The 120,052-nt window shown below is 49.8% G+C and overlaps 47 protein-coding genes across 47 annotated transcripts; 19 read left to right on the top strand and 28 right to left on the bottom strand.

Annotated features, from left to right (window-relative positions):
- Window positions 1-15,708: 15,708 nt before the first annotated feature.
- On the bottom strand, window positions 15,709-16,356 carry RHO25_004964 (uncharacterized protein; the record flags this gene model as incomplete). The annotated part of the gene is made up of 1 exon (XM_065602610.1): window positions 15,709-16,356. One exon carries the CDS (start codon window positions 16,354-16,356, stop codon window positions 15,709-15,711), a length of 648 nt encoding a protein of 215 aa, XP_065458682.1.
- A 390-nt stretch (window positions 16,357-16,746) lies between these two features.
- On the top strand, window positions 16,747-17,189 carry RHO25_004963 (uncharacterized protein; the record flags this gene model as incomplete). Its single annotated transcript, XM_023595874.1, has 2 exons — window positions 16,747-17,035; window positions 17,107-17,189. 2 exons carry the CDS (start codon window positions 16,747-16,749, stop codon window positions 17,187-17,189), a joined length of 372 nt encoding a protein of 123 aa, XP_023457881.1.
- Window positions 17,190-18,038: 849 nt separating this feature from the next.
- Window positions 18,039-21,212, bottom strand: TEF3 (translational elongation factor EF-1 alpha; the record flags this gene model as incomplete). Its single annotated transcript, XM_023595873.2, has 1 exon — window positions 18,039-21,212. One exon carries the CDS (start codon window positions 21,210-21,212, stop codon window positions 18,039-18,041), a length of 3,174 nt encoding a protein of 1,057 aa, XP_023457880.1.
- A 1,412-nt stretch (window positions 21,213-22,624) lies between these two features.
- Window positions 22,625-24,031, bottom strand: RHO25_004961 (uncharacterized protein; the record flags this gene model as incomplete). The annotated part of the gene is made up of 2 exons (XM_023595872.1): window positions 22,625-23,372; window positions 23,427-24,031. The coding sequence occupies 2 exons, from the start codon at window positions 24,029-24,031 to the stop codon at window positions 22,625-22,627; spliced, it is 1,353 nt and encodes a 450-aa protein (XP_023457887.1).
- Window positions 24,032-24,850: 819 nt separating this feature from the next.
- RHO25_004960 (uncharacterized protein) lies at window positions 24,851-27,873 on the top strand (the record flags this gene model as incomplete). Its single annotated transcript, XM_023595871.2, has 2 exons — window positions 24,851-25,282; window positions 25,336-27,873. The coding sequence occupies 2 exons, from the start codon at window positions 24,851-24,853 to the stop codon at window positions 27,871-27,873; spliced, it is 2,970 nt and encodes a 989-aa protein (XP_023457886.1).
- Window positions 27,874-28,206: 333 nt separating this feature from the next.
- Window positions 28,207-29,215, bottom strand: RHO25_004959 (uncharacterized protein; the record flags this gene model as incomplete). The annotated part of the gene is made up of 3 exons (XM_023595870.1): window positions 28,207-28,452; window positions 28,515-28,620; window positions 28,698-29,215. 3 exons carry the CDS (start codon window positions 29,213-29,215, stop codon window positions 28,207-28,209), a joined length of 870 nt encoding a protein of 289 aa, XP_023457885.1.
- Window positions 29,216-29,652: 437 nt separating this feature from the next.
- Window positions 29,653-30,803, bottom strand: RHO25_004958 (uncharacterized protein; the record flags this gene model as incomplete). Its single annotated transcript, XM_023595869.2, has 2 exons — window positions 29,653-30,014; window positions 30,065-30,803. The coding sequence occupies 2 exons, from the start codon at window positions 30,801-30,803 to the stop codon at window positions 29,653-29,655; spliced, it is 1,101 nt and encodes a 366-aa protein (XP_023457884.1).
- A 563-nt stretch (window positions 30,804-31,366) lies between these two features.
- RHO25_004957 (uncharacterized protein) lies at window positions 31,367-32,071 on the top strand (the record flags this gene model as incomplete). Its single annotated transcript, XM_023595868.2, has 2 exons — window positions 31,367-31,683; window positions 31,777-32,071. 2 exons carry the CDS (start codon window positions 31,367-31,369, stop codon window positions 32,069-32,071), a joined length of 612 nt encoding a protein of 203 aa, XP_023457037.1.
- Window positions 32,072-32,295: 224 nt separating this feature from the next.
- RHO25_004956 (uncharacterized protein) lies at window positions 32,296-33,711 on the bottom strand (the record flags this gene model as incomplete). Its single annotated transcript, XM_023595867.1, has 2 exons — window positions 32,296-33,475; window positions 33,527-33,711. 2 exons carry the CDS (start codon window positions 33,709-33,711, stop codon window positions 32,296-32,298), a joined length of 1,365 nt encoding a protein of 454 aa, XP_023457038.1.
- A 187-nt stretch (window positions 33,712-33,898) lies between these two features.
- RHO25_004955 (uncharacterized protein) lies at window positions 33,899-34,741 on the bottom strand (the record flags this gene model as incomplete). The annotated part of the gene is made up of 1 exon (XM_023595866.2): window positions 33,899-34,741. One exon carries the CDS (start codon window positions 34,739-34,741, stop codon window positions 33,899-33,901), a length of 843 nt encoding a protein of 280 aa, XP_023456901.1.
- A 499-nt stretch (window positions 34,742-35,240) lies between these two features.
- RHO25_004954 (uncharacterized protein) lies at window positions 35,241-35,885 on the top strand (the record flags this gene model as incomplete). Its single annotated transcript, XM_065602609.1, has 1 exon — window positions 35,241-35,885. One exon carries the CDS (start codon window positions 35,241-35,243, stop codon window positions 35,883-35,885), a length of 645 nt encoding a protein of 214 aa, XP_065458681.1.
- Window positions 35,886-37,318: 1,433 nt separating this feature from the next.
- On the top strand, window positions 37,319-38,966 carry RHO25_004953 (uncharacterized protein; the record flags this gene model as incomplete). Its single annotated transcript, XM_023595865.2, has 3 exons — window positions 37,319-38,092; window positions 38,145-38,557; window positions 38,615-38,966. 3 exons carry the CDS (start codon window positions 37,319-37,321, stop codon window positions 38,964-38,966), a joined length of 1,539 nt encoding a protein of 512 aa, XP_023456902.1.
- Window positions 38,967-40,147: 1,181 nt separating this feature from the next.
- On the top strand, window positions 40,148-40,594 carry RHO25_004952 (uncharacterized protein; the record flags this gene model as incomplete). Its single annotated transcript, XM_023595864.1, has 3 exons — window positions 40,148-40,269; window positions 40,334-40,427; window positions 40,490-40,594. 3 exons carry the CDS (start codon window positions 40,148-40,150, stop codon window positions 40,592-40,594), a joined length of 321 nt encoding a protein of 106 aa, XP_023456903.1.
- A 324-nt stretch (window positions 40,595-40,918) lies between these two features.
- Window positions 40,919-43,166, bottom strand: RHO25_004951 (uncharacterized protein; the record flags this gene model as incomplete). The annotated part of the gene is made up of 4 exons (XM_023595863.1): window positions 40,919-41,609; window positions 41,666-42,854; window positions 42,909-43,095; window positions 43,140-43,166. The coding sequence occupies 4 exons, from the start codon at window positions 43,164-43,166 to the stop codon at window positions 40,919-40,921; spliced, it is 2,094 nt and encodes a 697-aa protein (XP_023456904.1).
- Window positions 43,167-43,536: 370 nt separating this feature from the next.
- Window positions 43,537-44,968, top strand: RHO25_004950 (uncharacterized protein; the record flags this gene model as incomplete). The annotated part of the gene is made up of 3 exons (XM_023595862.2): window positions 43,537-43,652; window positions 43,701-44,051; window positions 44,110-44,968. 3 exons carry the CDS (start codon window positions 43,537-43,539, stop codon window positions 44,966-44,968), a joined length of 1,326 nt encoding a protein of 441 aa, XP_023456905.2.
- Window positions 44,969-47,454: 2,486 nt separating this feature from the next.
- Window positions 47,455-49,129, top strand: RHO25_004949 (uncharacterized protein; the record flags this gene model as incomplete). Its single annotated transcript, XM_023595861.2, has 2 exons — window positions 47,455-47,835; window positions 47,891-49,129. 2 exons carry the CDS (start codon window positions 47,455-47,457, stop codon window positions 49,127-49,129), a joined length of 1,620 nt encoding a protein of 539 aa, XP_023456906.1.
- A 566-nt stretch (window positions 49,130-49,695) lies between these two features.
- Window positions 49,696-51,072, bottom strand: RHO25_004948 (mitochondrial 37S ribosomal protein uS4m; the record flags this gene model as incomplete). Its single annotated transcript, XM_023595860.2, has 2 exons — window positions 49,696-50,982; window positions 51,034-51,072. The coding sequence occupies 2 exons, from the start codon at window positions 51,070-51,072 to the stop codon at window positions 49,696-49,698; spliced, it is 1,326 nt and encodes a 441-aa protein (XP_023457033.1).
- Window positions 51,073-51,413: 341 nt separating this feature from the next.
- Window positions 51,414-52,763, top strand: RHO25_004947 (uncharacterized protein; the record flags this gene model as incomplete). The annotated part of the gene is made up of 2 exons (XM_023595858.2): window positions 51,414-52,147; window positions 52,196-52,763. The coding sequence occupies 2 exons, from the start codon at window positions 51,414-51,416 to the stop codon at window positions 52,761-52,763; spliced, it is 1,302 nt and encodes a 433-aa protein (XP_023457940.2).
- A 615-nt stretch (window positions 52,764-53,378) lies between these two features.
- On the bottom strand, window positions 53,379-55,287 carry RHO25_004946 (uncharacterized protein; the record flags this gene model as incomplete). Its single annotated transcript, XM_065602608.1, has 3 exons — window positions 53,379-54,187; window positions 54,249-54,937; window positions 55,085-55,287. The coding sequence occupies 3 exons, from the start codon at window positions 55,285-55,287 to the stop codon at window positions 53,379-53,381; spliced, it is 1,701 nt and encodes a 566-aa protein (XP_065458680.1).
- Window positions 55,288-55,509: 222 nt separating this feature from the next.
- Window positions 55,510-58,152, bottom strand: RHO25_004945 (uncharacterized protein; the record flags this gene model as incomplete). Its single annotated transcript, XM_023595855.2, has 4 exons — window positions 55,510-56,943; window positions 57,030-57,134; window positions 57,183-57,735; window positions 57,788-58,152. 4 exons carry the CDS (start codon window positions 58,150-58,152, stop codon window positions 55,510-55,512), a joined length of 2,457 nt encoding a protein of 818 aa, XP_023457941.1.
- Window positions 58,153-59,155: 1,003 nt separating this feature from the next.
- Window positions 59,156-60,661, top strand: RHO25_004944 (uncharacterized protein; the record flags this gene model as incomplete). Its single annotated transcript, XM_023595854.2, has 1 exon — window positions 59,156-60,661. The coding sequence occupies one exon, from the start codon at window positions 59,156-59,158 to the stop codon at window positions 60,659-60,661; it is 1,506 nt and encodes a 501-aa protein (XP_023457944.2).
- Window positions 60,662-60,839: 178 nt separating this feature from the next.
- On the bottom strand, window positions 60,840-61,296 carry RHO25_004943 (uncharacterized protein; the record flags this gene model as incomplete). Its single annotated transcript, XM_065602607.1, has 2 exons — window positions 60,840-60,984; window positions 61,037-61,296. 2 exons carry the CDS (start codon window positions 61,294-61,296, stop codon window positions 60,840-60,842), a joined length of 405 nt encoding a protein of 134 aa, XP_065458679.1.
- A 330-nt stretch (window positions 61,297-61,626) lies between these two features.
- On the bottom strand, window positions 61,627-62,385 carry RHO25_004942 (uncharacterized protein; the record flags this gene model as incomplete). The annotated part of the gene is made up of 1 exon (XM_023595852.1): window positions 61,627-62,385. One exon carries the CDS (start codon window positions 62,383-62,385, stop codon window positions 61,627-61,629), a length of 759 nt encoding a protein of 252 aa, XP_023457946.1.
- Window positions 62,386-62,732: 347 nt separating this feature from the next.
- On the top strand, window positions 62,733-65,503 carry RHO25_004941 (uncharacterized protein; the record flags this gene model as incomplete). Its single annotated transcript, XM_023595851.2, has 2 exons — window positions 62,733-64,008; window positions 64,065-65,503. 2 exons carry the CDS (start codon window positions 62,733-62,735, stop codon window positions 65,501-65,503), a joined length of 2,715 nt encoding a protein of 904 aa, XP_023457945.1.
- Window positions 65,504-66,325: 822 nt separating this feature from the next.
- Window positions 66,326-67,267, top strand: RHO25_004940 (uncharacterized protein; the record flags this gene model as incomplete). The annotated part of the gene is made up of 2 exons (XM_023595850.1): window positions 66,326-66,641; window positions 66,696-67,267. The coding sequence occupies 2 exons, from the start codon at window positions 66,326-66,328 to the stop codon at window positions 67,265-67,267; spliced, it is 888 nt and encodes a 295-aa protein (XP_023457948.1).
- A 583-nt stretch (window positions 67,268-67,850) lies between these two features.
- Window positions 67,851-68,377, bottom strand: RHO25_004939 (uncharacterized protein; the record flags this gene model as incomplete). The annotated part of the gene is made up of 2 exons (XM_023595849.1): window positions 67,851-68,170; window positions 68,233-68,377. The coding sequence occupies 2 exons, from the start codon at window positions 68,375-68,377 to the stop codon at window positions 67,851-67,853; spliced, it is 465 nt and encodes a 154-aa protein (XP_023457947.1).
- Window positions 68,378-68,774: 397 nt separating this feature from the next.
- ERG5 (RNA polymerase C-22 sterol desaturase) lies at window positions 68,775-70,467 on the bottom strand (the record flags this gene model as incomplete). The annotated part of the gene is made up of 2 exons (XM_023595848.2): window positions 68,775-70,216; window positions 70,290-70,467. The coding sequence occupies 2 exons, from the start codon at window positions 70,465-70,467 to the stop codon at window positions 68,775-68,777; spliced, it is 1,620 nt and encodes a 539-aa protein (XP_023457077.1).
- Window positions 70,468-71,084: 617 nt separating this feature from the next.
- RHO25_004937 (uncharacterized protein) lies at window positions 71,085-72,296 on the bottom strand (the record flags this gene model as incomplete). The annotated part of the gene is made up of 1 exon (XM_023595847.2): window positions 71,085-72,296. The coding sequence occupies one exon, from the start codon at window positions 72,294-72,296 to the stop codon at window positions 71,085-71,087; it is 1,212 nt and encodes a 403-aa protein (XP_023457078.1).
- Window positions 72,297-72,767: 471 nt separating this feature from the next.
- On the top strand, window positions 72,768-74,768 carry RHO25_004936 (uncharacterized protein; the record flags this gene model as incomplete). Its single annotated transcript, XM_023595846.2, has 1 exon — window positions 72,768-74,768. One exon carries the CDS (start codon window positions 72,768-72,770, stop codon window positions 74,766-74,768), a length of 2,001 nt encoding a protein of 666 aa, XP_023457086.1.
- Window positions 74,769-74,947: 179 nt separating this feature from the next.
- On the bottom strand, window positions 74,948-75,927 carry RHO25_004935 (uncharacterized protein; the record flags this gene model as incomplete). Its single annotated transcript, XM_023595845.1, has 3 exons — window positions 74,948-75,210; window positions 75,266-75,451; window positions 75,501-75,927. 3 exons carry the CDS (start codon window positions 75,925-75,927, stop codon window positions 74,948-74,950), a joined length of 876 nt encoding a protein of 291 aa, XP_023457087.1.
- A 177-nt stretch (window positions 75,928-76,104) lies between these two features.
- Window positions 76,105-76,532, bottom strand: RHO25_004934 (uncharacterized protein; the record flags this gene model as incomplete). Its single annotated transcript, XM_023595844.1, has 2 exons — window positions 76,105-76,452; window positions 76,509-76,532. 2 exons carry the CDS (start codon window positions 76,530-76,532, stop codon window positions 76,105-76,107), a joined length of 372 nt encoding a protein of 123 aa, XP_023457084.1.
- Window positions 76,533-77,091: 559 nt separating this feature from the next.
- On the bottom strand, window positions 77,092-78,702 carry RHO25_004933 (uncharacterized protein; the record flags this gene model as incomplete). Its single annotated transcript, XM_023595843.1, has 3 exons — window positions 77,092-78,262; window positions 78,328-78,535; window positions 78,591-78,702. The coding sequence occupies 3 exons, from the start codon at window positions 78,700-78,702 to the stop codon at window positions 77,092-77,094; spliced, it is 1,491 nt and encodes a 496-aa protein (XP_023457085.1).
- A 771-nt stretch (window positions 78,703-79,473) lies between these two features.
- On the bottom strand, window positions 79,474-80,232 carry RHO25_004932 (uncharacterized protein; the record flags this gene model as incomplete). Its single annotated transcript, XM_023595842.2, has 1 exon — window positions 79,474-80,232. One exon carries the CDS (start codon window positions 80,230-80,232, stop codon window positions 79,474-79,476), a length of 759 nt encoding a protein of 252 aa, XP_023457081.2.
- Window positions 80,233-82,408: 2,176 nt separating this feature from the next.
- Window positions 82,409-83,835, top strand: RHO25_004931 (uncharacterized protein; the record flags this gene model as incomplete). Its single annotated transcript, XM_023595840.2, has 4 exons — window positions 82,409-82,591; window positions 82,658-82,833; window positions 82,892-83,436; window positions 83,486-83,835. 4 exons carry the CDS (start codon window positions 82,409-82,411, stop codon window positions 83,833-83,835), a joined length of 1,254 nt encoding a protein of 417 aa, XP_023457082.1.
- A 1,497-nt stretch (window positions 83,836-85,332) lies between these two features.
- On the top strand, window positions 85,333-86,598 carry RHO25_004930 (uncharacterized protein; the record flags this gene model as incomplete). The annotated part of the gene is made up of 1 exon (XM_023595839.2): window positions 85,333-86,598. One exon carries the CDS (start codon window positions 85,333-85,335, stop codon window positions 86,596-86,598), a length of 1,266 nt encoding a protein of 421 aa, XP_023457079.2.
- Window positions 86,599-86,675: 77 nt separating this feature from the next.
- Window positions 86,676-87,491, bottom strand: RHO25_004929 (uncharacterized protein; the record flags this gene model as incomplete). The annotated part of the gene is made up of 1 exon (XM_065602606.1): window positions 86,676-87,491. One exon carries the CDS (start codon window positions 87,489-87,491, stop codon window positions 86,676-86,678), a length of 816 nt encoding a protein of 271 aa, XP_065458678.1.
- A 3,241-nt stretch (window positions 87,492-90,732) lies between these two features.
- Window positions 90,733-92,859, bottom strand: RHO25_004928 (uncharacterized protein; the record flags this gene model as incomplete). Its single annotated transcript, XM_023595838.2, has 1 exon — window positions 90,733-92,859. The coding sequence occupies one exon, from the start codon at window positions 92,857-92,859 to the stop codon at window positions 90,733-90,735; it is 2,127 nt and encodes a 708-aa protein (XP_023457080.1).
- A 511-nt stretch (window positions 92,860-93,370) lies between these two features.
- On the top strand, window positions 93,371-94,457 carry RHO25_004927 (uncharacterized protein; the record flags this gene model as incomplete). The annotated part of the gene is made up of 2 exons (XM_065602605.1): window positions 93,371-94,378; window positions 94,431-94,457. 2 exons carry the CDS (start codon window positions 93,371-93,373, stop codon window positions 94,455-94,457), a joined length of 1,035 nt encoding a protein of 344 aa, XP_065458677.1.
- Window positions 94,458-95,276: 819 nt separating this feature from the next.
- Window positions 95,277-100,535, top strand: RHO25_004926 (uncharacterized protein; the record flags this gene model as incomplete). Its single annotated transcript, XM_023595836.1, has 2 exons — window positions 95,277-99,698; window positions 99,756-100,535. 2 exons carry the CDS (start codon window positions 95,277-95,279, stop codon window positions 100,533-100,535), a joined length of 5,202 nt encoding a protein of 1,733 aa, XP_023457746.1.
- A 360-nt stretch (window positions 100,536-100,895) lies between these two features.
- RHO25_004925 (uncharacterized protein) lies at window positions 100,896-103,690 on the bottom strand (the record flags this gene model as incomplete). The annotated part of the gene is made up of 2 exons (XM_065602604.1): window positions 100,896-101,068; window positions 101,110-103,690. 2 exons carry the CDS (start codon window positions 103,688-103,690, stop codon window positions 100,896-100,898), a joined length of 2,754 nt encoding a protein of 917 aa, XP_065458676.1.
- A 914-nt stretch (window positions 103,691-104,604) lies between these two features.
- YPT1 (GTP-binding protein of the rab) lies at window positions 104,605-105,881 on the bottom strand (the record flags this gene model as incomplete). Its single annotated transcript, XM_023595834.2, has 4 exons — window positions 104,605-104,799; window positions 104,863-105,090; window positions 105,143-105,314; window positions 105,871-105,881. The coding sequence occupies 4 exons, from the start codon at window positions 105,879-105,881 to the stop codon at window positions 104,605-104,607; spliced, it is 606 nt and encodes a 201-aa protein (XP_023458039.1).
- Window positions 105,882-106,672: 791 nt separating this feature from the next.
- Window positions 106,673-108,145, bottom strand: RHO25_004923 (uncharacterized protein; the record flags this gene model as incomplete). Its single annotated transcript, XM_023595833.1, has 3 exons — window positions 106,673-107,611; window positions 107,665-107,845; window positions 108,051-108,145. 3 exons carry the CDS (start codon window positions 108,143-108,145, stop codon window positions 106,673-106,675), a joined length of 1,215 nt encoding a protein of 404 aa, XP_023457756.1.
- A 787-nt stretch (window positions 108,146-108,932) lies between these two features.
- On the bottom strand, window positions 108,933-110,583 carry RHO25_004922 (uncharacterized protein; the record flags this gene model as incomplete). Its single annotated transcript, XM_023595832.1, has 5 exons — window positions 108,933-110,116; window positions 110,170-110,245; window positions 110,300-110,326; window positions 110,424-110,464; window positions 110,559-110,583. The coding sequence occupies 5 exons, from the start codon at window positions 110,581-110,583 to the stop codon at window positions 108,933-108,935; spliced, it is 1,353 nt and encodes a 450-aa protein (XP_023457755.1).
- Window positions 110,584-110,972: 389 nt separating this feature from the next.
- On the top strand, window positions 110,973-111,788 carry RHO25_004921 (uncharacterized protein; the record flags this gene model as incomplete). The annotated part of the gene is made up of 2 exons (XM_065602603.1): window positions 110,973-111,266; window positions 111,399-111,788. 2 exons carry the CDS (start codon window positions 110,973-110,975, stop codon window positions 111,786-111,788), a joined length of 684 nt encoding a protein of 227 aa, XP_065458675.1.
- A 51-nt stretch (window positions 111,789-111,839) lies between these two features.
- Window positions 111,840-112,334, top strand: RHO25_004920 (uncharacterized protein; the record flags this gene model as incomplete). Its single annotated transcript, XM_023595831.2, has 1 exon — window positions 111,840-112,334. One exon carries the CDS (start codon window positions 111,840-111,842, stop codon window positions 112,332-112,334), a length of 495 nt encoding a protein of 164 aa, XP_023457754.2.
- Window positions 112,335-113,218: 884 nt separating this feature from the next.
- On the bottom strand, window positions 113,219-113,482 carry RHO25_004919 (uncharacterized protein; the record flags this gene model as incomplete). Its single annotated transcript, XM_065602602.1, has 1 exon — window positions 113,219-113,482. One exon carries the CDS (start codon window positions 113,480-113,482, stop codon window positions 113,219-113,221), a length of 264 nt encoding a protein of 87 aa, XP_065458674.1.
- A 457-nt stretch (window positions 113,483-113,939) lies between these two features.
- Window positions 113,940-114,818, bottom strand: RHO25_004918 (uncharacterized protein; the record flags this gene model as incomplete). Its single annotated transcript, XM_023595830.1, has 1 exon — window positions 113,940-114,818. The coding sequence occupies one exon, from the start codon at window positions 114,816-114,818 to the stop codon at window positions 113,940-113,942; it is 879 nt and encodes a 292-aa protein (XP_023457753.1).
- Window positions 114,819-120,052: the final 5,234 nt, after the last annotated feature.

The raw sequence follows: 120,052 nt of genomic DNA, 5'->3' as shown, positions 1-120,052 counted from the left end.
GTCTAGGAAGCCTTTTATTCTAATATTATAAAGTAGCCTCTAGTAGGAGACTTTATTAAATACCTCTAAGATATTAAGGTAGAGTATAGATACTATAGCTCCTAGCTTAGTTTTCTAGATAGTTCTTACTTATTTAGTAATAAGGTCTAATACTAAGATAGTAGATCTACTAGGCCTAGTATCTATTTATTCTTCTAGAAGGAGCTTCCTTTCTTTAGTTTTCTTAGATATTCTCTTAGTAACTATAGCTTCTAGAACTTTTACTATTATATTAAGTAGAGTAATAGGTCTATATACTTCTAGCTTTAAGTAGTCTAGTTTCTATAGTTTCCTAAGTACTACTATTATAGAGTACTTAAAGACTTTAGAGTAGTATACTATTCTTAAATATATAGTAAAGAGTTTAGCTAGAATTAGAGTAAGTTATTCTCTATACTCTTTAAATAAGAGGTTTAGTATTTAGTTAGGTTCTAGAGCTTTATTACTAGGTAGTTTTCTAAGAACTCCTTCTACTTTCTTTAGTTAAACTTTAACTTCTATCTAGAATTAGAGTAGTAGTTAGGTATATTAGATATTACTTAAGTCTACTTTCTTTAAGTCTAGGAAGAAGTATCTTACTAGAATTATAGCTTTCCTCTTATTAGTATCTCTATTATATTCTAAGTTAGCTAGGCTTAAGAAGTATAGTAGCTAGTACTTTTAGTTAGCTCTCTTTTTAGTTTATTTAGCTATTTTCTAGATCTTCTTAGAGTTCTTTATAACTTCTTTTATTAGTCTTCTCTAAGCTAGGTTTTACTCTCTTCTTATAACTTTACTTCTTATATATAATACTTTAAGATATAGCTTATAGCTCTATTCTATTTTATAGTTCCTCTATTCTCTTCTTCTTTTTCTTATTAGCTTTATAGTATCTTTATATTCCTAGGTCTATACTATCTTTATATAGCTTAATAGTCTAGCTATTAGAACTATCTTCTCTATAATTCTCTAAATAGAGAATTATATTCTATAGACTAGTATATCTAGATATTCTTTTATATTAAATAGGAGTTAGTTAAGTTAGTTAGTATCTTAGGCTATAAGGTCCTAGATTCTATTCTAGTTAGTAGCTTTCTACTACTTTCTCTAGTTTCTTTCTATTAGCTCTTAGAAGTTAATATAGAGAGTTATTCTAAGAGAGATATAGTTAGAGCTATATATCTCTTCTAAGAGAGCTTTATATTCTTAGATTAGGTTTTAAAGAGAGAGGCTAATAAAGACTAGGTCTAATATTTAGTAGCTAGCTATATATCTTTCCTATATAATTATCTCTAGCTCTAGAGCTAGCTATAGTTAGGCCTCTATAATTATTTTAATAAGCTTATCTACTATAGTATATTAAGTTTAAGTTATATTTCCTCTCTATTTTAAATAGTAGAAGTTAAAGTCTTCTACTACTATATAGCTTACTTTTATATCTCCTAGAGTTTATAATAGTACTTTTTAGAGTATAGGAATAGTCTTTTCTTATTTATAGCTTATTAGCTCTAAGAAGTTATAGTAGTTATAGATATAGATAGTTCCTATAAGTATCTATACTTAGATAGTTACTAAGTTATCTATATTATAGAAGAGTAGTTTCTAGCTATTAGTTCTAATTTTGTCTAATATAAGTATTACTACTTTTAGGTTCTACTAGAGTAGAAGAACTATAGAGTATCCTTTCTTAGCCTTAGTTCTACTATTTATAGTATTAAGCTATAGTTCTTATAGTACTATTACTATAGCCTCTTCTATAGCTTAGCTATCTAGTAGTAGAGTTTAGGTAGTATTTAACCTATTAATATTATATTAGTAGATTATTAGAGTTTAGCTACTTATAGGATTCTTAGAAAAGAAGCTTAATTAGGTTAATATCTATATCTTCCTAGAGAGTACTTATTACTCCTTAGATATCCTTATTCTTCTATATAGAAGAGAAGTAGAGCTTACTTACTTGCCTCCTACTAGCTATTACTATTACTATAGTATCTAGAGACCTACTTTTATATCTAATATTCCTCTATAGAAGCTTAGCTAGTAGAGCTTTCCTTTTAAGAATTATAGGTTCTATAGTACTACTTTCTTATATTAGGCCTAAAGCTACCTTCTATTACTTTTTAAACTACTCTAAGAATACTCTTACTTTAGCTTTTATAGTAGCTTTATAGCTATATTAGAGGAAGTATATCTTATAGTCTCTCTTATAGTTACTATATTTAATTTTCTTCTTCTTATAGCTATCTATTCTATACTTCTCTATATAGTTTCTATATATTTCTTCTATAGCTTTATAGTAGGTAGTAATATATCTAAAGCTATTATACTTAAAGTATTATATAATTCTCTACTATAAGTAGTATAGTTCTACTATATATTATATTAACCTAATAGTAATATCTCTTCTATATATTTCTCTTATAGTCTATCTATCCTATACTACTATTACTACTAATAAGAAGTTAGTCTCTCCTCTTACTTTTTAGTTCTTAAGCTAAAAGGTCTTCCTAATTTTAAGTCTATCTAGGAACTAGGTAAGATTATCTTAGTCGAGCTAGATCTAGCTATTTATATTCTCTAGCTTCTAGGATATCCTAATACTATATATTCTTAGATATAGGGGTCCAACCTGTCTAGGTATAGCGGAATAAGGCAAAGTGAAACCCCCTATAGTAAGTAGTTAGAGAGGCTTAGGTTGCTATCTACCGTAAGCCTATAAAGAAATACCCTCTGCTAAGAATTCCTAAAGCCTAAGGCACTACTTGCCTGAGGCCTAACTATTAGATAGAGAGATATAGTGTCTACAGAATCTTAAATCGTAACACTCCCTCTAATAGTATGTCTCTTAATAGCTAGTACCCTTCCTTAGTCTTATCCTCTATTATAGTAAAGGCCCTTACCTTGCCTATATCTCTAAAAGCTAAGACTATACTTCTTGTAGGTTCTAGATACTAATAGCTTAATAGCAAGTGTCCCTTCCCTTAATATAGGGTATACTACCTAGCTTTAAACAACTCTAAGTTGTTTGTCCTCTTTCTCCCTTATTATTATCTCTATATAGCCCTTATAGCATAAGCTAAAGGCTCTAATCCTCCCTCTAGTTTAGGTTGCCTAGGCATCCCTACTTCTTTCTCTTCTAGAATAGAAAGGATGTTATTAGGTAATAAGTGTAGTTAGGCATCTATAGTATCTCTAATAGATAACTAAGATTTAGGTAGGCTACTAAGCAGGACTTAGATTCTATTCTTAGGTTTAACTGCCTCTGCTATTACTAGCTAGGCCTCCCTTATCTTCTTCCTAAGTAATAGCAAGCTTAACTATACTTATAACATACTCTATAAACTTATTATTTAAAAGGTAAAGTACTGCTATACTAGTTTCCTTCCTAATACTTTGTTATCCTTATACTTCTTCTTTAGCTCTTGCTAGATAGCCTTTACTATCTCTTTCTCTAATACTACCTCTTTATCCTCTTTACTAATATAAAGCTAAATCTAGTAGATTGCTTTATAGTTTGCCTTATTAGTTATTAGGATAGATATTAAGGTCTTAATAGTTAAGTATAGGTCTTCTCCCTTAAGGAATATAGCTATCTTTCTAAACTATTATTCTAAGTTCTCCTTAGAGAGTACTAGATATAGTCTCTTTACTAAAGTGCTATTTATCTTGTCTTGTTCCCGTCTTGTCTTCTAAAGAGTTAACTTTAGGTATATATATTACTAAGTTCTTCTAACTATAGCTAAGAAATGAATTTATTTTATATAGTAAAGGACCTATATATCTTAGCATTTAGTTCTTAGTATATATATAGGTAGAAATTCCCTTATACTAGACTATCTAGCAGGGGATTAACTATACTAAGACTCCTCTCTCTTAGCTAGAGCTTATAGGACTCTATCTTCTAGGTAGCTCTAGGGCAGGCATTATACTCTAGGCCTTATATATAGCATATATGTTAATAGCTAAAGGAGTATACCTCTCTAGTACCCTCTAGTATAGGAACCTCCTAGTACTACTACATTTATAACAAAGGTAGGTTTATAACTCCTCTTAATCTTAGGTATATTAGTTTGTCTAACTAGGCCCCTAGGGCCTAATTGTCTAATCCTCCTTTAGATTCTAGGGATAGTAAGAGGTTTAGTTAGTCTCTAAAGTGTTATTAGCTAATAGCAGGTCTCTCTAGAACCTGCCTTATAACTATCCTCTCTAAATATAACCTACCTAGTATAAACTAATCCTCTAGCCTTATAAGATCTTCCTTTAAATAGGTAGTAAGTTCTATCTATATAGCTGTCTTTAGGAGACTCTTCTCCCTCTAATAGCCTAACTACTCTTCTAACTTTGTCCTCTTCTGCTTTCTAGTAGTAGGGAAATACTAGACTAACTCCTAGTATTGTTAGACTATAACTTTTATTTACTAAGCACCTAGCCTAGGTACCTTATAGGGTTTGTTCTCTGTCTTTATATAGCCGTATAGTATGTCCTTCTACTTAGGACTAATATATATTAGACATCCTATCTACCTATATATACTATTCTTTCTGCTATCTAGTTTATACCCGTAAGACTACTCCTCTTGCTTCTAACTCTTTTATAGCTTTAGATCCTACTATTGCCTTTAAGTCTCTTACTAGAGTGCCTTAACTCCTACCGGGAGTACTTACTATTATATCCTCTAGCTCCTAGCTTTCCGGCTACGATGCAAACCCGGGCTTATAACCTCTTAGATATAGGGGTCTAACCTGTCTAGGTATAGCAGAATAAGGCAAAGTGAAACCCTCTATAGTAAGTAGTTAGAGAGGCTTAGGTTGCTATCTACCGTAAGCCTATAAAGAAATACCCTCTGCTAAGAATTCCTAAAGCCTAAGGCACTACTTGCCTAAGGCCTAACTATTAGACAGAGAGACATAGTGTCTATAGAATCTTAAATCGTAATATATATAATTATCTAGGTACTTAGTATCTCTATCTAGACCTCTAGGTATATAGCTTTAAGCTAAGATTAGTCCTTCTCTAGCCTACTTTTCTCTCTTTCTTTATAGAGAATAACTTTAAAGTTTCTACTTAGAAGCTTTTATATAGCTTTAAACTACTATACTCCTAGTTTTCTTCTAAGCTCTTTATAGCTTATCTTTTTTACTATCTCTCTTTCTTCTTAGTTTCTTATTCTTACTAAAATAGTTGTAGATATCTAAAGCTAGAGCTTTAGTATTATATATCTAATTTAGACTATCTAGGCCTATATTTTAGAGATAGTAGTAGTAGGTATTAGGTAGCTCTAGAGAGTTTTCTAGATAGCTTAAAGAGTCTAGAACTCTTCCTAGTAGAGGGCGAGATAGAGAAGAGCCTATTAGGCCTATTAGAAAAGAAGAAGAGTTAGAAAGAAAGAAAGAATTATCTAGATATTAAGGTAACTCTAGATCTATTCTATAAGTATTTTTAGGTTCTTTTAGATTATTAGTTTTAAAGTATTAGTATTAGTAGTTATTTTCTAGCCTTATTAGCTAGAGAGAGGTAGTTATAGGTAGATTTAGGCCGCCTAGGAGTTAGAGTTATAACTTCCTTCTTCTAGACTTCTTTCTCTACTTATAGTATTATAGTATTAGTCGAGAAGTATTATTATATATTAGGAGGCCTCGAGGCCTCCTACTATCGTCGTCGTTACCTACTAGAGCGCGTTTATATTTTTATAATCGTTTTATAAATATATAGTTAAGCTTAGTACTACTAAGAAGAAATACTTAATAATCGATATTATAGTACTAAAGTAAATATATAAAGCTAGAGAAGTTTATAAAGTACGCTATATTATAAGTAGAGACTAGATTTACTTAAATTATATAATCGTAATAGGCCGTTCTATCTTAGTACTAGCGTCCGGCCTATATAGATATCTCGTCTCTAGGACTTCTTTCTAGACTTATATATAAACTTCTAAATATATAAAGTTACTCTAAATAACTCGTTATACTTTTACGTACTACTTCGCGTTACTATAGACGTAGTTAATAAGCGTATATACGTAGAAATTAGAAAATAGAACGCTATACTAAGTTACTATAGACTTAAGTATAGTAGAATAGTAGAAGGAATTAATAATAACTTACTCTAATCTACTTATAAGCCTTTAATATAGTAAATAAGTATAGTAGTAGTAAGGCGCTATAGTATTACTCGTATCTAAGTATCCTATATAATTCTCTTTTTAACTCTAGAGTCGAGTTATAGATATTCGACTAAAATAATAGCTTAAGCTCTAGCTACTCTAACTTTACTAAGTATCTTAACTATAAAGTTTATATTTCGAGTAAGCTACCTACTATCGAGAAGATAGTAGAAGAAGAAGAAACTAATATTAAAAGCTATATCGACTTAGTATATTTCGTACGACTCGATAATATCTATAAAGAAGAAAATAGCGAGCTATTTATTATAATTAACTATATTCTCGTAGAAAACGAAACGGATAATAGTACTAAGCGACTATTACTATAGATTAAGAAACTCCTAGTAGCCTAGTACTAAGGTTTTAATATTATAGACTTTATTAAGTTAGTATAATCGGAGCCGATACTTACTTACTCGCTTATCTTTATACTATAAAAGGACTATTAGGATTTAGTTAGCTAGATTAAACTACTATAGTAGGCTAACGATCTTAATAAGGAGAAGCTCGAGTATATTTTAGAGTTATTTTAAGAATAATCTAAGCTACTTACTACTTCTAAGATAAGGATTAAAGAACTCGAGAAGCTACTATATAATAACTCGGACGAGCGCGTATCGGAACTAGCTATAAAGATAGAGAAGTACTAAGGCTAGCTTTAGGAAGTTAAGTAGATACTTATTAAGTCTAAGAGCTAGGTAAAAGAGCTAGAAGAGGCGGTACTATTTACCTAGTAGGATCTTAATAATATTAATAAAGACTACTAGAATTAGATTAAATTACTAAAAGCTAAAATAGCGTAGCTTAAGAAGAACTCTAACTATACTTATAGCTATAGCTACTATACTTAGTTAGAAGAAGAAATAGAGCATTTCTAAGAGACTCTCTACTATAGCTATAATAACCTATCTCTATCTAATAACTCTAGTACTAATAATAATAGTAGTCGTAGCCGTAGCCGTCGCTATTCGATAAAGAAAAGTAATAAGAGCTTAAAGAAAAACGACTCTATTAATATCTCTAATAATAAAAATATAGTAGTATTAAAGTATTACTATACTATAATAGGCGATTATAGCCTAGTATAGTACGATCCTACGTAGTCTATTAGAGTTAAAGAATTATTACGTAATAAGGTCTAGAAGTTTACTAATAAGAGCGAACTTTTATATAAAAAGTAGTAGTTATAAATAGAGAATAAATTCGATAGCGTTATCTTTAAAGATGTTAGTTATACCTTATACTAGACTTATAACTAGGTTAGAGGAGAGGTTTAGCGTTAGCTTAAGCCTATAGTATCTACTAAGATATAGGATAAGGAAAATATAGTAGATAACTTTATCTTAGTATAATATATAATAAAGTATATTAAGAAGAACTAGAGTCTTCGAGACGAGATAAGTAAGGCCTATTAAGACTAGTATCTATTAAAGATAGGAGAAAATAAGAAGTTCTTTACTTTCTACTATAAGTATTAGATAGCTTATACCTATATTAAGCTCTTACTAGAAACTAAGATCTACCTATTTTAAAGTAAGCTTAATAATAACTATAATAGCCGCCTTACTAGACTAGAGTTCTCGTCTATTATAAGTATAGTTAAGAAGTATTAGAAGATTAAAGTCGACTTAAAGCGTTAGGCTAATACTCGTCTAAAGAAGACTAATAATAATAAGAAGAATATAAAGAAAGATAATAAGAGAAATAGTAGTAGTTATAGAGGTAGTCGCGGCAGAACTAATAAGACTAGAGGTTCTAATAATAGTAATACTATACCGAAGCTACTTTAGGAAAATCGACTAGCTATATTTAAGAACTTACTACTACTATCTAAGTTATACTATACTACTCTAATAAAGGAAAGTAAGTACTATAAGTATTAATAGTATAGTTATATAAAGAACTCCGAGGCCTATCTACTATTCGCTTATACTATACTATACTAGGATAATAAGAAGCCTAACGCCTTTTCTTTAAACGTAACCGAGGATACTAGTATTTTAGAAAGACTTAGTCCGCCTCTTAAGTATAAGGAGTAGTAGACTAAATAACGAGTTACGATAAGAGCTACTATTACTAAGAATACTAGTAATAATCTTACTCTCTAGAATTACTAACTATATAGTAGTAGTAGGTAGAGTAAATAGAAATTATACTATAATATTCCTTAATAATAGTACTAACTCTATATATATAAACTCGTCTTTTATATATAACTCGAAGAATAATATAAGAATTACGAAGCTAGATAAGCTTCTAGTTATAGGTCTAGCCGATAGTAGTATATCTTTATATATAATTATAGAATATACTAAAGTACCTCTTTAGCTAAGTAGTTATATCGAGAAGGCTTAGTACTAGGTAGCTTAGATTAACTATAATATAACGCTTAGAAAGATATAGTATAAAGATTATAATCTAAAGAAGAGATACCGAGATAGGATAGTAATCTTCGATAATAAGTAATATCTAGAAAGCTATACTAATAGTAAGATAGTACGAGTACTAATAATTAAAGAAGCCTACCTAGGTAAACTACTAGTAATAGAACTACCTATAGTTAGTATTAAGAATATTAGTTACGACGATACTATTAATATCTAAGAAATTAAGTTATAAGCCTATATAATAATATCTCGATAATAGAGTACTAAGATATACCTTATCTATATTAATCTATAAGAAAGTAACTAGTATAAGAGCCTAGCGGATCCGATTACTATAATAACGCTAATAGCTTATAGGATAATAGTCCGATATACGCGATCTAGTAATAAGGCCTTTATATATATAATATATATCGATAATAGCGTAGTAGATATTATAGACTAAAGTCCTTTAACTACGAATATACTATTAGTTTCCGATATAGAAGTATTTATATTAGGTAAGAATAAGGACTAGTTACTAGAGAAGCTACCTATAGAATATAGTAACTAGAAGAATATATTCTTAAAGTATATAGTAGACGAGCTACCTCTATACTATCCGAGTATTAATATAGAGATTAAGTTAAAGGATAACGCTTAACTATCTTTTAAGAGACTATATCTAATATCGAATACTAAGAACGACGTCGTAAAGAAGTAGATCGATAAGTAGCTAGAGAAAGGCAATATATAGAAAAGTAACTCTCCTACTACTTCTATAGATATTATTATTAAGAAACCTAGAGGTAGCCTATAAGTATATATCGACTACTAAGTACTAAACGTAATTATAGTAAAGTCTAGGTACTCTATCTCTCTAATATAGAATACCTTAAACCGAATTAGTAGAAAGAAGTAGTTTACGAAGCTTAACGTAATTATAGCTTTTAATCGTATTTATATCGCGTAGAGATACGAATAGAAAATAGTATTTACGACTCGTTATAGGTAGTTCGAGTACTTAGTAATACTCTTCGGCCTTTATAATATACTTAGGATATTCTAGTTTTATATAAACGACTCTATAAGAGAGTTCTTAGACGACTTTGTTTTAGTATATATCGACGACTTACTTATTTTTAGTAATACGCTAGAGAAATATAAGCAATATATAGCTATAGTACTAGAAAAGATAGCTAAGGTAGGTTTATAGCTTAATATTAATAAATACGAATTCTATATATAGGAAACTAAGTATCTTAGACTAATTATTAGTAAGAATAGTATTCGAATAGATCCTAAGAAGGTCCGAGCGATTTAAGAATAGTAGACTCCTTAGAAGCTAAACGATATACTTATATTCCTTAGATTCGCTAGGTTTTACTAGCGCTTTATTAAGAACTTTAGCTATATTATATTACTAATAGTAGTACTAACTAAGACTAAGAACCCTCTACTATAGGTATAGACTAACGAATATTAGCGAGCGTTTAATAGTTTAAAGAAGGCTTTTATAGAAGTATTAGTTCTAGCTATATTTAAGCTAGAACTAGAGACGATACTAGAAACTAATACTTCGGACTTCGTTACTATAGTAGTCCTATTATAGAGAGATTATAATAGTATTCTTAGACCTATTACTTTTCTATCTAAAAAGATAACGCCTATAGAATATAACTATAATATCTATAATAAGGAACTAATAGCTATTATAAAAGCTTTCGAGGAATAGAGACTAGAACTATCTACTATAGAGTATATAGAAGAATTCGAGAACCTACTAGGTAATTAAGATAAGCTAATTCTAGTCCTTTCTAATTATAAGAATCTTAAGTACTTTATATTAACTAAGTAACTTAATTATAGATAGGTACGCTAGGCCGAATTTCTCTCTAGGTTTAACTTTAAAATTATATATCGTCTAGATATCTAGAGTACGAAACCGGATAGTTTAATACGACGTATATAAGATCTTCTAATAGGTAGTAATAACGAATATATTAAGTATTAAGAACGTATCCTTCTACTATCCGATTATTTTCTATATACTACTACGAGCGTAATTATAGAAGAAGATACTAATATCGATATAAAGGATAGAGAAGTTCTATTTAATCTATCTAACTACGCTATAGATACTAATACTAAGCCTTAGAACGAGAATAAGGTCCCTCTAAATCTTATAATCTAGTAGTTATATATATTTAATAAGGAAGTATAGAAGGTAGTTAAGTAGCTCGAAGTAGGTAAGCTCTATCTAATACTAAGGAAGTATAAGATCTACTATATAAGTACTATAGATAGTTTAATCTATATATAAAATAAGTATAGTAAATAATATTTATATCTACTACTAAGCGATAATCCTACGAATAAGGTTCGTATCTAAGTAATAGAAGTATATTATAATACGCCTTCTATAGAGTATCTAGATCGTACTAAAATACTAGATCTACTAGTACGATTATATTACTAGCCTAGTATTTTATAGTCTATACGATAATATATCTATAACTATAGAATATACCGAAGAACTAAGCTATTATAAGATTAGTACTTAGGCCTACTCCGACTTCTTCTAATTCTCTTTTAGCTATAGGATAATATAGCTATAGACTTCGTCGTTAATCTACTAGTAAGCTATAGTAGCCTTAACTATAACGAGTATAGAAATATCCTTATAGTAACTAATAGACTCGGAAAAAGGAAGTATCTAATAGAGGTAGACTCGATAATAGTAGAATACTATACTCTAGTTTTTATTAACCGAGTTTATAAGTACTATAGGCTACTACTACGTATTACTTCTAATAGAGGATTATAATAGGTATTAGCGTTCTAGAAGTGTAAGAGCGGGGTCACGTGGGTGGTCACGTGATGCCTAGGTCACGTGGTGACATGCTGAAGATTTATGACCTAGAGCTGTCCGTGCTTACTAAGCTCGGACATTATGCCTTTTTGGCCGAGGGGCAACGAAACAAAGCTCTGGGATTTCGCTGTTACAAGAATGTCCGAGCTTAACGGTTCTAATGCAGGTTCGGCCGAAGTCGGTGGCTCGGCATATCCGAGGTCTTCGGTTCGATCCTCGCTTGGGGCTGAAAAGCGGGGTTGAAATTGCGTCGGTGTGCGTGCCAAGGCTGGATGCCTTGGCACTAGGCGACGTTTGTGGATTTGCCTTGTCACGTGCTCGTGTCACGTGACTAGGTTCCGCACGCGTGCGACCTGCACACTTCCGCAGTCCCTCACCTATCGCTTTGGGGTTAACATAACTTAGTAAGCACTCTTAGTCACGTGACATGCTGCGGCCTCTGAGCACGTGATCCGGGCTTGGCGCCGGGGCGTCGCCTTCCGAGGGAAGGGGATAGTTGTAAGAGCGGGGTCACGTGGGTGGTCACGTGATGCCTAGGTCACGTGGTGACATGCTGAAGATTTATAACCTAGAGCTGTCCGTGCTTACTAAGCTCGGACATTGTGCCTTTTTAGCCGAGGGGCAACGAAACAAAGCTCTAGGATTTCGCTATTATAAGAAGCGTTTATACTAGATTTTAAAGATCGAATAAGTAATATCCTTTATATACTACTCCGAAATAAATAGATAGGCTAAGAATACTAATAAGGCTATAGAGTAATATCTACGTATCTTTATTATATATACTTAAGATAACTAGGTTAATTAGCTAGTATTATATAAGTTCGCTCTAAATAATTATATATTAGAAAGTACGAGCGTCTCGGCGTTCTTTATAGAAACTATATATAATCTATGCCTGCGAAGTCCTATTATATACCTCTACGTAGTCGTAGGTAGAAACAGATAGCTTCGGCTATACTAGCAAAGTATAGGGCGGCTAGATACTTATAGAGGTAGGAAGAAAGCGACAAAAAAGAAGAAAGTCTAGAAATCTATAGAAGCGTATACCGGGCGAACTCTAACGAACACTACAAACTAGAGCTAGCGCGGCTAGAACTAATATAAGACCTAGTACTAAGAGACTAGACTAGAATCTCTAGATAGTAAATTTTATCCTAGGCTTAGGAGCTAGAGTAGTAACCTAGTACTAAAACAAGCTAAAGAGGAGGAAGGAGTATACTATAATTAAAGCTTTAAAGTAAAGTAGAAAGAGTAGAGAGGAGTATAAGACAAAATAGCTAAAACTATAAGGAAAACGTTCTAGTCTAGGTAGAAGGTAGGATAACAAGCTAAATAAGAGGCCTAGAAACCTCTTAGGAAGTACTCTAGAGAGAAAGGAGGACATACCTCTATATACTAGTATGCACCTCTAGTACTACTAGGTTAACTACTTATTCTAAGGGATTAGGTACCCCGTCTATAGGGCCTGTTTATAGGTCCTATAGTAGAATTAGGTAACAACTAGCAGAACTATAGGAATAGAGATGTTTATCTAAGGTCTAGCTCTCCTAGATACCTTATAACTAACTCTAAAGGCAGAGTATCTAACAAAAGTAACCCTTATTCTATACTTAAGGCTGCCTATAACGGAAGGGCTAGCTTAGAATACTGCTGCTTAATGCAATTTCTATAAATATAGGTTACGTAACTTAGATACTAAGTAAGGCAGAAAGTTTAGAGTAGGATCTTAATATTAGAGAGGGCTCCTACTATAGACTAGTAAGAAAGAGTTAGATATAAGATTAATATAGATACTAGTATAGGGACTAAGACTATATATATAGGCTTAAGTCCCTAAGCTAGTAGGCAAGAGGATTAGGCTCCTAAGTACTAATAATATAAGAAACAACTAAGAAGAACTATATTATAAAGGAACTAAACTATTAAGACAATATAAATTATTCTAAGGAGAATAGGGAACTATAGAAGCAGTAGGCTATATAGAGCTTACTATAAAATATAAGGATATAAGGAGGTTTTTATACCGGAGTGCTAGTACGAGGGCTTTTCTACCTACGAAATATATAGAGCGTGCTACTTACTCTAGTTAAAAGAGGTAGACTAGCGATTAAGAATTATATATATATATATATATAATCTATATACTAAATTCGATACGATACTACTACTATTACTACTTCTATAATAGTAGTAGCTCGACGCCTAGAAGGCTACTAAATTTATAGAACGTATATAGTAGATATAATTATAGCTCTATAAGAATATAGTACTAGCCTAAGCGACTTAAGCTAACTATACTAACTACTACCGAGATCTAGTACTATAGTACTAGGTCGGCGATATAGTATATATTAGTACTAAGAACTAGAAAACTACTCGGCTAGCGAAGAAACTCGATAATAAGTAGATAGGCTCTTATCTAGTATCTACTATACTCGAGAGCGCTTATTAACTCGAACTACTACTAATAATAGAGGTCGCTAATACTTTCTATATATTATTATTAAGAGTAGTAGCTAACGACCTATTACTAGAATAGAACTCTCTACTACTACTATCTATAAAGATATAGAAGGAAGATAGAGTTACTAATAAGAAATATATCGTCGAGAAGATTATAGATTCTAAATAGCGTACGCTATAGAGATATATTTCTAGAGAAAGTAAGAAATAAAAGCTTTAGTATAAGATTAAGTAGTAAGAGTATAGAAATAATATAATATAGAAGCTAGCCGAAGAAGTTATAGAGTACGCTACTACCTCTATTATAGATTTCTACTATAACTACTCTATAAAGTCTAAACCTAATATTATAATTACCTCTAATAGCTAGATTCTAAACGAGTTTACTTACTATATAGTATATACTAGAGAGTAACTATAGCTCTAAGCTTCGAGAACTTTATTATCTAATATATCTATTTAGTAGTAGCTATATATTAGTATTAGGCCTTTAGAAGTATTATCTTAAGATATATTAGTATTAAGCTTATTAGATAGAAGTATTACTTAGAGGTCTTACTTTAAGAAAAGTAACTTTAGTAAGATAATTAGTAGTAATAAGCGATAGAGCGATAGTAGTTAAGACTCTATAACTATATCTACTCGATAGTAGCTAGTATAGAATATTAGTAATAGGTCTATAGCTCTACTAGTAAACGAGGCTATAACTATATACTTAAGCGATACTTATTATATATTGCTATAGTACTCTAACGAAGACTCTAACGATAGTAGCGTAGAGCTTAATAGATAGATAGATATAAGATTAGGTCTAGAAGACGACGTAGTATTTATAAATATAATACGTATTATAAGATATTATAATAGAATATAACCTTTTAAAAGAGAGAGTAGTATTATAAGTAGAAACTAGATTTACTTAAATTATATAATCGTAATAGGCTATCCTATCTTAGCGCTAGCGTCCGGCCTATATAGATACCTCGTCTCTAGAATCTCTTTCTAGACTTATATATAAACTTCTAAATATATAAGGTTACTCCGAACGACTCGTTATACGCTAGATTAATAGAACTATAAACTCTACTAATACTATAACTAAAATAATACCGAATAAGGCCTTAATAATACTTATTAATTAAGGAACTATAATATATAATATCTAAGAATAGATAAAGAGGTAAATTTACTCGATAAAGTAGTATAGATCCGGAGAAACGACTACTAGCTAATTATAAGCTAGAGATATACTACTAGTTATTAGAAGTATTATTTTACTATATTCTTAAGTAGTTTATATAAGAAAAGAGAGATTACTAGTATCGGTTTAGTATAGTATAGTAGCTATCTCGTATAAACCGGCTTAAGCTCTAACTACCGGAATATAGACGTTCCGTTCCGAGGCAGTAGTATATAGAGCCCGCTCGTTCGCTACCTTCTATTAAATAGAAAATAAATCTTTACTATACCACCGTTTTGTCACCTGACTGAATACCCTCTGCAGAGGAGCCTACCCACACATAATGTCTAGCCTGCTTTGCTCACTCACTGTGTCGCATCGTCACTTTGCCCAGCGAGTGCACTTGCCTCATCCTGCTCTTTCTGCTTACAGACAGAATCACTCCTGGCTTGGCCTAGCCTCGGCAGACTTTCCAATGGCCACCTTCCTTCCCACCACAGCCGACTCCCTTTCTAACTTGAACAACCACCAGCTGTCGAGTACACAAGGCCGAACACAGTTCATCCATACGACGCCATGACCTCGACGGTCGTGCTGAAGTCCACATCCCACTCGTGCAAGAGCGCCACAAGATAACTCTTCAACGCTCTGGCGCTCGGTCCAGAGCAAGCAGAGCGGGATCAATGCACTGCGGATATTCTTCGATGCCCTCCATGGACTCCGTCGTCTCCGAAATATCCATCTGGTCCTCTTCAGAAGACGAGCCTCGGTTCTCTTCAGCTGGCGCCATCGAGCTATCCATGAACTCCAACCATTCGAGATCCGTGTCAGAACCGGACTCACACCCCGACCCGCGAATCGTATCATCAAATCCCCATCCTTCCATGTATTGATCATACAAATCCCTTCTCTTCAACTCTTTCTGCAACGGACTCGGTCGATGCGGCGTCCAAGTCGATTCTGGTCTCGGTCGGCGAACAGTGAGAGAATGGAGCGGCATCGCTTCATAGACTTGCGCTCTGAGCTTGGCGTAATGTCGATAGATCGGATTGATCCTTTCGCCTTTATCGCGAGCCTCGTTGACCTCTTTGCTGCGGCTTCTGTCCAAGGTTCTCAGGACTCCGATTTTCAGGCAACTGGCGCAGAGTATTGGGGCTAGGATTGAGGGGAGGTATGAACGTCCCAGGCACGAGGCGTGTCCGTTCAGTGTGTAGGATCCGCGGCAGGTGCTCAGGCGGTGGTCGGAAAAGCAGCCGCAGAGGTACTGCCAGGTCTGGGTTTTGCACATGGTGGTAGATCGATGCTCCGGTCGCAAGATGAACGGCGGTGAGTTGGGATTTATGTTGACATTTCAAGGCTACACGATGGTGTTCCTTTTTGAGATATCGTGCTGGGCTCGACTGGCGACCGATGTGGAAAAAAATCTAGCTTTGGGGGCTGTTACCAAGAACCACAATATGGGTTTTCTCTCGAGGCCACATGCCAAAAGTGGGGCTTTACCATAATTCCAGACGCATTCACCCAGTGAATCCGGTCACGGTCCTCAAGATCGCTTTCCGACTATATATACTACTGACATCCACGCCCTCGAGCTACAGATCACGACTTCTACAAGACCTCCAAGACAACATAAAAAGCTCGACAACCGCACGAATCACCACCACAGCAACACGCCAACATGTTCTTCGGACTCAAGAAGAAAGAAGAACCACAACCACTCAAATGCGACATCTGCAAAACCTGGCAACCCTTCCGTCGCTTCCCCTGCGCTCGCATCCCACGCAAATGCCGCGAGCATCTCAGCAGAGAAAACCCCTTCAAGGACCTCGTCATCTGCAAAGAATGTCTCGCCCGCAAATTGGAAGAACAAATCGAAGTCAAGTCGCCAGGACGTATCAGCTGCCCGATCTGCAAGTGTACTTGGACTCCGATTGAGGTTCTAGGTTGTCTGGGGAAAGATGAGGAAGGTAAGAAGATTTGATCCGAGGAGTGAGGTTTTGTAAGGGGGTTGAGTTTTGTGGGCTGACTATCTGTATAGGACGTAGAAGACGACGAGAGTATGATTACAAGCTGCACGGCCGCATCGAGCGCTCGAGTGACTCGTTCCGTTGGACGCTTTAGGTTGGGGACAGGATATTTGCGCAGCAAGTTGGCGATGAGGGGAAAGAATGAGAGGGGAGGGAGATTGTGTGGAAAGTTGAACTTTGAATAAATGCAGCCATGGGAATGAGACAGAAAGGTTCCGACGCCAGAAAAAAGCTAACTAGCGGAACATGCGGACAAGACGTGTCGAGACAAGATTGTATCCGTAGAAGAATGTGTAATGAATGAATTATGAAAATTATCATGGTCCTCTTTTAAACGCCAAAGAAAGCTCGCTTGTACTCGTGGTCAATGTTGTGTTCGAGGATATCTGCAAGGACATGCTGCCCTAGTGATCAAATGCCTCACGAGTGATATCACGACTGCCATCCAGGCACTAACTAGTAGTGGTAGTCGTCTCTGCCGTAGAGTTATGGTAAGCACAGGGCAGTGCTTGTGTTCACTTCGGAGTACCTCCGTAGGCTTTCCAAGTCTGGATAGGGGAAGCTCATGAGCTGCCTCGTGCTCATCGTCAGCTTTCGCGAGGCATTTACCTTCGGTTCCAGACATCCAGACAGCACCCCTGCTAATGACACCAGCTGGGTCGTTGTCTCATTCATTCGAGACCACATGATCCTAGAGGACGGACTTGGACGGAAATACATTGAGCAATGAAACATCGTTGAAGTTGAACCAATAATGCTTCGAGAGAACTCTTTCTATCTAGTAGCACTCTAATCGTCTAGAACCTCTCATGTCATAGGGAATCTTGCTTTTTCCGTCATCGTCAACCAGGCTCACGCCAATCCAAATACACCCCTGAACGCCTTTCTCCATGCTATTCGTCGCTTGCAAAAAGACACCACATGAGCAGGCACAACATGTAGCTTAGAAGTCATCCTCGTCAGAGAAGACCTCCTCACCACGCTTGCGGCGAGCCATACGGTCCTTCTTCTTCTTGCGAAGCTCCGAGGCAGTGAGCTTCTTGGCCTTCTTGGTGTTCTCGATCTTGTTACCCATGGCGTCGAACTTCTCCTCCTCGTCATCGCCACCCTGGGCCAACCGAGGACCGGCACCTTGACCTTGCACCCAGTTGTGACCGGATGGAGTCATGCGACCGTCCATGACAGCCCAGACTTCCTCAGTGAGATCCTTGGTGAACTCGGCAGAGTGGGTAATGATGATCACACCACCCTCGAAGGACTTGATGGCCTTGGACAGGGCACCGAGAGAGTCACGGTCGAGGTAGTTGGTTGGCTCGTCAAGAACAATCAAGTGAGGACGCTGCCATGAGCAGGCGGCGAGCACGACCTTGACACGTTGACCACCAGAGAGACCACGCATACGCGAGTGGGACACGAGCTCAGCATCGAGACCGAAGTTGGTGCAGTGAGCCTCAATCTCCTTGCGGACCAGAGGACGGAACTGACCGCTGGCAAGAGCCTCCTTCTGATCGACCTCAGCAACCATCTTCTGGTGAGATTGGATGAGCTCGTTACGTGGGATCCAGGCGTTGTCAGCAGTCATCATAGGAGTCCACTTCTCGTTCTTCATGCCGACGTTGTCACCAAGAGCGAAAGAACACTCGTACTCGTAGGAGTTCTTGAACTTTCTTCGCGAGTGGACACCAATGACACGACGCTGCGAGCCTTCGATTCTGTAGATCTTGTCCATGGCCTTCTCGTCGTCCTCGGTGACGATCTTGTTGGCACGGTCCATAGTCTCACGATCCTCACCAGTCTGGAAACGCCATTGAATGTACTCAGATGGAGTCTTGTCGAGGTGGTGATCGATGTGGGCGAAAGCGTGCTGCTTGATGTAGGCGATACGGATGTTCTCGTGCTGGTAGACATCACCGCTGGTGGGGATGAGTTCACCAGTCAGGACGTTGACAAGAGTAGACTTGCCAGCACCGTTTGGACCGATGACGGCAATACGAGAGCCGAGCGAACACTGGAAGGTGATGTCCTGGATCTGTGGCTTTGGTGTGCCTGGGTATTGGAAGGACATGTTGCTGACACGAACGATGGCCTTGGCCTTGGTCTTGACACCCTCGAGGAAACCTGGCTCTGGGAACTTGAACTCCATCTCGGATGCACCGAGCTCGTAGTAAGACTTGGCCGATGGGACACGCTTGACGAACTCGCTGAGCTTGCCACGGTAACGCTTCAGCTTGAAGCGCTCGTAGTGGATGACGTGCTGGATGACGTTGTCAAGGAACTTGCTGTCGTGGGAGATGATGATCGATGTGCAAGGAGAGGTTGTCAGGTAGTCTTCGAGCCACTTGACGTTCTTCACGTCCAAGTGGTTGGTGGGCTCATCGAGCAGGAGAATGTCAGGCTTGGAGAAGACAGCACGCGCGAGCGCAAGCTTCATCTTCCAACCACCGGAGAGCGCAGTGATGACACCGTTGACCTGCTCAGGCACGAAGCCGAACTCGTCCAAAGTCTTGCGGACCTCGTCCTCTGGGATATCAATGCTGGCCTCCTTCAGCTTCTTCATGGTCCACTCGATGACAGTCATCTCAGTGTCGTCAGAGTCCAAATCGTGCTCGACGTAGACAGTCTTGACCTCGCTCTGCTTAGGGAAACCCTCGACCTGCTCGTTGTTGATGGCACGCATGAGGGTGGTCTTTCCAGAACCGTTGGGTCCGAGAAGACCGTATCGCTGGCCCTTCTTGAGGCGAAGAGATGTCTGGTTGAGAAGAATCTTGGCACCGTAGGCCAAGTTGAATGTGCAGTTACAGAGATCAACGCCCTCCTCCTCATCTGGCTCAACCTCGTCCTCGGCAAGAGCGCCTGGAAGCGAGCGCTTGCGGAGCTGCTCGACGATGTCTGCAGCGTCGTCGCCAACAATGGCGCTGGTGTATGGTAGCAGCTGTGTTGACCAGGCAACGGATTCAGTCTCCTTCTCGTCGATGAGTTGACCACCAATGGCGGCGATGAACTCGACGACTGGGGCGAACTTCTCAGCAACATCCTTGTGCTTGTAGCTGAGAACGTCCTTGAGCTTGGCGAGGACAGTCTCGACGTCAGAGTCGTGGGAGACTTCTGGAATCTTGCCGTCCTTGACGTTACCGACACGAATGAGGGTATCAAGAGCCTGCTTCGTCTTCTCACGGGCCTCAGGATCGGCCATGTTGTCGTGGTTGTGGTTCAATTGTGGCATCAGCTTTGGCAAGAAAGAGGCCACAATGTTGGGGTCCTCGACGAGCTTGCACATGTTGTCAATGATGACAGCGGATTTACGCTTGATGGCAGTCTCACGCTCCTTGAGACCACGCTCGAGCAGAGGCACCATGATGGCGAGGGTTGGCTCGTGGACATCGGTGACGAAAGTGGTGGCACCGAGCAAGTGAATCGTCTCTGGGACGTTCTCTGGCTTGGAGATACACTTGATGAGCTCAGGAATGAAGCGCTCGATATCCTTGTTGACAATGAGCGCGCAGACCTTCTCCATTGTACCGTATGCCTTCTTCTTGACTTCTGGCTTGGTGTCCCACATGGCCTCAGAGACAATTGGAATGAGCTCTGGGACGCGGTATGCGGCCTGTGCAGGGGCGCTCTCGGTGAGGGCCTCGATGCACTCGAGGTCGGTCATCTTTTCGGGCCACTTTTGGGCAGTTCGGATCGAGTTGATGAAGTTGGGAATGAGGAGCTTGACGGCGTTGGCGTTGACGGCCTTGGTGATGGCGAGGGCGGCGTCTTGCGCGGCGACCTTGACGGCGGCCATCTTGTCGCCCACGGCGGCGAGGACGGCGGGGTGGAGCTGGACGAGGTATGGCTCGACAACGGCCGAAACCTCGCCGTGCTTCGCAATAGTGGCGATGGCCTCGCAGGCGTTTTGTCGGGCGTTGGCATCCTTCTTGTTGTTCAGCATCTTCTTGAGGCTGTCGACGGCCTTGGTGGGCGCGTCGGCCTCCTGGATGTCGCCATTAATGAACGTGGCAATCTCCTGCGAGGCGCCCTTGGCCTCGTCTGCGGTCTTGGAGACAGAGAGCTTGTTGAGCAGCTGCTCAAGCACCTGCACGCTGCCGGCGTTCTCCTTTGCCGCCTGAGACATGATTGTGGTGGTAAAGGGAAAGAGAGTGGTGGGTGGGTGTGGAAAAGTGCGCAAGAAATTTGAACTTTTTGTATGCGAGGGGCGCTTCGCGCCAAGTGGCCCGTCCGCTTATCGCTCTCCTTAGTGCGCGGATTCTGTTGAAACGCTTCAGGGTCTGTCCGCTGCTCGCTTTGCGGCGGAGAAGTCGGCGGTGGTGGGTGAAAAGAGCGGCGATGGCGGAGGAGAGAACAAATATCGAGGCTGTGTCAGACTCCGGGGCGTGTCGTGTCTTTTCAAGCCCTCAGCTGAGCGTTTCGAGTCGCTCCCCGTCAGCTTTCAGATCTCTCAAATTTTTTGGTGGCAACCAACTTTTGCCGCCCCTCCAATTGGCCGACGTGCCGAGCCCTGCGTCACTGTCGTTGGTTGAGCGTGGCCTCCAGCAACGAACACAACCGCCCTTTTTGCTCTCCTGGACGCTGCTGTACAGAGCTATTCTCGGCTCTGCACAATCAAGGACAGCTGCGAACTACTGTGCTCCTCTACAAATCATTCTCATTACATACGAGCTCCAGGACCTGCAAATCCGAGAAATCCACCTGCTACCATAGCAACCCTGGGACATGTACTCTCATTGTAACAACAGAAATGGAGCGGCGCTCTGAAAGGCTTGCTACTCCCCATCCTACCGCGGTATTCTTCGGGGCGCGGGTACCAGCGAAAAAGGCAGCATCGAATGGTAGACCGCCCTTTACCGCGTGCCCAAAGTTGGACGCCTACTGCACGACGCCGTGTCTGGAGCGCATCGCCTCTCAGCGCATCCGAATCTGACTTCTGGGGTGCAGCTACTCTCAACACTCCTGCCCACATCCGATCCCGTATCTTCACCGCTGCTTCCGCCATTCTCCCTGTGCCACTGTCGTCTTTGTACTGCGGCACTGTGGCTTACTCACATTTCCACTTCTATGCCCCGTCACCAGCGACCAGAGGGACATTCTGCCTCGGAATTTTGAGACTGCCTGGCCACGGCTGCTCAACGTCAATGTGCCTTCTGCTTGCCACTTACTGTACTATGTGCTGTACTGTTCACTGAAAAAAAATGATCGACTCCCCAGATTTCTCAGCGCTCCAACGTCACCACGCCACTGGTCGCCGGCGTTTTCGCTGTGTGGAGTGCCGACGCCCTAACTAGTCTGATTCCCCAGAGCGCAAGGACTCCCTCACGGAGACTTGGCTCAGCTCCAACCTCACATGAGAAATCGGGCTTGAGCTGGGAGCCGAAATTTGATAGGAGATGCGAGTTGCGACGTTCATCCAGCACCAAATGATACTCTAACTTACTGTCCTGCTGAAGTTCCAAGTAATTCAGGGTTATTTATCCCCAATACAAACTTCACCGCTTCAAGATACTCAATAACTTGTCAGATCCAGCTCCGTCACTCAACATTCAACCAGTATCGAATCTCGCTCCCTTCCTCAACAGGCCACTTCCTATCCTGCTCATGCAGTGGCAGCAACCAGAACTCCTCCCCATTCCAAGTAAAGCACGGTCTCTCCTCCTCGACACACTTCCGACAAGTGAATTTGCCCTCACATCCAGGTCGCCACTGCGACTTTCCTCCCTTACCCTTCAACTTTGTCGTAATGCATGGCGGGTTGACCAACTTGTAGCCTGGCTTCTGAAACTCGAAACTCCAGTCCTCGCCCTTCGCTTCTTCCCATTCATCGACTTGCTTCTTGATGCGAGCCCACAGTTCCTCGCACTCGTCGCTGAGGTCTTCCTTGGAATGAAAGGCATCGATGTCTCCGGTCGGATAATGCTGTGTCACGGCCTGGAATTCGAAACGTTCTTGAAGATCTTTGATGTCGATTCGATTCGTTATTGCTTGCTTTGCAGGAGGTGCTGCGCCGTCAAGACAAAAGTCTGCGTCACCGTCGATCTCTTCTTCGCTTTCACCAGAGTCCGAGTCTTTTCGCTCGACTCGAGCTTTCTTCAATGCAGATGGACCTGGTTCATCGCTGGCATGCCCGCTTCGCATCCGCTTGCGGGTCTGTATTGGCAGGACTTGCGGCGGCGCTACAGAAGGATTGGAGGCCTTCGAGGATTCTGTCTTGTTCGTGTCTTTGTATGTGAAGTTGCCAATCGGTGGAGCAGGCAGCTCGGTACCAGGCTCTTGCTTCAAGCTATGTGGGAGTCAGCATTAGACCACATGCAAGACACAACCTGGAGTAACTCACTTCAGCACTGTTTCCTCATCATCTTGGTCTTCAATCTGTCGCAATTTCTCCGGATTGGCAGCTGGAAGATCTCGATGCTGGCTTGCTTCCCTCTTCTCCCTTTCAAACTGCCGTTGTAAGGAACCGAGTGCATTTCTTAGCCTCTTCACTTCGGCTTTGGCAGAATCAAGTTCAGCTCGAGGCGCCACGCCTGTAGATGCTGTCCAGTGCGCTCCCTTTCGAGGGTCGGAGTGAGCGCTGCCACGATCTTTGAGCTGCTGATCACGTTGGCGAAGGTCTCGTTGGAGCTGACCAATCTGTTGTCGCAAGTCTGCCTCGATCTTTTGGAATCTGGACAGGTTGCTCTTGACTTGTGCCTCGGCAGCTGTGGCAGTTTCTTCTGCACGACGCAGCTGCGCCAGTGTGTCGGCATTGGTACGACGAAGCTGATTTATAGTGTTTTGGTTGCCGCCAGCGTTTGATCCAGCACCGGGTCCAGCGCGAGCAGTGAGTGTCGCAAGCTGATCATCTTTCTGCGCGAGCAAGGACTGAAGCTCAAGATTTCTCGAGTTCGTATCGTTGAGTTGTTGCAATAGCCTACTTTGGAACTGCTGTGAGTAGGACATGTCTCGTGTTTGATAGTGAGTGTAAGTGATGCGAGATCGGGGCTGGCAGAAGAATCAATCAGTTGGCTGAGGCTGAGCTGAAGTCACCATTTGTAGCAAAGCGCGGAAGTGAAAAGAAGTCTCCCGGCTAGAATGCTCTCGTGAGCTTTTCGGAGAACATAGGAAATCTCGATTTTCACCTCGTGCATCAAAGAAAGCGATGCTTCTGGTTCATACCTGACGCATCGTTTTCCTCAATGTCTCATTGCAAAGCCTCATGTTCAGGCCAGCATGGTGAGACACACGATACTAAAGTTCCCAGGTTTCCGTTTGCTGTGTGCGAGGGATCTCGTGCATCGGCTGCATGCATTCTGTGCGTCAAGGTGTCACTGCAGTCGTGCACCTTCCACCCTTGGATTTGGCAGGCTCGGGGACGTCGTTGCTTGCGGAATGGCTGTTTGTTGACTTAGAGCGTTCCGAGGGTGAAAGAAACGCGAGTAGAGCACCTGCGCGAGGAAATTCGATAGCTTGCAATTGTGATTGGGGACTCGTCCTCCTGATGCATCTGGATGTGTTGCGGTATGGGCGGGCCCATCTTTGTCTCATGTCGCTAGACGCATAGGCAGAAGAAACTTCGATCCGATGCTGGCTGCTGCATCGGCGTGGGTTTGAAGCTCCTGCACTAAGCCGAGATTCGAAAAGGGAATGTGCGCAACAAACAGTTAGCGCATCGCGTTCGTTTGATGTCAAAACAACGTCGGAAGGACACCGCTGCGCCGAGTGCGCTTTCGTCTGCTCGCATGTGGTTGGTTAGATGAAGTTAAGTCTCGGTTTAGGTGAATGGAGCAGGTCGAAGCCAGGCCGTCATTCAGAACTCAAGTTTGGTCACATCAGCACTCGACTCGCAACAACAGCGTGACAGACGAACAGCAGCAACCACTTCTGCCTGGCATCTACGCGCAACAATCTGCAAATAGCACCATGGTCTTCGTGCCGTGGGAACGATACGGCATTTGCAAGCGGCACGCGCTTCCTCGGACAAAGTGCAAGAACAGCAACTGTCCTCTGCGACACCCCTCGGAGGAAGAGCTAAGATGGCTGTGGGACGCACACGACGAGAGCAAAAGCTTATGGAGGGAGACCGAGCATTCGGGAAGAGATCGATGGCCGGGGAGAGTTAATGAAGGTGCAGTGCCAATCGATGGCAGTGACACGGAATCTCGCGAGGCTTTCCTGCCACCCGACCCAAGGGAGCTGTCTGCGGCGCGTGAGGTAGGTCGATGCCATGACTCCAGGGAAGCTCCGCGAGCTCACGATATTTGTAGGACTATCGCTTCCGGGCACCAGGGGAAGGCATGCGCAGCGCCGTGCACACGACAGAGTACCCCTCCTCTTCATCGTCACCGTTTGAAACTGTGCCGCGCGGGCTCGACAGCTATCGCCCAAGGGCACCAGTTAAGGAAGTAGACCAGCACTTCGACCCAGCGCAATCCTCGAACGAGTTCATCAATGGAGCCATGACCTACCGCTTCGCATGGGGTAAGCCGCTGTGCGTTCGCTGTGGGGCCGAAGGACACCTGCCGGTGAACTGCTCTGGCACAGCACTGTCGGCGGCGGAGCAATCTTTCTTATACCAGCTCATGAGAGCAGAGCAGGATCGTAGCAAGAGAGAAGATCCGAAGCCAGATGCACTGAAGACGAGATTGGATCCATTGGAACGCGAGGCTTCGACCGAGCTGCAGGAACTGCGCCCACGAGAAATGCTTGCCCCACAAGTGACAGGCCGTCCAGAACGTCCATGCTCGCCTGTATTGCAGGAGGCTAGTCGTCCAACGTATTGGCAGCGCTACCGGGAGCGCAAGGAGCAGAACGCGCTTCTACAGAGCACGCGTGAGCGTGGTGAACGTCAACAGCATTTGGACGATTTCATGGACGGCAACTGGGATGAGTTGCCACTCTCCTTTGCTCCTCGAAAGCCTGGCAAGGTCGATGTAGCGCGTCGTGAGGAGATGGAGCGAAGCGTGAAAGTGAAAGTGGAGGCAGACGCCGCGGCCTTGGCTCCGGGGTTCGCGTCGAACTTCATTCATCCGGCTCGCGCAGCGTTACTGAGCAGGCCGTCTCCATCTGCGGCAGCCTGGCCATCGACGACGGCATCCGTGCCAAGGGGCACTGCGAATACGGCCATCATGGGAGCGACCAAGCGCATGTCAAACGGTGAAGCCAAAATCGTCGGCCCTCATCCTTCCACGATTCGCGTGTCGGCTTCGTACATAACCCAAGCAGCCATCGACAAGCGACTGGCTTCCGAGGGTCTGGATGCACAGGAGAGGAGTCTGGCAGAGGCGCGCGAGGATACTGTTCGACTGCAGGGTGTCGCATGGCTGGATAATGTCCGCCGTGCGCTTCAGCTCCCGGTCAAGACCTTCACCACGGCTGTGGTATACTACCACAAGTTTCGTCTGGCTCATCCGAAGGAGGATTATCAGTGGGTCGATGCAGCGGCTGCGAGTCTGCTCACAAGCTGCAAGAATGAAGACACCCTCAAGAAGAGCAGAGATATCCTGGCGGCTGCGTACAACATGAAGCAGCCCAACGCCCACGAGCAGGTCGGCGCAGACGACCCGATGTTCGAGGCGCAGAGCAGAATGGTCATCGGCATGGAACGTCTGATATTGGAGAGCGGAGGTTTCGACTTTAGGAGCAGGGCACCACACCACACGCTTGTCAAGATTGGGAAGAGTCTGCCGCAAAGTCCAGACTTGAGGGAGGTTTCGCAACTGGCGTGGACAGTTCTGACAGATCTGCATCGCACTTTTGCACCATTGAAGCAGACGAGTTCTACTTTGGCACTGGCAAGTCTCGAGCTGGCTGCGCATTTCACTGCTGCCAAGTCGGAAGACCATACATGCCTTGTGCGCGACTCCTTGCAAAATCTCGACCTGCGAAAATGGCACACAACCCGCGAAGAAGTCATGGAGACCTTGCTCGACGGTCTGGATCTGTACACTCACAACACAACGTCGACCGTACTTGGCACAAAGTACTCTCTCGATGATCTGCTGCGCATACGTCTCGCGCTGAACAAGGAGTGCTCCGATTCGAGCTTGCCGCGATACACCGTGATACAGCCTCCACCCTCCCCGGATAATACGAATGGCACGAGCAATACTCTGCGTGTAGCCAACGGTCACCCCACGCCAGTGTCGCCACCTCAGCCAGGCGTCCAGGCACCTCAACCAGTCAACGCATATACCGCCACAGCTCAGCACACACCGCAAACGGACGGCACATTGCGATTCATGCTAAATCCGCAACGCGCGACCGAAGAGCGTACTGAGGTGAATCGATACTACACCGAAGAATGGGAAGAGTACGAAGAGGAGATAGAAGTACCGCTGCCGTACGACCGCTCTCGGGATAGAGATCGAGATCGCGATGGTGACTTCTTTGCACGACGTGATCGTGACAGGGACAGGGATGGCATGCGACCACGTGACTTCGACACGCGGCGAGTTATGGACGACCGAAATGGTTTCGACAGGAGAGGCGCGCGCGACAGTCCTCGAACAGCTGCCCCGGCCAGAGAAGCGCGGCCACCGAGGCAGAACACAGCCAACATGCTTCAGAGTGTCGTTCGCGCGCCCTCTCCGGCCCCGGAGATACTGGCCGAGAAGAGTGAAGACAAGGACAATCAGAGGGATGCGGAGCGACCTAGAGCCAGGAGTCGTGATAGGGACAGGTCGTACGATGATAGGCGGCACAACGACAGAGACCGATATGATTCGAGGCGAGATCGTGATGGCAGAGACGCTGGCGGCAGCAGAAGATATTACGACGATGATCGGAGACGTGATCGTCGATAGGAGAACGAGCAGTAAGTTGCAATCTCAGCATCAGGCTGCATGGCGCGATTGACCATGTCGCCGAGTAGGCATTGGCCTGTGCATTGACTACCAATGCTGCATCGGCAACAGGTGGCTATAGAAACTCCAGACTTCAGAGCCCTGTCCCGACCGATGACCTTTACGCAGCTCGCTTGGCTGCCCAGAATCTGTAACAGCGCAGCAGGTGGCCAAACCCTGTGCTTCATGATGCGACAGCACCATAGCCTTAGGATAGCAGCACCTTCACCCAACAATGGGGCAAATCAAAGAACTCTCCAAGAACAGCTACACCTCTCCGACCCCTTTGACAACTCAATACTCGTCTTCATCATCTCCGTCGTCATCCTCACCATCCCCATCACCGACAAGCTCGCCATCATGTCCGCCGTTCTCGTCGTCGTCGTCGTCGGCGTCGCTTCCGGGAGGGGTCTCTTCGAAGTCCTTGTCTCTCACTCCTGGCGGCATCGTGGCTCCTCCGGCCAGCATGAGCTTCTTCCACTGGCGCTGGAGAATGACGGGGCACGAGGTGTAGTCGCTTCCGCCCTTGGAGTGGAGGACCTAGAGCCACAGTTAGTGCTGGATGTGGAGAGCAGCCACCAAAGAAAAATGGCAGTACATACGTTCGCAACCAATGACCACTTCTGAGCCTGGAAGGAGTCTTCGATCTCGCGCTTGGCTTGGATCAGAATGCCCTTGTCTTCTTCGTTGAGGACAGCGAAGTTGGTCCTGTGATGCGGCGTTAGCGATGTGATCGGGAGGTACAACGGAGTTCGTCCAGGGGGAGTCCCTGGAGTATGACTTACTTCAACCTAGTATAGCGATTCGGCAAGGTGCTCACAGCGGTTGCCTCACCAGTCAAACGCTTCCACTCGGCCTTGATAGGACCCCATTCCTTCTTCTGGTCGCGCCACTCGATCAACATCTTATCGACCTCATCGCACTCCTCGAAAGTCCTAGGGATGGGTCTAGAAACTGCGTTCTTCCCCTTGTATGTTCGAGTCTGCTTCTGACGGGCCGATGCTGGTTTGACGGCCGAGGAGTCTGGAGTATCAGCAGCTGCGGCTGCTTTGCCTTTGGCTCGCTTGTTGGCTGGAGTGGCAGGATGGTCTTCTTCTGCGGCGCCTAACTTGCGCTTCTTGGCCGCGGCGGCGGCGGCTTTGCCGCCTTTGCTTGGCTTGACTGGTGGTGCTGGGCCTTCGAAGTAGTCTCTGGAGACGTTGGCGGGGGTCTTGGTGAAGGTCTCCACGTTGCCGCCGGAGACGAACTTCATGGCCGGGTTGAAGGGGTCGGCGCCGCGCTCGCTGTCGTCGATGTCCGACATGTTGCTTTGGTGTGGCAGTGTTGTGTGTGCGGGATAATGTCAGAATAGGAACGACGACTTGGTCGGGACAGCAGTGGGTTGTTGGCGGTTTGGTGCGGCGAGTGCCTCGAAGCTCTGGAACAACGAGTGTGGTTGTTGTCGCGAATTGATGATGGCTTGGTGTGCGCGTTGCCTGTCGAGATGAGTTGTCGGAGTGAGGACGGGCAGAAGATGCGGGTGGAGTCGCGTGCATGTGACAACGACGATCAATAAACTTAAATCTCGAAGTGAATGAACGGCGCGTCAACAGCGGAGAATCGCAGGGTGCCTCTTCTCACAGAATAGACTCCTCTGGAAATACCCGTGATGAAAGACAGCTGAACTATACAGTGAAGTCATCGAAAGACACTGCAGCTTTCCTGCTTCTATCATCGCATTACAGTAGATTTTCTATTCTACTACTTCGCAAACACGGCGTCAATCTGCTTGATCACTGCTTCGGTGACTTGCTTCGTATTCGCACTGCCACCCATATCCCTTGTTCGCGTTTCAGGATTACCAGTCACATTCTCTATCGCAGTCATGAACTTGTCCGCAACATCATCAAGCGAGCCCTGTCCGACCCATCGTACCATCTCTGCGGCAGACCAGAAAGCACCAACAGGATTTGCAATACCTTGACCAGCAATATCAGGTGCTGAGCCATGAATTGGTTCGAACATTGACGGGAACTGTCTAGTTGGGTCGAGATTGGAAGATGGAGCGATTCCGATCGATCCTGCAAGTGCGGCTGCAAGATCTGAGAGGATGTCGGCGTGCACTGGAGCTGGGTCAGCCTGTTCTTCATTCGACCTTGGAGGTTCCACTTACAGTTAGTTGCTACGATGACATCCATGCTCTCCGGCTTATTTACCATCCTCACAGTCATCGCATCAACGAGCATCTTGTCATGCTCCACGACACCTTCATACTCTTTGGCAACCTCGTAGAAGACCTTATCCCACAGCACCATGCCGTGTCTCTGGGCATTGCTTTTCGTCACCATAGTGAGCTTCTTTCTAGGCCTTGACTTGGCAGTCTCGAAAGCGAATCGCATGATTCTCTCGATGCCCACTCTCGTGAAGATAGCCACCTCCGTAGCAATGGTATGTGCAGAGTTCTCGTGGGTCGTGCCTCCTTGGCCGGCATATTCTCCTTCTGAGTTCTCGCGAATGATGATCCAGTCTAGATCGGCCGGGTTCTTCTGCAATTGTGCCAGAGGGGCTGTTGTTCCGGGAAGAATCCTGGTAGGTCTCACATTCACGTATTGGTTGTTCCATTTGCGAATAGGTAGGATCAGGTTCCAAAGTGAGATGTGATCAGGGACAGATGGCCACCCGACTGCTCCGAAGTAGATGGCATCGTGCTTGGCCAATTGTTGCATACCATCTTCTGGCATATACCAGCCTCGTTCCAGGTAGGCTTTTGAGGACCAGTCGAAGGTTGTGAAGTTGAACGAGAAGGTCCCCACTGTCGATGCGAGCTTGTTAAGTACTTCTACTGCTGCTTCTGTGATGTCGACTCCAATGCCATCTCCAGGAATGCAGGCAATATTGTACGTCTTGGACATTGTAAACGTGATGTCGGATGAAAGATGAAGAACGGAATGGATGAACTCAGACCTTGCTGCTATAATGTCGTTTCCTATGGCACTCTGACACTTTGTATACAAAAGAAATGCTTACCTAGGCAATGGCATCGATGTAGGGCGCGTGAAGATCAGGCTGATCGCTTAACCGGCGGGACCGCGAGAGCAGCCCCACCAGGTGCGAGATCGGCATGCGGTGCACATGTCGTCCTCGGTCGCGCTCGACGGCACTGCTTGCATTTTGTGCTCGTGCACATTTGTTTCCAGAGTGTCACAGGCAGCATGATCGGTGAAGGAGGCAGACCCTGAAATATGGCGCGGGTGGAGGAAGAGACGACGGGCAGCTCCAATGGTGCCATCCTGCAGGGGCACTCGAGACGACACGTGTGTGCGATGTGCTTTAGTTCGGTTCTGAGGAGCTAAGCTACACGAGTCCTTGCCTCATCTCTCACCGCATTGAATTTCTAAAATCATCCTGATAATTCCTCGCGAGCCCTTCGACGACCACAGCCTCTTCTGAAGCCGCTCCATCACCTCGTAACAACATGGCAGCTTATCCACCCGGCGGTACCTACTTCGACGGCAAGAAGTCGTTCACCGAAGTCAACATCGATGCCTCCAAGGGCGATGCTATCAACACTACAGAATTTCTCGAGGCCGCTGAGGCTCTGACGGGGCTCTTTGACGTGCTCGGCGGTGTAGCATTCGGTCCAGTCAAGAGTGATATTGGCGGCAACATCAAGAAGGTCCGCGACAGGCAGTTGGCAGCACCAGTGGAGGGCGAGACACTGCAGGACTTGGTCCGCAATGAGCTCAAGACGAAGAAGCACACTGCTACGGAAGGATTGGTGTGGCTCAACAGGTGCGTGCCAATTCCATGATGCTGGCAGTACTCCAAGCCTCTACTGCACAAAGTATCGATTCCACAAATCATGGTGAGCTGACACAATCTCAGAGGCCTGGACTTCACCGCCCAATCGCTCCGCCGCAACTTTGATAATCCGAACGAAGAGCTCGCTGCCTCATTCCGCGACGGCTACGGCAAGACGTTGAAGCAACATCACTCCTTCCTCGTGAAGCCAATCTTCTCCGCTGCCATGTCTGCGACACCGTACCGGAAGGACTTCTACGCAAAATTGGGCGATGATCAAGAGCGAGTGAACAAGGAGCTCAATGAATGGCTCAAGGGGTTGGAGAAGGTCGTGGCAATACTCAACACATTCCTCGCTTCGAAGGAGGCGAAGTGGTGAGCATAAATTCCTCTGAAGGATGTAGAAGACCAAGGCAGAGCAGGCATGAACAGATGAAATAAAACTTGGAAATATGGAACCAGGCTCATTTGGTGCCCCTTGCTCGATCGACCTTGAGGCCTACCCGTTGAGCGATACTATCAGCAGCTACCTATACGAGTCTTGCAGCGAAGCTCGAATCGAGTGACTGATTTATGCAGCAGATTTAGGGACAGTTCCCATTCCTACTTCTTCAGAGCACGCGACAGCATACCACAAAAGCTCTCATAGAGGACATGGTCGTTCCCTCTCAGCCATCGTACCTCTGCTTCCTCGTTCTTGCAGGTGATCTTAACCGCCAAGGCTACCTCGTCCTCTTCATCACTACTGCTCTCTTTATCTTTGGCACTCTCGGCTGCCGGTTTTGCTCGATCAGCGAACATCTTCTGCCTCCTTGCTGCTCGACTCCACACATTCGCCTTGCACTGCACGATGCCAGCGTCCAGCAATGGTCGCCACTCCCATTGAATACCGTCCAATGCGCTCAAGGCCTCGTCCAGCTTCTTGCCCAAAGACCGCGTGCTGTGAAGAGGGAGGTGAATTGTCTTCGCCGTACTTGCTGGCAATACATCCATGATCAACTCTCCGTGTCTGGCAACATCGTTCCTAGGTCGACGATCTCTGAAGCTCCAAGCCAGAGCATATCTTTTCGTTTTGTTGCCAGGATGTAACGAGGTGGTCGCAAAGTTCGTGATACCCTTCTCCTTCAGCTTCGCCACGATCTGTTGTACAGAGTGCATATGCGAGAGCATGGCGGTGTACCACTGCACGCGTTCCCGTAGTACCAGTGACTGCTCCAGAATGCGAGTAACGAACCCAACATCTCCAGCTTCACAGATCATCTCATTCTGCGCTCCTACGCAGACTGCCGAAGGCGGCTTATCATCTGTAGCCTTGCGACCAGAATCATTATACGAAGCCAAGAAATCCTTTTCTGAGGAATAAAATGGCGGGTTGGTCATGACGAAGTCCATTTCTTCCACGCCCATGGAATCGATCGGAATGAGATCCTCCTCCGCCTTCATCTTCTTGAGACGAATTCGATCTTGCAAATCGTTTGCTTCGAAATTTCGTTTCGCATGATCCAAAGAGTGAGCATCGATATCTGTGCCTGCCATTCGCCAGTTTGATCGACTCGCGCATGCCAAGAGTCCGTAGATGCATGATGCACCGACTCCAATATCCAGACCTAGAACTTCGCGTTCAGGATCGTGAATGTCGGAGAAGGAGGCTGAAGTTGTGTCGAGTAGGTCTTGCAGCCAGCGGACGTAGTTCCATCGAACTGGAATCGGCGGGCAAAGTCGGTCATCCGGGAGGGTCAAGGAGAGGCCAAAATCGTACTTGAGTAGACTCTTCGTGAGCTGTCTAGATGTGTTGTTAGTTGCAGATCGCGTGAAGGAAATACGATGTTCTCACTGAACGACCTTTGGGTCGTGAAAGTCTATCCAGCCATCTCGTTTGGCGGCTTTTGATATTGCTGCGAAGTCGTCGTCGTGCTTGGCGAGCTCGTTGAAGTCCACATCTCGCGAGTAGTAATCTTTGCGAGTCTTCTTGCGCGGTGACTCTGAAGATGGGATAGGCACGACGATTGAATTAGACATTGTTTGTGATTGAGTCGAGCTTGTGGAGCGTGCGTAGTTTGGATATCGATCAAGGGTCGTCAAATATTGACTGTATTCGACTGATACTATTCGACGACTCTCGAAGTGGTGGATTGGACTCGCCTGGCGCCTTCCACTCCTAGTCGCCATCAGGTCACAGGAAAGTGCATCGCGAAAATGCCGCTCCTCACATGAGGAAGATCCATCGTATCAGCTTCATGAACTGCAAGCGATCCACAAGCGACCGATATACACCAGGCCGTGAGTCACCCTGAAGGAACCACTTGTAGGCCTCCTTCCATGCATCAGTCCCTCGCTCATCCAGAACATCACCGTGACAGGGAACAATGCGCTCAAAATTCCACTCAGCGACCAGTTTCGCATCCCTCCTCATAAGCAAATAGTCTACAGTCGCAATGTACCAAATCAATCTCCTGAACCAGTTCGATCTCGCATGCGCCACTTGAGCAAAAGCCCACGATCCAGGTCCTTTCGAAGCAGAACTCGTGTCATATTGCTCGTAGCATGGCAAGTTCATGAGAAGATCTGATTGGAACAATGTCTTGGTCGGCTTGTGGAACCAAGCGATGCAGTACGTGGTGAAACCTTCGAAGAGAACGGTCTCCATATCTTCTGCGAAGCCCAACACGTCTTCAACTTTCTGATTTCTCTCCGAGTATATGAAATCCCAGTCTACGTCCTTCCTCTTGCCAGCGAGGCCTGGGACGCCTATGGTCTTCGCGTTTGGCCATATCTTGAGGTAATCTGCAACGTACATGTGGTGACCAAGGTCGCATGCTAGCAAATGTACGCCGCCTAACTCTTCTAGCTTGTGTTGTATACTAGGCTCGAGCTTGATAGGATTTAGCAGGAGGACGCGTCCATCTTGGAGTCGGATCGCACTGGCGCGGTTGCCGACTGCTACGAAGGTCGGAAGGGAGCGGCCTAGAGGTGCGAAGCGATTGAAGGGTGTTGTGAACGTCGTGATCGCGGGTGAAATATCTCTGATCTTTAAGCCTTCGGAAGGCATCACTTATATCTCAAAATATTGTCATGCTGTAGCAAGTCAGTGTGAGGCATGCATGCACATGCAACTTGTTGCTGTGCTATTCGTCTGCAATGTCGTCGTCATCATTGCCTCGCGGTCTTGGATCTGGTCTCCCAGCCGTCTTCATGTGAGACAGTACAATACGGCCCCGATGGATCTTCGCATGCGTAGCTCACGAGATGCGAATGCTGAGGATGTTGTAATGGAGACTCGCTGAAGATGTGCAGCTTGAGGCCATTGGCCGATTGCTGACATACACCTCACCTACCTCCCACGCGCTTCTGCGCGACACTTGACTCCGAACACACCAATACCATGGACAACATTCAACTTGCACCGCTTCTGCTCGTACCTGTCGTCCTATACATCATATACCGCCGAATCGAGAGTCGCAGCCAAACATGGTCGACCAGAGATCTTGATAACAAGAACCGATGAAAGCCGCCTCAAAAGTTTCATCCACCACATCTTAGCACACAACATGGCCTCATCATGGAGACGCACATTCAGATACATTCTTCTGCCAGCGCAGATAACCGTATGCAGCATCATCTTCATCAACGACAACCTCTTCGAAGTCCTCGCCGTAACCGGCGCTTCCATGCAGCCGACCCTCTCACCACGATACCGCGTCGATCGCTCACGAGATTTCGTTCTATGGGATAAATACGCGCCGACCCAAGACTTGAAGCGCGGAGATCTAGTCCTCTTCCACGCGCCGCACGCGCCTGAGAAACTGAGCGTCAAGCGGGTGATAGCATTGGGCGAAGACACAGTCCTGCTGGATCCGAGACGGAGACCGGAAGACACCATAAACGGAGCTGTCAACGACGCCGCGAAAAAGTGGGACAGGATATTCTATACAAACAAAGGAAGAGTTCCTGTGCCGGAAGGACATGTATGGGTGGAAGGAGACAATTGGCGGAGATCAAACGACAGCAATGCATATGGTCCGATCTCAACAGGTCTGATATTAGGCAAAGCGCGGTTTCTGGTCTGGCCACTGCAGCAGTTTGGTGGGAAGCCGTGGGAGCACTGGACGACGAGGAGGACAAAGGTTGTACCTCCGCAGCCGAAGAAGAACGATAATGCGGGGGAGGCAGAGAGTTGGTGGCAGCCTGTCTGAAATTATACGTGGGAGAAGTGATCGGAAAGAGATGATTGAGATCATCAATAATGGGCGACATTCCCTGCGCTCGCACTCATACCCACGCTTCGCGTACTGTATGAGCACTTGCATGCTCGTCCAAAACGACCCAACTCAATCCGAACAGCGACTATGTTGCTCGCAAGAATCAGCCTCAGCGCCGCCCTCAGATGATTCCGAGAACCGCTGAGGCATTTGGAGGACACGAAACCAGCCTAGGAAATACATTTCCGAGTCCAGAGGAATTGTATCGATACGCTAGCCATCGAATGATAATCAGAAGAGAAAGAGACAGAACCATGTGGGTATGAATCTAGTATCTGATCTGATTTGTGCAATGACTCCGACCTCCGGCGCTACATTGGCGCCTCTATGTTCTATCCGGACCAACGATAGCAATCTTGCACAGACCTTCTGTCTATTGTCTAGATTTGTGGCAGTACGGACGTCCTTCGCGTGGTCTGCATATGTTGCATATCTTGCAGTTCGATCGAATACCTCATTGTCTGAGAGCTTCTACAGGACGACACGTTTAGATAACGCTTGGTGTTGATGAGCTTCGCAACTCGCATCTCGTATCAAACTTCGGCTCTCGGGTATCTGGCCTTATGGTGTAGCAGAAGCTCAAGCCCGACTTTCTACACGCCCAAACAGTTGTGCTTTATCGCAGCACGATCGGCTTTCTCGATCCTGCTAAGGCATAAATACGATAGCAAGGGCTTGGCTGTGGCTTGGTGCATCTGGAGAGAAACCCGGACTTCAGTTCCTGAGCAATTGTTGACCTTCACCATCTGTGGCACGGTTCTTTCTGCCATGGACATTGAACTCTACACATGCCGACTTCCGCATAGTCGATTTACAACCAATGCCAATTGTCTTGACGCCCCAAAGTAAACAATTTTAGCTTCGACCACATTACGCAACTTCCTTCACGTCCAAGTCAGATCTCCAGCATCACGTCGGCATGGCACTCTATACAAGCTCGCAGCTCAAATATAGCAGCGATACCATTAGCCCGGCACATCCGCAGCGGCATTAGCTTCTGTGGTCGAAATCCTCACGTTGGCGCGTGAGCAGGCTAAATCGCTTGGTATACCATTGGCGACTCACCTTTCCAGCCACCTTTTGTCCCGATTAGGCAAGATGTCAACTTCAATGGGAGACCAACTGCGAAGCTCCACGGAAAAGGTGCCTGGGAAGGATTTATTTCCAAGATCATGCAGTCATAGCTGGGAGTTTGTATGGCGGGGAAAATGAGCATGCGAAGAGCATTGCAAGGTTGATATAGCACGGTCGTGTGCTTGTCTAGAGGGAAGAGTATATTGCTTGCAGTGCTGCACAGGCTGTTGCTGGTTTCACAGCATACTCACTGACCTTCGTTCGTCAATCTAATAACTAATTACGGGCTCAAGATGCCTTTCACTCGTTCCGGGGCGGCAATTGCTTGCCTTGCAACGGCATTCGAGCTTGTTGCTGCTCAAGGTGGACCCGGTTCCTGGGGTCCTTCGATACCGTTTCCAATAGTGACAGTTTCCGGAGCCATTGCGCCTGACACAGGGAACCTCATTGTCTGGTCAAGTCGCGATCGGGATTGGTCAGGCGATGGCAATGTCGGGCAGACCTTTTCTGCGGAGTACAACTGGAGGACTGGAGCAGTCAACGAGCGTCTCGTGTCACAGACAAACCACGATATGTTCTGTAGTGGTGTCTCCATGGGTCATCAGGGCGATATTCTAGTCACTGGAGGTTCTTCAGCAACTCGTTCGAGCTTCCACGACTGGAGGACACCAGATGTCTGGAAGCCAGGGCCAGAGCTTAAAATTCCTCGCGGATATCAAACACAGACGACTTTGAGTGACGGCAGAATGTTCTTGATCGGTGGCTCATGGAGTTCTATGACTGCTGGCTGGTGGACCGGCGTCAATGGAGGCAAACATTCTGAGATCTGGGATCCTTCGACAAACGCTTGGGAGCTGCTGCCGGGTATTCCAGTTGATCCGATTCTCACTGACGACTGGGCGGGCTTGTATCGATCTGACAATCATGCGTGGCTGCACACTTGGAAAGATGGTTCAGTGTTCCACGCCGGGCCCAGCAAGAGGATGAACTGGTTCTATACAAATGGCGAAGGCAGCCATGCTCCAGCTGGCGAGCGAGATGGTGTAGATGCTATGTGTGGCTTCAGTGTAAGTACCATCCTGGCTCCGAATCTGTTGGGCCCGATGCTGATATGAGCAGGTCATGTATGATGCTGTCGCAGGAAAGATCCTGAGTGGCGGTGGTGCTCCCAGCTATGAGGAGTCCGCGGCCATAACCAATTCGCACATCACAACAATCAACGAAGCATCGGGCATCGCTCAGGTCAAGCAGCTGAAGGGCCTGAACCGAGGACGCATCTTCGGTGATGGCATTCTTCTTCCCACCGGGCATGTACTTACGACTGGTGGCATGTCGTGGGGCAAAGTCTACACCGATGCAACGGCCGTCACCGTGCCTGAGATATGGGATCCTGTTACTGAAGAGTGGACTGAGCTGGCAGATGAACTTACTCCTCGCACATACCACTCTATTGGCGTGCTGCTCCAGGATGGCACTGTCTTCAGTGGCGGCGGTGGTCTTTGCGGTGTTGTGTGCGTCAATGGAATCAACCAGTAAGTCTTGAGGCGCAGAAGGATTTGATCGTGATCGACACTACTGACCATGTTTAGCTTCGACGGCAAGATCTTCACACCGCCCTATCTGTCAGGTGGTGAAGGTACCCGACCGACGATTGATTCCACGAGCACCCAAGATGTTCCAGTTGGCGGCACATTGATCGCCACGCTGGGCGCTAACCCGGACAATGCCACTTTTTCTCTGGTCAGACTTTCCACTGTGACACACGTCGTGAACACTGATCAGCGCCGAGTGCCATTGACCCCAGTCGCTCGAAAGGGAAATTCGTATACGCTGCAGCTGCCAGGCGACGCAGGAGTCTTGCTTCCAGGCTACTGGTATTTGTTCGCAATTAGTTCCGCTGGCGTACCGAGCGTTGCACAAATTATCAAGGTTCATATTTAATAATGTTTATAGCATTCGGCGTAGCAAGACGCAGGATAACGATGTAACGATGCATGAATGGAAACGGAAACGATTCTCTTGATTGCTCTTCGACACCTTCCGCAAGTAAATGTGCAACGGATGTGCGTCGTGCCTGGCATCCTTGGGAAAGACTCAGTACCATATCAGCAGCTGGCCGGGTCTCTCAGGACTTGCCTAATCCGAAAGTCAAGTCGTGGATCCAGTACAGCTTCGGTATAGTAGAGTAGACCCTGACTTGGCGAGAGCAGAGACCTAAGTAGCTAACCTGAGATCTGCAAGCATCACAAGCGTGACCAGACAGCAAAGACGGAGATTGCCGAAGCCTCAAAACTACTCGAACAAATCATATAGAGCACTGCCGACCAGTCGCAAAATGCCAATGGCATTTATACTCTCTGCATGTAAGCATACTTGTGAAGATCGTGTGCTGACGGGATTAGCTTTGTGTCAGTCGCTCCGCCCAGCACATCACATGAGACTACTAAGACCGCAAAATGCGATCGTTTACCTGAAAAGTCTTGGATCTGCTGCTGATTCAGGAATAAACTCGTCCTTTCAAAGCTCCTGATCTGGCGGTGAACCTTGTTATACTGAACCCTGCATATCAAGCCAAGCATACCATGAATCTCTTTGACTTCATACCAGAAAGTGTATGCTCTCCCCAGGCATCGTCGTTTCCTCAATCCGGCAGGCCAGGGAAGAGAACGATCATCTCCTTCATGGTACGTATTCTGCCAAGGGTGAGCTGGACCATTCACTTAACCACACCGGTGCTCAGGAGAACGGAACATGGCTTGGAGCTTCAGACGGCCAGGACAACGGCGTCTTGTCTCCGGTCAATCATGGCGGGATCAGGTCAGGATCTTCCAGCTCCTGTTGGTACCGTAGCATCCAGGACACGAGAAAATCCTGCGTCCCCTCACACAACGACGCGGGTATAGCGACTTGCCCAAGAATGAGGAAGGAGCCGGTGGTCTTCGCAAGGAAGAAATGAAACCACAAGATGCTGATCGCAGGGACTCTGTCCTAGGGCAGATGAGCGAAAAGAAGATATATAAGGGCGTAGAATGTCCTGCTTTCTCAACACATCAGCAATAACTCAAGAAACCAAGGGCAAAGACTTTCCAACACCAACAGCCAACTTCCCCCAATCAACCAACATGCAATTCACCTCGATCATCGCTGCCGCCGTGGCTCTCGCCGCCGGTGTCAATGCCCAACACTCCTTTACCGCTTGGTCCAGCACGGGATACACTGGAAGGACTACCCGCACTGGCGCTCAGTAAGACTTTCTGAAACTCTGTGTAACATTGACAGAATTGCAATACTGATGTATTCTCTTACAGCGGCACTTACAACCTGGGCTTCACTGCTGCCTCTTACCGCTACAGTAGTGCCCCGGGCGATGGCTGCTGCGCCAAGACTTGTATGAACAGAAGGGTATGCTATTCGGGCTGCGATTTTTCCGATTCAGAATGAGATGCTGACGTTTTGATTCTCAGGAGACGGGCTCTTTCTGCGGTTCGCGTTCCAATGAGAATGTTGCCAGCTCCAACCGCTTCAACAAGGTGGTCATGGGATGCGGTAGTGCCGTGCTGAACTGCTAGATTTGTTCTCGATCCAGATCGGTGGTAGCTCGGCATGCAGTGTTGAGCATAGAAACCTTCGATCTGATAGAACGAACTCAATACAATGATGAAGCTTGTGGAAGTTACCTCATCTTTAAGAGTCCTTTCAGTTGGTTCTTCCAGTTTTCAAAACGCAATATCAAGTTGTCTCTTGTTCTGGCCAAGGGCCTGATACGCGACTGATAGGAACGCAATGCAGTAGCTGGCACGTGAAGCAGCTTCATGTAAGTGCACAGTGCTGTGCTGTAGTTTTGGGCGGTTATCGTTATCATGCTTCCATGCTCTTCAACGGCAGCCACCGGATTACTTTATCTGCGTATGTTCGCGTACCAGCCGAGCATATTCTGCCAGACTTCTTCCTATGAGGTCCACCATCGGCCACGGACTATTGTGATGGGAAAAGAGTCTAGCCCAGATGTCTGCTATGCGGACAGCTAGACTGCGAGCTAGAGCCGCAGTACCAAGTTCCGACGCGACGCGTACGGTCTGCATCTCCACGACATCTATTATCGGGTCCAGTGACTCGTCGATTTCGTCCGAGATACGGTGCAAGGTCTTGAGTATGTTGAGTTCACAATCTGTCAGCGGAAAGTGGCCCGACGACTCGGCAACGCTCAATAGCCATTTCGATGTGAAAACAGCAGCTTCGAGATAGCACAGAAAGATCGATAAGTCCCAATGTAAGAAATTGCTTCGTGTGATCCATTCTAGGCCCAATTTGACGGGGATGTATAGCGCTTGCGTGGCATGTAGTAAAGCCGGAGCAAGTGATGATGAGCGTTGAGGTAGAGGTGACTCGTGGAGGCTTCTTCCAATTTTTGCAACGTCCCACGAAGCAAGATGTCTGCGCGATGCATAGTTTGTGCAGAGGCGGATATAGGCTAGACCTAGGTACGAGGTTGAGGTAAAGGAATTTGAGCCGTCAGGATTCCGTGGATCGAGCATGGATTCACGGGCCTGTTGCCAAGCCAAAGTCCATCTCTGGAGAGCTGATCTGTGGCACGGCGTAAGCTGAGAGTGATGGGTGGGCTGGCCCGGACACAAACTTACTGTATCTCACTCGCGTCCCCATCTCTGACGGGGCCTTGGTCGCCCACGAGCTGCATTTGCCGCCCGAGATAGACCCTTTGCAGTACAGCAACCATCAACACCAGGTTCGATAGCGGTGAATGTAGACCTTGAGGAGTCGTTGCTGAGAAGAGAGCTGCCAGAGCCTCTTGTACGTGGGTCACAGAAGTACCGCTCTTTCTGGCTTGTAGCCACGCAGACTGTGACGGAGCTGTCCACTCTGCCGTCGATGATGGTAATTGTACATCGAGCTCACTCACGAGCAACGATGGAGGTACATCCAAAGCGGTGCTGAAAAGATGCAGGACAACGTATATGCAGCACACAGTGCGCCGTCGCCCTTCAGCCAGTATCCATCTCTGCCAGTCACGCTGCTCACTATGCTCGATCGCTCGGCGGTCGCGAGCAAAGTCTTGCAATATCTCCCTCAACTCGGGTGAGTTCTGCATAGTTTTGCAGTTGTAGTGCAACAGTGCGAAGTCTGTGAGTAACAACGCCGCCTGTGCAGTTCGAAGCTTCTCTTCTGATGTAGCCACACTGGTTTGCCTCCACTTCGCCAATGTGATCCTCGTGGCCACATGCCATGTCCGCAGAGCTGTCCTGGTCTCGTATTTGCAAGCTGCACCACATGTGGCAAGAGCCAGGACGAGCTCAGGCGCACTTGTACAAATAGTCTGAGGCCGAAACGTACTGGCGTGGATCATTGGAAAATGGTTATGGAGCTCATCGAAGTACGCAGCAATATATCGTCCGAGTGCAAGGCGAGATGGGACTTGGTAAGCTTCCTCTCCGTTTCTGTACACACTTGATATTCGTTGCAGCTCCTCTCTTTGAGCCGTCGAGAATCCCCAGGGACAAGGCATGGGTCGCAGTTCTTTCAATTCATCCGCGTCGGCATCGGCGAACTCCATGCTTTTGGCACCCCTTGCTACATCCTGGCACTGGTACGAGTCATGCTGTTGCGGTGCATTTGGATGTCTATGTAGCATCAACATTTCTGTGCGACCATTGGGAGCAGGAGTTGGTTCATGGTTCGGTCCACCTGTGAAGAGATCCAGCTCGAACGGTCCGTTCATCCCCATCGTGGCGATAAAGGAGTCGAAGTCGTTGAATACATCTGACCCAAAGACATCCAAGTCTGGCAGAGGTTCGAACTGATCGACCGAAAGAGCTATATGAAAGTCAGCTGGCAACACAAGCTCGCAGGCCATATAGCGGCACGTACGCTCGGAGTGGAAATTGGAGTCGTGCATGCTGATTTCTGCTGCCGAGCCAACTGCGCCAGTTGTGCCAGTTCCCAGCCCCACGCCAAATTCTGGCACGGATGAGGGGGCCGTGATGGCATCCTGAGGAGTAGCACTTTCAGTGGTCTCAGGACTGGGCGTAAGGAGAGTGTCTAGGTGTCTTCCGATCTGTTCATGCCGTTTGAGTAAGTCTTTTCTTGTGAAAGACTTACCGCAATGGCAACGGAAAGATCTTTCATTCGTGTCTACGTGCCATGATCAGACATGTCGGCTTCGTTGGGGTATGGCGAAGCTGTACGAGTTGTGATGTGCCGCCGTAGATGTTCAAGTCTCGCGAAGTTCCTCTTGCAGTACGAGCATGTGTGCGACCTTGATGGCATCTCGTCTGTTGTCTGTGTGTAACGAACAGGCTATGTTGCTTGGGAAGTGCGAGGTCGTGGTGAGGTTGGAGGCGAGAAGGTTGGAGTACTCCAAAAGTTGGGGTCGCTGATTCAGCATCGTCTGCCAAGGTAAAAGGCTTTCCTTCGGCGACTCCAACAACACCATCATCAGCTTTCAGCAACGAGCGTTCTCAACACCTTTCGTGACTAGGGCTCCATCTTCTGCAAGATGATTTTCCGTATCGCTTACAAATTTGAGCGTGCAATCTTGGAGATTTTGAAGCTCCAGCTTTTCAACATGTTGCTCATAAGGCCTGTAGGTTTTGTTTCTCGCATCTCTCCAACGTAAGTCCGATCAAGCACGATGACTTTCAAAGACATCATACGCGATAGCCCTACTGGAGAGCTGTTACGATTGGTAGCTCCTCGATTGCTACCTTACCCAGAAGAGTCCCCTGGATTCACCTACAGCAGCCCAGACTCAGATCGGTCATCAGACGAAAAGGAATACCCAGGAGAGAAGGGCTCCATTGGAACCGAGTTGTGCGACTGGTATGGCGTCAAAGACCCCGCAAACCCCAAGAATTGGTCATTAGCGAAGAAATTGTGGGTGACAGCCAACATTCTGGCCTGCGCCTTCGTGGTGTATATGTCAGGGCCAATTTGGTCACCCAGCCATGAGATGTTTGCTGAGGAATTTGGCGCCGGCTACGAATACACCTCACTTGGCTTGGCACTTTATACGTAAGTATTCATGCGCAGCGTTTCTCGCAGCACACGACAGCTGAGGCGCAAGATACAGACTTGGCTATGGGATCGGACCACTACTGTTCTCCCCTCTCAGCGAGATCCCTAGCATCGGACGCAACCGACCTTACATCGTCACCTTCATCGCCTTTATGCTGATCACGATTCCTACGGCACTGGTCCGCAATGCACCGGCCTTCATGTTCTTTCGGTTCTGGCAAGGCTTTTTTGGCAGCCCCATCCTGGCCACAGGAGGTGCGAGCATCGTTGATATCTTCGACGAGATACACGCGCCAATTGCGCTGAGCACTTGGGGAGCAGCGTGCTTCGTTGCACCGCCCGTCGGGACCATCATCTCTGCTGCGGCTGTCACGCATCTAGGGTGGCGGTTCTCGATCTGGGAGACACTCATTGCTTCCGGTCCAGTTCTGGCCATGATGCTTCTGTTGCCCGAAACGAGTCCCGACACGATCTTGTACTATCGCGCAGAAAGACTTCGTAGAGTCACTGGCAACGACAACATCCGATCCAGATCTGAAATTTCTCAGCGTGGCATCACGGTGAGGACGATAGTGGTCGACTCGCTGCTTGTACCATCAAGGATTACGCTAATGGACCCTGCTGTGCTCTTCATCAACATCTATCTCTGTCTCATCTATGGCGTCTATTATTCCTTCTTCGAGTCATTTCCGATCGTCTACCAGGGTATGTATGATTTCCCGCTTCTCGGACTAGGCCTTGCCTTCCTGCCGCTGGCAGTTGGTACTGTCTTCTCGGTTTCTGGATATTTGGCTTTTCTTATCCTGGATAGAGTAAGTGGTCTGAACCCAACCGTCAAATGGCGTGAGACTAACCAGCAATCCAGAAACCTCGTCTGGAAGCTGGGCAGGACGTACAACCTGAGCATGTTTTGATACCAGCTATCGTTGCGTCCTTCCTACCTCCCGTCGGACTTTTACTGTTTGGCTGGAGCTCAGACCCCAGCGTGCATTGGATAGTCTCTATGGTCGGGATCGCACTGTATCCAGCAGGAGTCTTCACAGTCTTCCAATCTTTGTTGAGCTACCTGGCGGCCTACCAACCACGTTTCACGGCGAGCTTGTACGCGGCGTCGGATTTTACAAGAAGCTCATTCGCTTTTGCGGCGATTCTGTTTGCACGGCCGATGTTTATAGCAATGGGTATTGGTGGAGGTTGTAGTCTACTTGCAGGACTGATGATTTGCTGTATCTTTGGGATGGTGGCGATATACCACTTTGGTCCAAAGCTGCGCAGTCAATCAAAGTTTCGAGCCAGTTGGTAGTACTGTGGGACGAGTGAGGGAGCGCCTTGCGCATCCTTCAACAATCTGCAGGTTCTTCAATGTGGCGAAGACCTGCCTTTTTTATAGAGATAGATGCTGAAGTTAGAGTAGATAGAGACATGAGCTGTTGTTCGGAAGACATCTGGTGTCGTTGTCCAAGTCTGCACCGATTTGATGCAGCATTGCCCATAATGCGGTGGTATCACTTCCCGTCGGGTCATTCAGAGGCTTGAAACAGCACTCAGAAGGTCTTGTAGCGGTTTGTTGTAGTGCTCCGTTCAGCATGGAATCACTCGAAAGCTCGGCCATGCGTCCGCCAAGCAGAGAAGCCAGAGTTCAGACATCTCGACCTGTCAAACGAGTCGGCTCGCAGACATCAGGACATCATTTTCGGTGCTCTGAATTATCGAAAGCATGTGGACTGTGCATGAGGGGTTACAAACAGAGATGTGTAGATGTGAGGACGTGAAGATGTTGGAGCGGAATGCGAGACCGCATGCCAAGGCGCTAAAACTCAACTTCGTCTCGTGGTCGAATTTGGTGAATCGAGCATGCAACCCAATTCTTTCGATCAAACAATGCTGTGCAGCAAGAAACTGTTCCTCGCGAGATACTGATCTCTTTGGAAGTACGCTATAGCTGTATGGATGAGGAAAAATAGCTCAATTGCACGGTCCCGAATATACCTCGTGACGGTCACACTAAATTGGGTCTCCAGGTTTTTCCGACCGTGGTACTGCTTGGCAAAAGATGGGTCAATCTGATCTGTTCTTTTCGGTTCGGACAGTCAAAAGCTCTCCAAGAAGTCCCCGGTACTCAATGTCATCTCCAGCCGACGTGGAAGCAGTATACGAATGCCCCACGGTCGATCACAAGCTACTATCATCCAAAGCTGCTCTGTACGATTCCATCCGAGTATCAGCTTAACCTGAATGTCGCTGGCGCCAAGAAATAGCTTTTATATTAGATCTAATGCAATTATAGGCATCCAATCACACGGTGAGATGGCCGAGCGGTCTGTGAGTATTCACTTCTCTCCAACACCAACCGATCAATCTTCTAACAATTACTAGAAGGCGCTAGCTTAAGGCAACCATTTAACGGTGTTATTCGCTAGTCCGAAAGGGCGTGGGTTCGAATCGTGAGTTGCAACAAACCGTTCACAAGATTGGGTTGCAAAACTAACAATTGCTAGCCACTCTCATCAACACACGATTGTTTCTTTTTGCCAATTGAATGCACACAGGCATACCCTGATCGTAGGCTTCCTTTTTGCTATGTCGGAGGCCATGCAAGCCGTTCTGGACGCTCGCAGCGGATCCATATTGCAAGGTGAATACAACCCCCTCACAGAAGAGACAACGATGCCCTTTGCATTTTGCTACGCTTGGACATCTTTTCCAGCTTCAGAGAAAGGCCTTCCATCCCTGAGTCGCTAGTATGGGACTCTTCAACTTGGCCTTGGTGGTGCAATGCAGACGAAAGGAATTTCCTGCGCTAGGCTGGCACCACGGTTCAACTCACCACGAATGGAGCATCATTCAGATCATTATGCTCTCTCCGGCTCTACCCACGATTGAGACTCGTAATTCATGCTCTCGGGATCTGCTAGCATCGACATTCACAAGCCATCGAAAAATAACGAAAATCCCCCACACCACAATTTGCATTACAAGAACGACAGAGGTTCTCCTTCACAGTAATACCAATCGCCTTTTATGCCTCGAATGTCCATCAACGCCACGAAGCGTAGGACTGGACTCATTACTCCACGCATATACGCCTTAGTCATCAAATGGGCGCACCAGCCAAGACAATAACCGAACGCCCGCTTCTTCCAACATCGAAGCTAGGAATTGCGCGATTCGAACTTTGCAGGAGATCTGCCAATCATGCAAGTACTTCACCTGTCCGTTAGCCTCCCTGAAAAGAGAGTAAGTCTACCCTGGTCCATTGTTAACTTACTCTTATGCTCTACGGTCAAGTCAACATGCATAGGCGAAAATAATCGGATCCATTTCTTATCGTCCATTCATCGTTTGCCACTGTCTCCACATATACTGGCAACAACTTCACCTACCAGGAATCGAACACAAGATGTTCACTCGCAAGGAACCTGCCATGGCAACGAAGGCATACGATGGAGCCTACGTAGAATCGCCCGATGGCGAAGGACAAGTTCAACCGCGAAACGATATGGACCCCGACAGCGGCGTAAAGCGTGGCCTGAAGAATAGACACTTGAGCATGATGGCTTTAGCCGGTATCATTGGACCCGGCTTGCTCGTTGGAAGCGGCCGCGCGCTGCAGACCGGAGGTCCTGCGTCTCTGCTGATCGGATTCGGCGTCATTGGGATTATCGCTTTTAGCATCATGCAAAGTCTCGGGGAAATCACCACTCTCTATCCCGGCGGAGGTTCTTTCGTGTCGCTGGCTGATCGATTCGTGGACAAGGGGTTCAGTGTTGCTGTAGGATGGGTAAGAAACCCATCGCACAATTGATCGCGCGGTTCAAGGCTGACAATAATGGCAGAACTACTTCATCATCTGGGCCGCAGTCCTGGCGAACGAATACAATGTCATTTCCAGCATCATGGTCTTTTGGAGTGACGCGGTTCCACTATGGGGCTACTTCCTCATCTTCTGGACTGTCTTCCTCGGATTTCAACTTCTCGGCATTGAAGCTTTCGGGGAAGCCGAATTCTGGCTTGCGTTGATGAAACTCGTTGGTCTGACCGCGTACTTCATCTTTGCCATCATCTACGCTTCTGGCGGCTTGATTGGACAAGACGAGCCTCTTGGGTTTCGCTACTGGCGTGATCCGGGTTCCTGGAACGATAATGGATCCCGCGGCGTAGCGGCCGTCTTCGTTTTCTGCTCCACGTTCTACGCTGGCGTGGAGAGTGTTGCTCTCGCCGCAACGGAAACTCGCAATCCAAGTGTAGCGGTCCCGCAAGCAATTCGACAAGTCTTCTGGCGTATCATCTTCGTCTACATGGGCTCGGCTTTTTTCTTCGGCCTCACATGTCCCGCAGACGCAACTCAGCTCGTCGAGGGAGGCAGCCGTTCTCTCCAGTCACCTATGACGGTGGCCATTCAGATCGCTGGCTGGCAAGGTGGTGTCCACCTCATCAACGCCTTCATCCTCATTACCTGTCTTTCTGCGTGTAACTCCTCCATCTACATCGGATCGCGAACAGTTCTCTATATGGCGCAATCAGGGCAAGCTCCGCGCTTTTTCGGCTATACGACAAAACGCGGTGTCCCAATCTACGCCATACTTCTTACCAACGCCGTCGGATCGATCAGTATGATGAATGTCAGTACTGGTGCGAGCAAAGCATATTCGTACATCGTCAACCTGAGCGGCGTTTCGACTTTCCTCGTCTGGGCATCGATCAGCTTCATCCATATCCGTTTCCGCGCAGCCTGGAGAACTCAAGGACGATCGATCGAAGAGTTGCCATATAAATCTCTCTGGTATCCATGGAACGCATACTTTGGCGTCGGCGCGAATATATTCTTGGCTTTGATCCAAGGCTGGACGACATTATCTCCATTCGATGCGGGGACTTTTGTCGATGCTTATATTCTGTTGCCGTTGTTCCCCATCATCTGGCTTGTTTTCAAGTACATCAACAAGACACGATTTTGGCGATCATATGAGATTGATTTGGACCAGGGGAGGAGGCTGGATCTGGATGTGAAGCAGACGGGATTTGGCACTGACAAGACGAATTCTTTTTGGACAAAGGTGAAGAGGAGTTTTTAGAATGCTTTAATCAACGTACCTTTTTCTGGGGCATTTGCCAGAGTTCCCCAGTGCATCGTTTTGGCCCACGGGCGACGACACACGTCACACAGTCTGGAACAGCGCAACAGCTTTCTGTGGACACCGGACTAAGGCTGAATAGCGCCACGTGATGCGTGTGAACCATCGTGTGTTGAAGGTATGCTCCAAGCACCTCCATTGTCGTGATACCAGTGAGATTCTGTCTGATGTGAGCCATGGCGGACGAACTCAGCAGAACCGTATTGCATTTCTCAAAGTCATCAAGACCATATTCGCAACAGCCTCCACTTGATTCTGGCATCTGGTTTCACATTCAGCACCCGCACGTTCTGTCATAATTACGTGAGATCTGGAAATGGGACGATGAAGAATCCACCACTCTCTTCGCGATCCAGACTGTGTGTGCAAATTCAAGCGCCGAAAAAGCTGAGGCAAGGAATCTCGCTTGGTACATGAAACAATTCTGTAGATGCTTATAGTACAGGCCAGTGCGTTTTGCAGTCCTGACAGTTGCGCCTCCAACGCCGTGCTGCCACTGCCAACGGTTACCGCCTCCTGAGGTACCAATTGAAGCCAAGCGCCATGGTTTCTGCAGAGAAAGGAGTGGGCACCTCGGCCAAGCCAGGTCTCGCAACCGGATGCCGCAGATATACAGCCGAGCAAATGTTTTGGTTCACCTCCAGATACCGAGGAATGAAGGCAAAAGCGCTCATAAATTCTCGGGGTTCCCACGGCGTGGCGTATGGTTTACTCGCATCAATCGGGTTCGATCGCGCTCTCTCCAATGCAGCATGTAATAGTTCGGCATCTTTTCTTGCACGATAGGCATCCTCCTTTCCAAGTTGAGCCTGTGGATCCGAGCTGGTTGTTTCAGCGGCCGGCTGCTCGCTCTCAGGCGTTGCATCTTGCGGGACTTTGGTCAAGATCTCGGCAAGCGCAGTCTCGAAGTCTTCCACAGTCTGCTCCGCCGTGGGATCTTCCATGCTCTTGATCTTCGAAAATGTCGTCTTCAGCTCTTTTGTAAAGGCTCGCAGCTCCTGTTGTCGCTTTGCGGACAGTTTCATCTTCGACTCGTCCAGTATAGTCTTTGCGCGACGCATGAGTCGCTTCAGCTCCGTGCTGTAGTTCGTGGCTGTAGCATCGTCGTCGGCCTCAGTCTCGGTAGCCTCCGCCTTTGGCTCTAAAATCTCGTCCTCTGCACTCCGTGCCACCTCTTTCTTGGCTGCCTTTGTCTCGGCCTCCGCAATTCCAGCTTCACGCCTCCTCCTCGCCTCTTGTGTCGACCTTGGGCTGCTAGACTTGAACTTTCTGGCACCAGTGGCAAACATGACCATCTCCGGGTCCACGCTGAACATGTCGCCGGGATTGAGTTGGTAACCAGGATAAATCATCTTCTTGCCATTGACCTTGACGAATCCATGGACCACAAATTGTCGCGCCTGGCTCACACTGGACGCAAATAGCGCGCGATGTATCGCCGTGTCTAGTCGTCTCTCCAGAGGCCAGAATGTCATATGCATGTATGGTGTCTTTTGAGGCCGATCTTGTTCGTCTATTGTCCTCGGGTCCTTCTCCTTGCCCATTCCTCGCCCACTGGCCATCTCCGAGCCATCGTTCGCAGCCAAATATCGGTGGTCCATGGGTACGACGGCGGGTAATCGTCTATCGAACATTCGTGTCCACGTCCCTTCCCGAACAAAGGGATTGTGATATGAACGTGCCATCGCCTTTGCCGCCCATTTTTGCTGGAAGAACGTCTTGTTCGCTGCAGGCGGAGTCGTCACGCGCGATAAATTGTAGAGATTCCATTTCGACCAGTCCTGCCGCACTCGCTACCCTGGAGTTAGACAATAGTAGTAATCTGTGTGAAAGCGCAACCATACCGGTATCTTCAGCTGGTGTATCTTCTTCGTGCGCGGCATCTTGGGCGATGCATCGGATGTTCACTTCACACTCAATGCTCACTCCTGCTGCACGCCAAAGTTGCGGGAGCGCGGAAGTGAGGCCTGAATCTTGTCAGGCAGCAAGAGCTCGCTTGGTGCGATAAGATAACTTTAAACTTTCCCCACATCGCAAAGCTCGTGTAATTTTCGACCCGCATGAGAGCTTCTTCTCGATTTACTCACCGAAGCCTCACTTGCCGGTCACAATCTGCCAACTTACATAGCGCGCGGTGACTGATACCTCAAATTCTGACTCATCACAGTTCTATATCTTTCACGGCACCTATCATCCATTGAACAGCTCTGCGACATCTCCAACAATGGCTGAGACCGCAGCCGAACCGCAGGCCGCTGCGCCAGAGCAGAAGGCGCAAGAATCAAAGCCAGCTGAGGCTACCAACGGCACCACAGAACAGACCAATGGCAGCGACGACAAGGCCACAGAGAAGAAGAATGCAGATGATGACGATCACCGTCACCCAGACAGACGTCGGGGATCTCGCGACGACGGCGACAAGCGTGATGGCAGAAATGGACGCGACAACCGTGATCGCTGGCAAAAGGACCGCGGTCGTGGACGTGGCGGTCGCGGGGGTAGAGGCGGTCGAGGCGGGCGCGGTCGAGGTGGCGGCGGCTACAATCGCGAGCGCAACGTTCGTACCCGGTACGAGCGCGAGGAAGAGAGCAGCGACGCTGCTGAGATCCGTCGCCAGGTCGAGTTCTACTTCTCGGATTCCAACCTTCCCATCGACAAGTTCTTGCTGGAGCAGACTGGCGGTCATGAGAACAAGCCATTCCCACTGAAGACCCTCCACACCTTCAAGCGCATGCGCCACTTCCAGCCATTCAGTGCTGTGGTGGAGGCTGTCAAAGGTAGCAATTTCCTCGAAGTCAACGACAAGGATGAGGTCTATCGCAAGGAGCCACTTGACAGCAAATTCACTGACGACCCTGTGGCCAATGCGGAGTTGCTCCAGACCGTGAACGTTCGTCGCAGCATTTACGCTAAAGGCTTCGGTGAGGAAGAAGAGAAGACTGGTTTCGAGATTGAGGAGTGAGTCGGTCGCGCAGTAAGAAGCTGAATTCATGCTAACTGTGTTAGATTCTTCCAGCCCTATGGAGTGCGTAGCGTCCGTTTGCGCCGCCAGCAGGACGGAACGTTCAAGGGCTCTGTCTTTGTCGAGTTCGAGGACGAGGAGGCTGCCAAGCAATTTCTCGACATGGAAGAGAAGCCCAAGTTTAACGACAAGGACTTGATCTACAAGAGCAAGCAAGCCTACATCGAGGAGAAGACAGAAGCCATCAACAATGGCACTGTCAAGCCACGCTCTCCTACTCGCTCCGGCTTCCGTGGTGGCCGTGGAGGCAACAATGGGTCGAAGAGAAAGCGCTACAACGACGACGACGCAGACGAGGATGTCGAAGACCGCGACAACTGGCGCGAGCGACGCGACAAGTTCCAGAAGGACGGTCGTGGCCGCGGCCGTGGACGCGGTCGGAACGATCGTCGTGGCGGACGCGATCGCAGCGCCAGTCGCTCCGCATCTCGCAGCCGCAGCCCTGTCTTGAAGAAAGAAATCAAGTCGGAGAAGGACGCGGACGAAAATGTGCAGACGGGAGCTGAAGCCAAGGAGGCTGTGGAGACGGAGGCTGTGAAGACGGAGGCTTAGGAAGCCAAAGACGGTACGACCTTGACTGCAGACCACGTCGAGAAGAAGCGCAAGGCGCGCGACGAAGATGACCAGGAGCAAAACGAGAAGAAAGTCAAGATCGAGAGTTCAAGCGACGATAAGCTCAATGTTGCGAGGGCAAGAGCTGCGGCAATCGCTGCACGCATTGCCGCCAGTGCTCAAAAGAATGCAACAGACACTGCAGAGGATGTCGCGGCTGAAGATGACGCCACTACCGTCAAGGTCGAAGACAAGGTCGACGAAGAGTCTAACAAGGTTGACGAGAAAGTCAGTTCCACCTAAGCATCGCGAGGCGTTTTTGGAGAAATCAGGCGTTCGAATGAGGAATCAAAATGGGGCTTGTGCCTGGTTAACAGTCATTGGGCAAAGGGCATGCTGCGTCTTTTGACGTTGTACTCATATCATACGACACACACGATCACAGATTGCTTGCGCGCATAGGCCGCTATAGCTTGAAGTACCCAGGTAGTTGGCTACAGACGGCTTGAATGCAAGAATCAGAGAAGTTGATTACAAACGAGACTGGGATTCGATTTCTGTCGTCTATTCGTCGATTGCCGTGAATGATTGATCATGCTGTTGTTGCTTGCGACGCTACGCTTTCGACTCCTCCCTTTCAGCCTCCTGAGTCGTTGCCATCTTCGACTTTGGTGGCTGAGCCTTCATCTTCTCATGTGAGCTCTGCAGCTCCTCGCCACTACTCGACTCGTTCAACTTCCGCACAATACTGCTGACTCTGAGCTTGCGAGGGCCACTGATAACGCTGTCTGCTCTACTGCTGACACCATTCGTGATAGGTATTGTGACTGGCGGCTTCTCGCGGATCTTCCGGGGCGTTCGATTTGACAACTTGCGTTTCTTGGTGCCTTCACCTTTCGTGGACTCAGATTTTGTCACTTTCTGACCAGATCTTGCCCCTTGTTCGAAGTGGCCATTGGTGTTGTTCATGCTGTGTCCATTATGAGCAGTCCTCTTTGCAATTGGTGGCTGCTGTGGAGTTGTGGGTGGTCCGGCTGATTGCTCGAGCTTGAAGGACGCATCCTGCTTCTCACTACTCCGAGTCAGAAGAGGTGATTCTTCATCGGCGTTTGTGGCGATTCTTGCGTCTCGAATGGGTATTCGCAACTGTAAAGTATCCTCACTGGTACCGCTGTGTCCGCCATTTTCAAAAGGACTTCCCCCTTGTGATATAGAGCGGTTGGGTTCCTCTTGCGCTTCTACCTTAGCCCCTGCTCCATTCAGCTTGGGTGGTAGACTCTTGGGTGTCTCTGAGTATTTGAGCGCAGCCGAAGGAGATTTGAATGGCGTGCGCAATTTGCGAGGCGTTCGCCTCTCAGCAGATAGTTCGACATATCGCATCGGCGAACGAGGTTGCTCGTGACGCGCTCCTGAATTGACAAAGCCTTCAAGCTATGAGTAACCGGTCACTAACACTGTTCCTTATGCAGCTGTGCTCTGTCATACCTTCTTCAGTTTTCTTGGGTGCCCTAGCTTTCCCTTTGCCTTGCATTGGACAACCGCTAACATCGGCGTGATCATGATACGAGCAGGCATCGCCGCGTGTTGGATCGTTGAAGAGTATGCCATTCGACATCTGTCTTATTGCCGTTACCATCTCGATCGCGAAGTCAGGATTGCTTTCGAAGCATTGTCGATAGGCTTCCGCGTCTCGCTCTACTTCTGGATCCATAATCTGTCGTGCGGCGATCTTGACCATGAGACTTCTGAAGGGACTGCCGACAGGACTTGTTCGATATATGTCGTTGATCTCATCGGCATCGGGCACTAGTTGGCTTTCGTTCAGGCACCGCCGATACTGATCCATTGCCAAGTTCTTGAGCTTGACCATCTCGAATCGGTCGCACAACAGCCAGAGTTTATGACAAGCAACAGCATGTTCGTATTTTGCTTCATCACTATCGAGCCTAGAGCTATCTTCCAGGGTGCCTTGGTACAACCATTTGACCAAGAGCTCAAACCCGATAGGGTCGTCCTCAGGAAGTTCCAGCTTGTTGTCCTTCCTCGGAGCGGTCTCGTGAGAGTGGAATTCAAGCTCGCAGAACGAAGAATGGTGGATCAAGAGATTCTGGTGCAGGATCCAATGCTTTCTCTGTCGTCCTACGTATATGTTTACGGTATCACCAGACAGCAACCTTTCGCGCAATCTCTCAGTCAACATGAACTTCAATAGGTTCGTGCCATCCCACATATCTCTGCCTCAACCACGCATGCTCTGCTCTTCTGGCTCCTTTCGCACTCCTCTCCCTCACTCTTCTGCGCAAAGAAGGAAATCGACGTACTCTGCGAAAGTCTTTGCGCTAGCGTTGGTGATATCTGCAGCTGCCATGCGAGCCGGCAGCACGACGATGGGTCCGTTGTCGGCGTATGCGAAATCGCGCGAGTAGACGGTCGGCGCAGCGAGAGAATGTGGGTTATGAGAGAGTGGAAAGTCGGGAGCCGATGCACTCGAAACTTGGTTCAGGGGAATGCTCAAAATGTCCATGGTACGTCGTGTAGATGATTATATACGTGTTTGTACAAGCAAGGGGCCGACCAGGACATTGTCGAGGAATGTATAACGTCCGGCGCAAAGTCGCGATGAACGTCGTGGTGACAAAGACGTGGAGAGGTGGCGCTGTGCATGAGACATGGGACGTGCGGCAACAGAAGTCGTGGATACTGTGAGACTTAAAACTTGCAATTCTGACACTCGCGAGTTCTAACGCTACACTATGCTAGCCACAACGGCTATGGCAAGACCGATGTGGATGCTGATCATGGAGATAGCTGTCTTCCCAGATGCGTTCTCGTCTCCATTCTCATCGCCACCAGAAGGCGCAGCTCCCGTACCCAGCTCGCCTTGTTCTTGACTGAGTCTGATGCCAAAAGTGCTCTCTGCGTTCTCCGGAATCTCTATAGCCTCGTACTCTGTAGTGCGATTGGCCGAAGGGTGATCAGTCGATCCGGAGACACAGTTGCCATTTTCCCATGCTACCTCGTAGACTCTTTCCCACAGCAGCTCCTGCGACCTGTACATAGGCGCAGTGTAAAATATCTTGCAGGACGCCGCATCATACACATACTGCAAGGGGGTAACGCTGGAGTCCCCTTCTCGAATTGTGTTGCGGAAGTTGATGCTTGCCAGCAGACTTGCAATTGTTCCTTGCGGGTTGTAGTAGGCACGACTGAGAGCAGCAATTGCTGATGTTATTAGCTGCTGTCCAAAGGTCCGTTCGAAGTCCAGCTGCTGGGAGAGGGTGGCGTTCTGCAAAGCACCAAGGACTATGCTGCCCACTTGTGCCATTGGCGTTAGTTGACCTCCCTTCACGCCTCCCGCGTATTGCATTGGGCCCTCTTGCCTACGGCCACCTACGACCACTGAGCGAATCGTGCCCGGGGCACTTGCTTTCATGAACTCGCTGAACAGCACGCATGTTGAAGCGCAGGCACCGTCTTGCAGCAACACGATGTTTGCAGGCTCGAAGACTTCCGGCGCGACTCGATTCCGCCCAAGTGGGTATACTGGGAATGCCGTTTGGTATATGTTGCTGACATTCGCACGAACAATATTTGTAAGCTGGTCATCCGTTGATGGAACATCTGCTGGACCGAACAGATCAGACCAAGAACTGAAGGTGTTGTTCTCAGCATCGAGCTGTTGGCGATAGTTGAAAGGATAAGGACCCGAGAACAGAGCCGGTGCACTCCCTGGACCAAAATCTTCAGTGGTCACATCGGACAGCTGCTCGCTCACAGTTTGTCCAATAGCGTCGAAGAGCTCAGTGGCTCGATAGTTGTATGCGTCGTAGGGAGTCTGATCTGGGAAAAGCTGCCGAAAGGTCTCGTGTGCGAGAAATCCGTAGCCACCCCCATTTCCGCGCAGATCGATAACCAATCTAGTCTTCTGCGCGTCACTAGCAGCATCCAGGAACCGGCGAACCGCATTGCCAAATTCAAATGTCGCAGTCTCCGGCGATCCAGATGGGAGAAAACTAGCAATGGCGAGTACTGCAAGGTCAGGCGTTCCCTCTACAAAGTATCCAGTCATACTGCCATCTTCCAGCCCGAAGACCGGTTCCGGGAAAGGCGATCCCGAGCGAGCAGCTTGTCTTCCTTGTAGTGATTTGGGGATGTGCGCATTCCACGAGATGTGAGCATGCTAGACAAAGTGTCAGCTGATATTCATTTGATTAAAGGTAACCCAGGTACTCAAACGCAGGGAGTGCGTTTTCTCTCAGTACATACCTGCTCCTCGTTCCGGAGATATTTGAAAGTCGCGTCCTCCATTTCTGGGATAAGCCGACGCTGCAAGGATCTCTTCCGGCCTTCGTCAGGGAGCATTGATGGGTCCTGAGTCAAAGTCAACACGATATTCGACATGGCGTCGGGTCAACTCACAGTCAAAATTTGTAATACGCTGTTGTTGCAGCACCTTTGGAAGAATTCTTGCCCGTCCGAGATTCCAGACACGTCGAGATCCGTGGCGGCAAGCACCTGCACACGTACTTCTGTGCCATTGTCAAACGATACCACAGTTTCCTCACCAGGATCCTGCAGGAACTGGAACTGTTCAAACATCCCTGACCCACTTGGCAGATACTGTCGCGACAGTTCATTGGGAAATAGTCTGTTGTAGTTTGCGTCTGGATCGTGTCGATCGCCAGTCAAGGCGGCATGTTCATTGAGGAAGTCCTCAGCTCCGCGACCATTGATTTCAGTGATGGGAGATGGCTCATACTCCCTTCCTTGAGATTGGGTCAGAGCAGCAAGGTCTCTGTAAGCGTACACGTCTGGCAAACTGGTGCCGTCGGACGATACGGATACGAGTGAGAACAGCTGGTCGTCCAATATGTGTGCCAAGCTGAATACACCAACGATGTCCGGCACGTAAACTAGATGCCCGTTATATGCTGATGCGAAAAGTCGAGCAATATCGGCTTGGAAATCGAATCTGCGTCACCAATTAGCTTACTTCGGTTACACAAAGGCAACATCAGCCATACTCATTGGAGTAGTAGTCCTCTCCTAGCCTCTGCTGCAAGGTATCGAGTCCTGCAAGCAGATCGACATCAGGGTATAAGCGTGCAGGCTCTGAACTGTTGAGATACAAAAGATCGCTCTCCGATTCCAAGAATATTCGCAAGCCGTCCAGTTGGTCAATATTGGCCTCATTTTGCAGCGGGACTGTCCGTAAACATGACAGAGCAATCTGTGCTGGAACTGTCCTATCCTGTAGCGAGGTGTTGAGCTGCGCGCATGGGCTCTCTTGTCTCTTTGCATTATTGCCGCTGTCAGTTGTTGAAGTCACTGGAGTGAAGGCATCAACAAGGGAGAGTGAGGCCAACAGGCCTGTACGGAGCTTGGGCATAGTCCTGGCGTAGTGAATAGTGGTGGGTAAGAACCACAGAAGACGTCGACGGCTGTACGACAGCTTTCGAGCATTTGAATACAGATCGATGATGATGGCTATGCTGGGCGCGTTGTCGAAAGCCAAGAGTAGTTAGTATCCACATGAGGCGTGAAGGCCGTCTTGGAGCCGCGGAAGGATTCATTGTGCTTGGCCAGCGCGTAATGGCAGGCGTAGGCGTGAAAAGTGACTGCACAACGTCGCACTTGCAGCCATGGCTGTGCATGGCACACTGGCGCTTCCTTCCCGAAGGAAACTATTCGTGCTCATTAGTACAGCTTTGTTCCTAGTGCGCCAGTTGTGCAGCGGCGCGTTTTCGGTCGAGCTGCTTGACGTCAGTCCTCAGCCGCTGTATACGCGTAAAGCCTCTCCAGCTGCATGTATGTTCTTGTCACTAAGTTAGGTACGACCGCTGAGTGACCTGATTCGGATAGCCGTGGCTTTGCACGCCACATGCTTGTGTCCATTTCTCCAAAACCGCACGTCATCTGGTGGAGGATTGTCTTCGATGAAATTGAAGGCAGCCTGAAGTCGATATGGCCGCGATCATCTATCAACTCCAAGATTTTTACAATACCCATGCCATCAAATGCGATGATACTTCTGGAATCTGAGGTTGCTTCGCCTCCTGGTGACAATTATCGACATGTTTCTGTTGCCGCTCAGGGCCCAAACGGGAAAAGCATTGTGGCAGCCGAGAATGGAGTCGTCGCACGATTGGACTTCGCGAACTCTTGATGACTTCGAGAACGCTGATAGAAAGTCCAACATGCAGGCAATTTCGATGCAGTCGAGATTTTATGCATCTTCATCGCAGCGATGAAGATGAAGATGTGAAGAAGCAGGATCCTTGCGACGGGCGGAACCTAGGAGGCAGATCCGCTTGGCCGCGCAGCCGAGCACGTCCACTTCACGACTGCTCGAGACTTACGCTCCGTCATCAACAGGAGCATCAATGGACACGATGAGGATTCGCATACATGTGGAGGGAGGTGTCGACAAGTACCCTGCCAAGGCACATGCCAGGAGGGTGGCAGGGAAGCTCAAGGTATCGCATGGCTTCATACTCCTGGCGGCCACAAACGCGAGGAACTGGCCAAACTCGGATATGCCAGCACCCTTTCGCCAAGATCGCTACTTCTACTATCTGACAGGATGTAATGAGGCCGATACTTTCGTCACATACGACATTAGCAAAGACAAGCTCTCGCTGTGGCTGCCACCGATAAATAAGCAGCGAGTTGTGTGGTACGGCAGGGGCAGCACGATAGAGGAGGCTCTGGAAAAATACGATATCGACGCAGCTCACTACATCAAACCCGACAAGGTCCCCTCATCAGAAGATTTCTGGAGTTTCTACAACGATGGACTACAGAATCCCTCCGTGAAGCCCAGCAAGCCTATCGACACAAAGTCCCTACGCCACGCCATCGATGCCTGCAGAGTTATCAAGGACGAGCACGAGATCGCCTTGATCCGGCGTGCAAACGACATTACGGCAGATGCCCACTTCAACGTCATGAAAGGGATATCTCACTTCACCAATGAAGCAGATGTCGACGCAGCATACATGAAAGTCTGCATCGCCAGAAAAGCAAAAATACAAGCGTACGACCCAATTGCAGGATCAGGCCCCAATGCCGCTGAACTCCACTACTCAGACAACACCGCAGAGTTCGGACACGGCCAGACAGTGGTCCTCGATGCTGGCTGCGAAGTAGAAAGATACGCTTCGGATGTGACACGCACATTGCCAATCAATCGGAAACATCCTGGACACTGGCCATCTCAGGAGGCGAAAGATATCTATCACTTGGTCGAATTCGTACAAGAGTCCTGCATAAGACGTATGCTACCAGGTGTACAGTTCATTGAGATCTTCTGGTACGCACACCAGCTCATCATCGAAGGTCTTTTGAAGCTTGGGATTCTGGTTGGAGATCAAGTTGGGACCATTTTTGCAGCGGGGACTTCTAGAGCCTTTATGCCGCACGGTCTAGGGCATCATGTTGGTCTTGAGGTGCATGATGTATCCCCGGATCCTGCCCCACCCCTCGCACAAAATGATGTCCGGGAGGCGTCGCAGGTCGAACGATTGAGAGCGAAAATCACGCGCTGGAAGCCGGAATGGGCTCCTATGCTGAACGACTCGGCACTAGAAGACCTCTCGAACACGACTGATCTATCGTACAGCGCTCTGCATAGCGTCGATGCGCCAGTCTTGGAGTCTGGAATGGTTGTGACAGTTGAACCCGGCATCTATTTCAACAAGTTCCTCCTCGACAACTTCTTCCTCAACAATCCAAAGCATCGTCAGTTCATTGACATGAAGGTGCTGAAGCGATACATGCAAGTCGGAGGCGTTCGAATCGAGGACGACATTTTGATCACGAAGCACGGATATGAGAATCTGACGACGGCACCGAAAGGCGGAGAGATGCTGAAAATAATACGGAAACATGCCAAGTGATTGTGCAGCCAGTCATGTCGCATTCATGAGAACAATCGAAAGGATCAAGGGTACTGTTGCCACATTTCTCGCTCAGTCTCTGAAAGCCTTAATGTATGCCACGCCTATTACAGCCGTCCGTCACTTCGTGCGAGGAGCCGCTTGTGATGGACCCATGGCTTTATCGGAGAACGATGCCTCAGCAGCTCGGGCACACGTCAATACCCTCGTGCCAGCACATGAAGGCACTCCATTGCTCTGTGCCGGTGAAGTCGTGAAAGTTGACCCCAGGGTAGTAGAAGATGTTGGAGGTGTACAGTCCGTGCTCGCGGCAGTCGGGCTCGCTGAGAGTGTGTCAGTCGCCTACAGAAATCACTTGTCTCGGAGGGGGCGTACCGATACAATGCGCACTTCCAACGTGCGTTGGGTAGTTTCATGCTTCTTGCCGCCGATATGCCTTCTGGGAACTTTGTGCATGTTGCTACAGTGTAGTTTGCCTCCATGCAATTCTTGAAGCCCTTGTCCTGGCAGACATCGACACAGCCTGTCTGATCGATGTTCGAAATCTTCTTGTCAGGTTGTGATGGAAGAAGCGGGAGGACCGCTGCGCTGCAGGTTACGGCCAATGCGGCGATGGCGGTGATCAGGTCTTTCATGATGCTGGGTTCGTGTCTGGACGACTTGAGGTAGTAGGATGGAGGTGGGGTTTTGCTGGGTTGATCTGCTGAGGGTGGCGGCCGGGGGTCGATCATGTAAGGGAAGTTGTTCGTTAAACTGAGAGCGTCTGAAATACTCCTTCCTGATGGCAAGACCGGACCATTCAGGACCGCTTTCCTGACAGCGATATTTGTGTTTTGGCAAGCGCCCGATTGGCCGGGGTTGCAATGATTGCTCAATTGAAAGAAGGAGCCGAAGAGTTCTTATGAAGGCATAAAGTATTGTTCCTCGCTGCCGCATGACAAGCCGCGCTTTCCTTTACAAATTGCTCAACTCTTTGCAAAGCCCGATTTGCCCTTGCGTTTACCAAACGTCACGCGTCTCGGAACAAATTTCAGAGACGACATGGACTTGGTCACTTCCTCAAGCGCAGTGTCGTCCTGCGCTGCTTTGCTTTGGACGGCCGGGGTTTCCTCCTCAATCAGTTCCGATGTCGTCACTTCGGTCTCTTCTGTGGCGTCCGTTGCCTGTGTGGTTCGCGTAGCTGTGCTGTCTCTACGATCGCGACTGCTTTTGCGGTGGCCTGCCGAGTCTATACCGCGCCTGAGCATAGTCCATCGCCCATCGATGCCGTTGTCCACCACGAGGAAGTCGTAGTTCTTGGGGTACCCGTGCTTGTCAACCAAATGGCTCCGTCGTTTCTTCCAATCGACGCAGACTTTGTCACAATCTTCCAGGAAACAGGCGTAAATCTTGTCGCCTCGCTCCCGTCTCACAGCAACGATGGGATCGTGATTTTCGCTGAGATGCAGCTGTAAGAAGTGGGATGTAGGGAAGTTCTTGTGGCACTCTTTACAGCGGTTCGTGTGCGAAGAATTGTAGTGTGTCTCATAGTCTGTGTAGCTCGAGAAGGTCATTGATTTGTGCGGCGGCAGCAGGCATTTGAACGCCGCCTTGGTCCTCTCGGACGCCTCGTCCAACTCAACGTATTTGGGAGTGTGAGCGGGCGTCTCCATGATAGGGCTCGACGCGTCGGCCGCAGGCAGCTCTGCTGTGGATGGAGACGCCTCCCTTATACGTTTCGCCATGTTGAAGGGAGCGATGCGGTGAGCGAAACAGTGTGGCCCGCTAATGGTGTACCTGCATTTCACGTGTAGCTGCTCGCCACGAGGAGACGGCGTGCAGTTGCACGTGTGGAAAGCAACAAGTAGTGGTGAATGTGATGGACCCAACTGCCGCCTGGAAGTGTCACGCTGCTCTGCTCACAGCGAATGCGTTCACCGTTTGCGTGGGTTTCATGTGCGCATCAGTGGAAGTGAAGGAGTGCTTTGAATAATAAAGTTGGGTTCGGATCGCGCTTGCAGGCACACAGTCAGCAGGACAATCCAAGCGAGCCGACGACTTTAGACTCGGCCTTCGAACTCCACCACAACGGATGCCGTCGACTCACCTCGACTGCATTTCCACCCACCACTGCCACCAACACCGCCAGGCTCCTGACCCCCTCCATCGCTCCGCCGCACTCCGCCTGCGCGACACCGTGTCGCCCAACATTCCCCACTCCACCGCCGCCGACGACCTCAATGGACTGCGCGTGCCTTGCAACGTTCACGCCATTCGAGAAGTACACTTAACCTCGACCGCCCCAGTGACGGACCCGCCGTCGCTAGATCCGCACAGCTGTTATGCGCTGCGTACCGACCATAGAAGCATGGACCTCCTGCTCGCCAACGAGAGCGCCGCTGAGCAACATGTGCTCCAACTGCTGAGCACTTTTCGGGAGCAGAAATTCGATAACATCTTCGAAGCTTTCCAAAACTTCCGCACACACGTCGCCGGCGTAGTGCCTCTCGATTTCGACCATGCTGAGGAGCACGAGAATCGCTTGTGGCATGCGCACACCCAAGGTCGCCGCCATTTCCATCGAGCCCTCTCCGACTTCCGCAAATGCACTCCGCCTCAGCCCCACGGCCTCCGCTCCGTGACTAAGGCGTACCTGACATGGCTGAAGCAGAGTGAGAGATTCTACAGGTCGTACATTACGATGCTCAATAATGCGGCCGGAGGCATTCCCGAACTCGAGGCGATTGCACACAGCGACAATGGGGAACGAGCCAGCGAAAGCGCGCCTGTCTCCGTTACGCCGTCGCACCTCGAGAAGATTCTCAACTCATGCCATCGGGCACTCATATGGCTGGGTGACTTGTCCCGTTACCGTGCCACGGAAAAATTGGACAAGAATCCCGATTTCGGTCCCGCCATAGGCTACTATGGATTGGCTGCCACGCTGAAGCCGAGCTCTGGGCTGGGCCATCATCAACAAGCCGTCGTTGCCCTCGCGCAGAACCATCACTTGCGGGCCATTTATCACTTGTATCGCTCTCTCACCGTACAGGATGCCCATCCTTTGGCACCTCAAAATCTGCGCCTGGAGTTCGAGAAGACCAATGCTGCCTGGGACAAAGGCGAGCTCATTCAGAAGCGCTCGCCGAATGATCCGGACGCCACCAAGCTTTCACTGGTGGGCTGGTTTGTCCGTTTCCACAGCATGTGCTTTCGTGGCCAGCCGTTCCGCGGGCACGAAGAGCTTGAACGAGAGGTCCTTGCTCAGCTCTCCAACGTCGTCAAGCAGCGGCCACTGGACGGCACTTTGACCCGTATGATACTGGTCAACATAGCTTCCCAACATGTCGCAGGCGAATCGTTCCAAGGTAAGTTAATATTGCACTTCTCACCCTATTGTCGAGAACTGATCTTTTTTTGAAAGAACATCAATCGCTGGAGAGCCAGCAGTCTTTTTACTTCTATTTCCGCTTGAACGTGAAAACTTTCACTGTCCTTCTGCGCGCGTTTTACGACGATCTTCGCGGCTTGCTGCTTGGTTTGGACGATTTCGATGTGGAGCTATCATGCAAACTCACGCAGGTCGGCCGTAGACTTCTCCCATGCTTGCGTCTCTACAACAACTGGCTCTGGGGCATGGTTGCAATGATTCAAGGTCTGTCGACGGACGACTTCATTGCTGAATCAGTCACGCAATTCTGGCCAGCCTACACGAGAGCGCTTGATCTAGTTGCTCAAGCATTCCCGATCTGGGACTTGGAGGATGTAGAGGAGATTGACTACATGCTGGAGGAAGACGTCGAAACCTTTGGCTTCACCGCATTCGCCAACAATGACCAGATCCAGAAGACCTGGTTCATCAAGTCGACAGGCTCGGTGAGACAGCGCTTTTCAGATCGTGGTGTTGTTCGGTCATCGCCTGATGACGAGATGCTTCATCGCGTCAAGGACTTCCTCTCGACTGGTCTCAATCTTGCGTCTGGCGCTGATGATGCGCCAGTCAGCATCCAGGGAACAAGGATCTTCTGCGGCGACGTTAGCAAGATCGAGGCTTTGACAATTCCAGAGAAGGTCTTTGAGCCTATCGCACCACCGCCGAAAGTCGCGCCGCCAAAGCCAGTCAGCTATGCTGCTGCAGCTGCAAATGGGCACGCCCAAAAAGATCGACGACCTGTCCCAGTGAGGCAACCAAGTCTGGCTAAGACTCAGGCTCGTGATGCCCAGCTCAGCAAAATGGTCGACAACCTGCTCGATGAAGAGGATGACAACAATCCAGTGACTCCACCACAACCTGCCGCTATTCACCCTGCGATCGTCAGCAATGGCGAGCTGCCTCAGTTGCTTCAAGACAGTGTCACTGACGTTCCCGTATCTCGATCGCCGAAACACGGCACTCCTATCGGCAGACCATCTACCCACGAATACAGCGCACGCCCGAATGTAACGTTCACCCCTTCAGCTCCATGGCGATCCGCTGCCAATGGCTCGACTACGGCGTGGGGCGGTGCTCGCGAACGTCTTCACTCAGTCTCCAAACTCTGGGACAGCACTGCCTCGCCATCCTTTGCAGCAGGTCTGCCGACTGGTACACTCGGCTCGCCCGCCAATGCAAATGCGCGTGGGCATTCTCGCGTTAACTCTGCGAGTAGTGCTCGCAGCAGAAATTCGCTGAATGTGGTCGAGTCCTGGGGATCTACGAACACTGTGGAATCTTGGGCACCACGCACTATGCCCGACTCTTCAAGTGTTGATCAAAACGGGATGGCCAGTCCATTGCTCTTCGGCGCCGTGAACAGTCCTTGGAGCACAGGTCTGCAACCTGGTTTCAGGCATGCAAGCCCTCCCTATGGCTCAGGCGGCTGAGGGACTACGTGGTGGGAGCACATTGCTTCTACAGGTTTTTGACTCACACTACCGTCCTCGATGCCATCACATCATGTCGCTGTCGCTGAAAAGCTCGTATACCAGCAAAGACGCATCCGATCGTGCGCAGAGAGGCCCACTTCCCTGCGGCATCCCGAATTCGCCGCTCTGGCGTTTGCGGTCGACCACGAGTTTAAGACTCACAAAGACAGCTGCCTCAGCATGTGGAAGCCATACGGTGAGGAGAGGTAAGAAGGCTTCGGATGCCCTCGAAGTGGGGCTATTGAAGATTGGTTTCGCTGCGTTCACACATGGCCACGGATCATGCCAGGACTTGGACATGTCCCGGCTTACTTTCGTTTTACAACACTCATTTTTGCAGACACTTTTGGCAAACAGATTGAAATGAAATGGCGTTTTTGCTTTTGAAATGATGGAGTGCATATGTCGTTTTGTCTTCGTCCTGCTAACACTTTAGGCCGTCTTCTCCCCAGCATTGAACGACGTGAGGTGAGCTGTGACTTGTTGAGTTCTCAAATATATCAGCACAGCCCACAAAGCCACAATCCTTTGACAAGTTCTGAACAAGGGTCACTAGTGATTCGCCAACCAAATCACCTTTTATGGATCTCGCGTAGCATTCACGGCCCCATCACACGGATCCTGCCGCCGAGGGCTGAAAGCGATCCTTGCAACGATGTCTTCCCACATAGCACCGGTGAGTCGCAGAGGAGCATGCAACGTTGAGACCCGACACCGACTTCTTCTGCTGTCCTTTCTGCACGACGCAACAACTTTTGCGATTTTTCGCTACCGAAAAAGATGTCAAGATTCGCTCTACTGGCCTCTTTGGTCATTAATTTGGCACGTGCTGATTATACAGAATGGTATTTCAGCGGGAATAACTCGTGTCCTGGGTTGGGGATCGCGTGTAATGCGCCCGAATCTTTGTGTGCGTATGATAGCGTTGTGGACAAGTATTACTGCTGTTCGGGCGCGAGTTATAATGTCTGTCGAGCTTTTGCTGCGGATTGTGGTGGGAGTAATGGAGGTCCGTCGTCTTCGCAGCAAGAGTGTACTTCGGATTCTGTTTCTTGGTGCTGTTTGAACAGTCGGGAGAGCTGTACGCAGCGGACTGGTGAGTGGGAGTTTCTACGAAGTGTTTCTGGTATGAAAGCTGATTCGTGTGCAGGTCAGATTAATGTTTGCATCGCATCGCAAGATAATCCTATTGGAGAGGTGTCGCAAAGTCTCATTAATGAGACATATACGTCGCTATCGTCTGCTAGTCCTTCGGCGAGTACGTTCTCGGTGGATGTAGCTTCGTTGGTTTCTCGAGCTACTGCGACATCTACATCTTCGTCAGCGACATCGACATCGATCAGCTCGCCTACTTCGACTGCTTCCGAAACAGCCTCTCCACCAAGCGAAGACAGCGACAGTGGAGTCTCAGGAGGCACTATTGCTGGTGCCGTAGTCGGAGGCATGGCAGGTCTCGCTTTGATCGGTGCTCTGGTATGGTTCCTGCTGCGAAGAAGAGCTCGTCATACACACGCGCCTGTTCCAACGTCCCCTACCGGAGGTCAAGCCGAGAAGCACGATCATTTCGGAGCTGTATCTCCGGGTTACAGCACGCCGGCGCCGGAGTACCATCTTTCTGAGATGGAAGGCACACACGAGATCAAAGAGATGCCTGGAGGTGCGACACACCAGGTTAAGGAATTGCCATCTGAACAGAGTGAGCCAAGGGAGCTGCCGGCTTGATCGCGATTTGCGATTCTAGATTCGCATACGATGAGGCTAGTGGAGCAACGAGACGCCGTCGAATTTGCAAGCCGATGGAAGTAACTTCGTCCCCGCGAGCTACGCGTCTACCACAGCGACGACCAGAAGGCAGGATTGAAGTATGCCACACGGCGGAGGGCGCCAGAAGCCAGAGTCCCTCACAATCGACGCTCTGTCGAGTCCCCGCCTGAAGAGATTGAGCTGTTGTCTTGCACAGTCTCGTGGGACCAGCTCAGGCACGAGCGTGTGTTGACGGGACCGAATACGACGCCTGTTTCGTTCGAGGGAACTCTGGCCTGCTTCGGCGGCAGTCGACTATCTCTCGCCGAGCGGTTTCTGCGAGTGGTCGCTTGATCGGCTGAAGATCTTGATATCTTTGCACTGAAGCGAGCAGCAGATACATATCGCTGTACCATGATACCCAACCTGATTTGGAGTTGTTGTTCCTATACACGATCGAGGCGTTGTTCTGTAGAAGTTCGTTGGTACTAAGACCTAGAGCGTAAGCGCCATACATTTATTCCTACAGTCTCTCTACAGTATCCATCGAACAACACCCATGTCATCGCTGCACAGCATACAAATATGTATAAAACCTCACCAGCGCCTCCACTCCCACCAGATCCCCCTCCCTCATCAATCTCGCAATATCAATGTTCAACGGACTATCCGGTTCCGCCCCAGCACTCAACAACTGCTCAATAGCTTCCAAAGTGCTCACAATGCCATACGCAGGCGTCCAACTCGTCTTCAACAGATCCAAACAAATCTCTCCAGTTTTGAAATTCACGTTCGGATGGCAGATGGGCGTTTGGAAGCGGATTTCGGGTGGGGTGTTGGGGTATGAGGAGGGGACTGTGATTAGGAGGTTCCATTGGCCGCCTGTTTCTGAGAGTTAGTGATTCTGTTGATTTAAGGGGAGTTGGGGAGTGAAATGTCTTTACCTTCGTAAGCAGTTCCCTCGGGCCCTCGTAGCACAGCAGCCAGTTGAAATACATCGTCATCGCTGACAGGTGCGAGATGGGTGAGGGCCGCAGAGGGTTCGCGGTTGTACGCGTCTAGTTCTTTGATGAGCCGCTTGGTCGCCATATTTACACGCCTTCGTTCGGTGTTGAAGGTGGAAGGAGACGCGATGCAACAAACTTCCACACGACGAGGAGAGAAGCTACAGCTCCAGGAAGCTTTTCGGGAGCGGCGCAACCCTTGATGCCGAGGTTTGCGGGCCACTCACTCTACACGCTGGCGGTCACTTGGACAGGAGTACGACACGAACCTCAACAAGAAAACTGTTTTGGAAGTGAAGTCTTGAGAAGCACATACACGTGGGTCAAAACTTTCCATTACATTTAAGGTTGTCGTGCTCTGCCTCACTTGAGTGACAAGAGCCTTTTTCATCCTCTATAGCCATCGGCTATGTAATGCTAATTGCGCACTGTTTGCGCTTCACGCTCGCTAAAAATTGGAATGAACAGGAAACATAGCCAGCCTAAGCGGCTGTCCGTTTTGTGAACTGCAGCAATAAATCATCCATCGGGAAGATAGTGGCAAACACCTTGATGTCTTCACTCGTTGGTGTGATCTTGTGCGTCCAGTCATACGACTTGGTCAACTTGTGCAGGAGAAGCATCAAGTTCAACGTCGCGTATGTCTGGCCCAGGCAGTAATGAGGACCAGTGCCGAACACGAGCCAATTCTTTCCTTGTTCCTCCGCGTTACCGGTGATCCATCGCTCAGGCACGAACTCATCGGGTTGCTCGTACGCTTCTGGGTCGTGAAGAGACAGCCACGTTGACGGAATAATCATCGTGCCCTTCTTTGCGACATAGTTGCTTTCTGGGATCGGGAAGTCCTTCTTGACGAGGTATGGAACCATGAGGACTGGTGGGCGGTATCGGAGCGTCTCCTTGACGACAGCGCGAGTAAAAGTCATGCTCTCCAGGGTATCCAGGGAGATTGGCTCGTCTGCGTATGGGTGCAACCTGTCGGCCTCCTCGCGCACCTTTTGGTAGATCTCGGGTCGATCAGCAACGAGCTGGAGCAGCCACGATGCAGCGCTGGATGTGGCATCCTGCGAGGCGAACAAGAAAGTGAAGACGGTCATGGAGATTTCGAGATCGGTGAAGTTGCGGAGAATCATCGCAGGCTTCTCCTCGGCTGGGACATTCTCGCCGTTGGCAATGCGTTCTCGGTAGCGATCAGACTCAATCATCTGCAGTATCCAGCGATCCATGATGCACTCTGGCTGAGCACCCTTTTGCCTCATCCTGACTCTGGCCTTGGCAGCACAGTTCGAGAAGGCCTCGAGCACCTTGTCCGCGCACTTCTTGCCGTACCAAGTCTTGGTGAATGGCAGAATGATGGGGAAGTTGACAAGCTCCAATGCAGCGGTAATCATGTAGTAGTCGTCTGCAACCTTCTTGACCTGCTCCCGTGACATGTAGTGGCCGACGAATGTGCGGCACGAGACAGCGCACATCAACTCGCGGAGCTGGTACACAAATGGCTTGTGCTCTCCCGCAGCAGTGCTCTCACTGAGGAAGTCATTGAAGTATTCGTTGTAGACCTCCTCTTGACCTGGCAGATAGGTCTCCAGTGCGTTGCGCGTGAACAGACCATTGAGGCCCTTGCGATATTCGACATGCTCCTTGCCATCCAAAAATACCCAGTTCTCGGGGCGGAGCAGCTTGTGAGCCACGTCCACCACGCACGGCTTGACGTACATGGGGCTGTTCAGGACCTTGCGAGCCATGTCGCGCGTGGCCGCAATGACGACGAATTTATGGAAGACGGACACGCATGACAGCGGGCCGGACAGCCATTTGGTGTAGTATTTGCCAAATTCAGGATTGACAGAATCGAGGAACGGGCCAATGAAGGGGATTTTCCATGAGTCGCCTGCGAGGGGTCCTTTCAACTGCCAGTAGGAGACTGCCACACACGCCACGATCAGCACACTGCTCCCCATGTCCATCCTTGCAATAGCTGCACTGCTGGCACTTACTCTGATCGTAGATGACTGCTGCCAAGAAGACAGTCAGGAACACGCCAAACCAGCTTACTGGTGTGAAATTATGCCATGCTTTGCTGAGAATGCCGGTGTTGGCGGATGCGATCACGGCGTGTATTGTGTCCGGCAATGCGGTGGACGAGGCATTGAAGGTCTCTCGGATGGAAGCCATTGCGGCGGCTGGCGAGGTGTTCGCAGATGGCCACGCGCGTGCTGTTTCACGTTCCCTCGATGTGCAGGCAAGCGGTGGTCGTGTGAGCGAATCTTTTTGTTGCCCGGGCGGCGATCCCTTGAAAAGCCAATTGCCCAATGCCTCTTGCCCCAGCTCTTCCCAGCTCGCGTGCCGTTCTCGCCGCACTTCTGCTGTTCGATCCTGCTGGCAGCACGCAGTCCAAAGAAAATGGCTGCAGTGAGCAAAACACACAGCAACAGCAGCAGGAGAAGTCAGCGAAAAGTGCGAGCGGGTAGTGAGAGGGGACTTTTGGCACCACAAATGAGACGGTTCGAACATCGTACGAGCGCATTACCACCCTGCCCGCTGATTGGCCCACCCGTCGCACAATGCGGATAAGCATCAAAGACTAACTTACCGCATTACACGCTGAATCATGACTTCATGAACTCTTCACTGCACTCGACTGCTACGCGTCCACCGCCTCGGTCACACACCGCGAAGTCCGACGATGCCTCTGCGCACTCCTGGCCATTTGGCGACATGTTGCAGTCCTTGTGGCCGCGATACGCGACCTTCCCGCACAACCGACCATGATCGCCTCCGAAAGTGCGACTTTATGCACGTCGGCACGAGCAAGACCTAGTTGGGATCAGGGACCACCTGACGAGCAGGTCGTTCGACGAAAGCTTTGCGCAAGGGTCTCTCTTGCTGCTGACCAGCACCTTGATGCCATGTTCCGCACCCGTGGCCATAAGCTTGTCCTTGACAGCTGGTGGACAGTGGTCCCATCCCAGCTCGAGAACATTGACGTGCTTCGGGTCGAGTCGCTTGAGACATGCGGCAACCTCCTCGAAATACCACTGAAGCTGCTGTGGCAATTCTCTCCATACTCCGAGACCGAGTCCGGCCAAGAAGAGATGCGCCTTGACTTCTTCTGCTGCAGCGCGACTGTCTGCCTCAAGGAGCGCCGTCTCGATGGAGATTCTAATACGACCCTTGTACACGCTCTTGTCGAACGTCTGCTGGAAGTATCCGGCATCATACATTTTGACGCCCTCAGGAGTGCTGTCGGGATCGAAGAAATCACGAAAAATCTTCGTCAGTCTCGGATCTTGAGCATATGCGCTCTTCTTGTTGTGTCCCAAACCGCAGATCGGATGGTCAATCTGTCCCGTCGCGTGGAATCTGTTACCGACAAGGCCGACTATGATCCCTCGCTTCTGATGCAGCTTGGACTCGTCTATCTTCGCTGCATTGTTCCGAGCGCCCGTGTTGATGAAGAAAGTGGGTCCACTGGAGCCGATCAGAGACGAAAGCATCATTTCATCGTAAGATAGATAATCTTTCAGATGGATCTCGCCCTCGTCGTCTTTGCCTACGCGGAGCCAGTCTTGGTGGGCATTGGGAATGACTCGCTTATCTCGAAGCACAGTGAAGTCTGAGGCATTCGTAAAGTGCAACGCGCGCTTCTTGATCAGTCGGGCTGCCAGATCGTGCGCGTTCATTTGGGCATACAGACCCTGCTCGAGATTAGACCCGCGCTTGCGTTTGAATTCTAGAAACGAGCTGAACAGCTGAGGCAACCTTGGATGAAGTATGACATTCGTCTCTAGTGCATCGCGAGCAATCTGGTTCTGGTCGAAACTGGAGATCTGGTTGCTCTTTGCTGGGAGCTCCCAAGGGGACTCGGACAAGAAGTCGAGTGGTGCAGCCCGAGGTGTCCATTCCGGGTCGTGTGTGCTGTTCTGTGACTTGATCTTCTTTGCAGCTGGCTTCGGCATGGTCTGTAATTCTGCATCGAGCTGTTCGACACGATTACGCTTCATGGTGGGTACTGGAGTCGCCGTAGGTCTGCTTTGTTTTTTGTATTCGATCGAGCTTTCGGTGATTTGGTAAGGTTGGTGTTGACAGTGCTAAGCAGTTTCAAGCTTCCAGGTGATTTGGGAACAGGTACTTGTAGGAAAAGAGGGCTTTGTGTCGCACATCTTCTCCTACGGGTAAGTCACACCCCTCGTTCTATTCACTTTCTCCAAATCAACACAAAGAGGCACGTGACCAGTCACTGCACACTGTCAACTGCTCGATCGTCAAAGCACTGCAGGATTGAACAACACCGGACGATGAGTCGCAATACCTTGCAATCGCATTGTGACTCAGGTGTCGCTGCTTGACAGCTGTTCAGATGTTGGGCAGGCGCCTACAGCGCCAAGAGAGTATGAATCCTTCGACTGTGCCGCAAAACAACAATACATATACCAGGTCAAGTCTCTTGGGAACTTCCACTGCATCACATCAACATGGCAAGGTCCTATAATCGGCTGCTCACCGCAGTCTTGGCCTTGCTACTTCTGCTACCATCAACCTTTGCAGCCGCCTGTACACCACAACCAACTGATCGGGTTGTGAAATATGACAAAGCATCGAAGTCTCAGCCAAATGGCCAAGTTCTAAAAGATATTCTGGACGCGACATCAGCTTGCGAGCCACTTCGTGTACTCAGATTCGAGGGTCGGAGCGGTCACATGAACGCGACTGCGATCGACGAAACACTGCGCGCTCTGACGACACCGCTTGAGGATGTTCACTGGAGCGTACGAGAGCCCATACCCAGTTCTACTCTGCGGACCCTGGAGGAGCTCCATCCTTCTGCACGCTTGCACTATAAGATGCCTTTCGGTTACTACGTGTCGACGGACGATGTGAACGAAGGTGGCAAGCTCGTGTCTTGGAAGGATTTATTCAAGCGGAACTCGAACAAACGAATGTCCTCCCTCGGGAGTATCGTGTCCGCAGCCAATCTATACTCGTTGGATGCCACCCTACATGACAGGAGCCTAGAGACGCCTGACGACTTACCACTGGTACACGAAGTCCTCACCACTTGCAAGAACCTTCGAGAGCTCAACCTGGACATCGTGAACGTTATGACTTGTACGCCAGCATCTAATCCTCGCGCATTCGATTTTGTCAAGAATCCTGCGCCGATGGCAGCATTGGAAGTTCTCAAGATCAAGGGGAGATATGATATCGAGGCTACAAGCAGAGGAGAGATGAAAAGTGAATCTTGGAGCGTCCCAAAGTCTCAGTACTTCTATAAGCCGTGGTCGTGGCTTCCGGACGCACTGTTGGATTCGATCCGGTGGAGATTTGGAGACAGTGCTTTGATGAACACCACTGCATATGACGAAGCCCTGCACCTTGAATGGGCTGAGAATGCCCGCTTAATAGAATTGCGAGGTCCAGAAAACTTGGTTGCTTGGATGAGCAAGATGGACTGGTCCAAACTTCGAGTCTTGCATCTTGTTGAAGCAGAACGCAAAGTCCTGGAGCGATTGGGACCTGTTCTCTCGAATATCGAGGAGTTGAATCTGGGATATGGCTCTGGACCTGCAGCTGAAGTCTTGCCCACATTTGTGCGAAACCTCACAGGCCCACTGACAAAGCTGTGCGTACGCAATTACGACTTCAAAGACAACTACACGGAGTTCATTCGGGCCCTCGGCGAGAGCTCTGGCGGGCATCTGCAATCCCTATGCCTCACAGAACACTCAGAGTACCGCCACCAGTATTGCTCCGGCTCTGACGAGAAACAAAAGTCCATGCCTCATCACTGTCCGACTTACTACACAGACCGCCCCTACCTTACCTCCTCCGACCTGCATCTCCTCGCCCAAAACATCACAAATCTCACTTCTCTGAACTTCGACCTCCGCCGCCTCACTCCCAACATCAGCGATCCCACCACCTGGACCATCGACGAATCAACTCTGTACCTTGCAGCAAGCCCATCATTCCCCCATCTCCAGAACCTTACCCTCCACCTCGACGCCCCAGAAATGACGTACAAACGCGCCGGAATTTGGTTCGATAGACAAGGTTACCTGAACCGTCCCTCAGAAATAAAATTCCCAACCGAGCCGACGCTGAACAGAACTTACGTATCGCAACTATTCGATAGAATCAACAACTTGCGTACAGAAACAGGATTAGAAAAGCTAGGGCAGCTAGAAATCATAGTCGGGAGATGGAATCAGAGGGATACTGAATTCGGGATGATGGGTGCGCCGAATGAGTTGGTTGGAAATTGGATTTGTGATTCCAAGGACCCTCTGAGGTCGGTCAGTGCAATGGGAGAATGTTATGGAGGTAATGCACCTTTGGAGTCGATATATGGAAGAGCCGTGGGGAAGGAACCATATTCGAACGATTGGAGTCAGCCGGATAAGCCTGATTTGGAATATGAAGACGACTATGGAATGTTGGAGCTTGATGACCTTAATGACATTGCGGAGTGGTGAAGTTTGGATGCTGTTATTCATTGATGGCGTTCTGTGATGAACATCGAAGATACATGGCTTCCGATGGCAGCAATCGGGGTTCTTTTATTTGCATGTAAACGGCTGCCTCCAAAATTCGAGCGAAAATATTGTCGTCAACATCGCTTTGTCACATGTTCCGAATTTGAAACTTCCCATGATCATTGTGACTCTGACCAGTATGGTGATAGTGGTCCGTGGTAGCTGCTTTCCTCTACACCTCGTTCCTCCGACGAAGCTATCGTGTCCAGATCAACCTTCTGCCGCTTCGCAGAAGAGCCATTGGCAGTCTTGGCGGTTTCCCTGTCAGACTCGCTTCTGTCACGCTTGTTGCTACCTGTGTCGAGCCTTCGGGTAAGCTCCAATTTCGGCAGAGCACTCTGCACATAGGTGATAGTCTTGGTCGTGTGAACAATTCCTTTGTCTAGTGTGATATGTTAGTCCATGCTCTGAGATATCAAGTTGATGTGAATACGAACATGTGGTTTCGTAGTGGAAGAGCACGTTGAGTGGAAACCCAGCAGCACCCGTGGCAGGAACGAAGTACGCTCGATCTTGATCTGTCTTTGGGTGTCGTTCAACCACTTTCCGTCCGCGCTGCAGCGTGATCACGATCTGCCCAACATCATGCTCTTGCGGGGCGAGCGGACACCCGTGGCAATTGACTTGTGCAAGTCAGTCATGAGCTCAAAACACTGCATCATATATCTGTACCGGGCTGAAGCTCAGCAGTGGCAAGTGCCAACCTCCGATGACCTTCGAAGCAATTGTTGTGGTATCGGATCTCATCTTCAGCTCTAGGCTTCGGAGGAAAGTCATTGTCGTTTGGACGCGAGATGTACTCAACAGCTTCGGCAGGGCCGTCGTCCAGGGAGAAGGCCATTCTCAATGCATTCTCGCCCATCCAATCGAACCGCTCCATAAGGAAGACGTGAAGGACAAAGCATTCTTGTGTGATACGGTTTGGAGTTGTGCATTCGCCGTCCTCGTAGCTGGCCAGTAGTGGCGGGGAAGAATATTGTGGATGTGGGTTGCCGCTGTCGATCCGCTGGCAGAAGACCTCGACAATGCCTGTTGAGTCGAACATCGTGTCCGGCGGATTGTGAGGGTCACTTGTGTAGCACGAGGATTTGGAGGACATGTCGAGATGGCGTGGGTCTTCGTAGGCAGTTGCAGGTGCATCGCGACTTCCCAGCTTCCAACACCGCACTTGCCTTCCAACCTGTGCTGACGCGACGCGTGTCGATATCGCGTATAGTACTCTCCATGCATGCGCCGGGTATGAAACCACCTGGCTCCTCTTTGGGTGTTGCTTCCCTCATCGCGACACTGATACGTCTCCGCCTCGAATTGTGCGATCTATGCGCTCCGCGTCAAAACCCGCCATTCTTTCGCCCTCGCCATCACTGAAGACCAGGTCGTCTCCACTGCCACTTCTGCTGCCTCGCCGACTGCCTGTTGCGTCCCACACTGTTTGTCTTCGGGGCACCACCATACGCATCACCAAATCGCTGATGCGATCCCGCAATCCTTCTGTGTGTCGATTCACCGTGTCCAGCGGCAGGTACTGGGCGTATCGTTCGCGGTAGTTGCGTATTAACGGAAGTATGATGAAGGAAATGATGCCGTAGAGAGCGCCAGCGATAAGAGCAGGTACGAATAGGATCTGGGAATGTGGTCAGTTGCTGCAGAGCTGCACAGCGATGGCACACGTTGACAAACCTTGACAACGTCTGTGAAAGCCATAGCTGCAGTCGTTCAAGTGAACTCAAAATTGTGCAGTTGGTTCAACACGTCTTGTTCCTCGCTCAGGAGTGATTACGCGGCGGAGCTCGTGCTCGTGCCGCCGAAGCTCACGCAGAAGGCGCTGCTGACATGATCGCACTAACTCAAAACCGACAATGCAATTATTGCCAGCTCAAATCGTGCCCTTTGGACTCTAATGATCAGCTGTGACCATTTCTCATCTCGTTGTGAACGCATACGTACCTCACACACTCTGCGTAGTTGCAAGTGAGATGTCCGTCAAAGCTGAGGCGAGGTCAAATTGGGAAAGCATCTCACAACACGACGGCAGCTACGCTCAACATGTGATGCAATGAGACGGACGGCGAGTACATGTAGCTCATGACAGACATTTTGCAATACAATCTCAAGTAAGTAGTCTAACGTTCATACAGTCTTTCGTGATAAGTCACAATATATCCCACGACGATCTTCGTTTCGTCGACCACAAGACCTCGCATTCCTGCTCCAAAATATCCTTCAAGTCACACCAAACACATCCGAGCGGGCACCGTGCTATTCACGTATACCACGTTGGCTCAGGGATTTCGCCCAGAACCTGATATCTTCCGACCTCGCGCTTCTTGTAGGCGACTGGATCGTGCAAAGAGTGAGTCCGGATGTCACGCCAGTATCGATCGAAACCGTATTTCTTGCCAGTGGCACGAGCACCGAGCATTTCGAAGATGCCGCTGGTGACTGCCAGACCGGTGTCGGTCGTCACGACTTTGACGTGAGCGACTGTTGCGGCGACTTCGCCACGGCGCTGTGCAGTGATGGCTGCGCGGCCTTGGGCGGCAGAGCCATTGCTGCCATTGGCGCCGTTGGTGTGGCCGTTCGTATGGCCTGGCTCAGGAGCCTGGAAGTTTGAGAGGGTTGAGATGGTGTAAGGTGGGTTGGGCCCAGTGGCTTTTGGGCTTGGATGAGGGTTGGCGAGCCAGTGTGGGTTGACTTTCTCCTTGAGTGTCTCAGCATCGAGGATGGTGGAGCCGAATTGTCCAGCTTCGCGATAGATGTTCGAGATTTCCGCGCCAGCACGATCGGCGAGGGCATCTGCAGCTGCGAGATGAGCTCGGTATTCGCCGTAGCGCTCGAGGATGTACCACTCATCAGTGGCTTTGTCTTTATTGTCGCCACCATATGGCCAAGCTCGTGTACCCTTCAGGGTGTATGCAGTTGCGGCACCGAGTGCTCCTTCGGCAATGCCCAAGTAGAAATTGCTGAATACCAATTGAATCGTTGGCAAGAGCAAGCTGGCGAACGGGATTCCGAGGACTTCTGGGATGGGTCGCTTGGTTGATGCGTCCCAACCAAGTGCATCACTCCATGGAACTCGAACGTTGTCAATCTTCACGGAGCCAGATTCTGTCAATCGGAGACCAACGTTGTCCCAGTTGTGGGCGAACTGGATGCCCGGCTGATCCGTCTTGACCAGCGTGAAAATGTGGTCTTCCGTGCCATCGAGCACTCCTTCGAGGACAGTGAGGTCGCTAACAACACCTCCGGTATTGAAGTTCTTAACTCCATTGAACACGATTTCCTCGCCCTCGGAAGTGATCTTAAGGTCATTGTCTCGGGGGTTGACAGCACCACCAACGAAGAAGTTGTTGCGGATAATGACTTCCTGCACACTGTCCTGCTGCTCATCCGTTCCGACAACGTTGGCAGTGGTGGACCAGAGTAAATGGTATCTGTAGTACAAATCCTGAGTTAGCCCCAATACCAAGTTGACTTTAAGGCGATGGAGTTCACCAACCCAAGCAACATGCCCAAAGATCCATCAGTCTTGGCTACCTCACGGATCACCTTGTATCCAGTCTCCCAGCTCTGACTACCTCCACCGTACTTTTGAGGTCCCAGCACCTTGAGTAAGCCGGCAGACTTCAACAGCGCTACTTCTGCCTTTGGTGATTTGTTCTCAATGTCTCGTTGCGCGGCATCCTGACCGAGGATCTCAGCAACATCTGTCGAGTAAGATTAGCCTTTCAGTCCTTCCAATGCTTTCTAGCTGGCCCTTACCTGCTGCACGCTGAAGCCACTCTTCTTGACTGCGAGGCAGACCAGCCCTCTCGAATCTTTGGTGGTGCTCGTTATAGACCGCAGGGTCAGTATAGACTCGTGCCTTGGACATGATTACTGCTCAATGGTTGTTGCAAAGACTTGATTGACAGAAAAGCTACGAGCTCGTCCCAGAAATGTGGGCACTGTTATATCTCCACCCCACAGCTATGCTGCTACCTGTATGCAGGGTGTCTCACATGCTTTATTATCATGCTCGCGCAATGCGGCTTCTTTCTCACGCAGGTCTCCAGGATCTGTGTAAACACCAATAATGTGCTCTCGCAGAGCACGCAATTGAGCTTCGCCATCGCGCTTACACCTATGGTCGAACTCAATTCCTAGGATGAGGGTGTTGAGTGGCATGCGACGAGCCGAAATGTAGCTTCACGGTGTCAAGTTCACAAATCTGCCGCGATTGCCAGAAACTAGACGTTCGCAGGCCCTGTCGGAACCATGGCGATGGGACTGGAGTTTATGCAAGTCGTCGAGCATACTGGATTGAGAGGAGCTTGGCAAGCCTCGGGATAGCCCGTTGGTGGGGCAGAGGTCCGATTCCAGCAACGGTGCTGCTGCTTCTGTCGCCTGCCGTATGCAGATCGCTGAACTCGCCTTCTCAGTACGATCCTTAGAAGAGTGCGCTTAGCGAGCCACAGCGTGATCGTCAGGTTGGGGAATGTAGAAGAGCCCTGCAGGGAGGCTTCTCGCGCTGACGGCGGTACTATCCAGCGGTGGCCGCGATTCCTGCGCGTATCATATTGAATGCTGGTATGTGCAAGTTACTCCTTCGCCAGCAATGCATTTGTTGTAGTACATCTCCAACATTACCACGATCTGTTCGCATTCATCTCCCATAACGACGTCCGTCGCCTCCGCCCCTATCGTATGGATTGGCACCACCACCGCCATATCCTCCAGCTTGGGGCCGATCGTACGATTGTGGTCCGCTGGGCGCTGGAGTAGCAGAAGGGCCGGTGTTGCCCTTTGCACCCCATAATCTGGCCTTCAGCCTGTCCTGGGCACTGCCCGCGGAAGGCGCTCCAGAACTGGTCGTTGGTGGACTCGGGTCGACCGCGCTGCCAGGGCGACTACCTGTCTGTTGTGATCCCATGGTTTGGTAGCTTCCTGCCCGCTGTGAGGGCAGAGGCCTTGCCTGCGGAGGGGCCAAATTGGTGCTGCTTGCGGAGGCCGGCTGATTACTCAGAGGCCTACGAGCGTTCCGTAGGCTCTGTGGCTGAGCAGTGACATTGCTTTGCCCGCCAGATGGTGGATCCCACAGATCACTCAGGCTGGAACTGCCTCGATTACCGCCCTGCGCTTGCGCCGTCCCATATGGACTTTTTCCGCCAGCGCTGGTCAGATAACTGCCATAGCCTCCTTGTTGACCGTACTGCTGAGGCACCGCCTTATTCTTCTCTTTTGGATCCGGGGGCAACCAAGGTGGGAATGGTCGCCCTTTCTCGGTGTAATGTGCACGTAGGACACGACAGATGTGTGTATCATCCTCCGTGTCACCGTCGTCTTCGCTCGAGAGGAGGGTCCGCCGCAGTGAATTGTACCGTGACGTCGTGTGGGTGAGCAAGTTACTCAGATAGGAGGACATGGTGATTTGCACTGCACGAGATACAGGTGGTCTGCCTGTTGGTCGTGTACTTCGTAGGCTTGCAATCGTCACCGATGCTTGATTGTCTAGCGCCGCCAAGAACCGCCCCTTCAGCTCCAGCCATTTCCGACTGAGCCACCTGGTTGTGGCGCGAGCTGCACCTGACGTCGTTCCATCAAACATCCAATGTTCGAACAAACTGTTGGCGGATCGTGCTACAGACACATCCTCACGAAACACGCACAAGCCAGCGCTCAACCGAATAACTCACAGCGAATCCGCGATCGTCTTACTCACCGCGATGCTATCGTTGTTCCGCTCGTATGTCCACTGTCACGCCCTTTGCCCTCCATAAGCAGACGGTGGACCTACCCTGTAGTCGTGCTTCCGACTCTTATCGAGACATCTACGCTGGAACTTCTTGCGACAGGTCTCTGTGCGCTGTGCGATCAAATGGAGACCTTTCTTGCCGATCTTCGCCATGCAGAACTGTCCGAAATATGCCATTGACACAGGCAGACCACTGGTAGAATCGCCCATGGATTGGTGGGTTTTCTTTGCACTAACAGGTATTCGCTGTCGCTGCGCTCAGATCCTGACATACGCCTGACATGGCTGGTGGGTACCCATAGTGATGTCAATGCCCTTCGCATGAGCTTCGCGACCTGATCGCGCAATGCCTTGAAGAGTCGGACGCTACATCGCCGCCGACACCGTTGTTGACTGTTCAGCCAGCCGCGCCAGGTGGAAGCGCATGTCGAATAATGAGCTTTGAGCGAAGGTACGTGCAAGCCCTACAAGGCATGCATTTACAGCTGCAAGCTCGCGACTTTAGACGAGCGGAGATTGAGCGGACATTCGCGCTGGGACGCTGGTCGGAACTTTCGCGGGTTCCTGCTTCGCACCAGGGCAACAGCTGAGGGGCTGCTCACAACAGCTCTGCTACGCGTGCAAGCTACTCGCGTGACTGTGAGACAGCACCCGCTCGTGCCGACTCGAGTGTCCCATCCACGGTGTGTGAGAGCAGTGCCCGAGAAGCGTAAGTAGACCCTGTCGACAGACGCGCGGCCAAATGTGGAAATAGAGACCGGCACGGCTTTGATGCCCCAGGTTGACGTGAGCAAACGATCGAACGATGCAGCAGCTCTGAAGTGGTTTGAGAAAGCAATTTTGTGAGCACGATATTCTCCGAGTATGGGCAGAGCACGACTGGCATTGGACTGCAAGACGAGAATGCTAAATATCCTCGCTGTGAGAAAGAGCTCACATTTGGCTTCCCGTTGCCCCGGGGAGATGATGTTGCTATGAGGCTCTGGACTCCGCAAAACAAAGCATTCACACATTCTCGACGTTCTGTTCTTTTGCTGCGGTCTGCGCATGGCTCCACTGCCGTCAAGCTAGCCGACGTGGTTGCTGTAGCTAATCCGGCAGCGATGTCCACGATGATGAGCGATGTGCGCTCGCGGCTCTGTCGTTGCACCACTTCCGCAATACTTCCGCCCGCACCCGGTCTCGACTGTCAGCACACATGGCTGCACTGCGCGCACGCACGCTGCAGCGGGGATGTGACACAGCACAGTGGTTGATGGCAGGAGGGCAACCCCGCTTCCAGTGCGATTGATCGGAGCAGCAGACAGGCTACACGGCCTGCAATGCATCGCCTTGGCCTGTCTTGCGAGCGTGCGCTTGCCATCGGCGAGGTGCATCGCGAGTGGGGTCGCGGCCAGTGACGTCCAACGCGTCCAGCGCTCAGTGGACGCGACTAGGTGAGGCCAACGGCGGCTCGCACTCTGCGCTTCGGCTCTGCTACGGTAGCTGTGCCCAAGCTCTGTGTTGCTGTTGCAGCGCGAGGTATATAAGAGCGGAGCAGGCGCGGCCAGCTGGTGTTTCGCACCCACTAGTTACTGCTCACCCTGCCGACTATTCGGGAAGCAGGACCGCAAGAACAAGCAGAAGCAAGGCAAGTCTTCCCCCGCATGAGATCCGCAATTGGCGTTGATCCAGAGCTTGTCGGATGTAGGGGTAGGAAGGAGCCACTAACACGCATTGATGATCGAACAGCCTTCCTCTCCGCCTCCAGCCCGCCCCCAAAAAGCTACACAGCTACTTATAAGCTCGCGTGGCTGCACTTTTGTCGACTTGAACTCCCTTCAAGACTACTCTCTACTCTTTCACAATGGTATTTGCCCGCTCCGCCCTCCGCGCTGCTCGTCCAGCCAGCTCGCTGCTTTCGCAACGCGCCACCACATCCTTCGCACACCGCGGGGCCTCGCTCTCAAAGACGGCGAGCCTCGGAGGCATCAGAACGCTGACAGCAACCTCGCGACAACAGGGCAAGGTTCTTCTCGTCCTGTACGATGTGAGTATACACCTTCCTCAAGCTTCTCCAGCTTGCTTAAAGCAATTGGCTAACCCATTTCAACAGGGCCACGAGCACGCGAAGCAGGAGCCACGCCTGCTCGGAACTACCGAGAACGAGCTCGGCCTGAGGAAGTGGATTGAGGATCAAGGCCACACCCTCGTGACAACCTCCGACAAGGAGGGCGAGAACAGCAAGTTCGATCAGGAACTCGTTGACGCCGAAGTCATCATTACCACACCGTAAGAGCTCACCAGCTGAGTGAAGCACTTGAAGGTAGCAGCAGCTTACAATCCCCAGTTTCCACCCAGGTTACCTGACTGCCGAGCGTCTCGCAAAGGCCAAGAACCTGAAGATTGCCGTCACTGCTGGTATCGGTTCTGACCACGTCGATCTCAACGCTGCCAACAAGACCAATGGCGGTATCACCGTTGCTGAGGTCACTGGATCCAACGTTGTATCTGTTGCTGAGCACGTCGTCATGACCATCCTCGTCCTCGTCCGCAACTTTGTCCCAGCCCACGAGCAGATCGCTGCTGGAGACTGGAACGTCGCTGCCGTCGCCAAGAACGAGTACGACCTCGAGGGCAAGGTTGTCGGTACCGTTGCCGTTGGCCGTATCGGTGAGCGTGTGCTCCGCAGACTGAAGCCATTCGACTGCAAGGAGCTCCTGTACTACGACTACCAGCCATTGTCGCCAGAGAAGGAGAAGGAGATTGGCTGCCGAAGAGTCGAGAACCTCGAGGAGATGTTGGCACAGTGTGATGTTGTCACCATCAACTGCCCACTCCACGAGAAGACACGCGGTCTGTTCAACAAGGAACTCATCAGCAAGATGAAGAAGGGTGCGTATACAGTAATCTCTCCAGTTCGACGCTGGCTAATTCGTTCTAGGCTCATGGCTCGTCAACACCGCTCGTGGTGCCATCGTGGTCAAGGAGGACGTCGCCGAGGCCCTGAAGTCTGGTCAGCTCCGCGGTTACGGTGGTGACGTGTGGTTCCCACAGCCAGCTCCTAAGGATCATCCACTCCGATACGCCTCTTACACCACCTGGGGTGGTGGCAACGCAACTGTTCCTCACATGTCCGGTACATCTATCGACGCCCAGGCCCGATACGCCGCAGGTGTCAAGAACATCTTGGAGGAGTACTTCAGCGGCCGTCAAAACTACAGACCTGAGGACTTGATTGTCCACCAGGGTGACTACGCCACCAAGGCTTACGGTCAGCGCAACAAGGCATAAACGACTCGGCTGGTCTGAGCAATAATGATGCCCTGCGATGCCTTTGGTGTAACGTGTATTTAGCGTGTTAAAAGAACCATTCTGTGCATATTACTGAGCAGACCTCTCCATCTCAGATTTCATACGGTTGTGTGCGGCATTCTGCTGATGATCGCAGGGTACTTCCATCGATGAGTCTTGAAGGTTGCGCTCCGATTGCTGGCGAGACTTTCGTCCTGCTGCCGCGTCCGATACTGCCGCCCTGTCGATACAATAATGTCGTGTATTGGTGGAGAAGGCTACGAAATGAAGAGCTAGGGATGAGGTCACAATAGTGCGCGGCTTTTCATCGGCAAGCACCACACGCACCGCGACATGGGGTCGGGCGCGCAACACTGCACAGTGTAAGGAGACGGAGTCGATTGGGACGGAATGGCACAGGCTGCAATAACTCTTGGATACCACACGGCACACATGTCCAGCTCTGTGCGACGGCTCAACGAGGCTCTCGCAAGGCACTGCGGTTCAGCCGTACGCGCAAGGCAGTCTGTGAGGATATTGAGCGACGAATCGTGCACAACGCTCGTCAGGTACCAGCTGTCACAGCAGTCAGTATAATAGTAGACCAAGGTAGGGCGCTACAGTACTCTATACACGAGGGACATAATTGAAAAGTATGCTACGCAGGTTTTGTATATCTTCGGCAGCTCCGGTTGCTAGTTTGCGCATGGCATTTTGCAAGGCCCGCTGTGGCTTCCACATGGTAGATTCCGCCGGAGAACGCTCCATCGGTGTTGTAACCCGTGAGTGCAGCGTGATGGCTGAAGCCACGAGGCTGTGTGATCGTAGGGCTGAAATCGGCGCACCCCACATGCGGTTGGCTTCCGTCAATTTGCTCCAATTCTCGGTCCGTTTTCGCGTGATCCTGCCCATTCTCCTTGAACTGATCAGACAGAGCTCACACATACCAGAACAGAAGCACTGTTGATGAGGAAGATACTGTCATCCTTTGCTAGGATCGCAAGACCGTGTTCGCGGACTCCCTCTGGACTTGTCAGTCCACGAAGATGGATCTTTGAACATGCACGCAGCGTTACGCCAACACGTACGCGGCAATGCCTATTGCATGCTTCCCAGCACGTCGGCTCCAAAGGATCTGCATCAGCGGCCAGCAACACATACACCGAACCCACGATATACGCGCTATCAACCGCCCCTGGACGAGCTGCTATTGCAGTAATACGCGTTTCGGGACCCGCAAGTTTGCAAATCTACCACGCGTTATGTCCAGGCAAGAAACCACCTAAGTCGCGTGTGGCAACAGTGCGAACCCTGTATGATCCAAGCGGACCACCGTCTCAAGACTCCGTGCTAGACTCAAGCGCCCTCGTCCTCTATTTTGAAGGACCGACCACGGCAACCGGTGAGGATGTGCTGGAACTCCATGTCCATGGTGGCCCGGCTATTGTTAAAGCCATCCTTGCCGCTATCTCGAGGTGCAGGACCTCAAGTGGGAGCATGATCAGATACGCAGAGCCCGGAGAGTTCACTAGAAGGGCCTTCATGAATAAGCGGCTCGATCTGACACAAGTGGAATCATTAGGAGACACACTGGCTGCTGATACCGAGCAACAGAGACGACTTTCTGTTCGCGGCACCACTGGAAGCCTTGCGAAACAGTATGAAGCATGGCGGCAACAACTGCTGTATGCGCGTGGCGAGCTCGAAGCTCTGATTGATTTCAGTGAAGATCAGCATTTCGATGAGAGTCCCAGCGAGCTTATGACTTCTGTCGCTGCGCAAGTGGAAGTGCTGCGCAAGTCACTCTTGATCCACAGTCAGAATGCCGTACGTGGCGAGCTTCTTCGTCACGGGATCAAAATCTCACTACTCGGAGCGCCCAACGCTGGCAAAAGTTCCTTGCTAAACCGCATTGTCGGTCGCGAAGCGGCAATTGTCAGTAACGAAGCTGGTACCACGCGTGACATTGTGGAAATCGGGCTTGATTTGGGAGGCTATCTCTGTCGTTTTGGCGATACAGCTGGTTTACGACGCGCAATTGAGGCAGATCTGGGAAGTGGAAAATCTGCCGAGAAGATCAACCAAATCGAGCAGGAAGGTATGCGGAGGGCGAAGGCCAGAGCCGAGGAGAGCGACCTGGTCGTTGTGGTATTCAGCTTTGAACAGACTGAGGATGGTCGTATCTGCCTCAACCTCGACCCCGAAGTCTGCCAAATGGCCGAGCGTTTGAAGAGCGAAGGGAAGAACGTCGTGGTTGTCGTCAATAAAGCGGACTTGGTCCATGATGGAACGAGCGTGGATGTCGATGCCATACAACATATCAGGAAAAGACTGCCACTGGTAGCCGACGAGTCGATCCAGGTCTTGTCGTGCCTCGATACAGATGAGGCGAGGAATGCCTTACGCTCGTTTCTCAAAGGACTTGTCACAGAGTTCGAGAAGCTAACAGCAGCTATCTCGCCCGAGCTCGGTATCGACGGCCACAGCCCAGATCAGTCAATCTGGCAAGAATCCCTGGGAGCGTCTGAGCGGCATCGGTTGCTACTCGATCAATGCATCGCCGCCCTAGACCAGTTCATGTCAGAAGCACAAGTGGAATCGAAGTCAACTATGAACGAAGGCGAAGAAGCCGACATAGTCCTCGCAGCAGAACATCTACGCGCGGCAGCTGACTGTCTCGCCAAAATCACAGGGAAAGGCGAATCTGGCGACGTTGAAGAAGTGCTAGGAGTGGTATTCGAGAAATTCTGTGTGGGAAAATGAACCATAATCATTGCATCGTTTCTGTCGTATCTCATAGCCTTCGCTGGTACATTACACAAGAAATCTCGAGCTCCACATTATCCACTCACAGGACGCAATGGGGCAGCCAGTCTTGTGCCATCAAGAGTTGCAGATGGCTCAAAGGGAGAGACTGGCGATGCAAAGCTCACGCGGCTTTGCCTCCCCTTTTGAGGAGTCAAATCTGGACTTGCCAGGGGACTGACTGGGCTAGGCTGTCTTTGTGTCCAACTCTCGTTCTTGTGCAGACTCTGCAGTAGGGTCGGGATGGTCGGCGAGCTGACTCTGTTCGGATCGACCGGTTTCACATCATCGTCTTCGGGTGTGGCGGCGTCACGAGGATCCGAGGTTGTTTCGACGCTTTGGAAGCCTTTGGTGTCGCATGTCAGCCGTGTATTGTCCCGGGCTGGTCGCGAGAAGTTCAGAGGGTTGGGCTTCAGTACTTCGTCGGATTTCGAAGGCGGTAGCTCTCGCCTGCTTGTGTCTTCGAGCTCCACTTTGGGCAAATCAACCGCCAGTGGACTGTACGCTGGTAGTGCTGTATTGGTCTGTCCTGGCTGGAGTGTTCGTGGAACTTCGGAAAGTGGTCTTGTGGTGTAGCCCAGCTCGCATGGTCGGCTGCTACTGTCGAGCTCACAGCTTCTCGGATACGTGGAGTCGAAAGATCCGGATTTCATGAATTCGACCACTTCGGTCTCGTCGTCTCCGCCTCCTCGTAATTTTGGATGCATGTATCGAACATTCTGGCGTTGTCGCTTTCGTCGGTTCAGACAGAATATGATCGCAGACAAAAGCAGGACGGCACCGATGACCACTGAAACTGCAATGATGACAATCTCCGTTGTCGAGAGAGGAATCTTATCTGAAGGCGGCATCGTGATCACGATCGGGCAAAAAGCAATCACAATTCAGCTTGAACAGCTTTCGTGGAGGGTGCTGTAGTTGTACTCGTACAACGTGAGACGGGATGACGGGATGCCCAGTTGGAGCAGGCCTGTGAAACACGAAGCAGCTGTCAGGTTTTTGAAAGTACACATTGCCTCCGTAATGCTTATGTGGCGGAGTGATGGGGCATGGCTCAGCGCAGCAAGGTCCGTCATGGCTTCTGTGGACGGGGCTTGGGCCGCGGACGCGTATGGTATGACAGCACACGTTCGCCAAGTGAAGACGACATCGGAGATCGAGGGAGCCAGGCGTCGGCCATTGGAGTTCATGCGAAGATACTTGCGTCTCGACCTGTCTGTATGCTGAGACCTTGTTGTGTGGCAGTGTTTGCGGAGAGCAGATGTTGACTGCGGACGATCCGGCAGCAGGGATACCTGTTCATGAAGAGCTAGCCAACCCAGACCATCTTCTTGGCATATCCAAAGCCAGTATGCCGAGTGCGAAATTGTCCCCCTCATTGCGGCGGGTCATTAGTGATATAGGTGATGTCGAAGTAGTGGAAATGTATCTCAAAACTCGTTGATTCCAAATGTGCCTTGCCAATTGTCCCGCTATGGTAAAAGCTGCAAAAGATGTATTTCCCGTCCAGCAGAGAATCAAATCGCCATCCTATGCCTGCGCATCCCGCTTTTCTCTATGTGTAGATGAGCCCAAAACATGTCTATTGTTCTTTCCCAAACGCCTCGCAATGCCGCTCCGATGCCTTGAATTACTCTCGAACACAACCCGCATTTGCCCAGCAAAACAAATCGATCTTCCTGGATCTACCAGGTCGTCCTCAATGCACTATTACTAGCCCATAATATCGTTGAATCCAAGAAATCGAGACCAGTCCCATTATGATTAAGAAAGAGTCGAAGGTCGCCTCGAAAAATTCCAGCCGAGTCTAGCTCCGCGATTGACTGGAAGTACTCCATTGCCAGAATGACTTAGTTGTATCCACTGTTCAAAGTCAGACCAAGTCTCATCAATGTATGCAATCTATGCTTACCCTCTGCCATCATCATTCTTCGCCATCGTCGAAGTTGCAATTGCTTGTCGTTGAAACATTATTTGATGTAGATAGAAAATGTTCCGGTAATTATGCCGGATAAGAATAAGAGGTTGTCCCTGCGTGAAGAAAGTTGCGGTGTCTTGTAGCGTTTCCCTTGAGGTTGGAAAGAGCTTGAAGTCGAGATGGAAGCGTCGTTTAGTTGTATCCTCCGCGACCCATTATGATGATTTGAGATACGAGATAAGAAAGGGTGTTGGGTTTAAGGAAATCGGTCTTGAGAGAGATGACAGTAGGAGACAGGAAATGTCAAGCGTACTGAGGCTTGCTTGAAGTCGTTGACAGGAAAAGGTGCAGTCGTAGTCCTGAAGCTGAATGGAAATTGTTGACAGTAGGAAATTCGCGCTGAAGACTGTAAAGGAAATGAAGCTGTTGTGTTGCGATGCTGCTGATGATGAGAAGGGAAGCAGGAGTGGCGATCAGGACATGATCTATATAGGATCATGCTCACCCCAAAGCACACGTTCGGTGTGCACCTACGCATGTCATCGTGAAGGCTTCCAGGGACCAAAAGCCAGCCATCGGACAAGCCATCTATTCCCGTGCCTGCAGCAGCGGACGCAGTCACAAACACAGCTTTCGGAAGAGAATTGGCAGTCACTTCTTTCAGCCAAAGGTGCAGTGCCTCTCACTAGCGGGCCGTGTAGGACCTGCCACGAGGCTCGGACAAGCGAATCGGTGGCCAGAACGGGCGGGACGTCGAAGCATGCGAAGGAAGTCCTGAGCAAGCGCAAGCGTGGAGTCGATGTCTAGCGCGGTCACGGGAGTCAGAAGAAGGCTATCAATAGCAACTAAGGATCGAAAGCGGATAATTAATGCAGTTATCCAGCACTCTTCGGGCCTAGCTCGTCGGATGGCTTTTGTGCTCAGCCCTCTGACATGCTCCTCTCTTCCGCCTTTTCGATACTTATGGTGAACCATTTTGCTATGCTACAGTGAGGCGTCGAGACGGTGAAGGATGCCGCTGCTACTACTGCGACCTTATTATCCTGCATTCATGACGACGCTGACCTGCTGCTGCAGCCCTATGCAGCTCTCGCGGCGATCTACCGTATTGGTAAAAGGTACAGCAGGCCGCCCGTTGCTGGCTGTCTTTGCTTGACTGCGGCAGGAACCATCGCCATGTGGCTATCATGCTAAAATGGATCCATCCCATGGCATCGGATTCGACTTGGTGACCCGCCATGCTGTCACGATGCAGCACGATATCGCAAGTCTTCCACTAACCCGGCCCAGGGTTCGCATTGTGGACACTCTCTGCTGCATCATCGCAGCTGGATGTGGACGAAGATAGCACGTTCAGGGTGCAGTCGATTGCTGACCCGCAATCAAGGTCCGCCGAGATAGGCCTCAAACATGATATGCTGTAGGATCACAAGTTGTCACCTGCTCTACAGGGCCCGGAGCTCCATCGACCCAACAGAGAAATGTCTTCCACGTCCGTCATGCAATGCCTCCATTGTGCTTCCGTGAGATGCCATTGGCTGTGGCGGATCGTAGGCTGACCGCACTGAGCCGGAAGCTCTTCGCGCAAGCCTGACAGTAAACACGAAGACATCCATTGTCAAAGTCTTTTGCTGACCGGACCGCGACTCCGTCAACAATCTTCCTCCATAAGCCAGCGCGATGACGGGAAACCGCCCGGTAACCCGCAACCAACCCTACGCTCGTCTGTCAACTTCCACAGATCTGCACATTTTATCATCTACTCTGCCCAAAGTGATCGACACCATAACAGCCCAGCCAGTCTGCAGGAACCAGATACTTACAGCTGGCAGGATGACAGAGCCTCCTGCATGCCCGATTCCTCTGGCAAAAGTACATGCAAGTTCAGCATCAGTCATCAGCCCTATGTCGGTAGAGGATCCTTCGCAAGTACCGCTGCCATCCTGTAGTCGCGAATGTCTCGCTGCGAGATTTCCAGACGTGGATTTTTAAAATTATTTCTTATCTGGGCAACAATGCAAAGCCTGCGTGGCATGCTTTTTAATCATCTCTCTCGTGAATGCAGTACCGTAGCGCCTCCACCTCAATCTACCATTACACTAACTGCTATGATAGCTGGTACCTGACGAGCGTTGTACACGATTCGTCGCTCAGTATCCTCACAGCCTCCCTGGCTACCAAGCATAGCCATCTTCTTCCTCATCTGCGTCTTCGTTCCAATCATCATCTCCACTGGCCTCTGCGTCAAGGAAATCGGCTTCCGTATACTGCATCTCGCGCGGTCGCTGGTTATCAATGCGAATGTCCACAACATCGCAAAGACCTTGTATGAAATTTTCTGGCACTTTGCGCCAATCTGCCCCTCCAACTTCCTCATCCGACTCTGTATCCGATGCTGATTCTGGCGACGGGGTGGTGGTTTTCGAACGTGAAAGCAGCTGAGTTTCTGCAACACGCTTGCTGCGACGTTGTGGCCTGGACTTTGGCTCAGCCTGGAGATCAGAATCAGAATACTGATCTGTGTCGCCGCTGGGTTTGTGCGGCGAGATCTGCACGTGAGAAGCCTTTCGGACACGTGAATGTCTGCCGTCAACTGGTACGTCTCGACTCAGCTCATCTAGGTCGCTGCTGTACATTCCGTTCTCAATTGAAGCACTCGGTCGAGACATCCGGAACTGCCGCAGCGAGCCGAAATTCTTGTTTGGCTCAGCGTGCTCACGCTGGTACACCCGTCGAAGACGCTCGATCCATTGGTCTCGAAATTGGACACGATCACGCCAGGGGATGTTTACGTGCGCATGGATGATCAGCGTCCGTAGATCTGGTAGTTCATCTGCTCGTTCGACAAGTGTTCGGAAGAAGTTCTGCGCTGACTCAGGTGACCACTTCTGTGCTTCCAGAATCTCCAAGTGCCGCAAAGTCGGGGGCCAGGTCGCAGTCTCATTCTCGGGCAACAGCTCATCGTAGAGCTCAAAAGCATCATTCGTCGTTTCCTTCTCACTGTAGAGCTGCAAGTCCATTCTCAACACTTCCAAGCGCGGGCACTTCTCCTTCAAGCTTTGGGTGAAACTGAGGTTCAAGGCAGCATTGTTGTTCAGCTCGAGGACCCTCAGCTGGGATCCAGACGTGTTGAAGAAGTCTCGCAGCATGTCACTTGTGATTTCCAAACAGTTGCTGAGCTCAAGACGTCGCAAGTTGTTCGGAAGTCGTTGCAGAAACTTGTCCATGATAATGTCGCATGATATGAATGTTAGGTCAGTCAGCGCAGGCAGCTTGGCGATAGACGTCGCAAGACCCGGCGGGCTACGGCTCTCATCTTCCACGTCCACAGCTGCAGGTTCCAAGCTGTCGTCAACATTGAATCCGGTGACGACCAAACGCCTCAGATAGGCGAAGACACTACTGTCGTGGACATCGGACAGCTTTTCATACAGATCCAGTGGAATGTCGTGGGCCAAGGGGTGTTTTGCAATTGTGTCACGACTCCAACGCCAGGTTCGCAAATGGATTCCACGATTTTCCATCGCCTTCACCAGCTCTCGAGGTTGTAGGGTCCACTTGGGCTGCTTTCGAGGTCTGTAAGGCTTCTCGTAGTTCTGGTGCAGCAGTTCCATGTGTTGCAGCTGTGGCAGCTCGGGGATGAGCTGCAATAGATCAAATACAGGCCTTCCTGGTGCTGAGTATGCCAGATTACGAAGATCGACGTTGAGCCTGTGGATCTTGACATTGTAATTCACAAATCGTTGATCGTTGGAGGTTCGCAAGAGATCGAGCAGCTGGTGAGGATGCTGTGTATTGTAGATTCCCGGCGAGTTGTAGTACGCATCAAGCGCAGGCTCCGCGAACGCGCGACACACCCGTGCGGCAGATAGCTTGAGCCACGCTGCATTGTCGTGCGACGGGCGAGTCCATGATTGTGTATCGCCGGCGGCATAGGTAAAGATGCTCTTGAGGATATCATGCGGAAGCTCCACCCACTTTGGGATCTTCCCATCGCTTGGACCATCGAACACTTTCTTTACCGGCTCGACGTTCGGCTTCCTTGACTTTCCAACCCTGAATTCCTTCTTCAGTGAGCTCTGCCGAGTCTTCGCGGCCTTGCTTCGAGTGAGTGGTTTGCGCCGGGTGCTGAGCTTGCGCCTCTTTGGTGCGGGCTCTTCCGCGACTTCGACCGGCTGTTCGTGTGGAGTGTAGTCATCTTCGCTGCCTGCCTCGAAGTCGTCGTCGGTATCGGGATCGAGGTAGATGGAGCGGCGTCGAGTGGCTGCTTGACGAGTGGAACGTCGCTTCGTGCCGGCCATGACTGCGCCCACTCGCTGCACAGGACGATGTTGCGCTCACGACCAAAAGAGTGCGATGGATGCGACCGACCGCGTGGCAAGGTGGTGCAAGAGATGAGACGTGGTGGTGCAAGGCTGCTGGTTCGCGTGCTGCTTGCCTTGCACAAGGAAAGTGTGACGCAGGGATGCATGATGCATGCGCCGGCAACTCCCGCAGACAAGCGCGGTCGATCACGGTGGACCCTGAATGCGCAGGCAGATTTCGGTCACTGGGACTGGCAGCCTGAAGACCTCGACCGCGGCGACGAGTCTGCAACGCTTTCACATTCGCGTTGTCGTTCGCACGCTTCAGAGAACACCTTATTCGTGTATCCAGTTCGCGGCGTGCCGCCATTGTGGTCGTCGAGCCCACGAGTTCGCTGCTGTGACGCGTCGAGTTCGCGACACCAGGGCCCGTTGATACCATGCTACAGCGTGCAGCATGAGGCTCACTTCTGTGTCTCCATCTTCTGCATGATCCACAGTCGCCAACATGCGGTTCCGCGCAGGCATACAGAATGTGCACACGTTCACCAAGTTCACGGCCTCACTCGCTTCTCTCGGCAACATTGCCTGGCTCAGACTGGACGAAAAGGATGTACGCTTCACTGTCATTCCTGAAACTGGTTCCCAAGTTTGGTCGGTCCTCGCCATCGACACAATCTTCGAAACGTACAGCATTCAGTCTGCCGCCGAGGGCAACACCATCAATCTCGAAGTACCGCTTGCGCCACTGCAACGAGCGCTGAAGAGTGCTGCTCATGCGACATCCGCGAGCATTCGCCTCACCAAGAAGGACAACGTGCCCTTGCTGTCGCTCACGATCGCAACTCAGCCGATCAACAGTAGTGCTTCAAATGCCAATGGCCATCCTGGCTACGACAGACACAGCGGAGAGGATGCCGACTTCTTGACTGCTAGGCAGGAGCGGGAGACTCTCGTCACACAAGACATCCCCATACGCGTTCTTGCACCAGCCTCTGTCGATGGCTTGCACGAGCCAAGATCTCGACTGCCGGACGTGCACATCACACTGCCGAATCTCATGCAGTTGAAAGGCATCAGCGATCGCTTTACCAAGCTAGCCATGTCGGCAAAAAGCACACGAGGTGGCTTTACTAAGTCTATGGCTGGGCCGAAGCTCGAGATCAGCGCGAACATGCATGGTTGTCTACGACTCACGCTGAATACAGATGCGATGCGGATCAACAGTCTCTGGACCGGACTCGAGAATCCAGAGCTTGATCCTTCGCAAGTCGAAGACGGTGTGGATGGGCTTGCAAACCATCCGAGTACCCGAATGAAAGCGCTCGGCGACGCTTCTGGACAGAGCGAAGAAGGCTGGGCGACCGTGCGTGTGGATGGTCGAGACTGGGGACGTGTGTTGAGCGTCGGTCGTCTGGGCGGAAGAGTAATTGCCTGCTTCGCTGACGAGCATGCGCTCGTTCTATATGTCTTCCTCGACCGTGATGATCCTGGTGGCGGCGAAGATGTGCTTACGGTAGGACTTTCTCGTCCACGCAAGTCTGTCCCATTTCTGACTGAAGCCACAGTATTACATCTCGTCCTTCGTGCCATAATCAAATCCACATGTCGATGTACCAACACGCATTGGTGGATGATCGGTCAGCTGCTCCGTGCGGCGCGGCTGGGTCGTGTGTTGGCGTGCTGGCAAGGGTTTCTAGACGGACCGAGAAATGTCTCACATGCCCACTTGCACTGTTCACAGCGACTGTTGTGTAAAACTACAAAAGTACATAGCATGACGTCGAATCTCACACAGAGTGTGATTGTTCAGCTCCCGATCTGATTCGTTGCTGCAGCTTGCCAGACGTCAAGTTAAGCCTAGGTTTGGCTCCAGACTTTCGCGCTAGGTTCTTGGGTTCGTCCTCGAGTGTGTCTCAGGGGGTCCTGTGTTTCCACCACCTGAACGCTCGAGCCGCTATCCGTGCGAAGGTCCGCCCAGCACACGACTCATCGTGAAACCTGGAGACACGTCCACCAGCATCCACCCCCCCAAGCACGCCGGGCGTGCCACCGTCGACCGCCAGCTCAACGAGCGTCAACAACACCGCAGGAGCAAGCGAGCGAGTTCGCGGCGTGTGGCTCGCGTGGTCGCGCAGCGGCGACAACGACTGCATAGGTACCGGGAGCAGCGACGACGGCAGGACGTCAGTGCATGCTGGCCAGACGCACTATACATAGTAGATCCGCGCCAGCACGTGCGGCGGCCTGAAATGAAGACGCTGGCCGGCCAGGACACGCCTCGAGATTAGCAGCAGCAACTAGGCAGCATACAGTCTGGCTGCAACAGCGCCTGAGTGCGCGCGGAGCGCTAGGGAGGAGGAGATTAGGCCGCGGGCGAGGCCAGAGGCGGCGGACAGCAGGGACACAATACCATGTTCTCCACCGACAAGGCCGCGCGCCAGTCCAGCGGCACCAAGTCTTTCTTCCACCGGAGCAAGAAGGACAAAGGAGATGCGGCGCCCGTACCTGACAACGCTTCGCGCCATTCGCACCGGAGCTCCACCTCGACTATCGACCAGGAGGACTACATGAGGCACGGTCACTCGCAAGATGGAATCAATATGCAAGCCGGCGTGATCACCAGCATACCATATGATGCTATGCGACAAGATCGCCCACCTGTGCATGTTGAGCACGGCGACCGGCCAGTGTCGCGGCGGGATCCGCTGCCCCACCACCTCAACAAAGGTGGCGGAGACTTCCACCAGTACCCAGTCATCGATCCGAGCGCCATGGCCCCGAGACCGCCCACGCACGGCAGCAGTACCCGCAGTGCTCGGCAGCACGACCCGGAGACCTCGACGCTGAACGGCTACGCACAGTCGCGAAACTCCTCTGACCATGGGAGCATCCGCTCCAACTCCTCCTACGACCGTCGCCAGTACCAGTACGGAAATGGTGGCTCCTACGCTGACCACGAGAGAATGTCGCAAGCCACGACCTCGTCCCGCGACCGGGACCGCGGGCACAATTATCTCAATGTCTCGAATCCGTCCGCACACTCGAGTACCATGTCCTTCACGCCTGAGGGCTTCCTTATGCAAAGGCCAAGCGACGACAGGATCATTGAGAAGGAGTTCTTGGAGTTGATGCTGAAGAGAGGATGGAAAAGCTTGCCGGAACAGGCGCGGCGCCAGATGGAGGCCTATCCTATTAGCAAAAAATGGACCTTGGTCTATCAAGATCGGCTGGCAGAATGGCAAGGAGAACAAAAGCGGAAACACATGTCACGGAATACCATGACCAGCATGCAGGGGTTCGACATAGGACGTATGGACGAAGAGGGCAGCCCGGAGTGGTATGTTAGGAGAATTCTGGACAACTCCATAACCCCCAAGCAGCTCCAAAGCTTGTCAGTCAGCCTGAGAACGCAGCCTATCGCTTGGGTGAAGGCCTTTGTGGAGGCACAAGGCCAAATCGCTCTGACAAACTTGCTGGGCAAACTGAATCGAAGGACCGCATCTGGACCGACGCCGAATGGTGGTGTTCTGACTGAGAAAGACATGGACCGCGAGTACGATATTGTGAAATGTCTGAAGGCATTGATGAACAACAAGTACGGTGCGGACAATGCTCTCCAACATGACAGCATTGTCATGTCCCTCGCGAGCTCACTCACTTCACCCCGTTTGAACACGCGAAAACTGGTGTCGGAATTACTTACATTTTTGTGCCACTGGTCGGATGGCGCGGGCCATCTCAAAGTGTTACAAGCTCTCGATCATCTCAAAGCTGCACAGAACGAAAATGGCAGATTTGACGCCTGGATGCGAATTGTGGAAGTTACCATTGACGGGCGAGGGAAGATGGGCTCGCTCGTCGGAGCATCAGACGAGGTTCGCAGTGGGGGCATTGGCATGGAGAACCTGCTCATGGAATATGCCGTGGCATCACTCTTCCTGCTCAACTCCATCGTGGATGCACCTGAACGTGATCTACAGCTACGATGTCATATTCGTGCCCAATTCGTGGCTTGTGGCCTGAAACGAATCCTGACGAAGATGGAGGACTTCCAGTACGAAGTCATTGATAAACAGATTGAACGGTATCGAACAAACGAAGCAATCGACTACGAGGACCTGCTGGAAAGGGATGGCAACTCAATGCACGATAGCATGGAAGGCGAGGGTAAGGACCTCAACGATCCCGTACACATCGTGGAAGCCATTCAGCAAAGAATTGCGGGCAGCAAAGAAGGAGACTATTTCCTGTCCGCACTTCAGCATTTGCTCCTCATTCGTGACAATGAGGGCGAGGATCGTCTGAAGCTCTTCCAACTTGTGGAAAGCATGCTTTCGTACGTCGCTATGGACCGACGGTTGCCAGACATGGACTTGAAGCAGTCGCTCAACTTCTCTGTGCAGTCGTTGATGGACAAGCTTCACACGGACTCTGAGGCCCGGCAAGCAAGGGAAGCAGCGCACGAGGCAAAGCTGATAGCAGATGCTGCCATCGCGGAGCGTGACGAGATGCGGTCTCAGGTGGAAATGGGCGCTGAAGGACTTGTGGCCAAATTACAGAAACAAGTAGAAGAGCAAGCGGCTGTGATCGATCTGCAGTCACGGCAAGCAGACGCATTGAGATCCGAGCTTGGCGATCTGCAAAGGGTACGTGCCCAGGACTTGCAACGTCAGGAACTGGAGACCAGAGAGCTCTATCTTATGCTTCGAGATGCACAAGACATAGCCGCTTCGCATGCGAAGAAGGAAGGCAAGAATGGCGAACGAGCTGACCCAGCACAACTGCAAGGTATCTTGGATCGCGAGAGGCTTATGGATCGTCTCGAGATGCAACTGGAACGTGCAAAGACTCAGGCGAAATTGGAGGGCAAAGTCTGGCAGCAAGTCAATCCTAGTGACAAGCTGCGAGAACTCCGCGAAAAGATGGAAGGAGTTGGTATGGAGCCTGATGGTCTAGGCGCACACATGCCATACCTAGGCTCTGTCACCCGAGCGAAGAGCGGCATCACTCGCAAGCCAGTTTCGAAGCCAACCGACGGTGAGACCGAGGACGATGTCGACGAAGACATGCAAGATGACGAGGCGATATTCGAAAAGCCACGCTTGGTCGAATACACGCGACCCAAGGTCCCAACGAACGTGGCTCAAGCGCAACAGGGCATGCTCGCAGAACTGCAGCGTAAGACTCAACGTGTCGAGGGCAGCGATGATGAAGGGGATGGAGTCACCACAGGGCCAAGCCATCCAAGTCTGGAAAGCGAGAGCCCGAAGACACCAACAAGTACCGATGAAGCTGCGGCTATTGCGAAAGATGGCTTCAATGGTCCACCACCCCCGCCGCCCCCTCCTGTTCCTGGCTCTGGCTCTGGCTTTGATGGCGCGCCGCCGCCACCTCCTCCGCCGATGCCTGGCTTTTCAAATGCTGCACCGCCTCCACCTCCTATGCCTGGGTTCGGGGGTGCTGCACCACCTCCACCTCCGCCATTACCAGGCTTTAATGGCGCCGCACCTCCTCCGCCGCCACCACCTCCAGGCGTGGCGTTTGGCGGCCCACCCCCGCCTCCAGGAGCGCCTCCTTTGCCGGGCAAGATGAATGGCGGATTCTTACCCAAGCAGATGTACAATACCTCAACTTCGCACAGTACTGCTGGACCAAGGCCGAAAAAGAAGCTCAAGGCACTTCACTGGGAGAAGGTTGACGATGCGGATCGTACCATGTGGGGTCTGCATACACCGACATTCGAGCAGAAGGAAGAGAAATACCAAGAGCTGTCGAAGAAGGGAATTCTGGACGAGATCGAGAAGCTTTTCATGGCCAAGGAAATCCGGCAAATCGGGCAAGGCGGTGGCAAGAATAAGAGCGACAAGAAGCAGATCATTAGCAGAGACCTCATGCACATGATGCAGATCTCTTTGGCGAAGTTCGCTAATGTCGAGCCCGAGGATGTCGTCCGCATGATCATTCATTGTGATCGTGAGATTTTGGACAACGGCAACGTCATGGATTTCTTGCAGCACGAGAACCTTTGCACTATTCCGGATAACGTGGCTAAGCTAATGGCCGCTTATTCGAAGGACTGGAATGGCCCAGATGCGCTCAAGGCTACACGCGAATCTGATCCTGCCGAGCTTACTCGCGAAGACCAAATATACCTCTACACAGCGTACGAGCTGCATCATTACTGGAAAGCACGTATGCGAGCATTGGCGTTGACAAGAAATTATGAACCCGAGTACGAGGAGATCTCGAACAAGCTGAAGAACGTTGTAGCAGTCTCTGAGTCGCTGCGTGACTCTGTCAAGCTGATGCCCGTCTTCGGCTTGATTCTCGACATCGGCAATTATATGAACGATTCTAATAAGCAGGCTATCGGATTCAAGCTTTCCTCTCTGGCTCGTCTTGGAATGGTCAAGGACAAAGACAACGAGTCCACGCTTCTCGACTATGTCGAACGTGTCATCCGCCAACAGTATCCACAATACGAAGGCTTTTACGATGACATTTCCGGTGTGCTCACCGCACAGAAGATCAATATCGAACAGCTGCAATCGGATGCGAAGAAATATATAGACAACATTGCCAACGTACAGATGAGCTTGGACAGTGGCAATCTGTCAGACCCTAAGCGATTCCACCCGGAGGACAGGGTTTCGCAGGTTGTGCAGAGAAGCATGAAGGAAGCCAGGCGGAAGGCCGAACAGATGCAACTGTATCTTGACGAGATGAAGCGGGTGTACGACGATATCCTGACGTACTTCGGCGATGACAACAAGGACGAGAATGCAAGGCGAGAGTTCTTTGGCAAGCTGGCCAACTTCTTGAACGAGTACAAGGTAAAAGACCCTGGTAGCTTCCTATATTCATCGCTACCATACTGACCATGAGAACAGAAAGCGCACGAGAAGAATCTCAAGCTGGAAGAGCAGTGGCGCCGGAATGAGGAGAACATGCGCCGCAAGCAGCTGAAAACCAGCGCTGCAACAGCTATCAGCAGCGGCGAGCTCAGCCCATCTCCTTCCACAGGCGCCATGGACTCTCTTCTCGAGAAGCTGCGCGCGGCTGCACCTCAATCGCGTGACACTCGCGAAAGGCGGAGACGAGCTCGTCTCAAGGATAAACATCAAGTCCGCATCGCTTCTGGCCAGCAGATACCGGAGACTGGCGAGAATGTTGAAGAAGATGTTGACAATTCAGAAGGCCTGCTGAAGCCGTCGCGGACTAACGACTCTGATCCCGCATCGGCAGGCGAGGGCGGCGTCTCCGAGAGCGAGGATATTGCAGATCGTGCAGCTTCTCTGTTGCAAGGCCTTCGTGGCGACGCTGAACCTGCAGATCCACAAGACAACACGCTGCGGGTTCGGCGAAGAAGAGAGAGCGCCGATGACGAGCGCTCGAAAAGAAGAGCTCGACGGCGAAACGCCGCGGGTGGCAGCGTTGATCAGAGCGAAGGTCGTCCCACAAGCACGATAGCAGAAGAGTCCGAGAAAGGGGACGGTTCTGCGGACGCGCCTATCGTTATCGACGAAGATCCTGCAAATGCTGCTGAAACCGCCGGTGCAGAAGACAAGAAGGACCCGGAAGCAACTCCAGCTGCCCCGCCTACCACTGTGATCGTGCCTCCCAGTCCCGATCTCTCGGCTCAAGACGACGATGCCACGCCGAAGGAGTAGCACTTTGTCGGCCGTCGCACCGACTCCTCACACGAACAGATCCAGCTTAAGCTGCTGTGATCCGCTGCAAAGGATGTAAATGATTGACGGGAACAAGAAAGGGGGACATAAAAAGACCTTCTATTCTAACTCTTTTGTTGACGTTTGTTTGTACATAGTCGTAATGTATCACTGGGGAGCGAGAGGATGGGATCTGGCTCCCGTTGATGCTGTCATTGCAATTTGAGCGTAGGAGCATGGGAGTTGTTCAGCTGCTGGATATCGCAAAGGGGAAAGGAAAGACCGAGGTAGTCTGCGAACACTTATTTGGCGCAGCTATAGTCATCTTCTTACAAGTAGAATTGAAGCTGATTGTAATCACTAAAACTCGACTTCCGTTTCCAATTTTTCGGCAGCGCAGCTGGGCCACCTTGTGTACTTGGACATGACATAGTAAGTGCCACTGCGCTCGAGTGCACTCATGCGGAGCAAGCCGCGCACTTCCAATCGATCGGCCGCTTCTGCAGCCCTATGCAGGCCATATGGAAGCTCCTCTGGCACATGACATTAGCACATCCCACGATTCCCCTCATACCAGTGGCAATCTGGCCACATTCGCAAGGCTGTTTGCGAGGTACAGGACGCAGCCCGTTTCTGATATCTTGGTCACGAGTCGCAGTTCCCGGCCTCGTCTCCCCCTGGCTCTCCGGCAGACTTTCAAGCAGCTGCTGATAGGAGTCCGTTGTATGCAGCTCGAACACCAGTGTTCCATCCCCAAATTGCTGCTTGGCGGCTTGATCGAGCGCGGCATACCAATCCTCCTCATCCGTCACCAGAGGTACCAGTCGACTACTAATGCATACAATGTTGTCTGAGGTGCGGATGTAAATGAAGTCATTGTCAAGGATGCGTATGAACTTGGACCAGTCTAGGTGCCGTGGCTGGATCTCGTCGGGCTTGATGTGAGTCATGTCGTCTTTGAGGAGTTCTTCGATGTCGCCGTGGTAAGGCTTTTGTTTGCTACCTTTGGTCCGTCGGCAGACGAATTTACAGCGACCGAAAGGTATTGATCTGGTGTGTAGGGGATGCTGCTGATTTGTGACGGGCGCGTTTGAGGTTGGCGCCATTACCGTCGCCTTGAGCGACCTGCTTCCCTGATCACGAGCTCCAGAACTTGTAGAGTGGCCCTGTGATGGTTCATGTGAGCGTCGCAGCCGCGCCAGATCTGTCGAAGCTGGCTCATCTTCGTCCATGCCGCCCATTGCAACATCGTCGGCGGCCGCAGCATCAGCCAGAAGATTCAGGCAGTAGCTCAGGTCGTTCTTCGAGATGACTTGCGCTCTGCTAAGTCGCTCAAGTTGCTTGCAAAAAGCAGGCCGCATCTTCGGCCTCTTAAGCCGGTGCTTGTGCTTCCTAGTGAAGCGGACCATTGCATCTCTAACCAGAATATCCGATTGTGGACGCTCATCGTCCAAATGTTTGTTGAGCATTTCATGTAGTTCGTAACAAACATCGTCCCGGCCTGAACGATAAATTTCGTGCCTCAATCGCTGATAGAGCCACGAATCGTCCGTCTCCTCGTCACTGTCACTAATCAAGTCACCTGGACAAAGTACTTGCTTGGAGGTTGTTCGATAGAAATCTACGCCCTTCACACGTGGTACCGCGTGTTTTCTTCGTGGTAATGCGGGCAGGTCCGGGACTTGGTCCGGCGGCATATCTGTCGTCTTCTTCTTCACAAGCTCGAGTACTTGTGGCGCATATGCGAGAGGTCGTCCACGCCGTCCTTTTGTCTGGTAAGGTTTCTGTTGTGCTTGGAAAGGCTTTTGTTTTGTATCATGCTCTTCCGTTTCCCAGCCCGTTCTTTCCCCGCGCGAGTGCGCGTGCAAGTACTCAGTAGCGTCAAACGCGTCTCCCGTAGCTTGCCAACTGAAGTTCAATAGCTCCTTGCTCACTTCACGAGGCTCTTCCTTCAGTTGCATCCAGATAATCCTCACATTCGAGTCTTCGTCGTGCTCTTCAATCTGAATGCTGAAATGCTCGTGGTGAGTAGCGTAATGACCATACAGCCGTCCGATACTTGAATGTTCGCGCTCGTTGGGGCAGAATATGCACTTCAGCTCGGTCATGTGCACGCTCCGGTGGATATAATCACCTTTGCGAAATTGGTACCTAACACTGGGTCGGCTGAGGGGCTCTGCATCTTCAGATGGAGACGGTGTTGGCATCTGTCGAGCACTGCGAAGCCGGCGCAGTTGTCTGTTGTATGTTGTGAGAATTGATTCGTTCGTGTCCGTGTTCCAGCTCATGTTTGGCTGGAGGCCGTACTTAAGGGTTGAACTCTTGTGCCCGTGAGCTCTAACCAAGCGCAGCAAGGAATCTCTTGGCGGGAGCACCGGAAGCCCTGGATCGCTAGTGGTTGTGTTGGTGTTCGGGTCTCCCCAAACGGCTCGAAATGCCAATTCTTTCAAAGGCGCATCGGCGTAGTCTGACGCTCTTGTGCCCTGAATTTCTGCTAGAAGCTTCGCGGCATCGCTGGAATTAGAGCACGAGATACCGATCTCCAAACTGTATCTATCTGTCATTTTTCGCTCCCCGTACCTGCTAGCGTCGTCGCGCAGCATTTCTTTGTTGACCTTTAGCTGGTCGGCTTCGATGACGAACGGCCTGTGTAAGCGAACGTCAAAGATAGGCCGTCCGTCGGAACTTCCAAATCGATAGATTTGGGCGTTTCTGATCTCGTGATAGACTTTGGTCTGCGCCGTCTGCTTACAGTGGATGTAGACAGACACCTGACAAGGTCGTGGCGCTCTATCCGGATGAGGCAGCCAGTCTGGGCCATCTTCGCTCTGCTGAATGGGATCCAAGTTGATCGAGTCGCGATTCCTGGACCGAGTGCCGTGCGGCCTGAGCAAGAAGGAGTCGAGCGTGAATCGGGGCGTGCTCGCTTCAATGTACTTTGCCATCATGGCATCAGTTGGCGGTTGCCAGCGCGCGCGTCTTGTTACTTCGTCCGCAGCGCCTTCGATCGCATTGACGTTGCCTTCTCGAAGCGCGTCGTGCGAGTCGAAAATGTGGTCCAGATTGCGGCGCAAGAATCGCCGCGGTAGCTTATTGATGTCGTGATATAATTGAGTCCTAGCAATGAATTGTCTTTCGTTGTTGTGTTCGTTCATGCTTCAATTAAGGAGCGTTGCGGGAGAACGGAGTGGGACAGCAGGCGTTGTGCGACACATGGTGGTCAAGGACGTGCTTGCCAGCCGCTTTCAACGGTGCTTTTTGAGCGCGTCCGCACGCGCGCCTCTGATCGCCGCTGAGGACTGCAGCCTTCTAGTTCTTGCTTGAAGCCGGGCTGAGAATCCGCGGCAGCATGAAGTGTCACTTCGCGAAGTTGCTTGTGGGTTGTCGCCGCGGTTGGCGCTCCAGGCCCAGGCAGGTGCGCCACGGATTTCGCACAACGCGTTGTAGCCGCTTCGAGTTCTTCGGTGGCCTTGGGTCGGTCTCCGCGCTATTCGAAAGCAGATCTGCTTGCTGAGGGCCTGTATGTCTATAACACAGCGGGGACGCGCCTAACTGCACTTTTAAAGTTCAGCTCGCGTGCTAGCGTGGCTCGAGCCGCCTAGCGCCCTGTGTTCTGCGATATCACCTTGATCAAGCAGCATGCTCAATACTGAAGTGAGTCTGTCATCGCCGCTTCTCATGTGCAACACGGCAAGTAAATTAGGTGAGGTGAGGCATCAAGCGGTCCACGTGATAATTCGATGAGGACACAAAATGAGTAGTTGCTTCCCTAACCTCAATTGGCACCTGAACGCCACCGACTATGGAAGGGCTGTGGTGTGATTGTACAGCTCATTATGCGCGCCATTCTGTGTAGTCGTAGAAGCTAACCATCCTCCACACCATCGTAGTGCCGAAAGGTAGTCTGCAGCCTTGCGCCAGAAGTCATCTACCCATGAAGCAAGCATTCTAGTCGCATGCATGAACGCCATGAAACATCCTCAGTACAGCACACAGCGCTGAATGCTGTACCTTGTCCCTATCCTACGTGTTACCCCGCTCAAAGTCTGCTTCCGTGAACTGTTCCGCTCTAACAGCAGCCACCTGCGCTGCCAGACTGCACGTTTGAGCCCTGGCCGACCTGCACTGTAGGCTTATTGTTGACTGTAGTATTTCCCATGCGCTCCTTAATCTGGCGAGCCATCGTGAGGAAAGCCTGTTCGACGTTGCTTGCGTTCTTTGCAGAGGTCTCGAGGAATGGGATGCCCAGGCTGTCGGCAAACTCCTGCGCAAATTGTCAGCATTGTAACCACCAGCTCACTTCCAAATCTTCTGGGATGTCACGCACCTTGGCCACGGTGTACTCGACCACTTTCTTGTCTGACATATCGCTCTTGTTTCCGACGAGGAGCTTGTTCACACCCTCTGTGGCATAGCGATCGATCTCTTGCAGCCATTGCTTCACGTTGTTGAATGAGTCCATATCGGTGACATCGTAGACGACGCAAATGCCGTGGGCGCCGCGGTAGTAGGAAGATGTGATAGTGCGGAAACGTTCTTGGCCAGCTGTGTCCCACTGTACTCTGGGGTCAGTATCGCTCCCTCCTTGTTTGCAAATTCCAACGTACGATTTGAAGCTTGACGGTCTTGCCATCGAGCTCGATGGTTCGGATCTTGAAGTCGACGCCGATGGTAGAGATGTAGCTCTCGGTGTAGGTGTCATCGGCGAAACGAAGCAGCAAGCAAGACTTTCCGACACCAGAGTCTCCGATGAGCAGAAGCTTGAAAAGGTAGTCGTATCTATCAGAAACACGCATTAGTCCCCATTCTCCTCACATATCGCTCTTCTGCAAATCAACTCTCCAGGACGCTGGCGGCGTCTTGCTCTCGGCGGGCGTGGTTACCCTTCTTCACGCGGAGTCGTTGGCCGCGACTCCGGGAGAGGTATCTGCTCTGGCTCTGGCAGTGGCTCTGGCTCTGTTTCTGGCGCCGGAGGCGTATTGGCAGGCGAGGCCCTGCTCGGTGGCAGGGCCAGGCTTGTGTCCGATGGAAACACGAAGCCAAATCCTCTGGTCTGGCGCCAGGTGGGAAGGCCGCGGGCTGTCGCCTCACTCTCTTCGTATGTTGGCAGAGGGGTATCTGGCCTGCTTGCCATGCTGTGTTGCTGCTTGTGGTTTCGAGATAGCCGGTCTGACGGTACAAAGGAAAAGGCGAGGGTGGAAGAGGTCCATAACGGCGACAGGCGAGGTTAAGAAGGAGGGTATAGCACTCTGTACCAGTCGCGCATCAGCATGTGAAGTTTCCAACGTCGCCGCTCTTCAGCTAGGCGAAAGGCAGGCGCAGGTGGACCTACTACTCAGGATTCATCTTTGCGGTTGTGTGAATTGCACGCCTAGGAACGCTGTGCTCTGCTGCTGCGCTTCTCGCCCCAGTCCAAGCGGTGGAAGTTGCGAGGCGGTCACTATTGGGGGCGCCGAGGTGTTCGCGGTGGATGGACGGTCGAAAGGTCGCGGTGTCGGCTTGGTGGATCGAGAGGTATCAAGCAGCGGTGGTGTTTGTGTTGGCGGTTTGTTGTCGCACTTCAGATGCGAGTCAAAGATGCGAGTGAGGTTGCGTTGGCGCACGGGTCCAGTGAATCAGGCAGGCACGGTCAACGACTGGAAGGCACACGGCTGCCGAGGTCATGTGACAGCCGCAAACAAAAGCACATCGTCGTTTCACCACGTGTTCGGCATCATGACACTAGGCAGCGTATGATCGCCGTGCAAATGCAAATGCCCTACGCGATCAAAGGGAACAATACGAGAATAGTCATTTCACATGATCGTGTACGGCATGCTTGACCTGCACAGGCGCTCTGCACCGACAGTGGTCGAAACGCCACACCTTCTCCACGAATACTTGCTCTCTTTTGACTCCATCCGCACTGCATTCGACTTGGATTTCGGCCATGGAGTGATAGACAAGAATATGGTCCATTGTGAATCGCGACAACCACCAACAAGCGATAAGTGTGAGTGACGAAAGTCTGGTTTGGGAAATGTTCAATAGACTTCTGGTAAGCAGCCTGATGCTAGGTACATAGAAGTGCGCGTCATGTCTTGGAAGCGGTCTGGTAGTCGTAAACTTCAAAAATGCTCAATGCCCTGGGAGTCTCGTCATCTCCATTGTGGATTTGGCGGTTGGCCATAATTTCCTCCACCATAATTTCCCTGCTGGCCACCATACCCGCCGGGAGCGCCGCCATTTCCATAGGACTGATATCCACCTTGATCGTGCGACTGAGGTGGAGGATACGTTTGGTACTGTCCCTGATTGCCGTAGCCGCCTTGTTGATCGTAGCCAGGTTGGCCGTAGCCTCCACTGTGCTGTGGTGGAGGTGGCTGACCGTAGCCGGATCCGCCACCGTACTGATTGTGGGGAGTCTGATGTTGACTGGGTGGTCCTGAAGGGGGGCCTGAATGGTGTGGTTGCTGCCCATAGGACGATGGGGCCTGCTGACCGTACTGGGACTGCTCGTGCCCGTAGCCCTGCTGTGGATGCCCTTGACCATACGACTGCTGGGCCCCGCTATGCTGTTGCTGGTGGTATTGCTGCTGGCCGCCAGTGTTGTAGCTATTGCTTGGAGGCTGATGTCCACTTTGTCCAGGCGCTTGGTACGCTGCAGGCGGAGCTTGACCCTGGTAGGTGCCGCCGCTGGATTGGTTGTGAGAGTAGCCATATGGATTGGAGCCGCTTCCGTGGGATGGCTTGTGACCGCCGCCCAAGACTCCGCTGATCATGCCGCCTAAGCCTCCACTAGAATGTCCAGAGGATCCATGTTGCTGCCCGCTTTGTCCGCCATGCGAAGATGAGTTTCCACCCAAGAACGACGCGGCCATTCCACCCAGGCCGCCGCCTGAGCTGCCATGTTGTTTGTCTGGCTTGGAGCCTCCCAGAAATGATGCGGCCATTCCGCCCAAGCCTCCTCCGGAGTTTGAATGCCCTTGATTGGATGATCCGTGTGATGATCCACCTCCTAGGACTGAGCCCACCATACCGCCCAGGCCGCCGGAGCCTTGCTTGTTGCCTCCAATGACGCTGTTCAATAGCGAGCCCTTTCTGTTGATCAGCTTCATATACGAGGCGTGACCAGAAATATGCGCCTTACACCAAGACTCCTGTCGCCCTCTTGTCCACCCATACCTCTTGTGCCTTCTTCACCGGGTGCTGAATATGGGTTGCCATGCGCTGGTGTGCCGCCGGGTGTGGGCACATTCGGTGCAGCCATTGTCGGGACTTCCCAGGTTGATTCGCCGGTACTTATTTGCACGTAGTAGTACTTTCTCGATCTGTTTAGATTGTTAGTCCGGGACGTTACCACAGCCGTGCTATATCGCCTTTTGGCGAGGCAGTGCCTACCTCGCATCCCACTGTGCAATCCTTCAATCGACACGAGCTACGTCAGTGCCAAGTCGTGTGGAAATGTGTGTGAGAGGTGTGTGAACAGAGAGCAAACAGAGGTGGTGCTCATGCGGGCGCAATTGAAGAGCTCACGCGAGGGGAATGGCAAAAGAGACGCACCATCCTGGGGGCAGAGTAGGCGGTGCATGATCTGGACCTTGGTCCGGCGTGCTGGGTGGCTCAGCCATCGCGGCTGCACAATCTCAGCTGAGCGTTGCCTGTCCTCGTGTGCCGCTGTAGTTTTGACTGCTCTGCAGCGAGATTGGCGCTCTGTCGTCGTGCAACGGGATCCGCAGAGCGACGGAGGGCGCGGTGAGATGTTTCGCGGCGACTTCGGAAACAGCGACCAAGTCCGCCGTAATCGAACAGTCGCGAGATGTGGAGCTCGGCAACGTGAAGGACCGCCAAATTCAGAAGGGTCAAGAAGAAGAGTGACTGTTGTGTACAAAGATATTTGCTTGCAATACACTCTGCGTGTAAAAGAGAAGCCGTTCGGAAGCTTGCATGGTCACGCATCCACCATACGACCATCCCTGCGTCATACAAAAGTGTTTCCTGATGCCGCTCGCAGGACGATCTCAGCTGGGACGCGTAAGTTCGCGCTGCGACGTGGGCATCTGTGCAGCGAATTGTGGCTGTGCTCACTTTGATAACGTTAGAGGGACGGCCGACTTGGTGTGGCCACAAAGACTTCGTCATTGCGGTGGTCTCTGCGCCTAACATCAGGAGCAGAGTGGCTCGTCGGAAAAGTGATTATGTAGTAAGTCGATGTCGTGGTATTCTCGCTACTGTGCACCCACCAAGCAAAGAACAAAAAAGGATTCAATGACCATTGCACACCAGCAGTCTTGCTAGCTATGCTCTTGATAAAGCCGCCACTGGTCTGTCAGCGCTTTTGAAACAACAAGACGTCTATGTTGCCAACAACGTCCCGGGTTTACACCCTGGTACTTGCACTCTGATCCTCCCGCGCGTCTAGTATTCAGCCTCAGCGCCCTCCTCGCCCTCGGCGGAGTCGGCGGCAACCTCCTCGTAATCGCGCTCGAGCGCAGCCAAGTCCTCACGAGCCTCAGAGAACTCGCCTTCCTCCATACCCTCACCAACGTACCAGTGGACGAAAGCACGCTTGCTGTACATGAGGTCGAACTTGTGCGAGAGAGCAGACCAGGCCTCAGCAATGGCAGTGGTGTTGGAGAGCATGCACACGGCGCGGTTGACCTTGGCGAGATCTCCGTTTGGCACCATCTGTGGTGGCTGGTAGCAGATACCGATCTTGAAGCCCGTGGGGCACCAGTCGACAAACTGGATGGTGCGCTTGGTCTTCAGCGTGGCGACTGCTTGGTGGACATCCTTTGGCACCACGTCGCCACGGTAGAGCAAGCACGTTGCCATGTACTTGCCATTGCGAGGATCACACTTGACCATCTGGCTGTTTGGCTCGAAGCATGACATGGAAATCTCCTGGACGGAGTTGGCCTCGTGGGCGGCCTTAGCAGCAGAGACAATTGGTGCGTATGCGACCAGAGGGAAGTGGATTCTTGGGTATGGCACCAAGTTGGTCTGGAACTCGTTGAGATCGACGTTGAGCGAGCCATCAAAGCGGAGGGATGCGGTGATGGACGAGACCACTTGAGCGATCAGGCGGTTCAAGTTCTCGTAGTTTGGTCGCTCGATTCCGAGGTTGCGTCGGCAGATGTCGTAGATGGCCTCGTTGTCGACCATGAAGGAGCAGTCAGAGTGCTCAAGAGTGGTGTGTGTGGTGAGGATGGAGTTGTATGGCTCGACGACCGAGGTGGCGACCTGTGGTGCTGGGTACACGCAGAACTCGAGCTTGCACTTCTTGCCGTAGTCGACCGACAGACGCTCCATAAGCAGAGCACCGAAACCAGATCCAGTACCACCACCGAACGAGTGGAAAACCAGGAAACCTTGCAGTCCCGAGCAGTTGTCGGCAACGTGTCGGACCTTGTCGAGGACCTGGTCAATGAGCTCCTTGCCGACGGTGTAGTGACCACGGGCGTAGTTGTTCGAGGCATCCTCCTTGCCGGTGATCATCAACTCTGGGTGGAAAAGGCTGCGGTAGGTACCGGTGCGGACCTCGTCGACGACGTTGGGCTCGAGATCGCAGTAGATGGTGCGTGGGACGTACTTGCCCTGACCTGTTTCGAGTCAGTACCGCGTGCGCAACGGTGGTGGAGAAGTGGGCGCCTACCCGTCTCGGAGAAGAAGGTCGAAAAGCCCTGATCATCATCGGCGGCCTTGCGCTCCTCGGTGAGGTATCCATCGGGCTGTTGCGTATGTCAATATATGCCCACTACGTCCTCTTACTTGGTTGTGCTCACCTGAATGCCGTGCTCGAGGCAGTACAGCTGCAAACGTCCATGTCAGTGTGCTGCTCTCAGGCATCCAATTTCCTGTGTAATCCCATCGTGCTCTTCCGGGTGCTCATTGAGCGACGAAACTAACCTCCCAGCAGCTGTTTGCGATCTGGCAACCGGCCTGGCCAACTACACACGTCTTTTGTCAGTCGGTGGCCTCATCTCAACAAGACCGCCAATGAGGCGGTCAAGCGCGCTGCGGCGACTCAGGAGTTGTGCCTACCGTTCAAGCTGATGACTTCGCGCATGTTGGCGGTGTGATGTGTGTTTGAGTGGATTTCTGGTGTCTCGTCGACAGTGCGAAGTGTGCGGAGGAAGAGGAGGTAGGGGTGGAGAACCAGTCGTGGTCGCCGAAATGCACGCGTGAAGTAGTAAACAGCTCAAAAGGGTCGAGTTGGAGGGGGGAAATCCGTGGGAAAGCGCGCCGCTCCAAATGGCCAGCCAATCAGGTGCGCCAAGGCAGCAAGGCAACCGTGCCTGAATCTGGCTGCAGCGACAGCTTTCTCATCATGTCTGCACATACAGTGAGATTTCGTTGTACGCATCATCTAGGACAGACAAATGATCACTGGACTGAAGGCATGAATGGCGAGGGCGCGCGCTCCCACTCCCACGCACCTGCTCAGCGTCCATCACCATGAGGCTTTTCACATGCGTGACTTCTCTGTTCGCGCTGCAACTCACCACTACTTGGGCAAACACTGAAAAGACTATCTTCCTCGCTCCCGACATCATCACCTTGCCAGACGCAGGCCCGAGTCTCGCAGCACTAGGCCTAGACACTATCTCATCTGACAACACTACGTTGAGGAGAGCACTTCCTGTCGTCTTTCCATCTCAAGAGCTTCCACGCGGCCAAGAATCGTGGTACCTTCTGCACAATCTCCAGCCTGGTCGGAGATACGAGGTTCGAGTCTGCTGGCCCGCTGTGGTATGCTCCTTCTGAACGCACTTCCTCCTGCCATGCGTGACAGGCATTTTCAACGCTGAGCTCATGTCACTGCCGTGCACAGCTACTTCGTTGGCACGCCCTAATTGCTCAACAATACTGACAATATCCCAGCAACCCACGGAATTCTGGCTTGAGACGTTCAATCTTTCGCATGTTTTCGGTACACCTCATTTGATTCAGAGTCTGGCTGCATTCGCTGAACAGCAAGCACCGCCGGCTGCTGGTGTGAAGACATCCGAAGAAGTCTCTACAAGCAGCATTCTTTTTCTCAGGCTTCAAGCGGCCGCCGACTATTTCACGACCAACAAGGATTTGATGTCACATCCACAGCTCGTCGATGTAGATATCGTCCTCGACCCATATCTGGCCAATATCTTTCCAGCCTCCCTGGTGCCTACAGCTCTTTACATTGTCATTTTGACTCTGCTGTCTTTCTATCTTTCGGCGACCATTTGGCGCTACTTACAGCCTCATACTCTCAACAAGCCGCACTCTGACTGAATGGCATTGGAAGGCGATGAGAGTGTAATGGACGAGGATCGGCTCAACAGGATGGCTGAACACGATTCCGACAGAGATGAGCCTGTCGAGCAGGACGCTGGCTCTGAACCTGGCAATGCGAATGGCGATGTCCCTGTGATGCAGGAAGTCCTCACCCTGGCGCAGACTCGACCCAGACATCCGTTCTACGGGTTACCACCCGAATTAATTCTGGACATAGTTGATCTACTACCGGCAGAGTCATTTATTAATTTCGCCTTTGCCAACTATCCGCTTCTTCATTGGTACGGGGTGTTGCCGGCACTTTCGCGCACACGAGTGATCTACATCACGACCCAGACACGAATTCCGGCCCTCTTCCCGCTATTAAGAATCCCAGCGGAGATCACATTGCACATCATGCGCAACTTGAGGCCTATCGACATCATTCGATTTGTTGTTGCCAACTACCAGGATATGGAGCGGCAAGGCATCGCGCCGCCAATGACGCCCGAGATTGAGCGCGAGCTGCGCAACGCGGTGAGGCTGAGGATAGGTCGAGGGTAGGTTGGAGGCAAAAGCAACAGACCATGACTGCACAGCAGCGCTTATGCTACTGAGCACGCGTGAATGTGCATGCGGTTATGCGGAAGCTGTTGCTGGGACATGCAATTTGCGCTGTGGAGCTGCTAGGTGTTCATGACGGTCATGAGTCCGATGAGAAAATTCGACACATGTTGTGTCGTGGTCGCTTTCATGCTTTGTTGCAGAGGACATGACGAATACTGTGATCTGGCAGATGCTACCTCTGGGTTCAATTCCAAGTATGAAGTTTCATGATCAGACTGTTACATTCTTTCACGATCGCACCGTTCCCACACGGTTCGCCTAACACCAACACAAAATGCGCGACGCTCAATGCCTCACTCCTGAACCAACGCTTTGCGCGTCCTGAGCTTGTCAGTCACATAAGACGGACATGCGCCCACCCATAAACGAGACAGTATCCAAATGACCCGACTCCACTCTCTGTTGTCTGAGTAGCTCGGCCGTAGAGCCCGGCGTCTCTGTCCAAAAGCTCACTTTGAGCTTCACTTCTTCGGGGCGCTTTCCCAGCATGGCCAGCATTGCCGACCAGTTCTCAGCTCTAAGTGAGCTCCTAACGACTTTCCTTCGCCTGAACAATCCTACTCTGCGTGTTTTCTGCTTGACCAGTGGCACAAAGACCACTTTCTCTCCCGAACGAAGGCATCTGGCTGACCTCTCAGACAGTACGTATGCAGTGATACTGTCTCTCAGCGTCTGGAGAAATTGATCAAACGGCATCATCGGGCCAAGTAGCATTAGGTCGTGGTGCGTCCTGAGCACTTGAGAATCGATCATCGACAACCAGCGATATTGGATCGGTACCATTGGTCCTACTGTCGTATGTGCGCCGATAAGACGACCTGTCAGATGTAATGTGGTGTGTATCGAGGAGGCTTCTCGGGCGGTGTATACGCTGGTGGTGGAATGTCGCCAGTGCTCCCTTGAGTTGTGCTATTTGTGTCTTCTGAGGCGCCGCCAACGGACTGAGTTGATGCATTCGCGAATATTGGTAGCGGGAAGGCTTCGTCAATCATATCACTGATCCGTCGAGACAGGGGATCCGTCTCTCCTTCGCTTCGACAGTCTTGATCCACACTGTCGCTCGCATCACTAGAGTCTTCGCTCATGACGGCAACTTTGGCCTTGTAGAAATCGAGCGCACTCGCTGCTTGGAGTTCTGCTTGCTGTTCCAATTTCTCGACTTCGACAGACCATTGAAGCGCCACGGGACGAGTTGAATTATGAGAGAGCTCAATCCACTTCGTCAAATGGTGAATGATGTTTTCTGTGCTCTAGCAGCTGACCTGAAAATCACAAACCAACAAACAGTGACATAGGCGGCTAACAAATACCTACATGTATGCGTTCATTATGGTACAAAGGCAGTGACAAGCAGTCGTTCTCCACGTGAACCTTATTCGCCCCCTTACATCACGTCCAAGGGTTCATCCGATGGAGTGAGCCTTAAACTGCGAACTGCGATTTCACGTGGGATTTGCCCACGAGCAATGACTGGACATCCTGACGAACAATACGAGACCGTGGTCCTGTTGCCTCCAAATGCCGGTCTGAAGAGGACAGCCCCTACCAAATCCCATATGGCCGCAGAGTGTTCCTGTACATCTGAGCGACGACCTGCTGCCTCTGTCTTTCAGCCTCCGTCAATGGAACCTCGCGCCAATACATCATCTTCAGCTCGCCAACAAATGTTTTGTCCTTCAAAGCAGAAACAATGGCGGGCCAATTTGACTCATCCACATCGATCGTTTTTGACTTTCGGCGTTTGAACCCCAGGAAGGTTCTCTTGGTGTCGCTCGATTCGACGTACATCCATGTTCTCATAACTTCGGCCGACTGCAAGCGGAATCTCCGACTTGCGGACATCCTGTGCTCGACCTCGGCCATCAACGTATCCTTAAATTGAGAAAGAGTGGTAGTCGGCCAGAGCGAGGCTATGTAGCGGAAACGTTTGTATGGACGTCGAGTAGGTCGCCCATCGGCTAGAGGAGACCACAGAGGATCAGGTGGAAAGATAGCTTCGATGGCCACTCTGCTGATGATACGGTCCCCGGAGTCTTGAATTTGGAAATGATAAGGTGGTGGTGATTCCGTTTCAGCGCTTTCAGCGTTTTCGAGGTCTGCTTGGCTGATATGATATTGAGCCTCAGACTCCAAGGCGTGTTGTGCAGGATCACTGGCAGCCAACAATGAATGTGAAGATGATGAAGTCGCAAGCGACTCTATCGCTGGAGAACTGGAGCTTGTGGTAGATGCGCGTAAGACCACGCCGCGACCCTGATCTTCGAGTCCAGGAAAGGCATCGCTGATCATATCTGTGATCCGTGGCGATAATGAAGGTCCGAGCTCTGCTTGCTCGAGCTCAATATCGGTAGCGTGTCCAGATTCTGTTGTAAGAACGAGTTGCGGTGGTGCCGAAGCGCTCATTTGGATGACAGCCGCCATGATGTGACTCTCTTGTGGTAGGCAACTTGTCAGGGACAGCAGAGCAGCTACAAATACCACTCCTCCACGCGCTTACCATCGTGAATGGTGAACATTCTGGTTGATGATGACCAAATCTATGCGACTTCGAGTGAACGCTCGCAGCATGCACTGATGTTATGTCAGTACAGCACATATATCACAGCGTGCGCCTGACACAGTCGCGTGCACATCAGCAATGGACTACCGAGCACCGTCAACTCGAACTTCTTCCACGTCGTCACTTCGGAAGTACTACACTCCGGCATCGCATCTGAGCCATGCTTCATCAGAATCTAGCGAGCCTGAACTGGGGAGTCCTCAGCACCACCAGCCTGCTCGGATCGTGCCTGACGCTTGCGAGTCGAGCGTACATCCACTAAACGTAGCCGAATGTCATGAAGGAGCAAACTCGGCAACTCAGCGTCCGGACCACACTGAATTCTTGCAAAGACGAAGTTCGGTATTGCTAGAAAGCCGCCAACGGAAGGAGTCGGGCCTGATGGAACAGGATTTGCTTGAGGCGAAGCGGATAAGGTGTTTTTCTTGGCTGAAGAGGCGACTGAGCGCGCTGCGGAGAAAGCTGTTAGGTCGATTCAATGGAAGGAAAGACTGTATAGCAATGTGAGCTTCATGTGGTAGTAGCATAAGAGGTTGAAATGCAATCAAGACGTGAACTCCCACCGACTATAGATTTTGAATCCTGAATATTCAATTTAACTAGGCCGAATTCATATTCAATTCAGGAATTGAATTGAATATTCAGATTCAATTCAGTGTATTTAGCTTACAAATCTATCGCGCATAACGTACTATCTCCTATATTAAGTATAGTTATCTATAGCTACTATATCGTTACTATTAAATATAGTATTATTATTTATCTTAATATTAGCGATTCTAACTAACTACTAGTTCTTAGATAACTCCGTCTACCTAATCGTATTACTATTAAGCTATAAACGTAACTAGTTAATTATCTACTTTACTATACTAAAAATATATTCTAATTTAGTACTTATTATAAACGTAGATAATATATTTATAGTAAGGCGTAATAATGCTAGATAAGCCTATCGTTATAGTAGTAAATACTACTATTAAAGAGCTATTATTTTACGCTTAGTTAAGCTCTTATTATCGTTAATAACTTCTAATAATAGTAGCTATATTAGTATAGTATTAATAGATAGATAAATCTTATACGCTAGTCTACCTCTTTTAACTAGAGTAAGTAGTACGCTCTATATTTTTCGTAGGTAGAAAAGCTCTTATACTAGTACTCTAGTAGAAAAACTTCCTTATATTTTTATATTTTATAGCTAGCTCTATATAGCCTACTACTTCTATTATTTCTAGTTCTTTTTAGAATAATTTATATTATTTTAATAGTTTAGATCCTTTATAATATAGTTCTCCTTAGTTATTTCTTATATTATTAATTACTTAGAAGCTCGATTCTCTTACTTACTAGCTTAGAGACTCTAGCCTATATATATAGTCTTTATTTCTATACTAGTATCTATATTAATCTTATATCTAACTCTTTCTTACTAGTCTATAGTAGAAGCTCTTTCTAATATTATACTTCTACTCTAAACTTTCTACTTTACTTAGTATCTAAGTTATATAACTTATATTTATAGAAATTATATTAAGTAGTAGTATTCTAAACTAGCTCTTCTATTATAGATAGCCTTAAATATAGAATAAGAGTTACTTTTATTAGATACTCTACTTTTAGAGTTAGTTATAAAGTATTTAGAAGAGCTAGACTTTAGATAAATATTTCTATTTCTATAGTTCTACTAGTTATTATATAATTCTACTATAGGACCTAGTAGGTAACTAGGCTCTATAGATAGAGTTCCTAATCTCTTAGAATAAGTAGTTAAACCTAGTAGTACTAGAGATATATACTAGTATATAGAGGTATATTATTCTTTCTTTCTAGAGTACTTTCTAAGAGATTTCTAGGCCTCTTATTTAGCTTATTATTCTGCCTTCTATCTAGACTAGGACGTTTTCCTTAATAGTTTTAGCTACTTTATTCTATACTCCTATCTACTCTTTCTACTTTACTTTAAAGCTTTAATTATAGTATACTCTTTCCTTCTCTTTAGCTTATTTTAGTACTAGGTTACTACTCTAGCTTCTAAGCCTAGAATAGAATTTACTATCTAGAGATTCTAGTCTAGTCTCTTAGTACTAGGTCTTATATTAGTTCTAGCTACGCTAGCTCTAGTTTATAGTATTCGTTAGAGTTCGTCTAGTATATACTTCTATATTAGAAAGTATAGTCTAGTTAGATATTCTAAGAGATACTTTAGAGATTAGAATTAGATAATATAGGTTATATAATACTAGGTTATATAACCTAGCTAATACCTATCTTAGGAGTTAGATAAAACCTATAACTAACTAATATAATTGACTCGATTAGTTCCTACTTATTATCTCTACTTCTACTATATTATATCTATCCGACGAGTACCTATAAGAATATAATTTAATAGGTTATAAGCCCGAGTTTATAGAGAGGCTCTAAGTAGTAAGAGTTAGCTTTCTTATTCTTAAAGTAATACGTATTACCTCTTATAGAACCTATAGTATTAATTAGATAGAGAAGTAGGAAAAGAGTATAAGAGAAACTAGAAGTATATCCTATCTATACTACCTTAAAGCTTTAGAAGATCCTAGTTATAAGCTAGAAGTCTCTAAAGAGTAAGTAAGATAGAGAAAAGCCTAGTAAGATATACTCTACTTTAAAAGAGAAGTATACTAAAGAAGTATAAAGAAAAAAGAATTAGCTTTAGACTATAGTATCTAAGTAGATAAGACTAGGCCTAAGTACTAAGTACTACTAATACCTTAGAACTAGCTAGTAGTACTTTTCTAAGAAAGTAGATCTTTTAGAGGTTCTCTATCTAAGAACCTAACTAACTTCTATAAAAGAGAAGAGTCTTTAGATACCTTAGCTAAAAGAGAAGAGTTTTAGTAACTAGAGAAAGTAGAAATCTAGAAGCTACTAATTAGATTAAAAGAGCTTATATTTCTAGAGTTTAGATTTATTTATTTAATTTTATAGAAATAGATTTAATAAGTAAATTAAATAGAAGGAGAATACTAATTCTAATAAAGGAGAACTAGAGACTATAGTTTAAGCTATAGGAAAATATACTTAGAGGAAAAGAAATCTTCTAGATAATCTTAGACTTAAAGAGATTATTAGTACCTACTCTAGCTAAAGCTAAAGTATCTAAGGCTTTATTAAGTAAAGAGAAAAGTACTACCTTTTTAGAGTTTAGCCTAAAATAGTAAAAGGATAATATAAAAGCAATCTATATTCTAATAGAATATAAGAGTAGAATATAGTAATATATTAAGCGCCTCTAGACTCCCTATCTAGAGATATTAAGAATAATTCTTGCCTTCTTAGTTTATATACGTTCTGCGTACTTTTGTTCTACGCTAAGTATAAGCGGTACTAGCCGTTATACCTTAACGCCTAATAAGCTACGCCTCTCGAGCTATATACTCCTAGCTCTTATAACTATCTCCTCTCTCTAATAGAGCTGCCTTAGCTCGTAGAGGAGGCTATATATTTCTATTGTCTTAGTATAGTATCTAGTACGTTCGTACTACTTCTTACGTACGTAAATATTAAGTCGAGCCTTAGTTCGTAGCTAGTTACTATATAGTAACTCTCTATAGTAACGGGCTTATTAATAGTACGTACTATCGGCGCTCGCGCTATAAGGCGCCGGTATACTATAAATTCGTTATATACCCTTCGCGTGTTTTCTCTATTAACTATCTATATTTAGTAAGCTCTTCGTATCCGACTCGTACTATATACTTAACTATCTAGTACTACCTTTATACGCGACCTATAAGTAATATACCTCTAAGAAGAGCTACCGCCGCTCCCGCCGCCCCGGCTACTAACTATCTCTCTCGTATAGTAGACGATCTACTAAAGGCAGAGAACGACGACTACTAGCGCTACTTCCTATATCTCGTAGACCGTAAGTCGCGCGGTTCGTATACGTATTATATACTTCGAGTCTACTAACTCCTTATATCTAGCTATCGAGCCGCGCTATAATAGTAATATAAAGCTCGGCTAGTAGCTAAACTATATTCGCTATAGTAAGTCTAACTATAAGTATATCCGTATTACTAATCCCGACCTTATAAAGTAGGCGTAGCGCGCGCGCTACTACTGCTGCCTACTACGTATAAGTAGGCGCGCCGTATACTTCTAGTAGCTCTACCGCTACTTCGATAATATAGGCGAGGCTATCGCCGCTACTCTTAAGCGCCTATAGAGCAACTCGAGCAAGTCCGCCGGTATCTTCTCTACGCCGAAGAAGGCTAGCGAGGCGCTAGCTACTAGTATACCCTCCGCTAACGAGCTCGTAGCGACGAGTATAGGCCTCGCTATATAGCGTAGTATATTCGAGCTAGAGTACGAGGTATATCTTATATCCTACTAGTCGCTTGCTTATTCCGTATAGTACTAATTCGTATAATAGAAGCTCTGCCTACTTAGCGCCTCTAGCGAGGCCTTAGACCTCGCCGTCGCCTCTACCTACTCTAGCTAGTCTACTTAGGACGAGAGAGAGCTCTCTAAGCTCGAGGTAGATAATAAGAAGAAGAGTAAGGAGGAGAGTAAGAAGGAGGATAATAAGGCTATAGACGTAGGCGTAGCCGGCGAGTAGCCTATAGGCCTCGCGCTTTTCTTCTACTAGGCTCTCGTAGTACTTTTACGTCTCGCCGGCTCTAGGCTATATACTTCTATTACGCGTAGTATATACTATACCTATAGGTACTATAAATAAATACTTTCTCTCCTCTTATAACGTCTTAGTTTTCTAAATTCTCGTATCTTAGCGGTACTTATATCTTAGCGATACTTAGCGTTTAGAATTCTTAGAATTTTCCGCTATTCTACTAACTACTAGTATTACTATTTCTTCTACGGTTTCGCCTTACGTATAGGCTACTTAGTTTCGCGTTACGCCTCGAATATATTAAGTACCTCGTAATCTCCGATATATTCTACTAGCTCCTAGGTATCGTATTTCTCTAACTACTCGCGCTATCGAACTAGGTACTTCTTTACGCCTTTCTCTACGCGGCTTTCTAGTATCCTCTCGACTTCCTATTTGCTTTGCTCGTCTACGAGTAGCAGGCTAGTATCCTACGTATCG

This window comes from Cercospora beticola, chromosome 3, assembly GCF_033473495.1.
Source record: "Cercospora beticola chromosome 3, complete sequence".
Lineage (NCBI taxonomy): Eukaryota > Fungi > Ascomycota > Dothideomycetes > Mycosphaerellales > Mycosphaerellaceae > Cercospora > Cercospora beticola.
Note: the sequence above shows the minus strand (reverse complement) of the source record. Positions and strands in the feature narration are given on the sequence as shown.